At 37.5% G+C, this 123,910-nt stretch overlaps 2 protein-coding genes across 4 annotated transcripts; both read right to left on the minus strand.

Moving 5' to 3' along the window:
• Positions 1 to 683: 683 nt before the first annotated feature.
• Positions 684 to 3,445, minus strand: LOC131430951 (mitochondrial import receptor subunit TOM40 homolog 1-like). The gene is made up of 2 exons (XM_058596264.1): positions 2,847 to 3,445; positions 684 to 2,724 (listed from the first exon to the last, which is right to left on the minus strand). The coding sequence occupies exons 1-2, from the start codon at positions 3,396 to 3,398 to the stop codon at positions 2,302 to 2,304; spliced, it is 975 nt and encodes a 324-aa protein (XP_058452247.1). The 5' UTR covers positions 3,399 to 3,445; the 3' UTR covers positions 684 to 2,301.
• A 19,101-nt stretch (positions 3,446 to 22,546) lies between these two features.
• LOC131432732 (serine-rich adhesin for platelets) lies at positions 22,547 to 98,008 on the minus strand. Of its 3 annotated transcripts, XM_058599213.1 has the most exons (7): positions 96,654 to 98,008; positions 53,947 to 54,287; positions 42,527 to 42,937; positions 42,048 to 42,231; positions 41,334 to 41,984; positions 41,095 to 41,136; positions 22,547 to 36,665 (listed from the first exon to the last, which is right to left on the minus strand). In XM_058599213.1, the coding sequence occupies exons 1-7, from the start codon at positions 96,730 to 96,732 to the stop codon at positions 34,600 to 34,602; spliced, it is 3,774 nt and encodes a 1,257-aa protein (XP_058455196.1). In that variant the 5' UTR covers positions 96,733 to 98,008; the 3' UTR covers positions 22,547 to 34,599. The 3 variants fall into 3 exon arrangements, with proteins under 3 accessions (XP_058455196.1, XP_058455194.1, XP_058455195.1); XM_058599211.1 differs by having other exon boundaries at positions 41,334 to 42,231; XM_058599212.1 differs by lacking the exon at positions 41,095 to 41,136 and having other exon boundaries at positions 41,334 to 42,231; positions 96,654 to 98,006.
• Between the last annotated feature and the right edge of the window lie 25,902 nt (positions 98,009 to 123,910).

Raw genomic sequence — 123,910 nt, forward strand, 5'->3', positions numbered from 1 at the left:
CTATCGCAATTTTCACCAGACCTCGAAGTCATTATTTGCGTACATAAACGATTCTTCCTATTGACACATTCATTCATTCATTATTTTATTTACGTACCTTTGAATTGAGTTCACGTAAACCCTCAAGACTGGGGCTCGAACAAACAATTGGCGTATTAAACCGGCGCCCCATGTCTTGAACCGCCAAACCACTCTGCTTTAATTGTTCAGGTTGAATAGTACAAAAGCATATTTCATTTTCGTAGGAAAATTCGGTAGTAACATGATTAGGGCATATCGTACGATATAATAAATAAAATAATACTCATTACTCGGCTCTACAACATCCATTTGCACATTAATCGATATAACCGCGTAGAAAGGAGCCCAATCTACGAAATTTTGCATGGTATGCTTGAATTCCAGGTTTAAAACTTGAGTAATGAGCATTTTTTTTGTAACTTTCAAAAGAGCCTATCGCAAAATATGCCCTTATCACATGTTAGTACCGAATTGTAATGAGACATTCATGCTTGAGAATAAACAACGGATTTCTGTTTATTTTGTTCTATTTCTTTTGCGAAAATCATATATTTAACTTTTTATACGCCACTAAAAATTGTTCATTTTAATGAATATTTAATGTAGTTTGAGATTTTGGATTTGAATAAAGTTTTAGTTCAACTGTTGAGTATTTTGAATACATATTCACCCTCATTCTTGTTTACGTCCGTATCCGCAATACGACGAACGGGTACTTTCGAACGAATACGAATAAGCCATTCTTGTTTTCACTCGAATGAATTCGAACGCGACTCGTTTGCCACAAAATATTCAAATATCAGTAAACTTCTTAAAATAAATGCTAAGCCTTGATGTAATCAGTCCAATTCATGTGATTAACCATATGCGAAACGCTAGAATGTATGCCATTTTAGTTTCAAACGAAACGTGTATTCGAACATCATTCGTACGAACGAAATGTCCCATTCCCGTTTACGGACGAATAGACGAAATGCCGTGGTTTCGATTCGTCAGTTTAATGTTGCGAATCAACCGTTCGAACACATTGAAAAAAGTTTAACCAATCTCTAACAACATTGTTTTCGAATCTAAAGGTGATTTGTAATCAAATCATAAATTTGTGTTTTGCATAAATCATTTAGAAAGCATAGCAGTATAGTAAAATAGTGTTTTTTCTGGGGAGCCTTTGAATGTATGCGAGGTTCAAAGTTTTTACGCATCAATTTTTCATCTATTAAGTACTTTATGGACAATACGCCATTATTAAATGCATGATTTTACCAATGAAATAATTATGTAGGCTATCGAAAACATGACAAAATTGCAAGAAAAATGCAACATATTTTTCGCAGATACTACTGATCGGACTTCTATTTCAAATGCTTTTTTTACTTAGCACGAAGTTTAATTTGAAAATTTCATTTACCGATTTGAATAAAATTGGTCCTGAGTACGATATTTATTTATTATGTAGCATTCGTCACTTCCTTGATGCTTGCAATCATCCTCAAAAAACTACCTGCGCTACCGATCCTTCTTTTGCACAGGAATCGCGTACGTACACGTTCGAGTGAAAACAAGAATGGCTTGTTCGCATTCGTTCGAAAGCATGTGTTCGTCGTATGGTCGATACGGACGTAAGCGAACATGATGATACAAAATTAGTGAAAAAAACAAGTCAAATAACAAATGATGTCAAAGATTTTTATTTACAACTCAAATCTGTACCAGAACTGATAGTTTAAAGTTGGATGGGCGTTGATTTTATGCATGTACGATGTTTAAAAGTGTGATTGATTCGAACGTAAACGGGAATACGAATTTGCTATACTTTCGAACGTATCGCATACGGCCGTAAACAAGAATGAGGGTGATTATCTACTATTCGTGAATTTTTAGATAGGATCTTTTACATTTTATACTGCATGTTAAAGCTAATTCAAAACATACTTGGGCTATTTTATCTATTTCGTGGAAGGAACATTTGCGAAGGTATAACCTAAATCACTTGAAAAATAATAGATGCAACAAGTGTGGCGAGCTGCAACAAAAAATATTTGAACAAATCAAGTGATTAAGCGCAACTTTCTTTTATTTATAGGTTTTTGTCATATTCCTTCAGCTATTGTATTATAATTTCATGATTCATTCTATAATCTAATAGACTAACATTCTTTTCGCATTAACTTCTAACCGTTTCCTTGAACGAAAGAAATTGATACAAATTTCCCATCTGAACACCAATCTTCCTTTTTGCACCAAGGTCTGTCTCTATTCGATTTGTTTGACAAATGCTGTCTAGCCAATTATTAAACCACAACCTAATCGGAACTGATTCTTGGTATGATTTAAAATGCCACTCAATGCAAATGTGAATGGCAGTGGTTGTAATTTCTTTTCCAGTATGGCTGCCACTGACCAATTGCTATCAACCATTCCCCGGAATATAAGCTCGGATTTTGGTAGATCGATTTGATAGCCGATCGTCGCTACGGCTTCTTGCATTCGAAAATTGGTCTCTACTTCAATACCTAATTGTAGCTGATCACTAGCTTTTTGGTAATAGCATAGATGTATTCCGGCAAGGCCGATCGTACCGGACCATGTTGACAGATCGGTTGCATAGCGGGCTGCAGCAGATACGACCGCAATTTGACCACCAGGTACGGCCATACCGTATTGGTAGGCAAGTTCTCCTCCGAGTGCTAAGCGGTTGGTTACCTACAAAAAAAGAAACTGGAAGTGAATCCATCCTAAGCTGTTGATAGGTTAAGAATGAGATTATTTTCCATCTTCACTATTAAACTTTTGATGTTTCTGAAATCGATTTTACGAATACTTACCGACTGTAAATAGTGCGCCACCAACACGCCGGAATTGTTGATTATATTCGGGTTGCCCGCTGTCAACGTTGCGGTGAAATCTTGCCCTTTGTAATCTGTAGTTAGTTGGGCGGCAGTGACTTTATTATTCTGAATTTGCGATGCAAACTTGCAGCGCACATTTGGTGCCAGCTGATGTATGATATTGGCGTTCAAGTTTCCAGCAGGGTCAATGTCGCCCAGTATTACCGGAAACGCTTCCGTGGGAGAAGTTTGTTTGGTACCTACATAAGTTGTTCCGAACCGATATCCACTTGTGTTTGTCGAGGTCAGATTAATCGTGTGCGATATCTGGAAATGATTACTTAAACCCTTGTTGATCATCAGTTTGGCTCCTTCGAAGTTGGCGGGCATCACATCTTTGCACTTTTTATGCAATTCTTCAAGTGTCCCAGGATTTTCTAGAGACTTTTTCGTGTCAGATACCGCACTGATTTGGACTGACTCCGTTGGTAATGGAGGCGGCAGATTACCGTTTGTAATCGGTTTCGAAGCTGCCAACACGTTTCCCATGTTGGTTCAATTGCATCAACTCAGGCACTAAATTTTCAGTCAACAAAAAGTACCCGCTACCAGCGATGCCAGTGGAAATTTTCAAACATCCGCTGAATACGAAATGCTCCAAACAAAGGGCTCCACTGCCTAGTCAGAACCATATGTTTGCAACTTTCGTCAAATGTTGGTGAAAAACTTTGATTATCAACGGAATATATTGTAAAATCTTCAAAAATACTGCAAAATCATAAGACGACAAAATATCTGTAGCATTTTATATAAAATTTGCAAACTTGCCAACTCTGCCCGACAAAAATCGACAAAACCGGAGTTGCCAATGTTCCAGATTTATCTTTGCCATTTGCCAGATTTTTCTCATTTTGACTGACACTAACAAACCAGATCTTTTGCCATATTTAGTATATATTTCACCAGATTTTCAAATTTTCTGCAAATCAAACCAGATTTCTTAGTTTTATTTGAATAAATTCGGGACAAATGGTTCAAACTCGTCAAATAAATAGAATACAACGAATGTAAATGTCTGTAAAGAGATTGCGCCACAGCATAATTACAAAGTTTCGCTCAAGTAGAGTCCAACTTAACGTCTGTGTGAGGCTTCCATTTGCTATGCACGAAATCTTATTTTACTAACGAGTCAAAGACGAAGAACCTAGGCTGTGACCCATTTCGCGGTTAACTTCTACAGCGATTTTTCAAATGAGTTTGCCCGTTTTCATAAGAAATCGTTGAAAAGGTGGAGTGATTAGAAATTTTCCTACCGATTTGACAGCTCTTGCTGAAAGTATCAACAAGCAGCGCCTATACATTTCAGTTTCGCGACAATATTCCAATGGTTCACAGCCTCAATTTTGTTAGCATGAATCAAAGACATCATATTAACAAGATATCCAGCTCTCACATTTCCCGAACAAATCATTGGCAACATACTTTTTGGTGAAAATGTCGCCCTCAGGCGAGTCCACATAGAATCTCATACATAGAAGCGTGGCTGCGCACCCATACAATTGACATGATATGTTGAATGTGATGCCGTGCGATGACGTTATTGAACTGACAGGGTCTGCAATTCTGCATGAATGATGCCAGATGTTGCCAGAATTTTTCTTTCGAAAGGACCAGAGTTTATTTGTTGGCACTAGGCATCTCAAGATTTTTCTTTTTAACAACACATTTTTCTGTTCTGCTTCACAAATCAAGTCTCATAGATCACAGATTTTATTGATATTCGTAGAGGTTTATGAATATGTCATGTCATTGCAGATTTCCAAAATGTTTGTCACGGATTTTTAAAGATTATGATCGAAGATTTGCAACACAGATGGTGCGCAGATTATTAAAAATTAAACCCAGTTTTCAATATGGCAACTCTGCTGCTGGCTGAAGCACCAGTGCGAGGCAAAAGCCTTTTCAGAAGAATATCTGCTAAACAGCTACAGTAACGCTACCTGCTTCTGACAAACAAAAGCTGGGAATTATAATATATATATATATATATATATATATATATATATATATATATATATATATATATATATATATATATATATATATATATATATATATATATATATATATATATATATATATATATATATATATATATATATATATATATATATATATATATATATATATATATATATATATATATATATATATATATATATATATATATATATATATATATATATATATATATATATAAATAAGGTAAAACTACAAGGATCAGCCCCATGGGGTTGTTCGAGCAATCGATGTGGAAGAAGGCAACCAAAATTTCTAAAGATCGATACTTTCAATCAATCGTCACACTTTTGAATTCGCAATTGCACGAGATTCTGCTTAGATTGACCTTTATTAGGAACCAACACCGCACACGCGAAGCAAAAATAGTGACCCTGTTTGTTTTGATTTGTATTTGTTTTGTAGCCGACGAAATTACATCAATAGCCCAAATGTATGCAATTATATTTTTGTACATACTTGCGATATGGATTTCGATATGATTGATTCTACTTGAGTGAAACTTTGTAATTATCCTATAGTGCCATGTCTTTACCAGTGTTGGTGATTGCCGAAAATTTAACAGAAGCTGCTCGATATTCATCTATATTGTATACAACATTTTCAATCCGGTAGTTCATTCAAAACATGTTGATCAATTTCCATACGTATGGAAATACGTATATCATTACTTGAACGAACTTTTGTCATGAAGTCGTTCGTTGAAAGTTGTTCATTTTGTGATTGATTTAAGTGAAAAGCTTTCATAATTCTTTTGGTCGTGAATACGACTTTACTATGGGGCACCTTTTCAAAATTTACCCTGTGCAAGAATGGGTAGAACTTAATCGTGAATATCTCTTGTTGGATTTAAGGTAGCAACATAATTTCTTCTCCATACCATCGGCAATATGTTTAGCAATTCAGGATAAAATTTTCAGTATTATCAGATATTCAAAAATAGTTGAGTTCAAAATTGAAGTTTTTTAACATGTTTGGTATTAACGAGCATTAAGATGAACTTTAGTCCCAACATAAACTGCGCAAAATTCCAAACACATGAATTGAACGACACATTGCACAAAGTGCATCGCTCAAAACCGACTCATAGAAATACGGAACATTTTCAGTGAATAAGCGCTGCGAGCTTAACACATGTTTTGTTCGCTAGCTAAGGAGCAAGACACTTTGCAAACGTATGAGTAATGTCAACAATATGTGCGAAAATTCAAATTCCTGCACATTTTTTCCATATGGTTGAAAAATAAACAAATCAGTTCATTCTGCTTAAAATTGCAAATCAAGAAAAGCGAAAACCTTAGTCTAAAACTCTTCCGTTTTTCTGAAAACTGTTCGAGAAAAATTATTTCAATTTCAGCTTACCTCCACTAACACATTTGATTAATAACGAACACATTCCTATATGGATTTTCTCTTGCAGAAATTATTGCAACATAAAGATTTATAAGTAAACCCGCAAAATATGAACCTTTAATTTAACACGCGAAAGGCAATGGATATGGAATGTTGTCGTAAAACTATTCATTTTCCCGGAAAACTGCTTTTGTAACAGAAAATATTTAGTTTTGTTTATTTTGTGTAGCGACTCTGACTCTATGTGTGGGGTAAGGAATCGAACCCAGAAGGGTTGCATGAAAGGGATCGACTTACCCACCATTATACCCGTCCTCAGTGGTTCGTGGTATCTCTTCACTTTTTTGCTCTAGCGATATGCAATGTAAATCATCAATCTTGTTCGAAACGCAAGCATAAGCTTTACTGGGCATAAGCTTGTCCTGTACCAATACCCAACGAAAATATATTAATAGAAAAATTTGTGCAATGTTTATAGTACATGTTATAGTTTTCGTGATTTCAGTATTTAACCGCTTTCTAACGAATTTGTGCTCAAGTTCAAGTTTACCGACCCGAAGGACCTACCAGTGTACCATACCATACAATGAATTGAAACCATACAATGAATCGATCACCATTGAAAAAACCATACTTCGTTCTTCCCCAAACTCGTGCGGGAAAACTAGTTATTTATTTTTAAAATATCATGTAGATATCGATGGTTCTGTATACACGCTTTACGCTTTATGTTATTTGACTTATTAAAACAATAAATAGAAAATTACACCTAACGAATTGGATATATCTTAAACAAAATCTTCACGTAACTGACAGCAACTTGTCTTTAAAGTAAAACTCTCCTAAAGTTCAGCAATAAAGTGACATTTGTTTAGTTTACTTGTTTTTTTCGTTCAGGACGTTAGAAAAGACACATAGTATTTTGATACTCATTTTAGAATTGTATATAACGTCTGTTTAGCGGTGCATGTTGAACTGTTCTGGATACTACGGGGGCACTAGCAGTACAATATGATCAGTGCATATTACTCAGAGGCATAAATCTAAAATTCTTAAGGTTATGTTCCGGAGACGGGATATGCCCCACACTGATTCGGAGTGTTTGATAGGTGAAAATTTACTGCCTGAGTTGACGTAAACTGTTGTTCCGGTGAACGTATGTGCAATTGATACCAAGGTCAATTTAGACATGTAAAGCGATTGGCTTCGGTAGTAACTGACGAATAAAATTATTGTTGCATTGATTCCGCGAATAGTATCATACCTTTAAAACTAGGTATATGAACCACACGAGTTCGATAAATAAACTCGCGATTTTGATAGTTGTGTGTGGTAATTACACTGTAAGTTCTTCGTGGGATTTTTATTGGGCAGATAATTGTGATTCCATTGATTCTAGAATATACATATATGTTATGGTCTGATATTGAGTCTAACAGTTGCTACACACTTAAAATGTTGAAATTATAAAAGCATTCCTTAAATCTGACCGAATAAGAGTTCGGTGAAATCTAAGTCATATGGTGCAATGGCTGAAATCCAGAATTGGTACAAATAGTACAGGAGTGCTGTATAGGAAAACGTTTTTTTAAAAACTTGAAAAAATACAAAGATCAGCCCCATGGGGCTGTTCGAGCTGTTGATGTGGAACAAGGCAATTAAAATTTTTAATGATCTACAACCAAACAGTTCAATCAATCGTCACACTTTTGAATCCGCAATTGCACGAGAGTCTACATAGATTGAGATTGATTAGAAATCAACACCGAACATTGTTTGTCTTGATTTGTATTTGTTTTATAGCTGACCGAATTACACCAATATCCCAAATGTATGCAATTATATCTTTGTACATACTTGCGACACGGATTTCGATATTTTCACCAAGCTTGTGTTCAAGTTCTGTATGCAAAAAGTTATTTTTATAGCGTTAAGTTTCACTACAATTCTGCGATTTCGGTTAAAGCGATAAAATTTTTCTCATTATCAATCGAGCTCATCTTATATGAATTAGAAATTAAACTCAAGCACTCAAAATTTACCCTGGGGTAGTTGTCTATTTATCAGGCGAAACGACGTAACACAGCAGGCCGTTCAATTTTGTTGGTTTTTGAGCACTTGTTGAACGACATATTGCACGAAATATTCGTTCAATTTGCTGGAACGGTTTGTTGTTGTTTTTTGTCGTGAATACGACTTACTTTACTATGGGGTGCCTTTTCAAAATTAGCCATATGGAAGAATGGGCAGAACTTAATAGTGAATATCTCGACTTGTATTAAAGGCAGAAACATAATTCTTTCACCATTTCATCAAAAATATGATCAGGAATTTAGGATAATATTTTGAATATTGTGAGATAACCACAAACAACTCAAAAATTGTGTTTTCTAAAACTTTGAGAACAACGCGGAAAACTCTTTACATTTGCTTGGCTTTTTCGCGCAAGGACGACGATTTTGAGGTAGTCAGGCACATATCTTCATCTGAATGCGTATAAAAGGAGAATCGTGGTCGAGAATCGATCATTTCTTCTTGTGCGTTGGATGGAATTAGACGTCATGGGAATGATTTAATTAACCAACATTCTGAGTCTGTTCTAAGGTCTGAATTTAGTTCTTGAGCTCAGGTCCAGTTCCCAATTCCAGAATTCTTCAAATCGGGTTTTTAGAACCATAATAATACTCCCAAAGAGTTATGCGAAATTTTACTTCACTGTACTCTATACGGCTTATTTTTAAACCAATTGCAGGTTGTAGAACTTCCTGCTGATTTGCCATTTGAAATGCATAGCACCGACTCAGAAGCCATTCATTTCGAATTTGGCTGTCGTTGTCATCGTGTTGATTATAGTGCGATCGAGGAATCTCCAAGCGAAATACAAAGCTTGTTACCACAAGCGGAAGAACCAGGAGACTCCAACAGAACACATATCAGTATCGGCTGTCAATGGTATCCATCGGAATTTGAACTCAACTCGTCACTCTCCATCACAAACGCCTTCATAAATGGTTCTTTTCAGAACCACCAATATTTTATCATAAAGAACTATACTGGTTATTTCGTAATATTTGTGTGCCAGAATGTTTAATGTAACTAATCTGTACTGTAGTTTAGGTGTACCATTTCAAATTCTAGTAGTGTAAAAGGGCAAAACTTGCACAATTCACACAATCGATCAACTAATTGATATTCGGAAATATAAAGAAAGAGTGTCCGTTTTATTCGTATTCGCGACATCCAGTTATGTCTCTGACATTACACACCTGTACTTTCTCTTGCAAAAATAGTGTGAAAATTAAGTGTTACCTTTACATAGAAAGAAAATTTGTTGTTATTCTACGTGAAGTAGAAGTATTGTGCAGGTATGTATTAAACAAATAAGTGGAGAAAACTTCAGAAATTCTGCAGTAAAACTAGTCCAACGGGGCTCCTCATGTTAAAAAATGGCTCAACAATGGACCTCTGTCGGACGGGTTTGTTGAACGAAAAAAATGGCATTCGGTTAAACGGTCTGTTTCAAAATCGGCAAACGAAGGTCCCATGTTGAATCGGAGCATATGCTTCAAATCGTTTTATGGCACTTTTTGTCTTGCTGTCTAGCAAAAACCACCCTCTAGCATGCTACGCGTAGGACTGAAACGTTAGTCGTTAGCTATAGTTTCGCTTCTATTTATAGATTCGCGTGCTTCCAACAGCTTCGCTTTTGCATCGATTGACCAATCAGATATATCGCTTTGATATATCGCTTACTCCTTCAAAACCGTCGTCTATGGCAGGGAAATCCTTGATTCTTGAAAGAATAACTGGAATCGGTTTAATTTACCGTTTACTGATAATGACTACCGATTGGAGTAGTTTTGAGGCCGATTTAGAATTTTTTCGTGTTTTTTTTTCGACCCTCTAAGTGATGGTATAGAAGTTTTTAAACACTTTAACCTATAAATTCAGAAATTTATTTATTTGAATCTAAGTTTGTAAAAATCGGTCACACCATCTCTGAGAAACGTTTGTACACATATTTTGATTTTTTTGCACATTTCATCCCGTAGCTTCGAAACCAGAAGTCATACCCAAACAAAATTCAGGAATTTTGTATGGAACCACAAGAATTATCATTTGAATCTAAGTTTGTGAAAATCGTTCCAGCCATTTCCGAGAAAAGTTAGGGCAAAAAAACGTTACATACACACACACACACACAGACATTTTGCGTACTCGACGAGCTGAATCGAATGGTATATGGCACTCGGCTCTCCGGGCCTCGGTTAGAAAAGTCGGTTATCACAGTGATTGCATAACCAAAAATAGGCCATAGGAAAAAAAGAACTCATACATCCTCTACTGCAAACCTAACACCGACCCCAAATTTCTCACAGACCGTAAAAACACTTGAACGATAAGCGGCCTTTACACGAGAATTATTTTTGTCATTTTTAATGATGACTAAGTAATGAAGTATTTCAAATTTGATAGAAAACTCGTCATTACTGCACCATACACGTTCATTAAAACGATATTATTTTTTAGTAATGACATTTTTAATGACTCGTGTAAGGGCCGCTATTGTTTCATTTCGCAAAAGTCGGTCGCAAAACCAGATGATTTACATCGAATTTTCAAGCTACACTGAGCTAAATTTTCTTTTTCACATTATATGATATTCTAATGATTTTGCACTATTAGCATTTCCAATCATAGTTACAAGATGTGTTCAACATCATGTCAAATATATGAGATAATCTTATGAAACATAAAACTCTTCTCTCACGTTATTTTTACAGGATTTCCATATAACGAATGAAATTTCCAGTCTGAGTCAAATTTATTGGCGCGTCATTACTAGATATCCGCACAACATACATTGGAACAGAAGGGCATATTATATTCACTTCGAATTTATTTATATAGGTTCATATATACCATATGACTAGTTTTATAAAATTTATATATATATATATATATATATATATATATATATATATATATATATATATATATATATATATATATATATATATATATATATATATATATATATATATATATATATATATATATATATATATATATATATATATATATAACTTTCAATGTAGGTCATACGAATAGCAGATAATTGCTAACTACTACTTTTCTTTGAGGATTCAAGCTATACTAGTATTCCATTCGGTAAGGGAGCACCTCATGATATTTGCGAAAGAGAAGTGAGATCCCGAGACTGAAAATAAAACAATGAATCTTATTATAGACAGATAGAGTAATGAAATGTACCGGATATATATTTCATGGTCCGTTAACGCATATCCTTGAACGAAGTTGGATGAGCTGTCTTGTCAGCGATTTAAAATTACATTGAGATGCGAAACTTCCTGAAAAAAATGGTCTGGAGCAGTTGATGACTATCGAGGACACAACTATTCACGACTTTCATCGGATTTCCATATAAATTATATGGGATATTTTTTTAGCTTTCATTATGATAACGTCCATTTAGATTTGACGTACACATTAAATAAAGATTATAAGTTTCCATATAATTTCTATGAATTATATTCTGCATATGATTCATATGACAAATCTGATGAATATAAATAAGATTTTCATTTCAGTGTAGATAAACACCTAGCATCATAATTGCACACGGCAAGCGTGCCAGTTCCCACGTACAGTTATGCATAGACAACTGAAAGAATTTTGCGTAACAAAGTATCGATGATATCGGTCCGATCGCAATTGATCGTATCGATACACCACTCCTATTCACGTTATTTTTTCTCCCTCTCTCCTGGCTAAATGAGTCATAACTAAAACAGATAGTAGTATATGAAACTGACGAAACAATCTACCTTCTTAATGGTTCCTAATCAACCTAGTGATGTGATACTGCCTTTCCCTTGTCATTTAAATAGTCACTTCGTAACATTTTGACGTAGGACTACGTCTTTGTTTTCTATATGGGGGTACAATCTCAAAATACGGCTAATAAAACAGTTTTGAGCGCTCTTCCAGTTTTCAATAGATTTTCGATTTTATTAAACCGACTACTTGTAAATATTTCTACGCAACGATTCCAATAGAGAAAAACCTGTTTTAATCCACCTAGTTGTGTAATGGTACCTATCTCACATTTAACATATTCTCATATATTCTTCAAAATAATTTTCTTTGATTCTTAAAAAACAAAAAGGTTTAAACTATAAACTATAAACTAGTATAACCTACAGTACTCAGGTCGGTTAGGTCATCTCTGAGGAAACGAAAAGAGGTACTTCCGAAACCGGAATCTGGGAACCGGTAGATTCGAAGTTGGTTCGAGAAAAGCGACTGGGATCCATTTTTGAGTCTATGACTACAATCTTCGGTCATTCATCAACAATCCAAGAACAAGGAAGGCCAAATTAATATTTGGCCATCTACTGACAATGACTATCGATTGGAACAATTTTCGGGGAAGGTTAGAAATTTGATTCAAGGGGTTTTGACATTCGCGCTTAGGACCAACTGGCATATTTTTCCGGGAAAAACATTTCTTTTCTTCAGTAAAAAAAAACGATCAATCATTGTTACGTGAAAAGTTATGTGAATATTTTCCACCCTACTTTTTTATAACATTCATAACATAGACACATTGCCTTAGCTCTAAAATGTTGCGGTCAGACCCTACTTTTCACGTAGGTTTGAATGGACTGCCATTTTAAAGCTGTTTAGTGCACAATCCAGTAAAAATTATTTGATTCATATATAAAATGTAGTGTAGTACTCATATCACATTCAGATACCAGGAAATTTTTTTTTTAATATTGGTTGGAGATTTTCAAAATTGTCATATAAATCATTAGGATTCTAATCATAAAAACATGAACATTTATTTCAGAAAATCTGCATAGAAGTTCTTCTTATTCTTCACTTCTGGGTGGTGTCACCTCACTTGAAATGACACCGATTGATGGGGCTGGGGCAAGTTGGGCTGTGGGGCAAGTTGGGCTGTGGGGCAAGTTGGGCTGTATTGCCAGTTAATTTTCGTTTCTTTTCACTGGACTACAAGTGAAAATTTCGATACGTGACAACGTGGAGTACAAAAGTACGGGTGAAAATCTTTTCTCGCGAAATACTCAAATTTTCACCGTGTTCATTCGTTGAGGGTTCCACAGAGGTGCCACGGAGGTGGCACAGAAGTTCAATGGCTGTAAAAATCACCAGCTACCGTTAACATCGTGGGTGTGGGTTTGTGGGGCTTACAAAACGGGCATAGTTGACAGATTAATTTAAATCAAAATCATAATTCATTTTGCTTTGTAGTAAAAAATGGTAACCAAAAAAAATTTCTCACGAATGTTCAAACTACTTACATTTAAAGGACTCACTGTTCACCATTTTCAAAATTGAATTTTTCACACCGGGAATACGCGTACATTATTTGATGTTTGGTCAATTCACGTAAACGAACCGATGATACTCTATTCATTTGAGGAGATGTTCACATAACATTCATTTTCGTCACGTATAATATTCAATTTGACATTTGGAACCATTTTACGTGATTTTTCGAGTGATTCGAATGTGAATTTTTATTTGTGTGTCAAGATAATGAGCACGCTCATCATGTGTCGTGACCAACAGCCAATTTCGATTTGGTGTATTGCCGTCTCTTCATTTTTTTTTAGTCCGAACTGCCTCGCGCAAGTGTCGTCGAACGAATGACGAATTTTTTTAAAGCTGCAAAATTTCCAGCAAATTCTTGCACAATCATTAACTCAAGACCAAGCAAACACCAGGACTGCCACGGCAACATTGTCAAGGAAACGGAGGGGAAATAAACATCGTTTTATTTCGTTCTTTCTGTTTTTAGAATGCTTCCCGAACTTCCGTTTTGGCGAATTTTTCATAGACCACTAGACCAAGAACGCAAGGAATAAGGTTGATGATACAGATATACATATTTATCACAGGGCAGAATGTTGAGACGATTAACAGAAGCATTCGAACATTTATTTATTCATTTATTCATCCATTTTTTTTTATAAAGCTGATCTAAGAATAATATATTTATATATTTTATATATTTTTTATTTACATCCTCCACACTCCTTCTCGACTCCACTCTCAACAGTATATGATATACAAAAAGTTATCATTGAATCGATATGGTTTCTGTATGTTATTTCTTTGTCTTAGAACTCTTGTTGTAGAACTAGTGCAAGACGACGGATTCGGGAAAATATGGTTGTATTTTTCGTCTGTCCTTGGTAATACATGTGATCCGTTATCAATCGTTGGATGAGTGCTTTCTAAATTATTATTGTTGGTTGCAAGATTACTGTACGGGTTTGGAACTCTTTTGACGTCTTGAACGTTTCTCGAGCACTGTTCACCTCCGGAGTTCATGAGAATAACCTTGGCTTCTCCTTTTGCTATCACAGTGAACTTTTCCGGTGAAAACGTTGGATGTACTTTTGACTTCTTTTGTTGTGCTATGTATACGGTGTCTCCTATACTTATGTCTGATTCTTTAGCTCCGCGTGCCGCGTCCGCGTAGTGTTTACTAGTAAACTTCGATTCACAATCCCGCTCTCTTATGTCAATGCGATCCAATTGATTAGCTTCCGATTTCTTCCAAAGGCTTGGAAAGGTCCCTCGATATTTCCAACCGACTAACAACTCGAAAGGGGTTACTCCAAGCCGCGAATGAGGAATCAATGTGTTGTGATTGTGAACATAACGTTGCAACGCCTCTCTCCCTCGAAATCAACACTACTTTCCTCGCAAACGCTATTTGTTTTGTTAAGCAGCTCCACATTTGCTTTCAACGCCTGTTTTTTTGCTCGTTCTTGCTGTAGAGCTTCTTCTAAAACTGCCAATCGAGTCTTTGATTTCTCAAGCTCCTTGGTCATGGACCTTACTTTGTCAGATTTAGACGACTTGGACAATTTGACTTTCTTGTTTTTCGGTGTTACTTCCCTGTAACAAAACAATCACTTAAAACTTTTTGTCGTGAATACGACTTACTTTACTATGGGGCGCCTTTTCAAAATTTACCCTCTGAGAGAGTGATAAGTTTTTGATCGTGAATATCTCTTGTTGTATCTAACGAATCAACATAATTTTTGCTACATGCCATCGGAAATATGATCACAACTTTATGATAAAATATTCAGTTGTGTGACATAATCTCAAATAATTCAAAATTAAACTTTTCTGAAATGTTTGGTATAAACGAGTATCAAAGAGGATAATTCATAAGGCGCGTTTGCCTTTCTCGTATTTTGAAAGCTCAATTTGGTCCTTCTGAAAGGCAGAAATGAATCCCGTACAGCATCCTGATAGTTTCTTTCAATGAATTATGCAAATCCGAAATGAAATAATCGACATTAAAATTATGTATGCGGCTATTTTTATAGCCGTTAGGACCACCCATTAGTGAAAAAGCTACAAACGAAATCTCGTAAAAAGAAACTTCTTAATAAAAATTGGATCAGTTTGGATTCTATCGCCACTGCGAGCAGATTTATTGTGTATCGTTTGCAAAGCTAGGTTCGCTTCCGACAAGAGCGACTGCGTCACAGCTACTAGTCGTTCGCATTGGTGAAAAAACAACGAAAAGATGACAACGGTGGGGAGCATCACACAAAATCAGCCGTTCTAATGGCTTTAAAAGATTTCTAAAGAACTATTAGGATTTCTTGCTCGCAAATCGAAGGTAAATATCCTTAGTTTAGTGCAAATCTAGAACAGTTTGATTAGATTTTTTCACTTTTCGCTGTGTGAAATACAACTAATTGATATTCGGAAGTGTTAAGGAACGAGTCAGTTTTTTTCGTATTCATGACATCCAGTTATGCCTCTGACATTACCCACCCGTTTTTTTTATATACTAAAATGTTTCTTAGTAATCCGTTCTTCCGCCCTTCCGTCGGAAAGTACTTGAATAACTTCATACCGCTCCTACATCAATTAGGAAAGCGACTTCAAATTTTATTACTATCCAACGCCCTTCCGTCGTGGATCGTTTTCTTCTTTTTGTTATCGCTTTTATCGCCCTTCCGTCGATAAAAGATTAACCGAAAAAATGATTCATCTCTGCATTATTTTTTTTTTCATTACCAAATTTTTTTTTAAATTCATTTTTTTTTGTTTTTTTTGCTACACTGCTTTTATCGCCCTTCCGTCGATAAAAGATTATCCGAAAAACAGTTTCAAGTATTAATTACTACAATTTGTTTTAAGATGCACGTGGTTTCGTTTTTTTTTTCATTATAGCGGCTTCGGCAACGTTTGAGTGAAAGCAGTTTTAGTTCGTTTTTTTAAGTTGATTGTCGATTTCAAAATCAATTACACTTAGCATTACTTTAAACACTGTTCTACTTACCCTATGGGAGCGTTAGCTGCGCCATTGTCGTGACCAACAGCCAATTTCGATTTGGTGTATTGCAGTCTCTTCATTTTTTTTAGTCCGAACTGCCTCGCGCAAGTGTCGTCGAACGAATGACGAATTTTTTCAAAGCTGCAAAATTTCCACAAATTCTTGCACAATCATTAACTCAAGACCAAGCAAACACCAGGACTGCCATGGTAACATTGTCAAGGAAACAGAGGGGAAATAAACATCGTTTTATTTCGTTCTTTCTGTTTTTAGAATGCTTCCAAAACTTCCGTTTTGGCGAATTTTCATAGACCACTAGTCCAAGAACGCAAGGAATAAGGTTGATGATACAGATATACATATTTATCACAGGGCAGAATGTTAAGACGATTAACAGAAGCATTCGAACTTTTATTTATTCATTTATTCATCCATTTTTACCTATTTTTATATATATAAAAAATAGGTATAGAATTCGCTCAAACTTCCGAGGCCCGGAGGGCCGAATGACATATACCAATCGATTCAGCTCGACGAACTGAGCAAATGTCTGTGTGTGTGTGTGTGTGTATGTGTGTGTGTCCGTATGTGTGTTGTCAACTAAGAGGTCGAGATCTCAGAGATGGCTGGACCGATTTTCATCAAACTAGTCGCAAATGAAAGGTCTCCCCGTCACCCAAAACGCTATTGAATGGTTTTGAGATCGGATGTTTACTTTTTGAGTTATACAAAGTTTTATGTCAAAATTTTCAGTTTTTTGACAGTATCTGTCACAATTGACCTTGAAAACAGAATATGTTTTCAGACTTAGATTCCGCACGGTAATACCTATCCAACAAGCCATAGATTGTTAAAATCCGTCCATTTTTAACGGAGATATCGAAATTTTTCTGTAAGTGACTTTTCCCCCTATTCCAGCAGTAGGAGTTTTGAGCGCTGTATGACAAAGAAATGCTTGGGAGCAACGGAAAACACGATTTTTATACTGTTACATACAATTGTTTCTAAGAACCAAAAGGATTGTGTACAGCATTCTTTTTCATGACATTTAGCCTCGGACCGATTTTGGCACGGCTCGTTTTTGGCAACATAATCGTTCGAATATGACATATATAAACCAGATGATGGCAGAATTTTTTTTAATTATTTTGTTTTAAACTACTTATAGCAATAAATGCTGGAACAACATAACATCCATATACCATTCGAATCAGTTCGTCGAGATCAGCAAATGCGTGTGTGACAAATAACTTCAATTAATTTTCTCGGAAAATTTCTTTTCTACAAATTCAGATTCATACGAAAAGTCGTATGCTCCCAAACAAAGTTCCTGCATTATGTTTGGTTCCGACCTCTGGTTTCGGAACTACAGGATGATATGTGAAACGAAATCAAAATTGTGTAACTCATTTTTCTTGAAGATGGCTGAACCGATCTAAGATGCAAATGAAATCTAAGAATCATCTAAGATTCAAATGAAAAGTTTCAAAGTTCTATAAAATATCTTGCTTTTCAGTCAGCTCCAACTTCCGGTTTCGGGGATTGTATAAAAATGTCTATTCCACATAATTTAATCAGGTTTATCGGGTTAGCAGATTTGGATAGTCGATAAAAAAATTAACTTTTTTCAGTTTTAGTGGTATTCAGTTGTCGATCAGAAGGCACCTAAAAATTTAATTCGTGCTATGATCTCTCAAAGATGTCTTAACTGATTTTCAAATGTTTTGAAACAAATGTAAAGTGTACAGCTACTCAGGTGAATTTATCTGACTTCGGCCATACCGCTTTTAGAATTCCGGTTCCAGTATAAAATCGTTTCTCAAAGCTCAATCGTTTTCTCAAAAAAAGCCTAATCAAATTTCAGAAACAAAAATTTTAATTAAAACAAACTTATATACAAAAATTAATTATTTTATCCAATTATGACTTCCGGTTCTCGAATTACATGATGATGAATTTTTAAAATTCAAACCGATATAGAAGATGACAATCCCGAAAAGCTTCAAAGTTGAACTCAAAACTGTTGTAATTTATTCGTCATATGGCCATACGAATCGGTTTGGGTTATGCTGGTTCCTGAATACCGGCTCTGGAAGTACCTTAAATTACCGTAAACTCTAGAGTGGAACTTACATATCATGGCATGTTTAATCGATTATCACACTTCTAGATTCAAATTCGATCCGATTTGCAGTTTCGACATTACAGAGTAATGAGTGATTAAAATCTCAAATTGTCGCTTAAAACGAGGGTCATTAAAATAATGTCATGAAAACTTAAACACCGAAGAATATTCATGCAAAAAACACATGCGGATTGATAAAAATAGGTATCATCTCACTGCTAGGTGGATTAAACACGTTTTTTTTATAAAGCTGATCTAAGAATAATATATTTATATATTTAATATATTTTATATTTACATCCTCCACAATGTGGTTCTAAAGAATCGAATCAAAAGTCGCACTGTTTCGTAAAAACCATACCTACCCAAAATTGAATACAACGGGTATTACGACATTTTGGGTAAATATGCTTCTCGAAAAATTTGAGTAGATATTACTACCTTTTGTTGACATTTGTAAATGAGTATAAAGTACCAAAGACATTGGAAATCTATTCATGCTTCACAGTGTATTTATATGTTTAATTGTAAACACCTTTTTAATGTAAAGGGTGATTTTTTAAGAGCTTGAGAACTTTTTTAAACAATAAAACGCATAAAATTTGCAAAATCTCATCGGTTCTTTATTTTAAACGTTAGATTGGTACATGACATTTACTTTTTGAAGATAATTTCATTTAAATGTTGACCGCGGCTGCGTCTTAGGTGGTCCATTCGGAAAATCCGCTTTTTTATCGACAAATTTTGTTCAGCGATGAGGCTCATTTCTGGTTGAATGGCTACGTAAATAAGCAAAATTGCCGCATTTGGAGTGAAGAGCAACCAGAAGCCGTTCAAGAACTGCCCATGCATCCCGAAAAATGCACTGTTTGGTGTGGTTTGTACGCTGGTGGAATCATTGGACCGTATTTTTTCAAAGATGCTGTTGGACGCAACGTTACAGTGAATGGCGATCGCTATCGTTTGATGCTAACAAACTTTTTGTTGCCAAAAATGGAAGAACTGAACTTGGTAGACATGTGGTTTCAACAAGATGGCGCTACATGCCACACAGCTCGCGATTCTATGGCCATTTTGAGGGAAAACTTCGGAGAATAATTCATCTCAAGAAATGGACCGGTAAGTTGGCCACCAAGATCATGCGATTTGACGCCTTTAGACTATTTTTTGTGGGGCTACGTCAAGTCTAAAGTCTACAGAAATAAGCCAGTAACTATTCCAGCTTTGGAAGACAACATTTCCGAAGAAATTCGGGCTATTCCGGCCGAAATGCTCGAAAAAGTTGCCCAAAATTGGACTTTCCGAATGGACCACCTAAGACGCAGCCGCGGTCAACATTTAAATGAAATTATCTTCAAAAAGTAAATGTCATGTACCAATCTAACGTTTAAAATAAAGAACCGATGAGATTTTGCAAATTTTATGCGTTTTATTGTTTAAAAAAGTTCTCAAGCTCTTAAAAAATCACCCTTTATTTTACTTACCAACTAGAGCCTGATACGGCTCACCATCTAAAACACTTTATTTTTTCCATCCTGAATCATGGTAAACTTTTTACTACTCATTCGGGTCGGGTACGGCTATTTTTTTTTTATTTTTTATCGGGTACGGGTAATTTTTTTATTATTGATCGGGTACGGGTAAATTTTTTTGCTGATCACTCGGGTTCAGGTCGGGTTCGGGTATAAGAATTTCTATACCCGACCATCTCTACTGATCACCCTGTAACTCTGGAACCGGAAGTCGGATCAAAATAAAACTCAGGAACTTTGTACAGGACAATTGCATCTTTCATTTAGATCTAAGTTTGTGAGAATCGGTTCAGTCGTCTCTGAGAAAAGTTAGTGCAAAAAAAATGTTACATACATCCATACACACACACCCACACGAAATTCAGCTAATCCCTCGCTTTTAAGGAATATGCTGCATGACCTTGATCATCGAGGGCAGGATGATCCTGATCAGCAACTTACAATACCAACAACAGCAAACTAGACGACAATCTTCAAGATATTCTATTCCCAAAGAATTTTTCGGGTAGATACAAATAAGTACACATGAAAAACTGCTACCTATAAACAAAAATTAACGGTTGTTTTGACAGGAGTTATGTAGTTCTACGTGAACAGCTCAGATCTCTTGTCTCTTGTAGTTTTTTTCTTTGGGCAAATTTTTGACTCAATGTTTCTGATTGACCAAATCTGCAATGCCAAATCGAAATCAGTTGAGTTGAGAGTGCAGTTTGTCGGTTGTGTCCTTTATTTTATTCTATCTCTGGAACCATGTTCTAGCCACATCTGTAGCTTCAAGACGACTTAATTTCGACAGATTCGTACCAAAAAGTACTTGTTGTGGCAGGTAATCTGTGCGTGCGACAAATTCAGCAAGTCGTACATAATGACCGGCACCGTCATCGGCCAAATATATAAAGAAGAATGCATCTAGAAATGTTTTTTTATTCGATGAGAGTTTCAAAAATTTCCGAACTAAAATGATTTTTTGTCTGTTCAATTTTTGCGAGTATAGTCTGTAGAAGCTCTCAAACGAGCCTGAGATTGTAGAAATCTGCTCAGCCATCTGAGAGAAACGCGGTGGTGCACACACACACCCATTGTATACATCACAAGTAGTCTCCGGGTATTTTAGCTATTCACATCATATTTGCATGAAAAAAACGGAATGTATATGAGCCATAATTTGAGGTTATACTTGATTTCGACTGGGGTGATAATCGTGGAAAACTGTAAAACGTCTGTCTCAGTCTTATAATACAAACGAATGTTGTTTACTGTCCGACGTTTCGGCCTTTGATGTAGGCCTTTTTCAAGGAAAATAAAGTCTATCGTTTATAGTCAAAATATGTCGATGTCTGATTAGACAACGTAGCGTCAGACATCGACATATTTTGACTATAAACGATAGACTTTATTTTCCTTGAAAAAGGCCTACATCAAAGGCCGAAACGTCGGACAGTAAACAACATTCGTTTGTATTATAAGACTGAGACAGCCGTTTTACAGTTTTCCTCTATTCACATCATATATCCACATTGAAAGATAATATTAAAATTTCCAGAGTGTATGTTCTCGTCGCGAACAGTTCTCCTATCTCTTGAACGCGCCATCCCTTTTTAAAACAACATTCCGGAAACGCATTGAACTTCGCATTTGGGCATTTCAAGCGAAGCTATATTGAATCAAAAAATTTAAAGAATAATTGAGCCTACCTGTTATGATTTAGGAAAGAACTGTTTTTTTTACTTCTTCGTGGATTCCTATATGCCCTGGAATGTTTGGTTCTAGTTTAAAAAAAAACATGGTTGTTTTTTTTTAATAATAATTTTATTATTTAGACTTCATTAACACTATTTATATATATTTTGAAAGTGTTACAATAGGCGTTAATTTGCCAATCATTTGCTTCCTGTTTCGCGGTTTGCTGATGCTGCCCGTTGTTACAAATAAATAATAAATATTCTGCTTTCATGTTTTGGAATGATCTGTTCTTATTTGTATTCAAGGACGCTCAGATTTTTCATGTTTGATGATTTAACAGGAGTTGCTTCACAGCATAGGATTTTATGGTATTTGTAAGTATCGTGTTGTAAGAATCGTGTTATTTGTTTTCTGAAGTTTTGTAGATCCATTCATTATTAATTCGTTTATCTATTTTCTTGTATTTGTACAGATTGAGATTTCGTTAGTTCGGTCGTAAATTATCTCTTCGATAAAATACGCTCCAAATTTAATGTCTCACTAAAAAGAACTTACTAATGAAGTGGTATGTTGAAGTATTCGAAGTTTTGTATATAAAATGTATCATCCCTTTTTTTGTGGTATATTCTTTTGTTCAGCTCAAAATAATATGATTGCGTAGCGTATCCGTTTGTATTAGTTAATGAAAAATACCCGAGAAAATACTGATAGTTATTCTGGTTTCACCTAAAAGTGTGTTCACATTTTGTGCCAGATGATCAAGAGAGAGGTAACAATATCAAACCTGTACGGATCATGGTTCGACTGTTCAAGGCTTGTAGTTGAAAATGTTGCGTTGTAATTTTTCGTTTCTCGCTGAAATGGCGATAACGTACAAGGGAAATGAAATTTTACACTCGCATTTAAACATTGATCATGTAAAACTTTCCATTAGGGGAACTTTGCATACTATGGAACATTCAATGTGAAGTTTCGGCAGGCTGACGCGCTAACTGTCAGTTTAACCTGGCTGATGACATGAAAAATGCACATTGAAACAGTTTGACACTTGGAAAATACTTCTAAAATTACATGTATCTTGAAGACTGTTTTAACCTATTGTTTGAATACAGAACTGATTTCGATTATATTCTGATATGAATGTTTGTTTGTTGTTTTCTTAATTGTTCTAGCTGCGATCACTATGTTGTTTGATGTTGTCATTGTCTAAGTTTATTTATCTGTGTGCATTTGTTTCAACTGATTTGTTTATGTTTCTTGTTGTTTGGTAGTTCGTTTTATTATTGTATCTTATGATTAAGTTAGTTAATTATTTCATAGGTTTGAAAGAGTAGTATGGTCGACAAAATAGCGGGAGATGAAGAGAGCGGATTCGGCAAACATAAGGAAAATCTATCCAAATGGAGATTTGTTATGTGTGTTCCTCGATTTACGCTTGAATAGTAAGTGAAAGAGATATTTACAATTATTTTCCGAAACGAGATGCATTTACCTATTAGAATGGTGAGACCTACACAATTTATTAAATGAACATAATCTCGATTCGTTAACCAAACATTTTTTCCATATGATGTAAGCTCATTATGATTCTGTTGAATTAATAAGTGGCTTCAAAGTAGTTTAGTAAAATTGTTGTGTTCTCTTTTTTGCCACTCGGATACGGTCTAAGTAGAAAAACAAAAATTAGCAATAGTGTTGGAAGAATTGTAACAATAGAAAAGCATAACGAACTCAGCTTCTCTAAAAAAAATCTAGAGTGTGTTTAAAATTGGTGGAATATGTAAAAGAGTAGTCATATTGATATCATCATTGTATTCTTCGTTGGTGTAGAATTGTTTTTGAGAAATGTAAAATATAGTTAGTTTTGTGTCTAGTTAGAGTTTGGGTAACCGAATCGCATCGAAATTAATTTTGCAATTTGTGACTGACATTCGATCGTAACATTCAAATTTGACAGATTTTGTAAGTGCACCCAGGAACGATCACGTCGTGATTGGTCCTATTGATTATGATTCGGTTCCTTTTATCAACAACTTTAGTTGCTCAATTACTTGGGTAAGTTGGAAAGACGATGAAAATTATTGCGACTAAAACTCGCGATTTCCATATAAGAGTACGTATAAAGTCAGACAAGGAGTTTGCAAAGCAAAAATCGTTTTCATTATTTGTTTGTAAAAATCGGACAGAAAAACTTTGAATGCAAAAGCCGTAACAGTAACAAATTATTTTTATCTGATTCTTGTACTTAAATTTTTATTTACCGGCCGCAGTTGCGAACGCATGGTTTGCTGCGTTCTTTGATTGCATTCAAAGAGCTCTGTTCAATTCCTGCAAAAAAACAACAACTGTGGTCCAATGATCCCACGTATTAGACCAGCGAAGGACCACCGTTGAAAGTTTTTTTTCCTAAGAGGGCAGTACACTGGCACGAGCATGCTGGTAGCCAGCAGAAGTGTAAACGGGGTAAATGCGATGTACTGTTTTCGCATTGCATTCATTCTGACAGGTTTGCTTTGATCAAATGCAACTAGCTCGCACGCGCGCCTCGACGCATCGTGTGACGCTTTCACTCTGACATCAACCTAAGGCTGCTGTCAGAGTAAGCACAAAACGCGGAGCGATTCAATGCGATGCACTGATAACGCATTGCATTCACTCTGACAGGTTTGCTTTGATCAAATACAACTAGCTCGCACGCGCGTCTTGACGCTTCGCGTGACGCTTTCACTCTGACATCAACCTAAGATTGATGTCAGAGTGAGTGCGGAACGCGGAGCGATTCAATGTGATTTACTGTTTTCGCATCGCATTCACTCTGACAGGTTTGCTTTGATAAAATGCAACTAACTCGCACGCGCGCCTCAACGCATCGCGTGACGCATTCACTCTGACATCAACATAAGGTTGCTTTCAGAGTAAGCACAAAACGCGGAGCGATTCAATGCGATTTACTGTTTTCGCATCGCATTTACTCTGACAGGTTTGCTTTGATCAAATGGAACTATCTCGCACGCGCGTCATGACGCTTAGCGTTACTCGTTCACTCTGACATCAACTCAAAGTCGCTGTCAAAGTGAAAGCGTCACGCAAAGCGTCTGGACCCGCGTGTGAGCTAGTTACATTAGATTAAAGCAAACTGTCAGAGTGATGCGATGCGAAAACAGTAAATCGCATTGAATCGCTCCGCGTTTTGTGCTTACTCTGAAAGCAACCTTAGGTATTAGTACAAAAGCCAAATGGCGTTTACATAAGGAATGCCAAATTAAAATCAAAGGCATGGCCAAATAAAATTCGGGTTCGCGAAAGGTACGCAAATATCAAAAATGTCCATTTAACATTTGATAATAAATGAAATCTTTGAAAAACTGCGTGTCAATAATATGTTTACTGAGGGAAACGGACTGAGCAAATATTTTTTCGCAAGAGTTTAATCAAATATAAAATGCGCAATATTTGTATTGCAAAATCCGTATCTATTTTCTGCACTCAGTGTTTTTATCTGGTTCTTGCATTTAAAAATTCTTAGAAGTTGAATTGTGCATTCTGCCGTTTCTATGTTGAATCCTGAACATGGAAGGATTTTAAGTGACAATCGTGTTGTACGCTAAAATCGATGTCTGTTGAAACAGAAAAATTCAAATCCCTGTAAAGAAATGGAACATCAAGACTCTACTTTGTTTGAATAATATGGCTCACAGCACTTTTGTACATTATACTGAATAATATGAAAATAAAACCTTGTTATAATCTACTTTTTAGTGCCTTTCTGCATTACTGTCGAATACTTTTTTTCAACTTCAGTAGCAAGGAAGTTTGTTTAGGAATAAATTTACAAAATCTCCAATTTGAAATAGTTTTGAAAGCAGATCGTAGGTCACATGAGGTGGACCTTATTTAGTTTGAGGTCTCTCTCTGAGAAATTGATACAAATTTCATTTTGTAGTTTTTGGTGCTTTCGAAGCTGGTATAGCCGGCATCGGATGCTGGTATAGCCGAAGTTGGTTTATAAAACCATCAATGAACAAGTTCTACGAAAAAGATTAATTCGGAATAAAATTCCGCCCTTCAAATGACCGGTTGTGTTTCCGGAACCAGAAGTTCTGTCATTTGAGTTAATGTTTGTGGACATCGATAAGAATTCGATGAGAGTTGCTTTGTGCAATTTTTGGAGCTTTTGGAACCGAAGGCGGAAATATTTTATAGCCGAGCCGAAGTATAGGTTCTGAAAATCAAGAGGCAGATACAAGATACGGGTCTCCTTTGGATGGTTGTGCTGGTGTTTACTGTGACGAAATGGTATTAGAGCAGGCTCATTTACTAGGTAGATACTGAAGTGTGACATGCTCTACCACTGTCAACTATCTGGATGAAGAACAAGATTCGTTCTTGACCTATACTTAAACAAGTCAGGTGCTGTGAACACAGCACAATCACGTTTAGACAAAAGGTTAGAAAATGTCAAACTGTCTACTGAATTCCAAGTATTATTGGCCGTAACTCTGACTGGACAAAGAAAACTCGACTATCACACGGAGACTATTCAGCGTGCTCAGTATTATTCGTGTGATTTTGTGACTGTCATTACGGTTTTTTACATGAATGCGAAAATCTGAAAATTGTTATTTTTTGGGAAACCCATTTATGTATTTTTGAATGCAAAAATCGGATAAAACCCCGTGAAATCGTTTTAAAACATCTTTTTGTGCACGATCCGAACAAAAAACAACTCGAATGTTAGAACCAGATAAAAACTTAGCCGGTTCTTCCAAAACCGACGTTTTCATCCGGTTTTACAGTCAAAGTTTTAGTCGATTGTTCCATTTTTTTTGCTATCTTCTCGACTGTTTTACTCTGGCAACACACAATGTAAACGTCAAACTTCAGAACTAATTGGCTCAAGTTATACGAAATTTGTCAAATGACATAAATGAATGTCAAACATACCCAGTCTTTCACTCAGGCGTGTAGAACTATTTCAAAATTTGAAAAAATATCATGTGTTAATGAAACATGTGTTAAAGCAACTGGAAAAATGAACCCCGTGTCAATCTCAGAAGACGTAAATCAACATGATTTTTTCTAAATGTGCAGATTCAAAAAAATCTTCTTAATCCTTTAAAATAGTAAAATTTTATAAGAATTTGTGAATTTGTTTGCAAATTATGAAAGTCACATTTTTTCAGCTGCAGATTTTTGAAAATTCACGCCGGTTTTGCAGGCATTCTACATGCTATAAACTAAATCCGGCAAATCGGTTCCATATTGATTCTTTCAAATTTCGCAAAAATAGTAATGTTGGTGTTGGTTTGATGGACTGTGAAACCACTAATTAGAATGGAAGTTTAATTAGGAATCCATTGAGTGGTCATGTGTTTTCAATTATGTGACTAAATATTTAAAACTAATATGCTTTTCACGTCCTAGTTATTACTTCTATGAATGATAAGCTCGGATTGTAACCAATATGTGGATTTTTTCGCTTTCTGTTAGTTTGAGTAACAGATTGATTCTATACTATAAAATTTCATACATTCGAGTATACTTAAATAAAAGTCAGTTCTTTGTGTTTTACGGCTTCTGAAATATGAAAGTTTTTGGTAACTTTCATGTAATTAAAATTTTGAAACGATGGATTTATGCAAAAGCAACAATGAACCTTCTTAAAAAGTATCCTTTCGAAGAAGGACTGAAATTTGCAAACTACCTGCACTGCATAGAACTGCTCTTTCAGTAGGGCCACAACGGAGATGGCGGAAAATCACATCTCGAATTGCCCTGCTTCTGTTTCTAATTGAGCATTGTTAGGTCAACTAAGTTGATGAAAAATTTACTTGATGAAAATAGAAAAGATATCGTTAAAAGGAATTTTTATATTAATCATGATAAAAATTTACATTATTATTTTTTATAAATTTATGATCATCCAAGAAAATCATATGAAATTTATTCAAATGTGAACGATACTATGCTTAGTAAAACCATAGCTGGTGCACTTACTGTATTAAGTTTTATGTTTAATAAATAGAGGTGGCTGTAAAATATAGTCAGATTGATTGATTGAACGACGCATACAATACAAAAGAAACGGTACCCAAACTCTTTGTAAACAACTTGTGTATATATGTTTGAGTGAGAGCTCTTACACGAAAGACAGTAATGTCATTACTAGGAAGTAATTTAATTTTTATCGATAGCCTTGGTATAACATTCCTTTTGTACACTTTGACCTACTGTTTCAACAGACTTCGCTGCCGATTCATTGGCTGGTGCTACGATTCGACTGTCACTAAGAATACTTTCAGATCGGTGCTCGAACATACGACAACTGGTTTGTAAGACCTGCGTCCTATGTATTGACCCATCAACACGGGTAAGACTGAGAGCAGTGATGATGAATTCCTCATACAATGTAGTAATGTTACTAGCTAGAAATGTTATTACTGTATTTTTGTGTAAGGGCTCTGCACGATTAGAATAGTGTAAATAAAAGTTACCTAATAGGAACCGTTCTGCAGTAAACGAAACAATAAATAAACCTATTCGCAATTTGTTCTGCTCAAAGAGTTATGGCATTCTTTAAATAGTATAGTATTTTATATCACTTTTCCGCATGTGTATGTTAGCTTTCAAAAATGTCCTGTCTCAAATATCAACAATAAGTTTTCTTATCGCCTTTCCATATGTGTCCTTAGAAATAGTGTGGACACATATGCTACATAGTTTCTAATTAGTATAAATGATAGATTTACCCGATTCAATCCTAATTATGTATAATTCGTCGTGCTCATGTGTTCGTTTCGTTATCAATCAAATAAAAAATAATTGGATTTTTTTTACTTCTGTTGTTCTTGTGAGTTATAATAACCTTACGTTTCGTTCGTATTCTCCTATCGCTATTTACCTTTTATTGTAATATATGAATCACAGAGACATAAATAATACAGTTTTAGAGCCTTTTTCTCGTTTAGTCGTAATTTTCTTGTTCTAGTTTGTTAATGTTTACATTAATTGTTCAAATTAGTTGCTTCTTACATTAATTGTTCAAATTAGTTGCTACTAACTTCTTTCGAGTTAATGTCACAGATAAGAAGTCTCGTACTTGTCGGGGGCTCTGACACAGCATTGGACAAGTCGAAGCTAATTGCTAGTAGGTCAACTCTGCATATGTTTTCCGAAACATGTTTTCTGTGGCCATTTTATGTTATAGATGTTTCGGAGTTATCAAACGAACTATTTGATTATCACTATGTACTTCACCAAAACAGGTAGCTAGAAAAAATTCACACGGGCCGGCGTCTGTGATAAAAACTATAAGATTCAAAACGTGATACAGATTTAGATAAGTTAGTTCACTGATAACGGTGTAATTTATTTTTTTGTAATTGTTATAAAAATGAAGCAGAAAAAATTAGATCTTGCTTCATTTCCTAGCAAAGTTTCAAGCTTAACTAATACAACTTTTAAAAAGTGAAAGCAGTTCGTAGAGTAACTCTAGCAAAGCAAAGTCTTGGCATTACATTCCTTTTGTGGAATTTGGCCTTTCTGTTTCAACAGACTTCGCAGCCGATTCTTAGTGTACAGAATCATTGCATGGCTAGTACTATGGATCCTACTGACACTAAGAACCCTTCCAGGTCGGAGCTCGAACATACGACAACTGGCTTGTAAGATCAGCGTCCTATGCATTGAACCGCCAACCCGGTAGAGTAATACCGTTTTTGTTTTTGAACCTAGACGCGGGCTACTCTGACTCCGAGTAAAACGAACACGTGGTACGCGCCCTAAACAACAACTCATGAAAAAAAGAAAAAATAAACAAACTAAGCTGGATGCGTGGTGCGACCCGAGAAAATTTTCAGAGCGAAACTACGCGATTGGAGTCCGATCTAGAGCGACCTCAGGTTGCTAAAACAAACATATCAAACATTGTTTGGGCGACTCTGGGTCAGCTTTCGGGCTGCTCTGATCAATAAACGAAAATGGTTTAACTCTACCTACCAAATTTTCAGGAAAATGATTTGCTGTAAACACATTAATAAGCGATGAATACCAAAGTATTCATTGATATCATCGTAATTACTGCTATTCAGTAAAATGTTGTCGTTAATTTCCGCCTGGGTTCAGGAATCAGGAATCAGAACAAATTGGCTCAAATGGCACGTTCCCCTTGATATTTGGAGATTTGTGCCTTGCCATCAATTTGTTTTTAAATGAAATCAATTATCATTCATTGATTGGTTCTAAATCGAAAAACCTTTTTTATCCACCTAGTGGTGTAATGATGCCCTTCTCATATTACTAACATTTTCAAAAAAATCACTATCTGGAACCGGAAGTCGGACTTGGATTAAAATAAACAGCAACCTATGAGACTGTAGGAACCTTTATTTGAGACTAAGTTTGTGTAAATCGATCAAATCATCTCTGAGAAAATTGTGTGAGTCTCGTTTAAGAGTTTTTGACCTTTATTTCCGGTATTTATGGAACCGGGAACTGGGAACCAGTATAGCTGAAATCGGTTCGCCATTTTTTGCATCATCGTTCTAAATGACGGTGCGTAAATTAAAACACACTTTACCCTATGAAAGCATGATGAAATTCAATGCTATGGGACTATTAGATTTTTTATTCTATGAGTGACTTTATTTGACATATACACCGAAACCTCCATTTACGAACTAAACGGGGGTTCGTTTGGAGCTTGTACGAGCAAGCATGATATTCAAATGAATACCAATCAATTTATTGAAATGAAATACCTAGAATAAGTTACATGTACCGATATTGATTAAAGGTTTAATAAACGGGAGTTGAAAACGTACGCTCATAGAGAGCAGACCTACTGCTATCACTCGGTAGGTAGACCGAACGCCCGCCATCGCTGTTACGTAAAACACGTGGCATATAATATTTTGGAGTCAAGCCCAACCAAGGGACTCCCAACGACGGGAGACACGCACAGCGAGCACAGGCTCGTACAGAGGTAGTTCGTAAAAAAAGTTTTGTGTAATGAATGTGGAAACCCCAATCACATGGCCATTTTCGGAACGGATGTGATAAGTGGGTGCAAGAAAATGATGTTTGGGGTCGGTTCAAAATCCAAGATGGCGACTTTCGGTTTATCGATATTCCTAAAAACCCTTACAATGTGGGTATTTTCGAACCTGAAATGATGAGTAGTTGACGGAAAACGATGTTTGAAGTAGTTCGGAAATCCAAGATGGCGACTTCCGGTTTGTCGATATTCTTTAAAAACCTTTACAATGTGGGTATTTTCGGAACGGGATTGAAGAGTAGTTGACAGAAAACGATGTTTGAAATGGTTAGTTACGGTTTTAAATTTCGACATTCTAAAAATTAATATTGAGTCGAAAGGTTCCCTGTATAAGGAAGAAGAGATTGTCATACTGAAGAGGTGTATATTGTTTCATCCTATTCGGAGAAAGTCGATCCTGTCAGTTTATCTGCTATTTATTTCTGAAATTGCTCATAAATTCTAGAAATTCAGTGTCATGTGGTTGTCTAATTGACTCTTACCACTTGAGCCAAAAAATATCCCTTTTTCTCAATGGCTTACAAAATGTTAAATCATATTCCGACGGGTCAGTTGACATGAGATTTTGACAAGTGTGTCGTGATGAGAGTAACAGTGCTTTTTTCGACTTTATCACGTACACTAAAACAACTGAAATTATAAGTGTAACACTGAAAATAAAAAAAAATTGAGAACACGATCATTGAATTGAAACCAAATTTTAATGTTTGTTGTTGCTTCCAAATATTAGATTGAGACTTCCAGTAGCTCAATAAAATATTGAAAGCATACAATATAACTATAACAATACAAAATTATTATAGCTGTTCAGACGTCTACTTGTTATGGTCATTTCGAAAATATAGTACAATATTTAAACAATAATGATTAGTAGGAAACACCTTTGTCAGAAGCATAACTTTTTTAAACGATATATAATCATATCGTATTGATAGTCAAAGAATACCGATACAACTGAACTCACCATTTTGATTTTTGAAGCGCTTTCAAACATAATTTCCCGCTATATACTTATCAAACCCGTCCCGAAAATACCCATATTGTAAATGTTTTTATGCAATATCAAAGAACCGGAAGTCGCTATCTTGGATTTCTGAACCACTTCAAACATCGTTTTCTGTCATCTACTCGTCAATCCCGTTCCGAAAATACCCATATTGCAAGGGTTTTTAAGCAATATCGATAAACCGGAAGTCGCCATCTTGGATTTCCGAACCACTTTAAACATCGTTTTCTGTCATCTAATCGTCAATCCCGTTCCGAAAATACCCATATTGTAAGGGTTTTTAAGCAATATCGATATACCGGAAGTCGCCATCTTGGATTTCCGAACCACTTTAAACATCGTTTTCTGTCATCTAATCGTCAATCCCGTTCCGAAAATACCCATATTGTAAGGGTTTTTAAGCAATATCGATAAACCGGAAGTCGCCATCTTGGATTTCCGAACCACTTCAAACATCGTTTTCCTTCATCTACTCATCAATCCCGTTCCGAAAATACCCATATTGCAAGGGTTTTTAAGCAATATCGATAAACCGGAAGTCGCCATCTTGGATTTCCGAACCACTTTAAACATCGTTTTCTGTCATCTAATCGTCAATCCCGTTCCGAAAATACCCATATTGTAAGGGTTTTTAAGCAATATCGATAAACCGGAAGTCGCCATCTTGGATTTCCGAACCACTTCAAACATCGTTTTCCTTCATCTACTCATCAATCCCGTTCCGAAAATACCCATATTGCAAGGGTTTTTAAGCAATATCGATAAGCCGGAAGTCGCCATCTTGGATTTCCGAACCACTTCAAACATCGTTTTCTGTCATCTACTCGTCAATCCCGTTCCGGAAATACCCACATTGTAAGGGGTTTTAAGCAATATCGATAAACCGGAAGTCGCCATCTTGGATTTCCGAACCACTTTAAACATCGTTTTCTGTCATCTACTCGTCAATCCCGTTCCGAAAATACCCATATTGTAAGGGTTTTTAAGCAATATCGATAAACCGGAAGTCGCCATCTTGGATTTCCGAACCACTTCAAACATCGTTTTCCTTCATCTACTCATCAATCCCGTTCCGAAAATACCCATATTGTAGTGATTTCCATGGAGCCGGAAATTGTTTTCTTTGGGTGCAGAAACCTCTTTTTACGAAGTTGGTTCGTAAAAAAAAGTTCAGGTTATTTGGGATTTGGTTCGTAAAAAAAGTTACGTAAAAAGAGGTAACGTAAAAAAAGTGTTCATAAACGGAGGTTTGGGTGTACTCACACACATGCACACACATACATTGCTCAGCTCTATGAACTGTATTGAATGATATAGAACACTTAGCTCTTCGGGCCGATTTTCACTAGTTAATTTTTCAAGTGATTGTATAAACTTTCTATATGAGAAAGGCAATAAGTGTTCTTTTATAGAAATGCATCGTTATAATGATTTTGCAATAACACTAACAAGTAGGTACAAATTGAGTAAAAGATTTACAAATTTATATATTTTTAACCTGAAAAATATATATTTAAATGTGGCAAACCAGCACGCTATACGAAACTGAACAAAGCACGGTGCGAACGGACCAACACCGCACGTACCGACGCGTACCAGTTTTGCATCGTCATTTTGAATGACGATTTGAATGTTTTGACACTCATCCCCCTATAATTTCGGAACCGGAAGTCGGATCTGTTTTAAGAGCTTTAATTCGAATCATGATTTGTGAATATCGATTTAACCGTTGCTGAGAAATCGACGTGAGTTCCGTTTTTTAGTTTTTCTTCACTATTATCGGTGCTTCCGGAAGCGGAAACCGGAGACTAGTAGTCCCAAAGTAGTTTTATATATTCACTAATTAACAAAATCTGCCAACTAGATGAATTTAGCAGCAAGTTTTATGAAAATGTGTACCTCGTCTCGCCATCGCTTGTGAACAAATAATCATCTAATTGAAAATTTTCACTTATCGCACTGTAATACCGGAACCGGAAGTCGGATCTGGATCAACTTATTGGGGGCTATTTAAAGAATTTTCAGAACTTTAAATTATAATTTAAATAAATTTGCACATATTTCCTTGTAATTCCAGAACCAGAAATCGGATCCAAATGAAATTTAGGTAAATTGTATGGGACCATAAGACCTTTCATTTGAATCTAAGTTTGTGAAAACCGTTCCAGACATCTCTGAGAAACGTGTGTGACTTTTTTTCCTTTTTGTTGTGCATATCACCCGGGAATTCCGGAAGTCGGATCGGGATATGAGACCATAAGACCTTTAATTTGAGTTTGAGTTTGCGAAAATTGGTTCAGCCATCTTTGAGAAAATTGAGTGACATTGTTTGTCACATACACACAGACATTTTGTGATCTCGTCGAACTGAGTCAAATAGTATATGGCCTTGGTTCTAAAGTCGGTTTTCACAGCGATTGCATAAACTTTTTATATGAGAAAGAAGAGAAGAATTGTCCTACAGAATCTGAAATGGTGAAGTAAGTAGTAATGCAAACCCCGTGAATCGGTTGTTAACATGGTTCGGAAATCATTCTTATCCACTATACACCGTTTAGATCGTCCAGACTTGTACTTTTTCCGCAACAACACACCACGAGGCCCGTTCGTAGTAGGACGAAACAATATGCAAACTGGTCACATGATGGTTAATTAGCGCATCCAGTTCACCTTCGCGGAATACGTGATAATAACGATGATGGGTTGCCGAGCCTCCCGCCGATGGGCTATCCAGTGAGGCCGAACTGTTCGAGTGTGCCCAGGAGTCCGCACTGGCATGAGATTCTATCGATGACTTGTTCGTACTAGGCATTTTCTTACTACTGCTCGTTTCTTTTGTCGCCCCAACCAAGGCAGCTCCAAGGGTTGAACCTCGCTGATTGGTAACACACTGACTGCCGTTGTTGACCGTGCTGGAGTGACCATCGTTTTCACCGCGTCTTTTAAAGTTTCCAGTATGTACACCTAGCTGAGCAGAGCTCAGATTAACCGTTTTGAGAGATAAATTATGGCTACTGTTAGGTAAATGACTATCATTCGTATTATTATTGTTACTGTTACTAATGTTTAGATGTTCTATATCAATGTTTTGAAGATGCTCCTCCGAGCTATCTTCTTCCTGTATCAGTAAAGCTGTATCATTTGTCATTTCTGCGATGTCCTCGTCTAACTCGGGAATAATTACGAACTCATCGCTTTTGACATGACTTGTTTTGGGTCCTCTCGATCCAATGCAGCTGTCATAGTCATCATGTTCCAATTCAATCAGTTCTTCATCATCGGATTCTTCTTGAATAATTGGCGTCATTGAAGATCCGTAACTGTGGCCCAATGAATCGTTGCTCCCACCTAATCCACTACACCCAAGATGGCTGAGGTTCGCTAGCATAAGTCTCCTCTCTCTGAGCTCCGCTCGCAGCTGGTGAAGATCTCTCAGGTCTCCATTTAACTTTTTCAAGTACGGTTGGGCATCAGCGAGTGAAAGTGTTTGTTTGTTATTGAACTTCCTGTCATTGAACACATCGTCTTCGTCATCTTCAAAGCTACCTTCTTCGTTGTGGTGCTTTTCATTATCTAGTTCTTTGAGTAGTTGAGCGCTCAGTTTTTCAGCAAAATCTACTAGATGTTGACGACAAGCTGTATCATCAGGATCCGGATCAAGAATACTACTGCGTGAATCCGACAGTCCATTCATCAGTTTAGGTTTAGTTTCACTTTCTCTGATTACCAACTCAACGGCGTCTTCCAATTTATGAGCTACGACGGCAGCTGCTTCGACCAACGGAGGAATAGAACTTCCAACAAGTTGGCTAGACTGTTGTACGCCTGCCGGTTGAGGCAAAACTGATGGTTTCAAGGCGCTTATCACACTATCGATCGAGTCCGGTGATGATGGTTCACTTGAATCACTGTCGAGGTCATCTGTTTCCGGGTTGAATAGCTCTAGTGATAACAATTTTGGCACTACAGGAGCCGCAACGTTCGTGGAGGACTGCCTCCGCAGTATCGGATAGTTACCACTTTTCCGAAATTTCGGTATCGGTGGCAAATCTTTGATTTGTTGGCGTGTAATTTTCTGTACGGGTGGCTTAGCTGTCGTTGTCGATTTACTGCCGTTGCCGTCACCGTTGTTGTTACTGTTGCTAGACGAGACTATATTTTTACTACTGCTGCTGGAGGCGGTTGTAGTCGTTGAATTTGTACAGGCAAAAGCAGTTGAAGGCGGGGATTTAAGTAATTTGTTATTAGAACTAGATGAGCTTTGTACAGGCGTTGATGATGATGATGATGTCGATGAAGGCGTTGCTGAGGCTTCGCTCGTTTTGTGTAACAGTGGAGCATCTTCAAAAGTGAATTTGCTGAGTTCGCCAGCACCACTTTTTCCGTTGACGGAATTCAGCATTGTGCGCGGCGGCGCTGGCGAATGTGCCGGCGTCGGGCAGGGCATTACCAGCGGCGATGTTGGCCCGGAAGGTATACGCGGTGCTCCCGGACAATAACCGTCACCAGAACCGTTGGTTTGTTGTTGAACGTCCGGCTTCGGAATGTAGATCACAGATGCAAAACTGTCTTCGGATTCAATGCTGGTGTCACTTTGTAAACTGCTATCCTTGGAAGAGTCTGTGGTGGCGTATCGACGAATTGAAACAAAGAAAAAGAAAACATGTATTAGAGGAGCGCTTGCGTAAGGCTAAAGCTTTCAGTGGTTCTCAAAAAAGCTAATCTACTAACATCCAATAAGATATGCTCGAACTACACACTATGGCTTAAGCGTAACGAACATTGGTATTTAAAGCGGTTGAGCGACAAACAAAAAGCTGTACATCCTACTAGTGTTTCATTCAGCTTTCTACTCAATAGAAAAAGGAATCAAAAGATCGTAAATAGGCTATATTAGACCAACACGTTTGATATGAATCTTTATCAAATGATATTTACATTTTATTTGATTGGTTTACCCATCAAATTACGAAGAAGCTTTAGTGAATTAATGAGATATTTGAAAAATCTTAGATCTGTTAGAACTTGTCGATTTGTGTAGACTGGTTAGTGAGTTTCAAATTTAGGTTTGAACATAGGTGACCTTTTTTAATTTGTGTTCTTATATGGCATTGAGGTTGCAACACTGCACCGCATAAAAATACCATATTTAGCAATATGTTTCCACAAATGAATGAGAGATATAAGTGTCAATATTTTCCAAGTAATTTAATGACACAATGGTGTCTGTTCAGCGTATTTCTAAGTAGAGTCAAAGGAATTGTGACTGGCGTAATTTTTCTCATATTACAAATATTTTTATGAATATTAACTACTTCGAAAACAATTTTCATTGTATCATTGTAAAATAAGAGAGTTTGTATGAGCATATACTAGTTTTGTATTAGCATAAACTAGCACCCAACTCTTTGGAACGAATTGTATGACGGTGTCTTGGCACTGCAGATATCCAGGATTACGGAATCGTGAGTTTCGTGGATGTAGTATCTCTAGTGGTAATGGATGAGATACACGAAAGAGTAGAGGTGTCGGCGGTAGACACGATGAGCATGATCGAATGAATGGAGTCAAGCTACAGTTAGCCCACCGTAAATCGGAGGTGATGTTAGTCGGTTTAACCCAAATGTGTTATCGGGGAATAGGATGCACCGAGAGGTGAACTACTAGCTGACGCAGTTTCTTCCTGGTTATGATTGTTTCCGGAAGCATCTTCATCGGTGCGGTAACGTAGCGTTACCAGGGGACCTTCTGTTTATGTAGTCTAGTTGCATCTGCTGACCTGACGAGTAGTTAGCCACGTAATACCGGATAGAATTGTAGGGGCGCCAATGAACTCGTAGCCATCCACCAATCGGCATCGTTGGACTAATGCTGGCATCCCTCTGGTCGATCATAAAATGGCAATTGTAAGCATCGGTTTCGTGCAAACCAACTTCGTCAGGGAACTCTCTGTTGGTGTCGACTAGATCCATTGTTGGGGACGAGTGGAGTAGTCGCCACAATACAAGAATAGAGTCATGGAAGCGCCAGTGAACCAGAAGCCACGCTCCGCTCGTCGGATCGAACTCGGCACTGATCTTGATGTTTTGAGAATTGTAACAAGAATATCGGTGACGGAGGGAGTGCTGTCTAACCCCTTCCTCGGATACTAGACGAGTAGATTGCGATGCTGTACTGGTTGAGGTCGTCGGGGTGCAAGTGCACCGTAGTTGCCGGAACTACCAACTGGTTGAAAAGTGAAGCCCAAGTGGTACGCCGGATAGTAGTACAATAACTTGCCGCAGAATGACGAGGCGCAACTTTTCCCAGTGAACGGCTAAAAATGGTTAAAGCCGGGGTAAAATAAATGATATAAAAAAACGAGGCGCAACGAATACGCTGGAGCCAGCAGTCAAAATAGAGGCAGAGATAGTGAAGTGCGTGAGCACAAACAAGTTTCCACAAGTGGCCTCGGAAGAATAAAGGCACAGGACGAGAAAGGAGTGTATTTAGTGGTTATGCATGAATTACGACCAACGTAGAGTGAGTCCCACACAGTGCCAGTTCACTACAGACCTGGCCTGTGAAGTTTTTTTTTGTTTCAATTATAGAGGTTTTAACCTTAAGGTCATTCACCTCTTCGGCCAGAAAAGCTTTCTGACCCTATGTGCGGGGTTGGGGATCGAACCCAGGTGGGCTGTGTGATAGGTATCGACTTACCCATCACGCTATACCCGTCCCCTCCCTGTGAAGTTTTTGAAAGTTTACTTTAAAAAAAAACTACAGCCATTTCTTAACTCGACAAACTGAGTCGTATGATATATGACACTAGGTCCCCATGCTGAATTTTTAATCAATTGCATAACAAAACATTGAATTGTAAGTTTACAATGTAACGATAATAGTATTCTTTGATATTTACTGCAACAAAGAACATTATTAAGGCTTGATCTATGTTTTAAGCGCTATAATTGGTGATTGACGCATGTGAAAATAGTAAAAAACAATTTTGTTGTAAAACAATAATTCTAATCCTAGCCAAATAGGAACAAAGAGTATGACATAATGCTTTATTACGACCCGAAGGCTCAATTACAAACCACAGATGCAAAATGCCTCAAATTCTACATGGTTGGTAAGAATCTTGGAAGCGGGCAGATTTCTGGCTTGATTGATTCTGGCAGCAAGTCGAAAAGCGCTTATGTTACATGTATGCGATTACATAAGGACATTCCTTGTTAAGTTACTTTCGGTCCAGGAACGAGGTGTCCTTGCACATCGCTGGTAACATACGAGAATCAGCTGAGTACGTGCTATTTTTTTTCTCTGCGAAAACTCCTGTGCTGAAACTGCGAAAAATTCAGCTTCAACCAATGACAAGGACAACTGTTCAGTACCAATGATCTCAATACTTTTGATCAAATAAGAGTAAATAACATTAGTACAAGAACTGTTACACTAGATAAGGGTGCAAATAGCGCATCAAAATACTATATCAAAATATATCGCGTATCATTGTAGGGAAAAAGGTTACAAGAAGATAACATTCTCATTTACTGATTATTAGCATACATTGTAACTAGCACTTGAGGTAAGCTGAGGAACAACAAAGAAGCGAGCAATGACCAGTGACAAGGTGAGCTGCTGAAGCATGGAGGAGAGGCATTGGCTAGAGCGCTGCACTGGATGATTTCTATGATTTGGGAAGAAGAGAGTGGTATGACCAATCTACCATAAGAGTTATAAGCTTGGCCGTGCAATCACATTGCTGAATTCCGCCTACGAGAACTATCCCGAATCCTTTGCCGTCGTCGATCACCAAATTCTAAGGAATTCGCAAGGTCGTGCCATTACGGATCACATATTTGCGATAAGACAAGTACTCTAGAAGTGTCGCGAAAGCAACGTACCGACGAATCACCTGTTTATTGACTTCAAAGCGGCATACGACTGAATCGTTCGGTAACAGCTATGGCAGATAATGCACGAGTACGGTTTTCCGGATAAACTGATGCAATTGGTCAAAGCAACGATGAATGGAGTGATGTGCTACATCCAAGTATCTTCTTCGAATCTCGGAGAGGACTACATCAAGGTGATAGACTCTCTTGTTTAACATTGCTTTTGAAGGTTTAATTGAAAGAGCGAGGATTAACATGACTGGTACGATCTACCGAAAGTCCGTACAGCTTTTTGGTCTAGCTGACAACGTTGATATTGTGACACGTAACCTTGATAAGATGATGGAAACATACGTCAGGTTAAAAGCCGAAGCTAGGCGTATTGAACAGGCTATAAACGTTATAAATGCGCCAAGAAGAAAATACACGAAAATCACAGTCCATCAAGTGGAGGGCAATCTACAAAGTATCCGTGCTCTGAGTGGTTGACGACGAACAACCATGAACCCAGTTAGATGGAAACGTATGCTTGATACAGCAAATGACACCCCAGAACTATAGCTGCTACGTAAGGTAAGGTAAGTAATATGATAAAACGACTGCGTTTTGCTTTTGGATCTTGAGCTATGCCGTATGAATGAATCAGTAAGAAAAGTTGTGATTGGTTGTAGTGCAACGTCCAAAAAGTCGCTCAGTACCGATTTTGAAACAACTGTGTTGAATTTTATCCGGGTTATGTTTACAAAAAAGGAATTAGAGTGTGGTCTTGTGAAGATTTTAAATAAATCAGTAAGGATCGAAAATAATATTAGTCCCACTAATGATATTATCTGCTCGAAGCTCGTAAGTTAAGTTATTTGTAGTATATGCTTTGGATTACATAGTTTATTTTCGGAGTAAGCGTACGTAATTTAATTTCATGCCAATTAAGCGAGTTATATTCGTCTACTTTACATGCTTTCTGATGCGCTGAAAGAGTTTTCTACTATTTTATGCATAATGGTTACTGCGATTTACGGGACCTTCAGAACAGACAATATCTAATCATTAAATATTGACTCAGAATTTTTTAAAAATAAACTTTTCACGACAATCGCTATACATTTTTTGAGAACCAAGCGTGTAACCAGCTATTATAGATATTTGTAAACAATATACGGTATAGGTACCCGCGAAACGTTGACGTTTAATGAAAGTGGAACGAAAACTCTCTGTCGAAATGAAACAGATGAACATTACCAATGGCAGAAGGATGGATGGTGTGGCGGTGGAAACAATTCGTAAAGAGAAGAAGGAAGTTTTTTTTTGTTTTTTTTTAAATACCAGAGAGAGAAAATACAAGAAAAAATTCTTTTGAAAATAGTGTATGGAAATAAATGAATAGCAAAGCATTGATTGGTCAACTTACCGGAGCCACTTTCTCGCGAATGACGTCGTGGTTTCGAGTCATCCTGGCTGGAGCCCATGCCGCCAAGTTTATCTGTTCCGTTGCCACTGCAGCCACTGTGGTTATTCATTGAATTGTTCCTGGATAGAGGATGCCCGCCGGGACGGCCATCGTACCCATGTGGCGAATAACCAGGAACGTAGGAGTCGTACGAGCGATTGTGCGCATAATTGTTGCTGTGGTGGGCTTGAGCGGTAGCTTTGATGTTTTGCATTATCTTGACGAATCCATTCTTGGTCACTCGCTCTAAACTACCGGTGGACGTTTTTAGCTTTGTCGTGAATCCTTCCTTGATCACCTGTAACCGTTTGGTGAATAATGATCGACAAAGAAACGACTCGTTCAGAGACATCTGTTTTTGTATTCGTTTTCGGATTCGATCTTTCTCACGCAACCGACTCTCGGCCATGAGCTCTTCATTCAACGAGCTTTGTTTTCTTAACAACTGAATTCGCGACTCGTTTCGTAAAATGTGCTCCTGATAGGCTTCCGCCGAATCGTTCAGCTTGTGATCAATATCATCACATAATGATTGTTTCTGTTTTACTAGTCTTGGTCTTCGGGATACTGCTGGCTCAGCAGGCGTTGCTTTCAATTCAGGTATTTGAGCACCTAAACTTGGTACACTTGAACGTGATCTAACTATGGTTTTTGGTGGTGGATTTAATATACTACCTAAGCTCCGGCTTTTAAGACCGGCAGACAGCGGCGGTTCCGGAAGATCATCGAAGTCCTCCAGGCGTCTTAGCTCGATTGGAAGATCCTTGGCATCCTCGTAGTCCAGACTACTGTCATGTTTCGTCTCGCGCGAGCTCCATGATTCCAGGAACCAAGGGCTCTTCTTACTGCCAGCAAGTTTCTTTAACGGCAATGTGGAAAGAAATTTTTTTTTATAGATTTTGAATTTTTCATATTGTTCATATAAATTTAACAACGAAAACAATCTTCATCTAATGCAATAGTTCTGAATTATAAGAATTGCACAAGCCATTATGATTGTTCATATATTGAAACACACAGAAATCTTGACACACAAGGACTTTGGATAGAACCAAGTACTCGACTGAAGCTCAATTCAATTGACAATACGAGATCTAGTGTTCTAATATTTGTAACCATTGCTAACAACCAGTAATTTTTATAGACAAACTTACTTGTATGGCACGTCTGACGAAACTATAGCAAGTTTCACCGGGAGACGACGAAGATAAGCTAGAACTGTCCCCGTCACCAGCCGAGCGGCTAGAGTTAGTCGAATCTTCTGTATAGGCGTGATACGGTGGTAGAAAGTCATCGTCGTCTTCTTCGTCCGAAATGGCGGTATTTTTCGAACGTGGAGGCTGCCAAGGCACCAGCACGTCTTGTGACTCAAATCGTCGGTGTCGCTGTTCCAGGGCCCAAACGGTGATAATGACACGACCTCCAATACGCAGGATCCGGGCCAATTCACGTATCGCTCCTACACGGCGCTCGGTTGTTGCAAAGTGATGGACCACCGCCAGCGACAGAACGGCGTCGAACGATTCGTCACGAAACGGTAGCTCCAGATTGTCGCATATGGCCACCTGTTGAGAAAAGGTTATTTGTTAACTAGCTGAAACAACCTGCTTTTATCCACCTAGTGATGTAATGATGCCTTTCTCATTTAACTCATATTTTCATAAATATTACGAAGAATTTAAAAAAACTTATATTTGAATCTTGAATAAGGACGGAAAAGTTTGTTCGAGCATACACTAACAAAACATTTCCAGTTTTTAAAAAGTTCAGAGCCGGCTTTATAGTTTTCTTTTGCATTTTCGCTCTACATGACGGTATAATTTTTTAGCCATATTGTTCCGGAGAAAGAGGTCGGATCCGAAAAAAAGTCAATAGAAATATATTAGACCATAAAACCTTTCATTTGAGTCTCAATTTGTGGAAATCTACTCTATGTGAAAATGAAGGAAGAAAATTTTCGAGTTGTTGACCAATACTTCCGGGATCGGTTCGGAACAGGCATAGATGAAATCGGTTCGTTTGATCAGCAGCTATCACAACTTAAAAATTGAAAAAAATTTGAGCCAAATTTAGAAGATTTTTTTCTATTTTGCATTATTGCTTTAAAGGACGGCTTGCAGTTTCACACACCGAAAGTTGGATCTGGATAAAATATTATCGAAAGTCAGTATATTTGGTCATCAACTAGCCAAACCTGTTCAATTGAAGAATTATACGACTAGTTGAAAGTATTTTACTTGATTTTTCAGTGTCATGTATAAAAACACGAGCATGAAAATGAATTTTTTATACTTATCAGCCAATATAGGATCGATTAATATAGGAACCGGAAGTCGGATTTGGATAAAATTTGATAGAGTTCTATGGAATTGTAAGATCATTCATTTGCACCTAAGCTTATGAAAATTAGTTAAGTGGTCTTTGATCGAGTGCACATTTTAAATTTGCACTCTTTACCCCGTTACTCCGGAACTGGAAGTCAGATCAAGATGAAATTCAATAGCAGGCTACAGAACTGAGTGACCTTTCATTAGAATCTAAATTTGTAAAGCCATCTCCGAAAAAATCGAGCGCACATTTTTGTTGCATACAGGTGTGATTTGAAAATTACATGTCTTGAATGAAATAAAAAACAAAAGATCGATAGCAGCAGCACGACTTGAACCGAGAAACATCAGATCAGAAGCACATCGGTTACTCGACTGGTCCGCAGAGCTCATATCTGTTCATTGAATAATTGATAAATATAAATCCATACAGCGGCACTTGGTAGCCGAGTGCATATTACACTCGGAGCATATATAATTCTGTGCGAATGAAATATTGCGTTTTTTTTTAAATTGAGTATTTGTGAAAAGTATCGTTTGTAGAATTCTGTCACCTGTGAAATTTATTATTTTTTTCTGTGTATGATTCAGTATTTTAGGTGCTTTTAATAAGTTTTCTACATTGTTTATAATGATACTGATTATTAATGACAGTAATAGGTTTTTGATGTAGGACTACGTCTTTGTTTTCCTGATAAAGGTGCGAATAATATTGAAAATACAATCTTACAATCAGCGGTCAGGTTTTGAATATCTCTGAATCATTTTTTTTATTATTGGAAATATTTCTACGCATCGATGGAAGCATGAACGATAGCAATCTAATATCAAAGTAACAGTTTGTTTTACTATAATAACTTATTCAGGCATTATTTTATTATTGAAATTTATTTTGCCATTTTTAAATTTAGTATAATAGCTTGTTTTGCTATTATTCCGCAATTTAGAGATAATATAGAACATGTAGGTATAAGACCAAGAAATTTAAATTTAAATTAAATTTAATAAATTTTATAAATTCTTAGAAAATGAAACCTTTATTTTAACACACGAAAGGCGTAGCGCAATCTAATACAAACGAATTGAAGCAGTGTTGCTAACATTTTTAGTAAAAAACCTACATTCTTAAAATGTAGGCAATTTTCTATCAAATGTTGGTGAAAAATTGATCAAAACTGATATTTCATCCAAAATGTCAGGCTTAACATTCATTTGAGAATAAATTATTGTTAAAAGAGATTGTTTGAAACTCAATCGTGCAAGCCACTTTGATAAACTCGTTGCACTGCATATATGAATACATAGATCTGTGACATACGTACCAAATAAAATGTACGTAATACACAAATTACCAACACAAGTTAACTTGGTTTACTCTTGATCCTTGATCTAATCCGTATGTGGATGCTTGCTTTCGATATAGTGGGTGAGCATCTACAAGTTACACCAAATAAATAATATATTTTCGATTCTCTCGTTTGCCCGATAGAATTGAATGACACAATAAATCCTGTATTTCCTTCAATAATATTTGCAGTTCATATGTTAAAATCATACGAGATCAATCCCAAAGAATTTTGATTAGAACTATTCTTGAATGCCGCACTTTTCTTTCAATTAAGATAAAATGAACAGGAAGTAACGCACGATTACTGTAAATATGTTCAAAAATACTGCAAACATCACTTATCAATCCAATGTATTTGTTCGGAGAAGAATCAATGATTATCATAATAAATTATTAGCAACAAAAAATATATTTTTGAGAGGGATGCCGATTTGTAGGGTGAGATACCACTTGTTGTGAATTAATTTGAGGAGGGTAAGGCAAGGCGGAAGTAAAGCTTGCTTCAGATAGAATTGGAACAAAGACAATTGCCTTTATTTCAGTTATTTATTATTGAATTCCTGATCTTTTTGTATACAAATGTAGCGTTTTTTCATACTTTTAAGAAAAAATACGGATAAAATTATTCGTCACGGTTTCGAAGGAATTCTCGATTTTTTCCTGTAACACGGCTCATTAGGTGACGCACACCTTCTTCGTCCATCGTTTTAACTATCTTATTCCAACAGGTCGTAATCTGATTAATGTCTTTGACAACCTCTCCCTTTGCCTTGAATCTCCTCTTCATGAATGCCCAGTATTTCTCAATAGGGATGAACTGGGGGCAGTTGGGTGGGTTAAGGTTTTTCGGAACAAACTGGACCCCTTTCCCTGCATACCATTTTTGAACGAACTTGCTGTAATGACAGCTTGCCAAATTCTGCCCAAACATTACGGGATGGTCGTGGGAACGAATGAACGGCAAAATTCGTTTTTAGAGACACTCTTATAGTTCCAATGTCATTGTCTTATTTGTAACGAAAACTTTCGTTTTTTTGCCACAGCTGCAAATGCCCTGCCAAATCATCAATTGTCTTGCAAATTTGTCGGCAAAAACAAATTTAAATTTGGCTAGAACATCCTCCCGAGTCGTTGTCAAGTAAAATGTTTGACCTGGGATTTGCCCGAAGTCAGCCTTGAAATAGGTTTCATCGTCCATCAGAAGACACCCGTCGAACTTGGTCAGCACCTGGTCATATAGTTTCCGAGCACGAATTTTGACCACACTATTCTGTTTTATGGTCCGATTTGGCTATTTGCTAGCTCGATACGACTTGATTCCTTCCCGGAGTCGAGTTCTCCTCACGGTACTATGGGCAGCACCGAATTTTCTGGCCAAATCACGGTCCCACAGATTAGGATTCCTCTTAATCGTCTTCAAAATCTTATCACGCAGTTTCCGGTCGACAGTTCCACTCCGATGATTGGCTTCAGGCTTCCGAATCGTCGTCAATGTTTCCTTATACCGTTTGATAACGCGCCATACGGTATTTCTGGGTAATTTCAGCTGTTTAGCTAGCCTAGATGCAGACCACAATGGATTTTCCAAATAACTGGGCACAATTTTTTCCCTTATTTCGGTTTCCATGTTGATTGTTCACAAAGTACAGTCGATTTGCGGAATGTCCAAAATTATACGTGAAGCTGACAAAATTCCCGACACGTGGGCGCTAAGAACTTCCAAATCTGTCCACCAGGAGCGCCACAATATGTTCCAATTCCAATTCTAAATGAAGCAAGCTTTACTCGTTTTTAATTGAAAACTAAAACGACTATGAATGTATTTTATTTATTCCTTAACCATTTTCACAGAATATAGGATCAAAAATTTAGAAGAAGAAAAATTAAAAATGTCTACTGTCCTCCTTGGACACATTTCATAACTGCTTCTAAATTGTCGGATGATCACTGATTTCGCATTAAACTAGCCTTTCTTTTATATTGAGTAGGCATTCTGCATGCTGTAAATAAGACAAAACAAATTCTTCGGTCAAAAATAGGTGCATTTTATGTCACGCATTTCATATTGGAAAGGCGGCATCTCTCCCATAGTTTTTGTGCGGCGTCTCTACCGATTTGTAGGTACAGATGCGCCTTAATTCCAAATGACGATGCAATAAAACTTTGCCTGTGATTGATAAAATAAAACTTTTCCTGTGATTGAAAAAATATCTACGACAACGTTCTATCTGTCACTAAGATAAGTTATGTCATTATTTTGACATGGATTTCGAATGAAATACCATCTTATACGGGGCGCGAAATAAAAATTTCGATAACTGCAACCAAACTAACATTATACTATATATTATAAATATTTACAGGTAAAATGAAATGGGCATATGACTGAAATTGAATACTGTGGCGCCCGAGTAAAGCGAAGAATGCTCGGTTTCTTCTAGTCAATGAGGCTGTCTCTTCATGTGTTTTCACATGCAGGGTATGCTTATTTATTAAAGTCGAAACGGATTAAATCATTCGCATTCTCAGGAGTCGCGGGTTGTGCTGCGACCCGGGAGATTTTTCACAAAATTTCCAAGAAAACAATAGAACAACAAAATGTATCAAATCAATTTATAATAATTTCGGCCCACTATGTGGTTGTTTGATTTCAAGATACCATAGATTTACACCAGAGTTAGTGCTTGATTATCTCGAACAATATTGATAGTTTCAACGATAAAACATTGATTGAAGAAAACGAGAATTGTTAATTAAATAGCTGCTGGAATCTGTCCGAAATTGTGTCAAGTGTCTTGCAACAATCCAACAATTATCTCCGACAGATAATTTAGCCAATTGAAGAGTCCAGCCAACTCTTCTGCGATCGCTGCGCTGCTCAAGTGGTGAGCTTTGAACTAAGAATATTGCTCGAAGATTTGAAAAAATACTGGTTGTTTATATTTTTCCATGAATCGAATAGAAACATACAAAAACATATAAAATATATAATTATGATCAAACATTGGTTTATTCGTTTATTTGCTCATGTTTGATCACCTGAATCAAATTTGTATGTGAGCTGATAATTTCACATTTCATTCGAGATTTTTAAGTATATAGGAAAATTTTTAATCATACGTTTGGTGACAACACGTGAATAATATTTTTTTACCCTTATTTGTAAAGTTTAGTTATCTACTTTCGTTCAAACTCGAGGAAATTGGAAAAATCATCCACCAGTTTTCTAAACACATGGGATATGTCAAAAGAATCACCATCACACTGTCTCTTGGAGATCACGCTGATTGGATTCTTCAATTTGTTACTAACGGTCCTGTTACATACACTCCATAATTTCGAAAATTCGCATAAAATAAACTGCTTTCATAGATTTCAGTTTATTACAGAGGAGTCTCGTGTAACGTGGCTCACCGGTAGCGTGATAAACGAATCCACGGCCAACAATTTAGTGTATTTTGACAAACAATTAGTTGAGAACTGCTCCGCCAGGGGCGCTTAAAAAAACATGAAATAACACATATGTTTACAATAGAAAAAACGTGATTAATCCACCTAGCAGTGAGATGATACCTTTTTTTATCGATACGCATGTGTTTTTGCATGGATATTCTTAGGTGTTTTAGTTCTCATGACATTATTTTAATTATCGTCGTTTTAAACGGCAAATTGAGATTTTAATCACTCATTACCCTGTAATGCCGGGGGTACATTCCGAATCCAAAAACGAATACCGCTCAAACTGAAATAAATTTATTTGGTAATCGACTATCCAAATCTGCAAACCCGATAAACCTGATTAATTTATGTGAAATGGACATTTTTATACTAATCACCCTGCATTTTCTAAACCAGAAGTCGGATCTGACTAGAAAGTAAGAGGTTTTATAGGATTTTAAGACCTCTCATTTGAATCATAGATGATTCTTAGATTTCATTTGAATCTTAGATCGGTTCAGCCATCTACGAGAAAAATTAATTGCATTATTTTAATTTCGTTTCACATATCATCCTGTGGTTCCGCAATCAGAAGTCGGATCCAAACGTAATTCAGGAACCTTGTTTGGGAGTACACGACTTTTCATATGAGTCTGAGTTTGTAGAAAACGGTTTAACCATCTCCGAGAAAATTGAGTGAAATTATTTGTCACACACGCATTTGCTGATCTCGACGAACTGAGTCGTATGGTATATGGAAGTCATGTTCTTCCAGCATTTATTGCTGTAAATAGTTTAAATCAATATAATTATGGAATTACTTCCAACTCAATAATGCTGGTATCATCTGGTTTACATATGCCATATTCGAAAGATTATGTTGCCAAAAATGAACCGTGCTAAAAGTGGTCCGAGGTAAATTGTCATAAAAAAGGATGCTGTACACAGTCTTTTTGGTACTTAGAAACAATTATATGTAACAGTATAAAAAATCGTGTTTCATGGTACTCCCAAGCATTGCTTTTTCATACAGCGCTCAAAATTCCTTCTACTGGAATAAGGCTTACACAAAAATATCGATATCTCCGTTAAAAATGAACGGATTTTAACAATCTATGGCTTGTTGGATAGGTATTACCGAGCGAAATATAAGTCTGAAAACATATTCTGTTTTCAAGGTCAAATGTGACGAATACTGTCAAAAAACTGAAAATTTTGACATAAAACTTCGTATAACTCAAAACGTAAACATCCGATCTCAAAACCATTCAATAGCGTTCTGGGTGACGGGGAGAACGTTCATTTGCGACTAGTTTGATCAAAATCGGTCCAGCCATCTCTGAGATCTCGACCTCTTAGTTGACAACACACATACAGACACACACACATACACACACACACACACAGACATTTGCTCAGTTCGTCGAGCTGAATCGATTGGTATATGTCATTCGGCCCTCCGGGCCTCGGAAAAATTTTCGAAAGTTTGAGCGAATTCTATACCTATTTTTTATATATATAAAAAAAGGTAAAACAGTTTGAACATGAAATATTGCGAATATTTTAGCATCTGGAATCTTCAAGCAACTTTTCGAAAGACTTAAAGTTTATTAACAAGTTAAAAGTATATTTCGGAATCACTCCATCAGATAGAATTAGTGTGCTTTCTATGGTACAAATTTCAATATCAAAGTTATGCTCTAGTGCGAAAACTAAAAGATTTAGAGTAGATGTTCGGAATGTGGCAGTCTACATTTTGTAAATCATTTAAGTTAGAAGCGTTAGTGGGATCACAATTTGGCCAAAGAAAATTGATTCAATTATATCTCTATAATTTGATGAGATAGAATGTTCGTGTTTTCAGAAATAATGTTCCGAAGTTCAAAACAGATTAAAAAGTGTAAACAGTAGTTAATGTTTAAAAAAAATCGCTCATTGGTAACCCTAGTGTGCAGTTCTGGGTTGGAAATTCGTGCAGCTCAAGATCATGTTTAATTATTAAAATGATTTCTTCGAGAGGGTGTTTTAGGGTTTCGATAACCATTAAATGAATGAGTTTTTGTTATATCTACAAGGTGATCTTCTGTAACTCAAAATCAGAATTGTTTACGAGACTAGTTCACTAGTTGGTGAAGGATAGACAAATTGAAAACTGTTTTACTAGAAGGCGCTAACAATCCACTGGAGTATTAGGATGAATATCGACATCTGAAATCTGAAGTTTTGTCTATTTCGATAGTTAGATATAAATCGTGACATGTATTGCTTATTTTATTTTATTTAATTTGAACTTTTATTTTTATTGAACTGGGAAAAGCCCTATGAAGCGAAAATTTCATAGTCTTGCTCATCATCAGGCAACAAATCTCTTCATGTTTCATGTCAACGAATAACGATAGCTCCTATAACTGAGCCTAGCACCTAAGAACTAGAAAGGCTGTTTAGAAATAATTGGGAACAATGAATAAATAGAAGATGCATTTAAAAAAAGGCGTAATCAGATAATGCTGATTGATTCTTGAGGAATTTATTTAATTGAATATAACGAGGGTTAATATCTAAATTCAGTTTTTTTTAACAAGTCAGGATAAAAAGTGCAAATCGATAAAATTATAACGCTTCTGATGGCTGGAAAAAATATAGGGATCCCTCCAAAGGAGACTACAAAGAGTGAACCGTAGAAGTTTATTCTGAATGGGTTCGACGCGTTGGATTTTGAGTTAGCAATATGGAGCCCAAACTACAGCACTATTTCAATAATTGGGCAAATTAGTTCACAACATATATCTCCTAAATTATGACACATCTAAGATATGTCGTAATCTAAGTTGTATTGAGCACTTGCGCATATGCAATGTGGAGAGGACCAATTTTATACTAAAACACCCTCCATTATGCAGTGAAAGATCTTCCGAACAACTTTCGTGTATACGAAACAAGTATTCTGATAAATACTGTAAATATTACGGTAAACAAGCTCCTCCTGGTAGAATGATTACTTTTAAATACATTTATGTTTTGCGCATAATTTATGTTTTGCACAAAAACTGGTTCAGAACCATCACCTTTGAAAATAATCAAAATCGTTATGCGTAATCCAACTTTATGGTATTAAATGCAATATATTTTTTCATCCTTTTTTCAATGCGGTTCTGGTGAGACAGCTCTCAACTAATTTTAAATAAAATATCACTTTTAGTTTCCACAAACACAACAAACTCTTCGAAGACAGTACTATACTTAATTTATAAAAGTTTTCTAGAAATGTTGATGAACTGGCGGTCGCTATAAAATAAAATTTTAAAAAACATACATCAGGTTTCATGTACTTATCCAGCAATATAAAAGTTAATATAAAGTTCGAGTTTCAATCTCTCAAGTTACTCAGATTTCAGAAGTCGATAGCTTATTCATGTTAATACTCTAGTAGCTTACTAGCGCCTTCTAGGAAAACAGTTTTCGATTTATCTATCCTCCACCAATTTACAGGAAAACTGATCGATAACATCACTCTCGTAAACAATTCTGATTTTCAGCTACTGAAGACTACCTTGTAGATACAACACGAACTGTTTAGTCAATAATTTAATAGGTATTGAAACCCTAGAACAACTTCTTGAAGAAACCATCTGAATGAGTCAACATAAATTTCCAACCTTGAATTGCACACTAGCGCCACCAATTGGAGAATTTTCAGAAAATGTTTACACTATTCAATCTGTTTTGAACTCCGGAACATTCTATATTATCAGGGTTTAGAGATGTCACATTATAAATTTTCTATCGTCAAATTGTTAACTCACTAACGCCATTCAGTGGACAAGTTTTCAACTAACATGGTTTTCATCATGTATACCCTGACATTCCTAACAACTTCCCAACAAAAAAAAACGCTCTATACCTTTAAGTTTCTTGAATAGAGCATAATTCTGATAATTAAAATGTGTATTCAAGCACACTTACTTCATCTGATGGAGTGATTCCTAGTTAGAACTGTTTGCTGTTTGACAAGCTTCGAATTACCGCATTGTTCAAAATACTATGATTGGCGAATTACTTGAAGTTCAATTTTTTTTGTCTGGGTTAAGCGAATGATTTATATTATGCGCCCCTGGTGGAGCAGTTCTTAACTGATTGTCTGTCAAACTACACTAAATTGTTAGTTTAGGTATCTACAACAAGTTTGCCGAAAATTGTGTGTGGCTCTATCTGTCAACCGAAGTGACACCGTTCACAGCCCCAATCAGTCAAAATCCCATATGCTCTGGGTCCCGTTTATCGCGGTTTTCCGACAATAAAAAATTCGGCAACAACGAATACCGGCAAAACCGAATCTGCGTTGTACGAGACCCCACTGTATTTATGTCGTTTTAGTTTGATACAAAACCTAACCCAGTTTCCACTCTGAGTGCTAGCAATTCGTTTATTTGAAGCCAGTTTCGAGTCTAGTTTTAAGGTCGTTCAACTGAAAGTTGGAAAATTGACTCAGTTCCGACCCTGATTCTCATATCGGATTTGCCTACACCCCCGTTGCAAACCCAACACAGTTTCAGTTCTCTCAAGCGATAATAAGGTACATATTCCGTATTCCTTTTCATCACAGTTGCAAAATTTATTTATTCAACTATATTCATTAGAGTGAAATCTGTTATATCTCGTAGGATAAAATGAAAATTGTACATATTTCTGGAATTAATTCTGTTTAAGTACATCATGTCTTCGATTTTTAAATTTTTTTCCATTTTTTAACATACTAGGTATGAATATTTCTTTTTGATTACAAACAATAATATGAGCGCTGGGTCAAAATATATTAAAGTGGCCAAAAAATCTTCGTTACCCTATTTAAAGATAATTTTGCAATCCATGGCTTGGAGACCGAATAATATGAAATGGTTTGTTTCCTCAACGATTAAATTTTATTCGATAACTCATTTTTTCTGACACTACTACAATTTACTTCCCTCCAGTTCTCAGCTGACGAGGACTGGAAGAGCAACTGAGGAACTATTTACTGTCTCCCGCGCATAGTTGGGATTAAATGGACGCTCGACATTTGGTTTGGGAGCAGTAATGTGACGTAAGTAAACCATATTTAGCTAGAACATTCGAACATCCAAACCGAACGGATTTTTCTTCGAGATGGAGAGTCCCGCTTTGGTTTTCGTTGCTTTGGTATTTGCGTTGTACTGCAGTGCGCTTATATTGTTTGCATAATTCATGACAACTTTTGTTCAGTTATGGAATATGTTACCATTTCAACCAATATTTGCAAAGATGGAATTTCAGGGCCGCTGGAGGTGGGGATATAACATTCTAGGGTATCTGTTTTAGTGATCATTACTAGACTGTATCATCACAAATAAATAGGCATAAAATAGTCTTTTTTGCATTCTCTATCGATTAAAAAATATTCAGAAACACAATTTTGTTCAACAGGAAGCTTTAAACTGGTACCTACCTCCGAGCCCTTCCCGTGGGCAACCTTAGTAAGGCGATAGCAACGATCCACACCGATGGTACAAATCGTTGGGTTGAACCCGGAGAGATAACGCCCGTTGCCACATCCGACATCGCACACCACCGAGCCCGGCTCGAGACCCGCTAGGAATTGTGCCACCTTGGGTCGAACTTGGCCAATCGGTTCCTCGCAGTGCTCGTATACATCGTGTACGTAGGCTCGCTCGAGTGCCGCCGACCGCCCACTGGCGTCTGTTCGGCTGTTCCGTTCCATCGTAGACGTGGTAGACGCGGTCGTCGCCACTGCGGACGTTGTTGGAGGGCGGGCCTCAGACGGTTCCTCTGCGAGACGATAAGAAGAGACAAACATAATTATTTCAATGCTCCGACGGACATATGCGGTAGATGGTAACAGTATCATTAGAAGTTCAGTTCTAGCAATGCTTAAGTATTAGATTAATCAAATATCGTATGACAAAAGTTTTTATTTGAGAAAAAGTTTAAACGGTGCATCCTCGATGTGATTCAACAATTAACAATCGGTCGATGGTGATCTTAGAAATACAAAAAAAAGTAAGTGTGCTCATGAACTAATCAATAAATCGATTTGGAGGTACGCAGAATGATTATTGTAGATTATTCCTTCGATTTATAACGCTATAAAGAATGTGACAGCGGATATTCTGCTGATATTTTGCTGACTGCTTATAATGAGATTTGATTTTATTATGGTGATAGCCATAAAAAGCGGATAGGCACATTTGTTTTATAACAGTCATCATCTAAATCTAATCACTTTAATTGGTGCATACGGTTTCAATTATCTCGGCACTGAACTGAACGAATTTTCATGTTTGATCATAAAACCAATCGATGCTGCCAAAATGGAGCCTTGAGTGAGCTATTCAATGCGCTTCATACAGCGTCTGTCATGTTTCTAATATGTAGGACGTTCGAAGAAAAATGGTTAAGTACTAAAACGATCAAATAGTTCTTGTTCGATGAATGCATGGAAAAATTAAATATAGTAACAACAGTGTATTATTCAATTATTCGACTGCGAAGATAAAAAATAATTAATTTTTTTTTGTTTTTGATTATAGAGGTTTTAACCTTAAGGTCATTCACCTCTTCGGGCCCGAAAAACTTTCTGACCCTATGTGCGGGGTTGGGAATCGAACCCAGGCGGGCTGCGTGAAAGGCATCGACTTACCCATCACGCTATATCCGTCCCCATAATTAAATTCTAAAGCAAAACTAGACTCTTGTACAATCTTGGCAGCCACTATTTTGTGGACAAACATCAACCCGGTTAGAAATGATTTACAAACCAAAAGCAATAAAATTGTTCTTGGTCGTAGATAAATGCTTATAAGAACAGTAACAATAGTGTATTATTCAATTATTCGATTGCCTAGATAAAAACCTTTTTGCCTTTCTCTATAGAAAGGTATTAGAATTGCTGGAAAAACCGACTTTCGAACGGAGCCTCGGAGACCCATAGTGTTATATACCATTCGACTCAGTTCGTCGAGATCGGAAAATGTCTGTGTGTGTGTGTGTGTGTGTGTGTGTGTGTGTGTGTGTGTGTGTGTGTGTGTGTGTGTGTGTGTGTGTGTATGTGTGTGTGCGTGTGTATGTGTGTGTATGTGTGTATGTGTGTGCACTTTTCGAAGATATTTGAACACGCTCAATTTTCTCAGAGATGGCTGAACCGATTTGAACAAACTTGGGCTCGTTTGAAAGCTACTGTCGGGACATTGATCAAGTTCGAAGATCAAATGGCTGTGACTTTTGGTTCCGGAGATATGATTGTATAAGTGACGTAACCGACAAAAAGCGTTGTATTTGAACGCGCTCAATTTTCTCAGAGATGGCTGAACCGATTTTAACAAACTTGGGCTCGTTTGAAAGCTACTATCGGATCATTGATCAAGTTCGAAGATCAAATGGCTGTAACTTTTGGTTCCGGAGATATGAATGTATAAGTGACGTAACCGACAAAAAGCGTTGTATTTGAACGCGCTCAATTTTCTCAGAGATGGCTGATCCGATTTTAACAAACTTGGGCTCGTTCGAAAGCTACTGTCGTGCCATTGATCAAGTTCGAAGATCAAATGGTTGTGACTTTTGGTTCCAGATATATGATGGTATAAGTGACGTAACCGACAAAACACGTTGATTTTTACCGCTCTTATATATATAAGGGTGCAAAAATTTTGGGATCAACTCTATTTTCGTAAAGTTCTAGTGCTCAAAAGTTTAAGCACCTCGAAAAAAGCCTTCATGCAAAATTTGACCTAAATCGGACATGCTTAAGGGGTGCTGCCCGGTGGTAAAGGTTTGACAATTTTCGACCTTGAAAAAGCACCATAGGGGGGAGTACATGAAATTTCCAAAATCGAAATTTTTTTTGATGCTGAAACTCTTAAAACTGCATGAAACATCGAAATTTAGTGTTATCTCGAAAAAATTTTTTTTTGAAGAAATCAACTTTCTTTTGAAGAAATCAACTTTCGAGATGACACTAAATCTCGACGTTTCATGCAATTCTAAGCCTTTTGGCATCAAAAATTTTTTTTCGATTTCGAAAATTTCATGTACTCCCCCCTATGGTGATTTTTCAAGATATATGAAAATTCCACTAAGTGGACTAAGAAGGCTTTTTTGTTTAGATTAGCATCACTGTTCTCATACAAATAGGCAACGCAAATGTCAAGCACTAGTTTGGAAAAATGGTGCTGACTGTGTGACATAAACACTGAAGCATGCTTTTGTGAACTACTTGAAACAATCTGAATCAATTGGTGTCAAAATTAGTATCCGAAATTATTTAATAAAAGTATGAAACATATTTTCATGAGACTGTTAAAAAAGAAGAGAAAGGTATTATCACACCACTAGGTGGATTAAGAAGAGGTTTTTTAGATTAGCATCACTGTTCTCATACCAATAGCCTCGTAAATGTCAAGCACTAGTTTGGAAAAATTATGCTGACTGTGTGACATAAACACTGAAGCATGATTTTGTGAACTACTCGAATCAATCTGAATCAATTGGTGTCAAAATTAGTATCCAAAATTATTTAATAAAAGTATGAAACATATTTTCATGAGACTGTTATGAAAGAAGAGAAAGGCATTATCACACCACTAGGTGGATTAAGAAGGGTTTTAATCTGCCTAGTGGTGTAATGATGTCTTTCTCATATTACTTATATTTTCAAAAACATCACTAGAAGATTCTGTCAAGATTTTTTGTTCAAACTTGAATAAAATCAAAAACTTTTTTTTGATATAAACTACCATCACCTTTTAAATTTGTAAACAGTTACGTCGCTGTATGCTAGGCGATGGTGTTTCCTTCTTCTGTACCAGCACGTACCAGATGCGTACCGATCTAGCTTAATTTTGTATGACAGTTTGAAAGTTTTGATACACATTGCCCTATAATTTCGGAACCAGAAGTCGGATCTGGATGAAATTGCACACTATCATTCAACAAACTGAGAGATCGAAGTGAGTTCCGTTTTTGAAGCTTTCTTCACTATTACCGGTGCTTTCGGAAGCGGAACTCGGGGACTAGTAGTCCCAAAGTAGATTTATATATGAACTAACTAACAAGGTCTGCCAACTAGATGAATTTACCAATAATTTTCAAAGAAATTTGCACCTCGTTTCGCTATCACTTTTGAAAAAATCCTCATGAAATTGAAAATTTTTCACTTATCGCGCTGTAACACCGAAACCAAAAGTCAGATCTGGAATAACTTTTTCAGGGTTTTTTTTTTAAATTTCAAGACCTTTTATTTGCATCTTAGTTTTTGGAAATCGGTTGAGAAATTTCCGAGAAAATTGAATGCGCATTTTCTAATAGATTTGCACCTACTGTCTTTTAATTCCGAAACCAGAAGTCGGATAAAGATAAAATTCAAGAAAAGTGAGTGACTTATTTTTTAAAATTTTTTTCGTGCATATTACAATGGTATATGACATTCGGTTCAAAAGTCGGTTTCACAGTGATGGTATAGGCTGTCTATATGAGGAAGGCAAACATAATTAAATTCTAAAGCAAAACTAGCAAAATGCTATTGTACAATCTTGGCAGCCACTAATTTGTTGACAAAGATCAACCCGGTTAGAAATGATTTACAAACCAATAGAAATCTTTTCCCTTTTTTTTTTCGATTATAGAGGTTTTAAGCCCATCGTCCAAGTACTATACGCGCGGTTGGTTTCAGGAAATTTTCGAAGGAAATATTTAAAAATAACAAAAAAACACTCATTTTTCAGAGCTATTTTTGATAACACTCGGAAAATATTTCGAATTTTTCAGCCAGTTTTGCCCTTGCAGATAGATGAAAGTTTTTCGAAGGTATGTATGTTTTTGGTTTTGGCAAATTTTTTAAATTTTTCATCGAAAATTTCCCAAAACCACCCGCGCGCATGGTACTTGGACGATGGCCTTAACCTTACGGCCTTTCGCTTCTATGGGCCAGAAAAGCTTTCTAATCCTATGTGAGGGGAATCGAACCCAGGCGCTCTGCGTGAAAGGCTTCGACTTACCCATCACGCCATACAAACAATTGGCATAAGAAAAGAGCGTCAAATATTGAATTTTGCCATTGTAATGTTAAACCAAGAGCAAAATATTTATAGAAGACGAATTTATCAGCTAGTTGTTATTTCAAAATTGAGAATAGAACAATTCATACATATTTCTTTTTACTGATCCGGACACAGTTTGTTTAACTGCAATTTTTCGAAGATATTCCAAATTGATTTGAAGATCAATTCTAGTTGATAAAATTGAAATATTTCATCAATAATTAAATTAGATGTAATAGATAATATTGTTGTTGAACAGCTATTACACTAGTAACTAACGAGCAGAGTTACTATACTCACAGATTTTTCTGAAAAATCACAGATTTTTTGCATATTTTACCACACAGATTCTGTGTCACAGAACACAGATTTTAAAATGGCAACTCTGTTCTAGTGTTGAAAATCGAAAATTTTTGACAGTGAACTGTGGTCCGAAACGGGAAATCAACGTGACAAAAATATTTTCACTATTAAGTATTATTTTTTTTTGTAGTTGGTGTCTTCACAAAAGTTGTTTGTAATCAAATGGCGCTTCTTTTGATAAAAAAAGTTGCTAGGGTGGTCCTTATTTAGATAGAAATCTGAAATCTAACTTTCTTCATTGAACTCAAAAACGATTTCATTGTACAATAAAGTTGTAGGAAATTCTATTTTGAGCAACTTTGCTGAGAAAAAATCATCTCTCTAGCTTTTCATTTGATCGAGTTACATCAATTTTCCCGAGTAAAATTAGGGTGGCTCCTGAAAAAACACTTTTTTTGTTCTATTTTTTTGTGTGAAACATTCTATGAAAAAGTTTTCTTTAAAAGAGTTGTTGAACTAATCATTGCACACAATTTTGCCGAGCCAAGCTTTTTCATATGAGGTACCAGTATGAAGTTACGATTGTTTTTTCACCAAAAACTAGTCAACCTTCAAATATTAATATTTATTAGATTTCAGATCGATAAAAATGTATCCTTTGTGGTTCTTGAAAGGTCATAATATAAGTAAACATTTAAGAAAAAATAGTAGGGGTGTTTTTATTTTAACTGATTTAAATTAAATTAATTTAAACCTTCAAAAAACTCAAAAATGTTTCATAACTCTTAAACGTCTTAACGACCCTTGGCACCTTAGCTTAAGCAGTGTGCCTTAAAAATTATATTATTGAATAAAAAAGCGTCTTAACGTATCAACATACTTCCTTTAGCAACATAATAGCATCAAATGAGTCCTACAAGTGCTCCATACATTATTCATTCGAGAAATGAGACACACAAAAACTACAGCCGGAAGAAGATTTTTTGCTGAACAATTTTAACAAATTTAATACCAAAATAAGTACTTCTATTGAGTTTGAGCAACTGAGGATAAGAGATACTGTGTAATACAGTTATTCCGAACTAGTTGGCCATGATAAATCCATGAACAGAAATTTACTCCTGAAAATTGATGTAACTCGATCAAATGAAAAGCTAGAGAGATGCTTTTTTCAGCAAAGTTGCTCAAAATAAAATTTCCTACAATTTTTTTGTACAATGAAATCGCTTTTGAGTTCAATTAAGAAAATTAGATTTCAGATTTCAATCTAAATAAGGACCACTCTAGTAACTTTTTTTTATCAAAAGGAGCGCCATTTGATTACAAACAACTTTTGTGAAGACACCAACTACAAAAAACTAATATTTAATAATGAAAATATTTTTGTCACGCTAATTTCCCGTTTCGGAGAACAACTGATACAAGTTTATTCAAATGAATAGCCTATTTATCCGAATAGCCTATATTGCCGCGCAGTCCGAGCGGCGTGCGTCGAGGATTGGAGGAGTGTTTCTTTTCCACAATTAAAAAAAAATAAATAAATTTATTTTTCTGCAAACTTTTATTTACTTCTGTTTCTTCACATTCTTATCTTTTTTCAGTAACACTAAAGTGGATCTACGCCTCTAGGGCTGTATGTTTTGTTCACTCAAAATATCTACTATCCCTTAGATAATGTTTCTTCTTCCACTTGCAACCATCAGGTTATGTGCTGACAAATCTGTTTTGTCGTGAATACGACTTACTTTACTATGGGGTGCCTTTACCCTCTGAGAGAGTGATAAGTTTTTGATCGTGAATATCTCTTGTTGTATCTAACGAATCAACATAATTTTTGCTACACGCCATCGGAAATATGATCACAATTTTATGATAAAATTATCAGTTGTGTGACATAATCTCAAATAATTCAAATTTAATTTTTGCTGAAATGTTTGGTATAAACGAGTATCAAAGGGGATAACCCATAAGGCGCATTTGCCTTGCTCGTATTTTTAAAGCTCATAGCTCAGTGAATTCTGTGAAAGGATTTATATAATCTAACTACCAATAGAATCGCAATTTTTCAACTCAAATGTGTATAGCAAAAGCATAGTCAATAGTACACTATTGAAAAACCTGTCTCATTTGACCCATGTCAACACCAGCCAATCAGAACGCGTTCTGAGGAAGAGAACAAAATATCTGCTGCTGTACAACAATTCGTTCGAGAAAAATGTTCCGAAAAGTGGTGAATATCGTAGTGAGTTCCTCAATTTGGCCTTTCTGAATGCTAGAAACGAATCCCTACAGCATATTGATAGTTTCTTTCAATAAATTATGTAAATCCGAAATGAAATAATCGACATTAAAATTTTGTATGCGGCTATTTTTATAGCCGTTAGGACCGCCCATTAGTGAAAAAGCTACAAACGAAATCACGTAAAAAGAAAGCTCCTAACAAAAATTGGATCAGTTTGGATTCTATCGCCACTGCGAGCAGATGTATTTTGTGTCGTCTGCATAACTAGTTTCGCTTTCGACAAGAGCGATTACGTCACAGCTGCCAGTCATTAGCATTGGTGAAAAAACAACGGTGGAGAGCATTACACAAAATCAGTCGTTCTAATTGCTCAAAAGTTTTCTAAAGAACTATTAGGATTTGTTGTTCGCAAATCGAAGGTATATATCCTCAGTTTAGTCCAAATCTAGAACAGTTTGGTTATATTTGTGCACTTTTCGCTGTGTGAAATTCACAGTAATCGAGATCAAGTGAAGCCTTCTTTGTTTTTGCGAAAAATGTTCCAGAGTTTAATGTCGTAGAGAATTACACAATTTGACCCTTCTGAATGCTAGAAACGAATCTCTATAGCATATTTATAGTTTCGTTCAATAAATTAGGCCCATTGTATCATTGATCAACCCAGCGAATTAATATTTTCTTCATTGGAAGATTATAATCGGTTGTAAACGCTACACCTACATCAACCATATCAGTATCGAACCCACGAACAACAGTTCAGCCTGGAATTAGATGACGGAAATCAGCGGCATCCATCGGAATTCGAATTCAACTCATCACTCTCCATCACAAACGCTTCCATAAAAGGTTCTTTTCAGAGCCACCATTATTTTATTATAAAGAACTATACTGGTTATTTCATAATATTTGTGTTTCAGAATGTTAAATGTAACTAATCTGTACTTTAGTTTAGGTGTATAGTTACAAATTCTACATACAAATTCATACAATTGATCAACTAATTGATATTCGGAAGTGTTAAGGAACATGTCAGTTGTTTTCGTATTCACGACATCCAGTTATGTCTCTATCATTACCCACCCGCCTTTTTTTGTGCCTTTCTATCGGCCACCTTTAACGGAATCTTTTCTTATCACTATTCAACACTGTGTTAGGCTTCTCTGTTAGCCATATTTAGCGAATTCTCTTCTTTCTACCACGATATCGTACTCGGAATGAAACTACTTGAAAAATGACTATTAACACGTGAACGATCTTCTCCCTTTTCGTGTTCACCGCACAATGACTAAGATTTTCATCTCGTCCTCAAAAATTTTACTGACTACGCTCTAAACTACGGCAACCGCGACTTGCAACTTTTCTGAAAAACTGATTGCACTTGAACTCACATGAAGTGACAGTCCGACTAACTGACTTGTCTACGGGCCGACGTCCGAGACTAACGGATATTTTCCGCGCACACTCTGAGACTAACTAGCTTACCGACTGCCTTCTAACTCTTCCCAACTATGGGTTTTTAGGCTCCTAACATTTTCTTTCGCGTGAAGCCCGAAGATTTTAGTACAAGCCGAGCTAGTGATTTTAGGTAGAAAGTTCATCCGACTTTCTCCCGAAGTTCTACCGAAAGCCGAGACTACTGTCACTATGCCAGAGGCAGTAACCAGTGTCCGTGAAAAAATAGCTTTGGTTTTACAACATTGCTGCGCTGACTAATGCCCGGAACTGTCTATGGTTTTATAACAAAGTTTCTTAAACATCGTTGTGATAACTAATGCTCGGAAATGTGCACGCTTCTATAACAAAGTTTTTACATGAAGGTTGCGGCTACGCTGATATGAGAGTTTCCTTCCCAATTTCCTACTTTTTCCTATAATACTAGCAAATTCAAAGAAAAATTTGCTAAGGGCGCTGCATGCCCCCTTACTTACTGAGCTTGATGTTACCTGAAGGGTGAACATCAAGTCGAATGCGTTGGTTTATAATATTGAGGTTTATAGCTGGATCACAAAATTCCGTATTTATAATTACTATTGCCGGACTCATTTACATATGGTTCTTTTTGTTTGTTTTGTTATAGTTTTGGCTATACGCAAATTAAATTTTCTAACCTTACGGTGGTCCTCGTATGTGTGTTCTTCTCTGACGCCATCCTGTTCCATGGTATGCTTCTATTGTTACTTTATCTGTGAGGGTGATCGAACGGTTGCTAGTCTCGGACTCTGGGTTCCGTGTCGTTCTCGTTCCTAATGACTCGTTCTTCTGTGTTGGTGATTCGTATTAGGGCTTTTCGTTTTTTGGTGTTCGTTTTTTTCCGAACTATTCCCTTTTATGCTGCCAATTCCTATCTCTCTGTTTCTTGAGGATTCCAATTTTATTAGTTTGTTAGTGACAGAGTTTTCATATATATGTGTTTTTTTAAATCCCCCATGAATTCTTTGGTATATAATATTTTAATTATTTGTTGTATCTTTCTTTCATTGTGTTTTCGTAACTTTTACATGCCCATATTGTCGTATCTGTATTTTATTGACATTTTGATTTGAGTGCGTAATTTGCACTTGAGAAATCCTAAATTCATTCATATAGTACGCATCTCTTATTTTTTTCATTCCGGGGTCGCGATCCCTTTGTCTACACACACTTAATCACTCATACTAAGATCATTACATAAATGCATACATTAGATAGAAATTATTTGCTGGCCAGCGTCATTTTGATAGTCGTTACTCTGTGTAATTTGCTAAGGGTGCTGCACAAAGTAGTCGATCTCGGGTGTACAAGTTTATGCCGTTTTTCATTGAAAAACACTGTTGGTATGGATTGCTCTTTCGAGCAGAAATGCAACATTCTGACGGTGTTTCAATGTCATTTCTGCTCGAAAATGCAGAACCAGAGCAATCCACACCATCAGTGTTTGCCAATGAAAAACGCCATTACTAGTCGATCACAAATAGCATCAAGGAGACGGGTATAGCGTGATGGGTGAGGCGATGCCTTTCACGCTGCCCACCTGGGTTCGATGCCCAACCCCGCACATAGGGTCATAAAATTTTTCTGGCCCGAAGAGGCAAATGACCTTATGGTTAAAACCTCTATAATCGAAACAAATAGAACTCAAAAGAAGGAAAAATATTGTGCACAAACATCTGGAGAATACGAAGTGGTCTGGTTCCAAGTGTGCTGGATGCTAACAGTTTTTCGAGTGCTCAAGATCTACATCCTCGGCAATGACATCTCAAGGTTACATCAATAAATGCTTGAAAAAGTGTGTATTGCCGTTGATTCGCAAGTAAAGGGGCTAAACTATATTTTAGCTCGATTTGGTCAGCAGCCACTCGTCTATGGTGGCTCTGGAGTTGTATGTCACTAATAGGATCGAGTTAATCAACGACTTCGTCGAAGCGGCGAGGTATTCAAGGACATCTAGCAAATGCAGGCAGAATGGAGGAAATACGATTATTTCGAGTACACATCCACTGTGCGGATGCTGATGGACTCCACCAGAAGGAGGGCTCGAAGCAACCATTTGTGGACTGTTTTTTTTTAATTTACTGGATCGAAACCTTCAAAGCATGACTACAATTCATTCCCAGGTATATTAAAAACGCCTAAAAACACCTAAGAAATTGCAATTTTTCCATTATACTTTCAATGGGTATTTCTAAGCTGTCATGGCCACACATGATATTTTCTAGCGTGGAAGAAACTAGTGACTGGTGAATAACTATGGCGCAAAATAGACCAAATTGTTCTTTCTCCCCAATCTTCTCACGAACGATTGTAAGGTCATCGAAAGGTGGCAACAACATTTCGACGAGTAGCTCAACGGCGATGGGGTGGATAAAGAAAGTGGCGGCGTGGTAACGAACTTGGGACACGTGCCAGACCTCCAAGATGTTGAAGAGGAGGTAAACGAGTTCAAAAGAAATAAGACCGATAGCGTTAACCAACTTTCAAGCGAGCTACTGAAACACGGTGGTGGTGCACTAGTGAAAGCACTGCACTGGGTGGACGGGAGATTTTACCGAAGAAATGGATGGAAACAATCGTGTGTCTCATCTACAAAAATGATGACAATTTAGATTGCTGAAATTGCCACACAATCACTCTGCTGAACGTCGCCTATAAGGCAATCATATACCGTCGAGTTTCACCAGTTGCAAACAAATTTGTGGGATAGGCAGGATTCATGGGCGAACATGCTACAATGGACCGAGTATTCGCCATTCGCCAGGTGTTGCAAAAGTGCCGCGAATACAATGTGCCCCCACAGCACCTATTCATCAATTTCAAATCAGCCTACGACACAATCGATCGAGATCAGCTATGGAAAATCATGCTCGACTACGGATTCCCGGAAAAACTGTTACGGTTGGTCAAGGCTACGGTGGATCGAGTTATGTATGTTGTTCGAGTATCGGGAATAAATTCGAGTCCCTTCGAAACTTGCAGAGAGTTACGGCAAGGTGATGGCCTTTGGTGTCTTCTATTCAACGTTAGTTTGGGGGGTGTAATAAGAAGATCTGGAATGGACACGAGTAGCACGATTTTCAGAAAGTTCGGATAACTTCTTAGCTAAAAATTCTATATGGCGACGGCCCAAGGAGATGTATTTGTGAAGTTTTAGTTTGCTTTTATGGCCAATTTTACAAAAAAAAAACTGAAGATTTGGCAAGGGCTATGCAGCCGAACAGCAAAGACCTAAGCGTTCGTGGCGAATAAGACAATGGACTCGAAGCTGTACAAGGAAGAATGCATCGAAAACCGAGTACTCCCTTTCATTAAAGCCCATAAAGGTGCCATGAAGTTTGGGTCAGATTTGGCGAGTTGATACTACAGCCAGGAAAACATCCAGTGGTACCGCGATAATAACGTAGATTTCATCGATAAAAACATAAATCCACCCAACTGGCCGCAGTTCCAGTTCATCGAGAGAATTTTGACAATATTGAAGCGGAAGCTTAAGAAAAGTTGAAAAACGACTCGGAACGCCACTCATATGACCAAAATGTAGAACAAATGGGCCCACGAATTTTCGGTATTTTAGGTATTTTTGAACGGAAGGTGTTGCGAGCCATCTATGGCGGAGTGCGGATGGAAGACGGTACATGGAGAAGGTGAATGAATCATGAACTGCATCAGTGCCTGAGAAGACCAACCCTCGTCCAAACGGCCAAGGTCGGACGGTTATGGTGGGCCCATGCATGTTACTAAAATGTCGGAGAACAATCCGGTTGAAATTGTCTTCGACAATGATCCGGTATAAGAAGAGACGCGCAGCAGACAAGATAGATCGATCAAGTTGAGGACGACCTGCGGACTCTTCGCACTCGAGTCGAATTGGAACGCCTCCTACACACAGCAGAGACCCGGGTGGCGTACCACTGAAAGAGTAAGTAAGTTGTTGTTTTGCTCTAGACGCGTTCTAGCGTCACGCGCGATATCTTTTAGTAAGATTTTTCTTAGTCTCTACTTGAAGAGGTAAAAGATAGGCTTCTTGAGAATGGAAAAAAAGCCATTTTTCAGAGTTGGTAGATTAGACGTTATAATACCTATAATATCTGGCGCATAAGACAAATCTCATTAGGTCGCTTTGAAGAACTCGTGCCGGCTTTCTCTCTCCTGCATGTGATAACGGATTTAGGTTTCATCTACAATTATCAACCAACGCCAAAAGTTTACTCAGTGTGGATCAGCATGGCCAAACACGTTTCTGAAGCGCACTCGCGGTTTTGGTTCTGATTCGGACTGCACTGTTTTAGGATATTTTTTACTTTGCGGTGTCTCGTCTAAAATAAGACATTTGAATTTCGAAATTAATATTGCAAGATGTAATATAAAGGAGCTTCACCGCCATAATATTTATCCTACTTTGCAAGGGTTTCTACGCCGTTTTTCCTCTCAAAGCATGTTTTTTTAAGAGAACGAGCATCGTTTTTTCTTTCTAAATAGAAAGGTAATATAATTGCTGGAAAACCGACTTTCGAATGGAGCCTAAGAAACCCATAGTGTAATATACCTTTCAACGAATTTTCTTCGCGTTCAATTTTCTCAGAGATGGCTTAACGGATTCCAACAAGCTTAAAAGCTAGTATTAGGCCATTGATGAAGTTTGAAAATCAAATGACTATGACTTCTGGTTCCGGGAATATAATGGTATAAGTGTCGTAACCGACAAAACGTATTGGATTTTGCGTTTAATTTTTTCAAAGATGGCTGAGCCAATTTTAACCAATTCAGGTTCGTTTGAAAGCTACTATTAAATCATTGATTGGGTTCGAAGTTCAAATGGCTGTGACTTATGGTTCTGGAAATATAACGGTATATGTGACGTAATCGACAAAACCCGTTATATTTTTTGCGCTCAATTTTCTTAGAGATGGCTTAACCGATTTCAACAAGCTTAGGCTCGTTTGAAAGCTACTATTAGGCCATTGATCAAGTTCGAAGATCAAATTCCTGTGACTTATATTTCCGGAAGTATAATGGTATAAGTGACTTAACCGACAAAACGCGTTTCGCGCTTAATTTTCTCAGTTTTTAATTTCGGCTCAGCCATCCGATTTCAACAATTTTAAGCTCATTTGAAACGTTAACGTTCACGTTGTATATGATCATATGACTATCATTTCAAGCTTCGGAGACATAATCGTTAAAGTGACGTAATCGACAAATTTTTTTTTTCTATCCGTCCGTATAATCATTTCAGCTAGTGATCAACGATCAAGTTCAAATGTACTATTACTGATACGCTTAGTCTGGTAAATGTTTCCGATTATGTGACGTAAGCGCTGAAGCATACTTTTATGAACTAACCGAATCAATCTGTATAAATTGGTATCAAAAATGCGTACAAATTAGTGTCAGAAATTATCTCAATAAAAAAGCATAAAATATTTTAATGAGACTCTATCGATGATGAGAAGTATCTTAATGAAAAAAACGTGTTTCAATGATACAGTGAATGGCAAGAGAAGGGTGGATAAAGCAAAGTTTTTTTTATTTATATTTTGTGAAAGTTGACAAAGTTATCCATGTGAAATCGGCATGAGTTTCGTTCTAGAGTTTGATATAGCATTCGGATCAGTGCATCGTGATCGCGAAGTATGTAACTTAAGGTTTTTTACCCGTCGAGCTTCAACAACGGTTGACTAAGTCGCAGGATCGGTGCGTTACTGGGTTTGATTTAGATATCACTTGTGGGTTCAATGTTTCATCGCTACTGCCTGATACAACCGCTGAATTTGGTGAAATGTGGTTGCGGCTTGGAGCAGACAATTCCTTCGTTGGTGCGATCAGTTGGCGACGGACGATGCCAGACCGAAACGAGATACTATTCTAAAAACTATTACCCGAGAGTTCTCTGTCCCTGCTTAACGATTATGGTCTGCCAAATCGTCTGTCCAGTCCGAAAGTCGATTCTAACGATGATTGCATAGCCTTTCTTCTTGAGACAGATTAGTTCGAATTGTACGAATCTATTTCGAATTTCAGTTTAATGATGTTGTTGTTAAATAATTCATATACAACGAAACAAATCTTGTGTAGTCCCGTTATAGTTAAGTACTCCTAATGAGTAAGATTTTCATTTCCTTGCTCGAAAAATTTTAATCGAGCGAAAAAACTTGCCTTCTGGTTGATGCAGCACTGTGTAAGTAAATGAAATATTAATAATGGTACCATAGCCAGCAATAATTTCTAACCGTTGCTTGCAGCCCCATCGCCGGAAATATACCGCCAAGAACAACGGCATAAATGGTGCATAATGCACCGAAATAAGGTACGTAAAACGATGAATATGATTAACGATAACCTGCTCTTGAACCTACACCCCAGGTCATGGTACAAACAAAAGCTAGGACTACGCTGTCGCTTGGCAGTCCGAGAATGAGGACGAGTGAAGCAAAAACCTCGAATGAGAAATATCCGAAAGGAACAACAAGGAATACAACGTTAATAGCTCTATTGCATGCATCGATTTACTATGCCCTACGATGGTGAAATATACTGTAAGCACTTTGTTGAAATTCACTTTCTAACTTCATATCTACATAGTCGCTAGTGCAGGCTTGACATGCACGAACGTTGGTTCTAGTGGAAGTAACAGCGGGAATTGTCTGAAGGAAGCTGGTCGAAAATGTTTTCCTGCATCAGATAAGCCAAAGAAACTTGGCTGAAGAAAACGTTGGATGGACTAGAAAACTGATCGGTGCTCTGTACACGAAAGCAGCTCGGTTCCACACGCGACTAACAAAACATATTACAAGGACATCGAAATTGGTAGTAATTTGCAGCTGATTTGTGTTGGTTTTTACTTCATCACATGCTGTATTGCACCAATTTACCAAAGGTTTGGTCGAGCAATTGCTGCTGAGATTCATGACACATCACAATTTGTCCAGCGCCCATGAATCGAACAATATGACCAATAAGGAAATTCCTGCTACAGTAACAATTAGGTCCAACAATAAAATATGTAATAACGGGGTTGATGGCTCCCGTCAAGGGTGTTGAAGCCTTTGCGGCATTGTGACATTGAAGCTATCAACTTCTTATTGATGTATCATAGCATCAATTACGATCAATAGTAATGAAGGGTTGCTATTTTTATATTTGATTTGTACCATTAGACAACTAGTCAATTCCTAGTGAACAGTGTGGCAAACGTAAATATAACGTCAGCATACGGAAATCGCTTTTCGTGTAAACTGTTTACTATGGATCATTCAACGATTGTACATCTACTGGATCCAAACAAAGGTAAAACTAAATGGTTTGTTTATATTTTATTTCTACGTTTCGTTTTCAAATCATCACTGCATTAGCAGTTTATGGTGCACTGATAATGCCACCTAACGACTCAATATAAAAGGCTAAACAGGCGTAAAGTTTCTTTGTTCATGATATTACAATGCATGATATGCAGAAATGAAAATTCGTGAGAAACATATCGCAGAGTTACGACTTGAACCCGTTATTTTTCATATTCGGCTGAATCGGTTTTTCCAATGAAACTAACCTGCATGTAAAACACCACGAAGAAAACAGGCTATGTTTGCCTTTCTCATATAGAAAGGTTATGCAATCACTGTGAAAACCGACTTTTGAACCGAGGCCCGGAGGGCCGAGTGTCATATACCATTCGACTCAGTTCGTCGAGTACGCAAAATGTATGTGTGTGTATGCGTATGTGTGTGTGTATGTGCGTATGTGTGTATGTAACGTTTTTTTGCACTAATTTTTCTCGGAGATGGCTGAACCGATTTTCACAAACTTAGATTCAAATGAAAGGTCTTGTGGTCCCATACAAAATTCCCGAATATTATTTGGATCCGACTTCCGGTTCCGGAATTATGGGGTAAAATGTGCAAAAAATTGTGAAAATAAGTGCACTAATTTTTCTCAGAGATGGCTGAATCGATTTTCACAAACTTAGATTCAATTGAAAGGTCTTGAGGTCCCATACAAAATTCCTGAATATTATTTGGTTTCAACTTTCGGTTCGGGAGTTATGGGGTAAAATGTGCAAAAAAAGAAAATATGTGTTCTAACTTTTCTCATAGATGGCGCAACCGATTTTCACAAAATTAGATTCAAATGAAAGGTCCTGTGGCCCCATACATAATTCCTGAATTACATGCGGATCCGGAAATATATGGTAAAGTGGGTTAAAAATTGTATACCATCACTGAAAATGGGGAAAAACCTTAAAAAAAATTTCTAAATCGACCTCAAATCTTTTCCAATTGATAGTTTTTATCAGTAGATGGTCAAACAAACCGATTTCGGTTGTTCTTTTAAGAGTCGATGAAAATTATTTTGAAGAATACCACAGTATATGATAGTATGATTGATATGAGAAAGGCATCATTAACACATGGATTAATAAGTCCCGAGACTAAAGCAAAGATGGCGCTCGTAGTAAACCAGTAAGCACGTCTTTCTAGAGTACTAACCTTTGCTTGAAACAGGTCAAAATTTTAAGTCGATCCGACCAGAAACAGCTAAGTTATCGAAGTTGGAGTAAAGTCGTTTTGTAGTTTGTTTAAAAAATGGAAAAAACCGAGTTTCGTGTTTTGATAAAACATTGTTTTTTAATGGGTAAAAACACCGTGCAAGCGAAACAATGGATTGAAAAATGTTATCCGGACTCTTGTCCATCAAAAGCAACGATTTGTCGGTGGTTCGCCGAGTTTAAACGTGGTCGTACCGACACAAATGACGCGGAACGCTCGGGTAGAACTGAGGAAGCCGTTACACCGGAAAATGTGAGTGAAGTGACAAAAATTATAATGAAAGATCGTAAAGTGAAGCTCCGTGAGATTGCTGAGATGACACAGATATCATATGGAAGTGAATTTACTATCCTTCATGAAAAATTGAGCATGAAAAAGGTTTTCTCCAAGTGGGTGCCGCGATTGCTTTCGATGAAACAAAATGCACCCTGCCACAAGTCGATGAAATCAATGGCGAAATTGAACGAATTGGGTTTTGATCTGCTCCCCCACCCCCCATACTCGCCAGATTTAGCCCCCAGTGACTACTGGCTCTTTGCTGATCTTAAAAAAATGCTCCAGGGAAAAAGATTTGACTCAAATGAGGAGGTCATCACTGAAACTGAAGCTTATTTTGAAGCGAAAGATAAATTTTTTTATAAACATGGTATTGAAAAATTGGAAAAACGTTGGAACCATTGTATCACCCTAAAAGGTGATTATGTTGATGAATAAAAAAAATTTTGCAAAAAAAATGTTGTTTCCATTGTTAGTCTTGGGACTTATTGATCCATGTGTTACACCACTAGGTGGATTAAAACAGGTTTTTCATAAATACGATTATTTTTTGAAGCAATATACACCAGTTTTTCATCACCGTGGCATCCACACTTATATAGTAATAATCTAATATATTTCAAATATTAACGTATTACTATTGGTTTTCTTAAATATCACATTATTCATTAGTTAACCTACTCAGAAACACTGTTTCTATCAAACGATTAGCTGCTCTAAAATATATTAAAATGAAGCCTTTATTTTTGTTAATACTCTACATGATCATAAAACTATTTCAGTTTTGTTTGTATAAGTCCATTACTTTTATTTAAAACAAGATAGCTGGCTATTGGTTAAACTCAGGGAAAAGGAAAGAGGGTATCATAAAAAGAAATGATTAAATTGAAACTCTAAACTTTAATGAAATGATAAAGAAGTTTTTATGTATAGAAAGTCGGGACAAGCAGGAACTTTTTGACTATGTAATAAAATTTTAAATGCATTTAGTTTGGATATGATGCTTCGACAATTCCACTGCAGGACAGTGATTGAATTATTTGCGGTGGATGATAAATTATCCATCAAATGATACCAACCCTGAGAGAATGGTCCACTAATCTGATAACAGCTTCAAAAAAGCTATAGCTATTGAAAAATATGCCGTTAGTGGTTTAGTGGTTCAGAAATATTGAATGCTGTGAACACTTGGCCCTAATCGCCTTTTCACATGTTTTGATAACCTTTCTATTAGGTGTGCAACTTTGCTTCCGCCGTATTTTTTCCAAAATTTAAAGCTTTATTGCGAAAAAGTGCTTTCAGATGTATTATTCAAAGTATTTATCTCATCTTTCCGGAAATTTTCGGATCCCGGCTCGAAAAAAGGAGTCCTTTTTTGACGCTATCCATGAAGCAATCCATTTTTCAAACTCTTCGAAGGATTGAAAATGTTGATCTGCCAGGCCGTGTGCCATCGGACGGAATAGGTGGAAGTCAGAATGGGCGACATCTGGGGAATACGGCCGGTGGGGCAAGACTTCCCATTTCAGCGTTTCCAAGTACTTTTTGACTACTTTTGCGACTTGAGGCCGAGCATTGTCGTGTTGGAGGATAACTTTGCCATGTCGCTCTTTATACTGTGGCCGCTTTTTTTTTAGTGCGCGACTAAGACGCATCAGTTGCGTTCGGTAGCGATCTCCTGTGATGGTTTCACCCGGTTTTAAGAGCTCGTAGTAAATTGTTATTCATCTTTGAAGGTTTTTTCTCTTCCACCATCATGTTTGTCTTCGACATCGAAATCACCATTTTTAAAATGTTGAAACCACTCCCGACACGTTCTTTCACTCTGAGCAGCATCAACGTAAGTTTCTGAAAGCATTCGAAGTAAAACTTCCCGCAAAGGGCGAGAATTGGCACATCAACAGACATTTTCGAGCGTGAATAATACGAAAACAAGAACAACTGTCACTGAAACGGCGATGACAATTCGTTAGGCACTGTACACACTCACTTCAAAGGCATTATCATCTATGTACGAGGTCTGTTCAAAAAGTTCCCGGAATTTTTTAATTGCGCGCGTCTGGAGAGTCCGGTGGTCAAAAATTTTTTTTATTGTGTTGGTACATATGTCCCTAATGTATGGTGAAATTTTCAGCTGTATTCATTGTTTACATTCTGTCTTGTAGCGGCTGGTGTAGATGTGTTTTTTTTGAGCTTGGCGATTTTTGTCTTGGTGACGTAGTGTGCACCGCTTGTAAACATTGGACCATTATTTCCGTTCAGGCCCGTTCGCTGGGAGGGGGGGGGGGGGGGTGGCAGGAGTTTTGCGGTTTTAACCTCCCATGGAAGATTTTTCAACAGTAAGTTCCATGAACAATAGAGTACTTTTTATATTAAAGTGCAAATAACTTGACTATTCTTTCAAATTTTTGCACCTTCACCACCCCCTCCTTCCTTGAATCCTCACCTCCCTTGAACCACACTCCTTTTGACCCCTCTCTAGATCTCTCCATTGAACCTTCCCTTGAACCCCCCCCCCCCTTCCTTGAATCCTTGAATGATTCCTGCGCACGGGCCTATTTCCGGTACTTCCAGGACCGGAGATTGGGGAAATTTATAACTGAGATTTTCTATCAAGACCTACAGATTTATGAACAATTTTCAAGGAAATTGCAACTCTTTACATGGTCATTCATGAAAAAAAGCCCTTTAAATCCACATTTTTACACTAATCACCCTGTTGTTTTGGAACCGATAATGGTAACGAGATGAAATTCAGGAATTTTGTAGAGAATTTTTAGATTTTTAATCTGAATCTAATTTTGTAAAAATTGGTTAAGGCGGCTCTGAGAAAAGTTAGTGTACAAATTTAAATTTTTTTTCCATATCTCCCTGTAATTCCGGAACCGGAACTCAGATTTGAATAAAATACAGAAACTTTGAATGCGAGACCACAAGGCCTTTAATTTTAAATTCGATTTACACAGTGATTAAATAACCTTTCTATTTGAGCAAGACAAAAAAGAAACAAGTAATGGTTTTCAAATATTGCTAAAATCATCTGTAACTCAACTGATAATTTTCAGTCCCAGCAGTTGTGGCAATTATTTGCATTGAGACGACATATCATAATTATTATACCATTATCTAACATTTTTGAAAAATCATATTTTTTCTTTGTATTGTCTTATAGTGAAACATTTCAAGAATGTTCTGTGAAATTTTCTAGCCTATTAGAACAAAACTGTTTATTTCACCCTATTCATAAAAGACAATTTACAATGTTAGGAAATAACAATTGTTGAAGAAATCAAATGCAGCTTTTGCCGTTAAAGCTTAATGAATTAAAGAAAAAGAAACATCATTGTATCAGAGTAAATAATATTTGAAAAATTGCTTTTCAATAGTACCAGAGACTACTGTTCTGCGTGTTTGCAATAATGACAGTTATCCTGGTGTTGTCAATTTCATAATGATATTGATGAGAAAAATTTTAAGTACCTAATATTTACTCTAATCGTTTAGCAATTTTATTTTTGGATGCTATTATAAATAACGAAGAATTGAAACAGAACACTGGTATATAACAAAACACACTTCCATAATTTAAAATATACATATGAATTTTTAGAGACGAACCAGTTACTGGCTGAAAGTCTCTTCAATAAAGAACACTAAACTAAACTAACTACTTATGAATTTGCTCAAAATTGATATTTCTCCCTGGCGTAGTACTAATGAATTACATAGAGACACTAATATAGAATCATTAAAGGAACAGTCATATAGTATTTTAAGCAAACTCCGTCAAACATCGATGTATCTTCAATTAAATAGATTCGCTTTTTGTATTTGTTAGTAAGTTAGTTTAAAAGTTCCAATTTTCAAAAAAAAAAATCACAGAATTTTGGAAGCAAATGATATGAGAAAAAATAAAGAACGAATTACCTCAGGAATGCGTTCAACTACGCCTTCCTTTGCATGTTTTGGATTTAATCAGCGATCGGCTGAATACTTTCCTGTGATAAAGAAGTGAGTGTTGTTCGTCTGAGAGTTAATGCATTCATTGTACTTTCCTATATTTTTTTATTGCTAGGATTTGGGTCATATTAGGGTAATCTTTGAAAGCTGTGCTATTAAAACAGCTTTCCAGGACCGGATAAAGGCATAGGCAAAGTAGGAGGTCGCCTAGGGTACCAAGATCAAGTGGGCGCCGAAATTCAGAAATTCAAACCACAAATGATCGTTATTATGATTCATGACCCTTTGCGGGACGAACAAATAGGTATAAATTGCAGATGATTCACAACCAAATTTGCCAAAACCAAAATAAACCCCTAGCCGGCCCTGCAGCTTTCAATGCATTATTCAGAAAGCTTACTAGAACTGATAACGGAACCATATTTGTGAAATCTGTGGAATTTGCTTTTCGGTTTATCGAAACTAGTGTGACAACAGGTAAGCCTGGCAATTACCGAGATATTTGATGTGTGGAGTTCCTCATATCGTTTTCGCTTGATAAACTTGGAACTGACCCAAGGTAGTTTTATCAAACAAACAATTGTGTACTAGAAAGATGGCAGTATTTTCAAATTCAAAACAATTTGCAACAATAATTGCTGGGAGAACACAACTTCTCACACCCTTATACCATTCGAAGAAGTTCGTCGAGATAAGCAAATTTGTGTGTGAAAAATAATTTCATTAATTTTGCTCGGAAATGGCTTTACTGATTTCTACAAACTTAGACTCATATGAACAGTCCTATGTTCCCATATAAGGTTTCTGAATTTTATTTGGATCCGATTTCTGGTTCCGGAACTACAGGATGATATATGTACAGAAATTAAAATAATATTACTCATTTGCTAGCTGATGGCTGAACCGATTTCGTCCATCTAACATCCAAATAAAAGGTCTAAAGGTCCCATGAAAATTGTTTGTTTATTAATCAGATCCGACTGTCGGTTCAGGAGATACAGGGTGATTAGTGTAAAAATTTCGCATAAATTTATCAGGTTTATCGGGTTCACAGATTTTGAATGTCTTACTTACTTACTCTTTCAGTCGTAGACCACGCGGGTCTCTGCTATATACAGGAGGCATCTCCATTCAACTTGGTTCATGGCTGTTCGCCGCCAGCCTCGGTAGCTGCGAAGGGTCCGCAGGTCGTCCTCAATTTGATCGATCCATCTTGCCCGCTGCGTGCCTCTTCTTTTTATACCGGTCGGATCATTATCGAGAATCATTTTAACCGGGTTGTTCTCCGACATTCTAACAACATGCCTGGCCCACCGTAACCGCCCGACCTTGGCCGTTTGGACGAGGGTCCTCCCAGCAACTGGTGCAGTTTATGCTTCATTCGCCTTCTCCACGTACCGTCTTCCATCCGCACTCCGCCGAAGATGGTTCGCAACACCTTCCGTTCAAAAACACCTAGTGCGCGTTGATTCTCCGGAAGCATTGTCCAGGACTCGTGCCCGTAGAGGATAACCGGTCTAATCAGCGTTTTGTAAATAGTTAACTTCGTACGACGGCGAATTTTGCTCGATCGAAGCGTCCTGCGCAGTCCAAAGTAAGCACGATTTCCTGACAATATGCGTCTCTGAATTTCTCTGCTGGTGTCATTATCGGCAGTCACCAGTGAGCCCAAGTACACGAACTCGTCGACCATTTCGATTTCATCACCACCAATCAGAACTCGTAATGGGTGGCCGACGTTATCTTCTCTCGAGCCCCTGCCTTTCATGTACTTTGTCTTTGACACATTGATGTCTAGTCCGATCCGCTTGGCCTCAGCTTTTAGTCCGATGTACGTATCTTCCATCTTCTCAAAGTTGCGTGCTATAATGTCAATATCATCAGAACAACCAAGTAGCTGGACGGACTTTCTGAAAATCGTGCCACTCGTGTCTATCCTCGCTCTTTTTGTCACACCCTCCAAAGTAATGTTGAATAGCAGATACGAAAGGCCATCACCTTGCCGTAGCCCTCTGCGAGTTTCGAAGGGACTCGAGTTTATCCCCGATACTCGAACAACGCACATCACTCGATCCATCGTAGCCTTGACCAATCGTATCAGTTTGTCCGGGAATCCGTAGTCGTGCATGATTTTCCATAGCTGTTCTCGATCGATTGTGTCGTAGGCTGATTTGAAATCGATGAATAAGTGATGTGTGGGCACATTGTATTCGCGGCACTTTTGCAACACCTGGCGGATGGCGAACACTTGGTCCGTGATAGCGCATTTGCCCATAAATCCTGCCTGATATTGTCCCACGAATTCATTTGGAATCAGTGAAAGTCGACGGCATAAGATTTGGGACAGTACCTTGTAGGCGGCGTTCAGCACAGTTATCGCGTGGTAATTGCAGCAATCCAGCTTATCGCCCTTTTTGTAGATGGGACACACGATTCCTTCCATCCATTCCTCCGGTAAAAGCTCGTCCTCCCAGATCTTGGTAACGACCCAGTGCAGTGCTTTCACTAGTGCATTACCATCGTGTTTTAGTAGCTCGCTTGGTAGTTGGTCAACGCCAGCGGCCTTATTATTTTTCAACCGGCTTACCACCTCCTCGACTACTTGAAGGTCTGGGACCGGCAGTCTATCGACCTCCGCACGCGTTCCCAAGTTCGTTACCGCGCCGCTACTTTCGTATTCCGCCACATCGTCATTGAGGTGCTCGTCGAAATACTGCCGCCACCTCTCGATCACCTCACAGTCGTTCGTGAGAAGATCCCCGTTTGTGTCCTTGCACATATCGGCCTGTGGCACATGGCCTCTGCGCGAACGGTTCACCTTCTCGTAGAACTTCCTTGTGTCATTAGCACGAAACAGCTGTTCCATCGCTTCGCGATCTCGGTCTTCCTGTTGGCGCTTTTTTCTACGGGATACCGAGTTTAGTCTGTTCCGCGCCTGTCTGTATCGCTCCTCGTTTGCTCTCGTCCGGTGTTGCTCGCCCAAGCTGCATTCTTCTCGGCCACTAACTGTTCACATTCGTCGTCGAACCAGTCGTTCCTTACGTTCGGAGCCGCCGTACCTAGCGTTGCTGATGCAGTGCTACCTATGGCAGAACGGATGTCTCTCCAGCCATCTTCAAGAGTAGCTGCACCAAGCTGCTCTTCCGTTGGTAGTGCCACTGCCAACTGCTGCGCGTATACTTGGGCTACTCCAGCATCCCGGAGCCGCGCGATGTTAAACCGCGACGTTCGGTTTCGCATCCCTTCCTACCTGGGCATTCATGTCACCGATGACAATTTTTACGTCTCTGCGTGGGCAGCTGTCATATGCTTGTTCCAGCTGCACGTAGAACGCTTCTTTCTCGTCATCGGGTCTCCCTTCATGTGGGCAGTGCACGTTAATGATGCTGTCATTGAAAAAACGGCCTTTAATTTTCAATATGCACATCCTATCGTTGATCGGCTGCCACCCAATCACTCGCCGACGCCTCTTGCCCAGCACTATAAAGCCAGTTCCCAGCTCGTTCGTTGTGCCACAGCTTTGGTAGAAGGTAGCCGCTCGATGACCGCTTTTTCACACCTTCTGTCCCATCCAACAAAGCTCCTGCAGCGCTACGACGTCGAAGCTGCGAGGATTTAGTTCGTCCTATATTATCCTTTCGCAGCCTGCGAAACCTAGCGACTTGCAATTCTATGTTTCAAGTTTCCAATCATAGTCCTTATTTCGTCGCGTGGGTCTATGCCGATTGTTCCGGGTCGTATTCTCTCCTGTATTATTCGTAATAGATGTTTTACGGGCGGCTTATTAGGCCTACGCCGACCCCCTGTCTCGCCGGAGGATCATCGTGCTTGCTCTGTTTAACGTCCCAACTAGCATTAGGACGATCCCGTTGGTGGGGTTGCCACCTTGGATTTAGCTGGACGGGATGCAGCATTTCATACTCAGCCGCTGGATACCAGAACAGACGCTGTTTGAAGCCGCTCCTAACATGGAGTACAGACGCTCCGACATCCTCTAAAGAGGACCCCCTTCCCTGTCAGCATACGACCAAGGTCCCGCAGGAGTTGGTTACCCGATCCTATGGTCCTATGGTTGCTCGTAGCCCAGGCGGCACCGCTGGGAGGTAGGGATAGGAGTTAGTGGACAAGAAGCTAAGAGCCACACTGGGCCTGAATTACGCATTGTCCAGTCGTTTACCAACCAATGTCGACGACCAAATAAACTTATTTCAGTTTTACCGGTATTCGATTTTCGATCCCGGAAGGTTACCAAAAATTGTAGGTGGAACGCCTTACGATTTTTCTAAGATGGCTACAATTTTGAATCTAATGAAATGGTTAACAATTGATTAGACGAATTTAACTTCGATTCGCCTTGCAGTTCCAAAATTTCAATTACAATTTATCGACGGTAATTGAAAATCATGATTTCATGAAAACTAAACACAACGAAGAATATTCACGCAAAACACACATGCTGATTGATAAAAAAGATATCATCTCACTGCTAGCTGGATTAAGCATGTTTTTTAAAGCAAATGTTACGTCGATTTTGAGTCGAAGACACATGTTCAGCGTCCAGCGTGTAGCACAACATGAGGAACCGGGTGGTTATCCACTATCCGGTGAGGAAAGATAAAGTTGGTATGGGTTCTATATAGTGGCGCGAATTACAAATACAAGGAAAACTACGTAATGAAATGTGGTCAGGTTTTGGACACTTTCAGCTTAGTCGAATTTGCTTCAATTGCTAATAGTATTTCATCTACTGCTCGGAAATATTTCTACGTATCGATTTGAAAAGATACTGCTACGTATTTTGATGTGGAATACATCTTTGTTTTTTATATAGGGGTGCAAATTAGAAACTCAAGGGAAAATACACGTTGAAATGTGGTCAGATTTTGAACACTTACAGCTTAGTCAATTTTGTATCAATTATTGAATTTATTCCACCATTCCATTGGTAATATTTCAAAGTTTCGATTTGAATGTATCAAGCCACGTATTTTCAATTATATATTGGCGTTTTCGTTTTTAATTTGCACTACACCGGTGCAGTGCTACACGGAGGCATGAATAAACGAACAAAAATGACGAAAACATAAACAGTAACCATTGACTACCATAAACGATTCCATTGCACAGAGCTACACCAAACTTTTGATGAGTGCTACACCAGTGGTATCGGTGCAGAAAAAGTGTAGCACTGGTGTAGTGCAATTGGCAAAAACGAACGGTTTCAGTGCAACCTTACCTACACCGGTGTAGTGCAATTTAAAAACGAAAACGACATATGATTGAAATTTTGATTAACCGCGAGTAGTGTCCTTTTTGTCAGCAAAAATCCAAAACGCTATGCTGGCTTACTGGATTTTCCTTACGGAGACGATGGTTTTGAAGGAGAAAGCGTGTTTTCAGTATCACTTGTAACATGTCAGAGGAAGGTATTTACTGAACAACAAGACGCAAAGCGCTATAAAATGATTTGAAGTTTTAATTGGTTTGCTTTGATCTTATCATGCGAGTTTGGATGAAATGCTGGCCCTTATTACCGGTATCACTACACGGTGAAAACCAAGTGAAGTGATTGTGACCCTTACTATCTTCATCACTTCACGGTGAAAATCGAGTGGAGTGAATTTAGGTCCTTATTTTGGAAGTCGCTTCCGACTCCCTGCCACGACGCCATCTTGATGAGATCAAAATCGGAACTTCAAAATCAGCTGATTGCAACGTAAACAAACAAACAGTAATACATTTGTTTTACGCGTTTACCTTGTTTAGTGCACGAAAATTAGTGAATTTTTGGTCGACTCTTTTACAATAACTTGTCGGTTTACCTAAAATACAGCATACAGTGTTTTGGGACATCAAGTGGAATAATTTTCACAATTTGAGAGTCGCGATGAGTATTAAAACATCGCAGTGTTTGGGACTCGAAACGCGAGGGGCTCAACGTAATCGGTATACTTTCAAATGGCTGGTGCTCACATACCGGTGTCAGATGGGTGGTCGCTTCAGAGACAAAAGTAATTACTTGGATGAACTTGATGTCATTGTGAACTCCTCGCCACCAACATTTTGTTGAAAAAAATATGTTTTTTTCCACTACAGTGATCACTTCACTATGCGTGATACTGGTAATAGGTAAAATCAAGTGAAGTGATATGTGAGTGATGCGAAAGTAAAAGTGGAAGTGAGAACGGTAATAAGGTTCGCTTTGTTGTATCGTTGTTACCTGAGAAGTAACCTAGAGTAAATTTAACACGTTGACTGCCAACCTACGAGATAACTCGTATATTCTGGTCGTATGAGAATGGTCGTGGCAGTCAACGTGTTAAGGTGCTCAAAAATAGTTTCTAATTTAAATAAGTTGAACTCGATTAATTATTGAAACCGCAGAATGGTAGTAATGGTAGAGAACTTAACGCTATAAAAATAACTGAATGCATGCAAAACTTGAATACAAGTTTGGCGAAGAGAAGCTTAAGCATCGAAATCCGTTACACTAGTATACACGTAGGTATAATTGCATATATTTGGGCTATTGATGTAGTTTCGTCGGATACAAGACAGTGATCACTTCACTATGCGTGATACTGGTAATAGGTAAAATCAAGTGAAGTGATATGTGAGTGATGCGAAAGTAAAAGTGGAAGTGAGAACGGTAATAAGGTTCGCTTTGTTGTATCGTTGTTACCTGAGAAGTAACCTAGAGTAAATTTAACACGTTGACTGCCAACCTACGAGATAACTCGTATATTCTGGTCGTATGAGAATGGTCGTGGCAGTCAACGTGTTAAGGTGCTCAAAAATAGTTTCTAATTTAAATAAGTTGAACTCGATTAATTATTGAAACCGCAGAATGGTAGTAATGGTAGAGAACTTAACGCTATAAAAATAACTGAATGCATGCAAAACTTGAATACAAGTTTGGCGAAGAGAAGCTTAAGCATCGAAATCCGTTACACTAGTATACACGTAGGTATAATTGCATATATTTGGGCTATTGATGTAGTTTCGTCGGATACAAGACAATGTAGTTTCGTCGGATTCAAGGAGTTATCAGAGTTATCGTGCAACAAAAGAAATTCAAATTTTTTGCATGATAAAAAGCATCATTCGAACAACATTTTGTAATTTTTGTCGTGAATACGACTTACTTTACTATGGGGCGCCTTTTCAAAATTTACCCTCTGAGAGAGTGATAAGTTTTTGATCGTGAATATCTCCTGTTATATCTAACGAATCAACATAATTCTTGCTACATGCCATCGGAAATATGATCACAATTTTATGCTAAAACTTTCAGTTGTGTGACATATTCTTAAATAGTTCACAATTAAACTTTTCTGAAATGTTTGGTATAAACGAGTATCAAAGAGGATAATTCATATGGCGCGTTTGCCTTTCTCGTATTTTGAAAGCTCATAGCTCAGTGATCTGTAGAAGGATTTATATAATCTAACTACCAATAGAATCGAAAATATTCAACTTGAACGTGTATTACAACAATATTGAAGTTTTTCAATAGTACACTATTGAAAAACCTGTTTGATTTAACCCATGACAGCACCAGCCAATCAGAACGCGAGATGTCTGTATCTATACAAGAGCATCCATATAAAAGTTGAATGGTTCACTTTTCCTATCATTTGCTGAGCAACTCTCCCCGAAACAAGACACACGACAGCAACATCGAGGACCTGTCGTCTCATTGTTTCCCGATATGAATGCACGAGACACCGTCAGCACAATGAAACCGAAAAAGGCAGCCAAAAAGTCCAGCAAGGCCCATTGCCGAAACAAGACACACACGAGAACCATCTCAGATCTCAATATTTCCTACCAAAAGATTCATCAAGATGGGAGTTAAAATAATTTGCACCGTCACTAACACATTCAATTACGACCGGCAATGCGAAAGCGAAAGTGATGATTTTGAACACATCTTTATACTAGTTTACAAATATGCCGTGTGAAACAGAGTTGCCACAGATCAATATGTATTTTTGTCGCGAGTACTTTAGTATGCGGCCGAAAATAAAAATTGTTAGAACAAATGTTTCCACTTGATTTGCGCATTCTACTTTCCAGGCGTATCAGAACTGGCTAAACTTAAAGCAATTCTAAATATTTCTTTATCACAGTGATGTGGTCATCCTGAAAAGGACGGGGTTTTCAACGGATGGCCAGCTGCAGATGACGAGGGAAGATTTTCGTTTTCGTTGTCATGGGCAGCGTTACCGGTCAACTCCAACACTTCGGCAACCAAGTACTCCATCACTGCCGCCAGATAGACCGATGCACCAGCACTGACACGCTCGGCGTAGTTCCCCTTCCGAGGCAAACGATGGATTCTGCCGCCAACTGGGCACTTCAGACCAGCACGGTTTGAGCGGGACTTTGCCTTGCCCTTAATTGTTCCTCCACAGCTCGACGACCCATTCAGTATTACTGGCTGCCGCTCTGCTAACTCTCTCTTTTATATCGTTTCACTGTTTCCCGTTCTGCGTATAGGAAAGGAATTCTAACAAAGGGGACGTCCTACCGTGCTACCACTAGCACGTATAAAAGGAAATGTGATGTGAGAAATAGCGTCATTTAAGTTAAAGCAGCTACTCTGTACGTACGAGACACCGTCAGAACGATGGCTCCGAAGACAGGTAGAAAAGCAGATTTGTACCGTCACTAACACATTCAATTACGAACGGCAATGCGAAAGCGAAAATGATGATGTTGAACACATCTTTATACTAGTATGGGGTCGTGTGAAAATATGCCTTGCGAAACAGGGTTGCCATATATACAGATTAATCTGTATTATCATTATTATTATTATTATTATTATTATTATTATTATTATTATCATTATTATTATTTATATTATTATTATCATTATTATTATTATTATTAGAATCACTCTTGCATACCGAAGATCGTAGATACATTTCAGACCAGGCCATTGCAATTGTCTCGTACTGAAATTTCGAGAAGAATCAGATATCTTCGAACTTCATAGCTTCAATAAAAATAAACTACAAATTTGTCGTACCTAGCTTCCTATATTAGCAAATTAAAAAGGAATTGTTTCAAGTTTGGAATATATAGTTGTAGAATAGTAGCTGTTTAATGTAACTAAACTGTACTTTAATGTAGGTGTATCGCTTCAAATTCTATTAGTGAAAAAGAGGAAAGCTTGCACAATTCATACAATCAATCAACTAACTGATATTCGGAAAAGTGATGGGAGCGTGTCAGTTTTTTCGTATTCACGACATCCAGTTATGTCTCTGACATTACTCACCCGCCTTTTTTTTAAAGAAAAATACACGTAGAAATGTGGTCAAGTTTTGAACAATTACAGCTCAGTCAATTTTGTATCAATTATTAATATCATGTCACCATTTGATTGGAAATATTTCTACGAATTGATTTGAATGTTCATAGCCATGTATTTTTAATTGTGTATCATTGAAATGTTGATTAATAGCTAGCAGTGTCCTATTTTGTCTGCAAAAAATCTCCGGCATACCGGATTTCCCTGCCATAGTCGACGGTATTGAAGGAGTAAGCGACATATCAAAGGGAAAGCAGCGCTCTGATTGGTCAATCGATGCAAAAGCGAAGCTGTTGGAAGCACGTTTCAGTCCTACGTGTAGCATGCTAGAGATAGGTTGTTGCTAGACAGCAAGACAAAAAGTGCCATAAAACGATGTGAAGCTTTAATAGGTATGCTCTGATCTTGTGTCATGCAAGATCGGAATAAATTCCATGTTATGTCGTTTCGCCTGAGAAATTGACAACTACCCCAAGGTAAATTTTGAGTGCATAAGATTAATTTCCAATTTTTATAAGATGAACTCGATTGATAATGAGAAAAAGTTTATCGCTTCAACCGAAATCGCACAATGGTAGGGAAACGCTATAAAAAAAGGCGGGTGGGTAATGTCAAAGACATAACTGAATGTCGTGAATACGAAAACAACTGACATGTTCCTAAACACTTCCGAATATCAATTAGTTGATAAATTGTATGAATTATGCAAGCATTCCCCTTTTCCACATTTTTCGCAAAAACAAAGGAGGCTTCACTTGATCTCGATTACTGTGAATTTCACACAGCGAAAAGTGCAAAAATCTAACCAAACTGTTCTATATTTGCACTAAACTGAGGATATTTCCTTTCGCTTTGCGAACAACAAATCCTAATAGTTCATTAGAGAATTTTTAGAGCCATTAGAACGGCTGATTTTGAGTGATGCTCTCCACCGTTGCTTTTTCACCAATGCAAATGACGCAGCTGTGACGTAATCGCTCTCGCCGGAAGCGAAACTAGTTTTGCAAATGACACAAAATACATTTGCTCGCAGTGGCGATAGAATCCAAACTGATCCAATTTTTGTTGAGAGGCTTGTTTTTACCTGATTTCGTTTGTAGCTTTTTCACTAATGGGCGGTCCTAACGGCTATAAAAATAGGCGCATACAGAATTTTAATTTCGATTATTTCATTTCAGATTTGCATAATTTATTTAAAAAAACTATTAATATGCTGTAGGGATTCGTTTCTAACATTTAGAAGAACCAAATTGAGGAACTCACTGCGATATTCAACACTTTTCGGATTTTTCTCGAACGATTTGTTGTACAGCAGCAGATATTTTGTTCTCTTCCTCAGAACGCGTTCTGATTGGCTGGTGTTGACATGGGTCAAATGAGACAGGTTTTTCAATAGTGTACTATTGAAATACTTCAATGCTTTTGCTATACACGTTTAAGTTGAAAAATTTCGATTCTATTGGTAGATAGATTATATAAATCCTTTCACAAATCACTGAACTATGAGCTTTAAAAACACGAGAAAGGCATACGAGCCTTATGAATTATCCCCTTTGATATTGTTTATACCAAACATTTCAGAAAAGTTTAATTTTGAATTATTTGAGATTATGTCACACAACTAAAAATTTTATAATAAAATTGTGATCATATTTCCGATGGGGTGTAGCAAAAATTATGTTGATTCGTTAGATACAAAAAGAGATATTCACGATCAAAAACTTATCACTCTCTCAGAGGGTAAATTTTGAAAAGGCACCCCATAGTAAAGTAAGTCGTATTCACGACAATAACTGCTTGCTCATTCAGTAATAGCCGTTCAACCGAGAAGGTTGTGTATAGAAGCGTACAGTTTAATAACGCTGGTTAGTTTACACGCGTTAAATACGACAACGGTTGAACTACAGGTAGAGACCTGTTGGCAGCAGCCGTTAAAACGTAAAATCGTGCTGCATAAGAGAGCCCTAGTGCTGGGCCAAGCTGGTGAAGGAAACAACAAAGGGCGTTTCCCAAGCTCTACCCAGGCCACAATATACAGCCACAAGTGCTGAGCAGGAGAGTGCAAAGGCACATTGAAGAAGAAGAGTGCAAAGGCACACAGAAGCAGGAGAGTGCAGAAGCACACCGGTGCGAAGGCACTTCGGTGCAGAAGCATATCGGTGCGGAGCACAAGGAAGAAGGAGACAAGACAACTCGGTCTTTCCACTGCCATACAACACGCAGGTATACACCGGTGACCTGCGCTGGTTGCAGCTGGCGAAGACAAAAGTAAATCGGAAATCGAGTGGTGCTGGATGTCAGGTAGCAGTAGCATCACATCCAACAATCAGCATCCAACAAGAACATCTAGAGCAACGAGGATCTACACGGCAGTGCAACGGAGATAGACAACAATTTCAAGGTAGAAGTTTTTTCTTTTCCTTCTGATTGAGTACTGTGTAGTGTTGGTTTCATTTTTTATTTTAAAGTTTGATTAAAAATTTTAATGTGATGGATGAATCCATGGACGTAAACCCTAGCATGAATCCTATACCCCCACGAACGAAAAAATATCAGGAGAGCTCTTCTGGGCCTTGGATAGTCTTTTTTAGACGTATATCAAAGCCATTAAACATTTACCAAATTTCTAAAGGTTTGACATCACGATACTCTTCAATCAAAGAGATCATAAAAGTAAATAACGATAAAATTCGTGTTGTGGTAAATAATTTGAAACACGCGAATGATATTGTCTCTTCGGAACATTTCATTAAAGAGTATAAAGTTTACATACCCTCCAAAGATGTCGAAATTGACGGTGTTGTTACCGAAGCGAGTCTTTCGGTAGATGATTTACTCAAGCATGGTGTTGGTCGTTTCAAGAACTCTATGCTTGAGGGTGTGAAAATACTGGAGTGCAAACAACTGTACTCAGTAGTTTATGAAGAGGGAAAAAAAGTTTATCGCCCATCAGACTCGTTTCGAGTGACATTTGCCGGATCTGCGTTGCCGTCCCATGTCTATGTCGATAAAATTCGCCTCCCTGTTCGGCTTTTTGTTCCAAATGTAATGAATTGTACGAACTGCAAAAAATTCGGACACAAAGCTACTTACTGTAGCAATAAACCAAAATGTATTAAGTGTGAAGGACCTCATAAAGATAATGATTGCAACAAGGAAATTGAAAAATGTATTTATTGTGGGGAAAGTCCTCATGAGGATATTTCAGTATGCACTGCATTTAAAGTGCACAAAGACAAAATTAAGCTTTCTTTAAAAGCACGGTCTAAGCGCACTTATGCAGAAATGCTTAAAACGGTCATTGATGTCCCCCCTTTGGAAACCGAAAACGGGTTTTCAAATCTAGAGGAACCAGAGGACTCTGACTCTGACGAAAATAGTGAAGGTAATTCGTTTATCACTACCCAAGGGTCAGTTAAGAGAAAGAAGTCTTCTTCCAAATTACCAAAAAAGACACCTAAAGTTTCATCTTCAAAAAAAGATCCCCGTGCTAAACAAAAAAAGTCAAAACCAAAGACTGTGCCTCCTGGTTTGTCAAATTCACAAACCAATCCAGGATCTAGCTCAGAAAAAGGTAATAATCCTGTGGGCTCCATTTCACAGCCACCAACAGGATTACTGAAGTTTTCGGAAATTGTTGAATGGATTTTCTCAGCATTCAATATATCTGAACCCTTAAAGACCCTCATAATGGCATTCCTTCCAATAGCTAGAAATTTTTTGAAGCAGTTATCAGCTCAATGGCCAATTGTCTCAGGTTTTGTATCTTTTGATGGATAATTTATCACCCGCCGCAAATGATACAATCACTGTCCTGCAGTGGAATTGTCGAAGCATCATGCCAAAACTTGATTCATTTAAAATTTTATTGCATAGTCAAAAATGTGATGTATTTGCTTTATGCGAAACATGGCTTACTTCAAACATAGCTTTAAATTTTAATGATTTTAACATTATACGTCTCGATAGAGACTCTCCGTATGGTGGAGTGCTTTTGGGAATTAAGAAATGCTGTTCCTTTTATAGATTAAACATCCCTTCAACTTCTAGTATAGAAGTTGTTGCTTGCCAAATAAACATTAAAGGCAAAGATATTTGCATAGCTTCGGTTTATATTCCTCCAAAAGCACAAGTTGGACAGCGACAGCTTAATGAAATGGTTGAAGCCCTTCCTGCTCCACGATTGATTCTGGGGGATTTAAATTCGCACGGAATGATGTGGGGTTCCGTTTACAATGATAGCAGATCATCTTTAATACAAAACATTTGTGACAATTTTAGCATGACGGTATTAAATATGGGTAGCATGACACGGATCCCAAGATCTTCTGCACGCCCAAGTGCATTAGATCTATCTCTTTGCTCAACATCAATTCGACTAGATTGCACCTGGAAAATATTGCCTGATTTACACGGTAGCGATCATTTACCAATCATCATCTCAATTAGCTGTAACAAATGTATTGCTAATTCAGCTAGTATTCCATATGATTTGACTAAAAATATCGACTGGATTAAATACCAAAGTAGAATCTCTAGTATTTTGAATTCAATGGAAGAGCTCCCTCCACTTGAAGAATATGACTTCCTCATTTGTTCGATTCTGGAGGCAGCAGAACAATCCCAAACTAAATGCTTTCCTGGGCCAACGACTAACAGAAGGCCTCCCAACCCCTGGTGGGACAAAGAGTGCTCAGAGGCTAAACTCGCAAAACAAAATGCTTGCAAGTCGTTTCTAAAACGGGGAGGAGGAACTCCTCAGAATTTTGAAAAACTTATGGTTTTAGAAATCAAGTACAAGAGCATACTTCGAGCCAAAAAATGTAGCTATTGGAGACATTTTGTCGAAGGTTTGTCAAGAGAAACCTCAATGAGCACTCTTTGGAATACGGCCAGACGAATGAGGAATCGTAACGTGGGCAATGAGAGTGATGAATACTCGAACCGATGGATATTTGACTTTGCTAGGAAAGTTTGCCCAGATTCTGTTCCTACGCAAAGCATTATACGGGAATCTCCTCCAAATAATGGTTTTATTAATAACCCATTTTCAATGATGGAATTTTCTATAGCACTCTTGTCTTGTAACAATAACGCCCCTGGGTTGGACAGAATTAAATTCAACTTGGTGAAGAATCTGCCCGACCTCGCAAAAAGACGTTTGTTGGAATTGTTCAACAAGTTTCTTGAGCAAAATATTGTTCCGCCTGACTGGAGACAAGTGAAAGTTATCGCCATTCAAAAGCCGGGGAAACCAGCTTCCAATCACAACTCATATAGACCCATTGCGATGTTGTCCTGCATCAGAAAATTGTTCGAAAAAATTATTCTACGACGTCTCGACACTTGGGTCGAGACGAACGGTTTGTTGTCAGATACTCAGTTTGGCTTCCGTAGAAATAAAGGGACGAATGATTGCCTTGCATTACTTTCGTCTGACATCCAAATTGCCTTCGCTCAAAAGCAACAAATGGCATCTGTATTTTTAGACATTAAAGGAGCATTTGATTCAGTTTCCATTGATGTTCTTTCAGACAAGCTCCACCAACATGGACTTCCAGCGGTTATAAATAATTATTTGCACAACCTTTTGTCAGAGAAGTGCATGTATTTTTCACATGGCGATTTGGCAACATTCAGAATTAGCTACATGGGTCTCCCGCAAGGCTCATGCCTCAGTCCGCTCCTCTATAATTTTTACGTGAATGACATTGACAGCTGTCTAGTAACCCCATGTACACTAAGACAATTGGCAGATGATGGCGTGGTTTCAGTTACTGGGCCCAAAGCTATTGATCTGCATAAACCATTGCAAGATACCTTAGATAACTTGTCCGTTTGGGCTGTTCATCTTGGTATCGAATTCTCTGCGGAGAAAACAGAGTTAGTCGTCTTTTCAAGAAAGCATGATCCCGCGCAGCTTCAGCTCCATATGATGGGAAGAATGATCCAACAGGTTTTAACTTTTAAATACCTCGGGGTGTGGTTCGATTCCAAATGCACGTGGGGAGGACACATTAGGTATCTGATAACGAAATGCCAACAAAGAGTAAATTTTCTTCGAACAATAACAGGATCTTGGTGGGGTTCTCATCCGCAAGATCTAATAAAATTGTATCAAACAACGATACTTTCAGTGATGGAATATGGATGCGTTTGTTTTCGTTCCGCTGCAAACTCTCGTTTTATCAAACTTGAGCGAATTCAGTACCGTTGTTTGCGAATTGCCTTAGGCTGCATGCACTCGACACATACAATGAGTCTTGAAGTTCTGGCGGGAGTTCTTCCATTAAAAGATCGATTTTGGGAGCTTTCATCACGCCTGCTAATAAGATGTGAGGTGCTGAATCCCATGGTAATTAATAATTTCGAACGACTAGTCGAGCTTCGATCTCAAACAAAATTTATGACAGTATATTTTAACCATATGTCACAGGAAATCAACCCTTCAAGATATATTCCTATCCGTGTCAGCATCCTAAGTGCCCCTGACTCAACTTTATTTTTCGATACATCCATGCAGCGTGAAGTGCGTGGAATCCCGGATCATCTACGCTCGACGGAAATCCCAAAAATATTTTCAAGTAAGTTCAGGCATATTGACTCTGAGAAAATGTTTTACACGGACGGATCGCGAATTGAAGAAGCGACAGGGTTTGGTATGTTCAACAATAATGTTTCGGCCTCATTTAGGCTTCAAGAACCTGCATCTGTTTATATAGCAGTGTAATCGTCACATTATCTCCAAACCATTATTTCCTCTTCACAGATAGTCTGAGTGCAATTGAAGCCATTCGCTCAATCGCTGCTGGCAAAAATGAACCGTTTTTCTTGGGTAAAATAAAACAGTGTCTGAACGACATATTGAATAATAATTATCTAATCACTATAGTCTGGGTCCCGGCTCATTGCTCCATTCCAGGCAATGAAAGAGCCGATAATTTAGCCAAACGTGGTGCTATTGAGGGTGAAATTTATGAGCGACCGATTGCTTTCAACGAATTCTATAGTTCGTCTCGCCAAAGAACACTTGCCAGCTGGCAAGCATCTTGGGATAGAGATGATCTGGGTCGGTGGATGCACTCAATTATTCCGAAAATATCGACAAAGGCATGGTTCAGGGGACTGGATGTGAGTAGGGATTTCATTCGTGTGATGTCCAGACTCATGTCCAATCACTACACGTTAGATGCACATCTCCTTCGAATTGGGCTCTCCGAGACTAATCATTGTGCTTGCGGAGAAGGTTATCGGGATATTGATCATGTCGTTTGGACATGCGTGGAGTATCGTGATGTCAGATCTCAACTAATAAATTCTTTGCGTACCCAAGGTAAACTATCCAATATCCCAGTTCGAGACATTCTTGCTTGTCGTGACCTTACATGAAACTTATTTATCATTTCATAAAGAAAATTGGAGTTTCAATTTAATAAAGGCCCCTTTTAAGACTTAGTTCTGATCCCAGCTGCGTCCATGAGTTCAACCAATAGCTAAATTAGAATAAAAATTATGTAATGATACAAACAAACTCGAAACAGTTTATGAAAATATCAACAAAATGTCTGAAAATAACAGCTTATTTTATAATTTATAGAAGTTAATCGTTTGGTTCAAATAATATTTCCGAGTAGATTTCATAATTAATGACGAGTTACCTAAGATGATATTTAAGCTATAAGAGAATATGTTTTAATAAATTCAAAACGTTGTGACTATGTTAGAATTAAATTAGGATAAGAATATTATGTAAAAGTGATGCTACGGCGAAGAAAAACTTATGTAAACTGCCTTAAGAAATAAACGTATTTATGGGAAAAAAAAATAACTGCTTGCATACAAAACTCGAACACAAGCTTGGCGAAGAGAAGCTTAAATATCGATATACGTATCGCAAGCGTGTACAAACATATAATTGCATACATTTGGGCTATTGATGTAATTTCGTCGGCTACAAAACAAATACAAATCGTGACAAATAGAGTCTATATTCTAGGTTCGTGTGTTCGGTTTTGGTTCCTAATTAAGATCAATCTAAGCAGACTCTCGTGCATTTGCGAATTCAAAAGTGTGACGATTGATTGAACTATTTGATTGTAGATCATTAGAAATTTTGGCCTTGTTCCACATCAATGGCTCGAACAACCCCATGGGGCTGATCCTTGTAGTTTTTAGACTAAAAGTATAAAAAGAAATCAAACAGAAGAAATTTTTACTTAACATAAGGTCTGAAATTAGAATTTTTCCGCAAGATTTTTTCAGTGTCGGAAAAGTCGTCAAAAATAGCTATGCTTTCGAGAAGGGTTATTTTTGACAATGACAAAATAACTAGTCGAATGTCAAATTTTTACTAAAAGTTAAAATAATTCGCGGGATGGTCCACACACTAAGTTATTCCATGGATCCCAATAATAGCTGGCTTATAAGATATTTGAGCTGTCCGTTTTAGTCCTGTGTACAGCTTAGCTTCTGTCTTCCCATACTTATATCCAAATGAAAGGTCCCTAACTTTGCAATTCGGACTTCCGGTTCCGGCGGCACATTATTTCTCACAGATTTAAAATTCATCCAATACAAAGGTTATGTTAGTTTATGACCATATAAAAATACTCCGGTACGGTAATTCCGATTTAGTAAACAGTAATAAAAAAAAGGCGGGTGAGTAATGTCAGAGACATAACTGGATGTCGTGAATACGAAAAAACTGACACGCTCCCATCACTTTTCCGAATATCAGTTAGTTGATTGATTGTATGAATTGTGCAAGCTTTCCTCTTTTTCACTAATAGAATTTGAAGCGATACACCTACATTAAAGTACAGTTTAGTTACATTAAACAGCTACTATTCTACAACTATATATTCCAAACTTGAAACAATTCCTTTTTAATTTGCTAATATAGGAAGCTAGGTACGACAAATTTGTAGTTTATTTTTATTGAAGCTATGAAGTTCGAAGATATCTGATTCTTCTCGAAATTTCAGTACGAGACAATTGCAATGGCCTGGTCTGAAATGTATCTACGATCTTCGGTATGCAAGAGTGATTCTAATAATAATAATAATAATGATAATAATAATAATAATAATAATAATGATAATAATAATAATAATAATAATAATAATAATAATAATAATAATAATAATAATAATAATAATAATGATAATACAGATTAATCTGTATATATGGCAACCCTGTTTCGCAAGGCATATTTTCACACGACCCCATACTAGTATAAAGATGTGTTCAACATCATCATTTTCGCTTTCGCATTGCCGTTCGTAATTGAATGTGTTAGTGACGGTACAAATCTGCTTTTCTACCTGTCTTCGGAGCCATCGTTCTGACGGTGTCTCGTACGTACAGAGTAGCTGCTTTAACTTAAATGACGCTATTTCTCACATCACATTTCCTTTTATACGTGCTAGTGGTAGCACGGTAGGACGTCCCCTTTGTTAGAATTCCTTTCCTATACGCAGAACGGGAAACAGTGAAACGATATAAAAGAGAGAGTTAGCAGAGCGGCAGCCAGTAATACTGAATGGGTCGTCGAGCTGTGGAGGAACAATTAAGGGCAAGGCAAAGTCCCGCTCAAACCGTGCTGGTCTGAAGTGCCCAGTTGGCGGCAGAATCCATCGTTTGCCTCGGAAGGGGAACTACGCCGAGCGTGTCAGTGCTGGTGCATCGGTCTATCTGGCGGCAGTGATGGAGTACTTGGTTGCCGAAGTGTTGGAGTTGACCGGTAACGCTGCCCATGACAACGAAAACGAAAATCTTCCCTCGTCATCTGCAGCTGGCCATTCGTTGAAAACCCCGTCCTTTTCAGGATGACCACATCACTGTGATAAAGAAATATTTAGAATTGCTTTAAGTTTAGCCAGTTCTGATACGCCTGGAAAGTAGAATGCGCAAATCAAGTGGAAACATTTGTTCTAACAATTTTTATTTTCGGCCGCATACTAAAGTACTCGCGACAAAAATACATATTGATCTGTGGCAACTCTGTTTCACACGGCATATTTGTAAACTAGTATAAAGATGTGTTCAAAATCATCACTTTCGCTTTCGCATTGCCGTTCGTAATTGAATGTGTTAGTGACGGTGCAAATTATTTTAACTCCCATCTTGATGAATCTTTTGGTAGGAAATATTGAGATCTGAGATGGTTCTCGTGTGTGTCTTGTTTCGGCAATGGGCCTTGCTGGACTTTTTGGCTGCCTTTTTCGGTTTCATTGTGCTGACGGTGTCTCGTGCATTCATATCGGGAAACAATGAGACGACAGGTCCTCGATGTTGCTGTCGTGTGTCTTGTTTCGGGGAGAGTTGCTCAGCAAATGATAGGAAAAGTGAACCATTCAACTTTTATATGGATGCTCTTGTATAGATACAGACATCTCGCGTTCTGATTGGCTGGTGCTGTCATGGGTTAAATCAAACAGGTTTTTCAATAGTGTACTATTGAAAAACTTCAATATTGTTGTAATACACGTTCAAGTTGAATATTTTCGATTCTATTGGTAGTTAGATTATATAAATCCTTCTACAGATCACTGAGCTATGAGCTTTCAAAATACGAGAAAAGCAAACGCGCCATATGAATTATCCTCTTTGATACTCGTTTATACCAAACATTTCAGAAAAGTTTAATTGTGAACTATTTAAGAATATGTCACACAACTGAAAGTTTTAGCATAAAATTGTGATCATATTTCCGATGGCATGTAGCAAGAATTATGTTGATTCGTTAGAGGAGATATTCACGATCAAAAACTTATCACTCTCTCAGAGGGTAAATTTTGAAAAGGCGCCCCATAGTAAAGTAAGTCGTATTCACGACAAAAATTCTGAAACGGGATTTGCATCAATTTATCAAATTACGGGTAATGAGAAATGCATCATCACACCACTAGGTGGATTAGAACAATTTTTTATTCTCAAATATTTGGGAATTTTTCAATTTTTCGTATTGAATTCACTATTTCAATTTAAAGCGATTCGATTACTTCACTACGCTTCGGATCACTTCTAGTAATTCACACTCCTTATTAATTCACTGCAAATTGATTACAGGTTGACAAAGACGCAGAGCCACTTGCGTTGGGATTCCATATTACTGAAATCCGTTTTCACGCCCACTACGAACTGCATTGCAATCGACTTCACTGTAAGTGCAAGAGACAGTAAGAATTTATTTTCAGTTTATTTGTAATATTGTTTTTCTATGAACTTTTCTCGTAAACCTAATGTTAGTGTTGCGAAAGAAATTCTCACCCCCTTTTGTTATGGTTAACTTCCCGTATATTTTGTGATTATTCTTCACTTTTTTCCTCAACAAGAACGCGGAGATGGAAACACTAGCAGACTTTCATCGATTATAATTACGGCTATTCCTACCGGAAGTGTACTAACAAGGGAAATACGATGGATTATGAACAAATGAAAGTTTTGTTAAAACGGAAGTGTTACGAAAACTAATATATGATCAAAGTTTTCCACAAAAATATTACGCCGAACTTAGGGAAGAATAGCCATAAGTAATACAAAATATCAAATTTCCCAATAACCATCATCATCACGATTAGTATTAGAGAGATAGACTAGCACTAAATCATCGAAACGAGGCTTTTCTACGAACTTTGCAGACTTGGTAAGTGTATAATAACATATAAAATAACAGCAATTCCTGCGATCACGTGCTATAAATACTACTGAGGACGCGCTTCAACAGATTAATAGGCGTAAAGATAACAAGTTTTCATTCCGGAAAACCTACCACCTATCATCGGTGATAACGGTGATGGTAAAACTGTCGCAGGGATGCGAATGCCATAAATTATGTCGTAGTTCAGATCATTCAACGTCGATTTTATTGACAAACGCGTGTACGAATGCGGAAGAGGACTCCGGTTCGACGACAGAGAAGAGATAGAAAACTGGGTCATGGGTGGATATGCTGGACCGTACTTTATTTCGAGTTCTTACCTTCATGACATGTGCTGCAGACTTTCGATTTCGGGGCGGGGAAGGTGGCTGTCGTCGAAGACGACGTAAGCGTGCCCATTGGAATCAATCCAAATTAGGCAAGTTTATCAGCGTCCCAGGCTCTCCGGAAGTATGTCAGCGCCCAGTCGCATACGGTTTTTCTGCTCTGCGATGTTGTCGCAACGGGTAGAATTCCTGCAGTTGAACTATCTAGGCCGTTTGAAAATTTGCGGTAATCACGGAATCACCATTTTTTTGCAGCGATTATCTTGCGGATTTTTACAGCACACTAGATACGAACCGAATCACTTTCATGCAGCCCGTTTTGCTTTCGCGAACATCACGGTTAGCTTGATCCACAATCGATTTAGTCATTTTTCTATAGATGATTGCTGTCGATGAACCCTGTACAGAAGAACATTTTTCATTTCGTTGTTTAATTTCGTTCACGTCCATCTCAGATTTACTAAGACAGTGAAAATATGTCCGTGCAAAAGGACAACACAATTTCAGAGCTTGTTTGCACTACACTTTTGCTTGGAACTTTTTTCATAAACGTAATACCATTGCTGCAAAAGGAATTTTCACCACCGCATTATTGTTAATCCTTTCCCGTCTCCTTTGTGATTTCCCTTGCTATGCGTTGACTTTACCCCACCACCATCACTTTCCTTCTTCAGCGTTAACGCGGTGGCAGAAGAAGCCTTTCCTTTCTTCACTTTTTGCTTCCAGTGATAGCACCAGTAGAAAACATTAACGATGATGGAAAAATCGAAGGAAAATATTTGATTTCGCCCCCGATAGTCGGGAGGTTTTCTTCAGCGCGTTCTGCACCTTGCTCTCTTTTCCCTCCCGGTCATCTCTCATGCTGTTCCGTTTTTCTCCCTGACATTCGAAGGAAAATATGGTGTCGTTCTTATTTTTTTCTGTGCACTTCAAAAAACACCTTTCTACTAATCGGTATCCTTTTGTAATGAAACTCTTTTTCTTGTGACACGAAATTAGGCTTCCGGTTGAAATGGTTCAACGTCACGAAAAAATATACAGATATTCCAACGATCGGAAATTTTCACCTAAGCTTGGTGAAAATAAGCAAATAAGGCTGTATCACTATGCAGTATGTTGTTTTGTTACATTTTTCAGTTAGATAACTATCCTATATTCACAGTTGTTGAAGAATACTGAACCAAGAAAACAACGAATATCCATTTTCCTGGTTTTCTCAGCTTCTTTTTTTTAAGCTAACCGAGGAATCGAAAAGGAGCTGATGGAACTTTTCTCTGCCATTCAGTAACACGGACTCGATTCGACTCAGCTCGGGCTTTTGCTTTTCCCTTCTACCCAGTTATGTCGAACTCCTGTAGCATTTTATAACTGTGTGGTTTTTTTTATGATGGTGCAAAAGCACACAGACGTAATTTTCTCAATGAATGAAAATTTTACTTCGGCTTTTCTCCGCTGTTGGGGTGAGGCAGTTTGGACTAAACGTGATACGTAGATGGCACTCACACACACTCAGCTCAGGCACTCTCACTCGGAATCGATTGATGTACGTTAGTCTGGATTTATGCGGAATGGTTCTCGGAGTTCGATAGTAATCGTTAAGTAAAGTATATTCAAAAGTTACTTTCAAGAAGTTTCTCTTTTCCAAATTTCATTTCCCAGATATGAAATTTGGAAAAGAGAAACTTTTGAAAATTTTCCAATTATAGCATCATAAATGTGCTAAGCCAACATGAGGCAAAATCTGATGACGAGAATGATGTATTCTTTGTTCAGTTGGAAATGATCGACGATAACTGTTCACAGGGGAATGTAAAACTGTCTCCCGAGGAATTGTAGTCCGATGAACCTTTTTCTCTGACAATCATCTTATCAAAAATATAAAACCAAATCGACTGCATTCTCATCGACCATAAATCCTTCTCCAACCTACTATTTCGCTGAAAGTCGTTTCGATGAATGCCATTTCGTCGAAAGTAGTTTTTCCGAATGTCATTTCACCGAAAGTCGTTTCGCCGAATGCCATTTCGCCGAAAGTCGTTTTGTCGAATGGGTCATTTTATCAAAGGGTTATTTCGCCGAAAGGGCCATTTCGCCAAAAGGGCCATTTCGCCGAAAGGGTAATTTCGACGAAAGGGTAATTTTGAATACATAACATTCAGTAACACGGCAAATTCTGGTTATTCATCAAAAACATATACTGAGGTCTTTTTTATGCGGTTTTTTTACGCGACTTTTTTATGCGATTTTTCAGAGTTATGCGGTTTTTTTTTATGCGAAGTTTCAGAGTTATGCGGTTTTTTATGCGAATTTTCAGAGTTATGCGGTTTCCCTTCTGCGGTTTTTTTTATGCAAAGTTTCAGAGCTATGCGGTTTTTTTATGCGAAGTTTCAGGGTTATGCGGTTTTTTTATGCGAATTTTCAGAGTTATGCGGCTTTTTTTATGCGGTTTTTTATGCGGTACGTAAACTCGCATAAAAAAAAGACTTCAGTGTATTTATTTTCGCAGCCAGATAATCGAAGCCAAGATGGCTTGGCGGTACAAAGCCGCTGAAGCGACGCCAGCTGGATTGGCTGCCGACTCGCCATCGGAGGCGGCGGCCTCTTGCATACAAACCTGTAACCGTCTCGTTTGCCCGGTCTACTCAAAGCTAGGTTTCTTCGCTTCAGTTAGGTCCGAACGAGCGGTAGCAAGGTCGGATAGCATACGAACAAAACGATGTGACGAAGCCGCATTAGATAGTTTTTTCAATTGCACTCAGTTATCAGAAAATACAGCAAAGTATTGCCTGGTGGATACTCTAATAAAGTCAACAAGTTTCTTGAGAATTCCGTTCTGAAGATCATGAATAAACCTACAAAAATTATTCAAGTGTCTTGATCATTTCAAAAGTACGATTGTCAACAAAACGGGAGAAAACATAATCAATTTTTATTTGTCTATTTTTAATTAATTCCGATATCGATATTAAGACTAATGAAGAATTCGACAAAATGACCCTTTCGGCGAAATAGCATTCGGCGAAATCCGTAATAAGGTGTTCACAATTTAAGCAGCACTGCAGTGATTATGCTAATCCTAGTAGCAAATCACAATTGTAAGACTTAAACTATGGTGGTATTGGATTAAAAGTGTGGCTGCTCGGCCATCTATGGAAGTTGACCATCAATGTCAACTTCCCTCTCTGAGCAGCCTAGATAGCCGTGTAGTGTCGGTAGCGGTTTCCAAACTGGCTAAGAATAACGCTACGGTCCACCTGTACCGGTGGTATAAGTCCACCAAACAGGTAAGCCGTGTGGCATCCGGCGGAAGTATTTTTTACCAAGAATTGATCCACTGATTTCCTGTTCCATGTCGTAAAAGGCCACAAAAATAGGAACTCCTAAGTCAGTCGTGAACGGAATATCTTGGGGTGTTCCCTTACTGTGTTAAGCGAAGCTCTGGCACAGTGGACGACTTCTTTCTTCGCAACTCGTGGGATTTAAATGATAATAACATTTAAAAAAATCCTTACATGGTTCGCTATAGGCGATTATAAGCCAATATATTTGGTTTCTTGTAGTTGTTGTACGGTTGGTGCTGGAGGTGGAATGTTCGTTACTCTAATTTATAATGGTTAGAGTGGCACAAATCAATCTTCAGCTTGAACGTACAGCAACTATAAATCTATCCAGACTTCTTCAAGAAGGTAAAGCTTCTATAGCTTTGGTTCAAGAACCATATTTCCAAAAGGGAAACTTCTACGTTGGAAAATTGCTAAACCCAGTCTTTGTTGCCTTCAACAAGATCGGTATGACTAATCCACGTGAAATGCCTCGAGCATGCATACTTGCAAATAGTGCTCTCGATGTTTCTCTCATATCGGAGCTCACAACTCGGGATATTTGTGCTGTCACAGTTGGTATGACTATTGATGGCATAGACAGGAAATATGTCTATTGTTCGGCATATTTACCGCATAACCAACCTTCGCCAAGCGATGACTTCAAAAAGGTTGTATCATACTGCTGCAAGAGTGATATACCGCTTGTAATCGGCAGTGACATAAATGCTCACCATATCATTTGGGGCAGCACAGATATAAATTCGAGAGGCTCTGATATGATGGAATTCGTGAGCAGTACAAACCTGCACATAGTCAATGCAGGAAACCGCCCAACTTTTGCGAGATCTGGAAGAGAGGAGGTTTTGGACGTAACTCTCTGCTCTGATAGAATTGCGCATGAGTTGGTGAATTGGCTCGTCTCCGATGAGCTCGAACCTTCGTTGTCTGATCATAAGTACATATTCTTTGATCATTCAAACGTTAAATTTGATATTATCACATATCGTAATCCCAAATCTACAAACTAGGACCTCTATGAAGAGGGCTTGGCGACTAGATTTTACGGGTACCAAGGAAAATGTTGTCGACGAGACAAACTCACTCATAGTTGCAGCATATGAAGAGGCTTGTCCCTTTCGGATTGTGCGAGCTACTAGAGGAACTCCTTGGTGGAATGCTGAACTTGCTAGACTAAGGAAACTATGCAGAAGAGCTTGGAACCACCGACGCAGAGATGGGTCGGAGGCATTCGTGTTGGCTCGAAGAGCTTACAAAAATGCTCTTCGATTGTCTGAGCGAAGTGGTTGGAAAAGCCTCTGCACAAATGTCTCTAGTCTCAACGAGGCTAGCAGATTAAATAAGTTACTTTCGAAGTCTAAGGACTTTAATGTCAGTTTCTTAAGAACTTCAGATGGTGAACACTTGTCTGATGAAAGTGATGTACTTCACTGCCTTTTTAACACTCACTTTCCAGGATGTATGGATCCATCACCGACAGCTCTTCCCGAGACTTTTTCAGGTAGTTACGATTCTTGGGCCCTTGCTCGAAGCGTTGTGACGATTGAATCGGTCAAATGGGCAGTTGAGAGTTTTGCTCCGTACAAATCTCCTGGAAAGGATGGAGTTTTCCCAGTGTTACTGCAGAAAGGGTATGAACATTTCAAACATGTTTTGAAGAAAATACTTACTTTTAGTCTTGCGACTGGATATATTCCAAGAGCCTGGCAGGAAATAATTGTCAAATTTATTCCCAAAGGCGGTCGCGACACTTATGAGGAAGCGAAGAGTTTCAGGCCTATCAGTCTTAGCTCATTTCTTCTTAAAACAGTGGAACGCATAGTCGATCACTATATCAGGAATGTTAGTCTGGGCGTGCAACCGCTACATGGAATGCAACATGCTTACCAGCGTGGAAAGTCCACTACAACCCTGTTACATGATGTTGTGTACAACATTGAAAAAGCTTTCTCACAAAAGCAATCTTGCTTGGGAGTTTTCCTAGATATTGAAGGTGCCTTTGATAACGTGTCTTTCAATTCAATTCTGGAAGCAGCCCGTGGTCATGTCATACCTTCAAGTATCACAGATTGGATACACGCAATGCTTAGCAATCGACTTCTTTGTTCATCGCTTCGGCAAGCAGAGATTAGAAAGCTGAGTGTCTGTGGGTGTCCTCAAGGTGGTGTACTATCCCCACTTTTATGGAACCTAGTCGCTGATGGTTTGTTAAGGAAACTTAATAACCTTGGATTTCCGACTTATGGTTTTGCCGACGATTATCATATATTGATGACCGGTATAAGCATTAGCACTCTCTTTGATTTAATGCAGCAAGCCCTGCGATCTGTTGAACAATGGTGTTGTCAGGTTGGATTATCTGTAAATCCGGGCAAAACATCAATGGTGCTTTTCACTCATCGTAGGATAATCACAGGAGCTCGTCCGTTACAGTTCTTCGGTTCAGAGGTCACTGTGGTCGATCAAGTTAAATACGTCGGGGTTATTCTTGACTCAAAACTGAATTGGTCTGCTCACATTGACTTCAGGATTAAGAGAGCTTGTATGGCTTTCGGCCAATGCAGACGAGCTTTTGGAAAATCATGGGGACTCAAACCCAGATATATTCATTGGATCTACACAACTATTGTTAGACCAATTTTAGCATATGGTTGTCTTGTATGGTGGCAGAAAGGAGAAGTCGCGACAGTTCAGTCAAAGCTAAATCATCTCCAAAGGATGCTCCTAATGGCGATGACAGGAGCATTCACGACAACTCCTACTGCTGCTCTAGAGGCGCTACTGTGCATTAAACCACTACATGTGTTCCTAAAACAAGAAGCATTATCTTGTGCATACCGTCTTAAGGTTACAGGGCTTTGGAACAGTAACCCATTAGATTATGCTACCAGCCACACTCGCTTGTGGTCTCAAATGGTTAGGTGGGATGAGTATTTACTCGCTCCTAGTGACCTAACTCTCACATGCAGTTTTCCTTTCAAAACATTCCATGTGAGCTATCCTCTTCGTGAGGAATGGTTGTCTGGTTGTCTGGAATGACAACTTGATGAACACATAGTTTGTTATACGGACGGTTCTCTGTTGAATGGTCGTGCTGGTGCTGGTGTCTACTGTCGTGAAATGAGGCTGGAGCAGTCTCATTCACTTGGTAGATACTGTACTGTGTTCCAAGCAGAAATCTACGCGATTCTGTGTGGAGTACAATCGGCACTTCAGCAGAGGATCTGTGGTAAACGAATTTATTTTTGTTCCGACAGTCAGGCAGTCGAATGACTCACGGTCGACAGTCAGGCAGTTCGAATGACTCACGGTCGAATCTAGTGATCGCATGTCGAACTCAAATTGAAGACCTCAGCATTTCAAATGCTGTTTACTTCTTATGGGTACCCGGCCATTCTGGTATTACTGGAAATGAATGGGCTGATGAGTTGGCTAGAGCTGGTGCAACGAATGATTTCGTTGGTCCTGAACCAGCTTTACCACTTTCAACTAGTTGGATAAAGCACAAGATTCGTTCTTGGGCTGCATCCAAACATGCCAGCTACTGGCGCAGCTTGCAAACTTGCGCTCAGACAAAAGCATTTCTACCAGATTTAAATCTGAAAATGTCAAAGTGTCTACTGCATTTCTCCAAGCAACATTGCAGTATTCTGGTCAGAGCTCTGACTGGACATTGCAAACTCAATTATCACATGGCTACTATTCAACGTGCTGAGTATTATTCGTATGATTTGTGTGAATGCGATTACGGTACTTCATATCATCTGATATGTAACTGTCCCATCTTGACGCAACTACGTATCCGGGTTTTTGGTTCTCCATACATGGTTGAGTCTGTGTATGCGGAGCTAAAATTGAAGGATATTCTCTAGTTTCTCACCCAATGTGGTAAGGAGCTATAGTCAGAAGGGTTCATCGTTCTTCCTGGAGTGAATGAATCCCTTTTGTATTCACCTTAAATAGGGTTTAGCAGATTGTTTGGCATCCTTTAGGGGGTGCCGAATTTACTTCTGCTCGTACATACTGCGAATCGTTCTGCATTCTTCCGGGAGTTCAGAATGGTGTCGCTTTTGTAAGATCTCTAAATCCTCTCGAGGGTTGGAGGTTTTATTAACAGCGGACTGTTCGGGACCTCGTAGAGGTTCAGAATTTACTTCTGCTTCCACTAAATGTGATCCTCAGCAGATTGTTCGGCATCCCTTAGGGGTGCAGAATTTACTTCTGCTTTTATGTGTTTTTGTGTCGTCAATTTTTCCCATCCTCCAAGTCCAACCCTTACTATTTCCTTTCAATCCTTCCCTCTTATATATCGGGAAAATGATGCTAAAAACAAATTGATGGCAAGGCACAAATCTCCAAATATCAAGGGGAACGTGCCATTTGAGCCAATTTGTTCTGATTCCTGATGGTGGTATTGGATTAAAAGCGCTAACAAGTTATGTTTGTGCAAAAAACATCGAACTCTGGTATTCACTCGAAAAATATTCTTTGAAAAAATTTCTTTAAGATTTTTCCAAATGTAGATGGAAGTGAAATCAAGAATTTCAGAACAAATTGACTCAAGTGACTCAAGGTTATAAAAAATACCTTCAAATATTATTAGGAGCAACTATTCAGCAATTTCATTAAAAGCTTCATTTTAAATCTGGAATCGACATAAAAAATAGTCAACGATTTGTTTTAGTCTTGTTAGGAGGTAGAGCCGTCTTGAGCTAGTTCTATAGTTGATAGGTATCCCACTTGGAAAACAGATTGAAAACTACAAGGATCAGTCCAATGCTCAATGGTTCAAAAGCTCAATTTCACGCTCTTAATTGAAAACGTGGCTTTAGATGTACAATGTATCTTCAGCAAAGTTACTCAAAATAATAGGCGCCATCTTTTAAAGAAAAAAATTATGTGATTAATCCCCCTAAAAGTGAGATAAGAATATTATTTTAGTCCAGGGTCAACATATGGGCTATGTTTCTTCGACAACGTTGTGCAGAAAGTCATTTCAAACAAATTTGCAAAAGGTACCATTCCATGATATAAAGTATTTTCGGAAAAGGGTTTCTTACAAGCTTGATTTAAAAAAATATCGAGGAGAAGACAAAATTAAAATTATTGAACGTAAAAAGAATCTCCAGAAACATGTTAGAATAGAAATGGGAATGAATATAGACAAACCGCGTGTTGGAGGATCAGGTACATCTAATGACGGTAATCTAGCTCGTAAGTTTTTCGCAAGCGTAGAAAAGGTGGTGGAGATTACTGGTCTAGATGGTATTGCACTTCAGCGCTGTGGATCGATATTATAAGTTTTAGCATCCGGTTGTCAGATCGATACAGCTAGATTCAACAACTACTGCATAGAAACAGCGCAGTTACTAGTGGATTTATATCCGTGGTACTATCTGCCCTGTAGTGTGCACAAAATCCTAATCCATGGAGCGGCAGTGATAGCACACTTTCTAGTACCTATTGGTCAGTTGTCAGAAGAAGCTCAGGAAGCATGAATCAAAGTTTGGAAAAGGTAATTGAACGTAACTTGCTATATTGTACTGTTCATGACGATAAATATGTTTATTTCATACAGATATCGGGAATATCATACACGCAAACAGTCTAGGTCACTAACAAATCGTAATCTAATGAATTGGCTTCTAGTTTCATCAGATCCACTGATTACAAATATTCGAGGATGGCCAAAACAGTCCACAAAGAATCTGTCGTATGATGCTAAGAGTCTCTTAGTGGGTTAAGACCATTGTCAGCTTTCATAAAAAATACATATAACTGAAAAATGAGTTTTAATATAATTTTTCTCTATTGAAAGATTACAATGTAAATCGATTTGATGATTACTTTTTTCAGAGTTGTGGCTTCTTATCTCGCTCACAAAAAGTCTGACAGGATAGTTATAAAACTTGTCTATTTATAGGCTTCGATGCACAAAAAATCGTTTATTGCAACAATTACCATAGTAACGAACATATATTGAAATCTGATCAGACATACAATGAACCTTATCATTGCGAATGTTAAGGACAAGGATATTTGAAAAGAACATATCTCGCCTGCAGACGATCGCAGACGAGTAATTCAACCACGATATGAAAGTTCTTTTCAAGTAGTTTTATATGTAAGTGGTCTCATCTGTACCTTTTGATGACACATAAGTTAGAATTTTGTGAAAAAACTACAAGGATCAGCCCCATGGAGTTGTTCGAGCCATAGATGTGGAACAAGGCAACCAAAATTTCTAATGATCTACAATCAAACAGTTCAATCAATCGTCACACTTTTGAATCCGCAATTGCACGAGAGTCTGCTTAGATTGATCTTGATTAAGAACCAACATCGAACATTGTTTCGATTTGTATTTGTTTTATAGTAGCCGACGAAATTACACCAATATCCCAAATATATGCAATTATATCTCTCTACATACTTGCGATAAGGATTTATAAATTTAAGCTTCTCTAGACCAAGCTTGTGTTCAAGTTTTGTATGCAAGCAGTTTTTCGTTTTTTATAGCGTTACCATTCTGTGATTTCGTTTAAAGCAATTAACTTTTTCTCATTATCAATCGAGTTCATCTTATATAAATTAGAAATTAATCTTAAGCACTCTAAATTTACCCTGGGGTACTTGTCGGTTTCTCAATCGAAACGACATAACATGGAATTTCATCCGAGGTTGCATGACACAAGATCAGAGCATACCAATTAAAGCTTCAAATAGTTTTATGGCACTTTTTGTCTTGCTGTCTAGCAACAACCTACCTCTAGCATGCTACGAGTAGGACTGAAACGTTAGCAATAATTTCGCTTCTATTTATAGATCCGCGTACTTCCAACAGCTTCGCTTTTGCATCGATTGACCAATCAGAGCAATGTTTTCATTTTGATATATCGCTTACTCCTTCAAAAGCGTCGGCAACAAAACAAATACAAATCAAGACAAATATAGTCTATATTTTGGGATCGCGTGTTTAGTGTTGGTTCCTAATAAAGATCAATCTAAGGAGACTCTCGTGCAGTTACGGATTCAAAAGTGTGACGATTGATTGAACTGTTTGATTGAAAATGTCGATCAATAGAAATCTTGGTTGCCTTGTTCCACATCAATGGCTCGAACATTCCCATGGGGCTGATCCTTGTAGTTTTTCGGTTTTTCGCCCTTTTCAGAATTGTGTATGGGATGACCACATGACCTTTCATTTGAAGCTAAATTTGTGAAAATTGGTCGCGCCATCTATGAGAAAAGCTAGAAAACATACTTTGATTTTTTTGCGCATTTTACCGCATAACTCCGGAACCGGAAGTCAGATCAAAATGAAATTCAGGAATTTAGTATGAGATTTAAAGAACCTTCATTTGAATCTAAGTTAGTGAAAATCGGTTCAGCCATGTCCGAGAAAAGTTAGTGCAAAAAAAAAAACATTACATGCACATACGCACATGCACACACAAACTCACACACACACACACACACACACACACACACACACACACACACACACACACACACACACACACACACACACACACACACACACACACACACACACACACACACACACACATTTTGCGTACTGGACGAACTGAGTCGAATGGTATATGACATTCGGCCCTCCAGGCCTCGGTTTAAAAGTCGGTTTTCACAGTGAATAACATTTCTATATGGGAAAGACAAAAATAATAAAAAAGCACGGGTTTGTAATGTCAGAGACATAACTGGATGTCGTGAATACGAATAAAACTGACACGATTTCTTTATACTTTCGAATTGATAGTTGATCGATTGTGTGAATTGTGAAACTTTCCCCCTTTTCACTACTAGAATTTTAAACAATTTTTGACGACGATTATCTCATTTCGGATTTGCATATTTCATTGAAAGAAACTTTTAAGATGCTGAACAGGATTCATTTCTGCCTTTTAGAAGGACCAAATTGTGGAATTCTCTACGATATTTAGCACAGTTCGGAACATTTTTCTCGAACGACCTTCGCACAGCAAAAAGTGCACGAAGCAAATCAAATTATTTTGGCTTTATACTAAACTGATGATTTTAATATGGAACACATTTTTGTTTTCTATATAGAGGTGCAAATCAGAAACTCAAGAAAAATACACGTAGAAATGTGGTCAGGTTTTGAACAATTACAGCTCAGTCAATTTTGTATCAGTTATTAATATTATGTCACCATTTGATTCGAAATATTTCTACGTATTGATTTGAATGTACATAGCCATGTATTTTTAATTGTATATCAAATGTAGATGATTAGCTAGCAGTGTCCTATTTGGTCTGCGAAAAATCTCCGGCATACCGGATTTTCCTGCCATAGTCGACGGTTTTGAAGGAGTAAGCGATATATCAATTGGAAAGCATCGCTCTGATTGGTCAATCGATCTAAAAGCGAAGCACGCGAATTTATAAATTGAAGCAAAATTATAGCTAACGTTTCAGTCCTACACGTAGTATGCTAGAGGCAGGTTGTTGCTAGACAGCAAGACAAAAAGTGCCTTAAAACGATTTGAAGCTTTAACTGGTATGCTTTGATCTTGTGTCATGCAAGATCGGATTAAATTCCATGTTATGTCGTTTCGCCTGAGAAAATGACTACTACCCCAGAGTAAATTTTGAGTGCATAGGATTAATTTCTAATTCATATAAGATGAACTCGATTGATGATGAGATAAAGTTTATCGCTTCAACCAAAATCGCAGAAGGATAGTAATGGTAGAGAAACGCTATAAAAATAACTGCTTGCATACAAAACTTGAACACAAGCTTGGCTTAAATATCGATATCCGTAACGCAAGCATGTACAAACATATAATTGCATACATTTGGGCTATTGATGTAATTTCGTCGGCTACAAAACAAATACAAATCACGACTATTAGAGTCTATATTCTGGGCTCGCGTGTTCGGTGTTGGTTCCTAATAAAGATCAATCTAAGCAGACTCTCGTGCATTTGCGGATTCAAAAGTGTGACGATTAATTGAAAATATCGATCATTAGAAATTTTGGTTGCCTTGTTCCACATCAATGGCTCGAACAACCCCAATTTAGAGCCATTAGAACGGCTGATTTTATATAATGTTGTTCACTTTTCGTTTTTCGTTTTCTTTCTCTCCAATGCAAACGACCAGAAGCTCTGTTGCATGATGCAATCGCTTTTGTTTGAGTTGAAACTAGCTAGCTTTGCGTACAAACCGCAAGACATCCGCTCGCAGTGCCAAATTATGCGAAACGGCGCGCATTTAAAATCTGTTTTAATCCATCTGATGAATATCACAGTAACATAAAAGAAAATATGATTGATATGAGTAAGACTCATATCAATCATATTCTAATCAAACAATTTTCTTCGATTTTTGAAAGAAACCAAAAAGATTGTTTGTGCATTTACCAGTATAACCTATAGCAACAGTTTTCTGATCGGTTAACCTATGCATGAAAGATCGAAGCGCGTTCCACTATTTCCGGTGCTTCCGGAATAGAAAAACGGGTACCAGGATAACCGAAATCGGTTGGTTTGGCTGCCTACTGAAAATGGCTACCGTTTGGTGTAGTTTTGAGGTTGATTTAGAAATTTTTTTACGTTTTTTGTTTCACCGCTTCAAGTGATGATACACAATTTTTAACATACTTTACCCCATAATTCCAAAACCGGAAGTTGGATCCGGATGAAATTCAGAAATTGCATAGGGGACCACAAGATCTTTGGTCTGAATCTAAGTTTATCAACATCGGTTCGGACATCTTCGAGAAAACCAAGTGAGATTACACACAAACATTCACACACTCAGACATTAATCCGCTCGAAGAACTGATATACGAAGATACGCCACTGCCTAGGAGTGAGATGACACCTTGGTTTAACATTCCACATGTATTTTTATCACAATATGCATTGGTATTGAAGATTTTTGAATGCGTTTTATTTGTTTAAAAATATTTGTTTTATATTGTAAATTTTCAGGGCTTCAAAATTTTCACTCGATTTTCTCAGAAACCGCTTAACCGATTTTCTTCAACTCAAATTCAATTTATCTTACAGGTTCATAGCCTGTTATTGAATTTAATCTGAACCCGACTTTCGTTTGCTGAGTTACGGGGTAAAATGTGCAATAGGAACTAAAAAAGTGCAACATATTTGCTCAATTCGTCGAGTTGAATCGATTGGTATATGATCTCGGAAAATTGGTATGTGACCTTGGAAAATTTATTTAAAACTTTAAGTTTTTTTACGGATAAAAAAGTATGGATAACATAATCGTTGATAATTTAGTTCGTGTTCTACCAGCGTGATTAGTGAAAACCTTCACATTTCATGCACAGGATGTCCATCCGTCCATTCGTTGTGTTATCTGACAGTTTCGTAATGAAAGGATAGAAAAAATAATTCGTTTTATCACTGTGTATGTGTGTGCCTGTCTGATGAATATGTGACGCAGGCGCGCATGATCGAAAACATGCCATCTTCGACGATTTTTCCTACATGTCTTTCCTCTCTGTTTTCGAAAGCAAAACACAAACCACCACTTAATCGAACAAAGTCTCGAAAAGTTGACCGCCGAATGGTTCGGGAAAAGCCGTTATATCGGTAATAAAATGACAGATAATCTCACTTCAATTCGTCCGCGATTCGTCGTCGGTAACAAACAGTGTACCCTTGCCGTTATGCAAAATTGTGCAATAGCAACTTGCGACGGAACCGGCCGTTGAAAGCGTCTAAATACTTTGAAATCGCATCCACTGTCTGAGACTGCAGTCGCTCATTGCCCGGACAGGTCCAAGGGGAAGGAGAATGACTCGTAGAATACATAATAAAAATATTGCGTGGGAGGAAAACTACGTCCGATTTACGTCATACCGTGAGGGGTGCTTTTTGTTTTCGTTTTCTGGTCAATGATTTGCTGAATTGTTCAATCAGTCCCTTGTAAGCTTGGGCACAAGCTATGAAGACAGCAGCAGGAGCTTTTGCACGAAAACTTTTGCTGACTACTGTGGTGAATTCGAAAGCGCTTTATTGTTGATTGTTGGCTCGATTTTGAATACAATTATAAGTCAGAGGTATTGTCAAAAACGGGCCTAAAATTAACGACGGTTAAATTAGTTAGCGTCGAATCTTACCTAACTCAATATTATGCATTTTGAAAGTATTACTTGGAGCGTTATGTATAAGTAAGAGGAAACGAATATTTTTTTTCAAGCATTACGTTTGGATTAGGAGTTTTGATTTTTTTCCGGTGATTAAAAATTTTTCAATTTAGTTTGCAAAATAATTATCAAAATCTAAATAAACAGTACTTCTTGAAACGAAAATATTGTTCAAAGACTTTAAAGATTTACGATTAGCAGACCTTTTAAAAGATAAGAAGTGTTTGGAAGAGTGAATTGATTACTTTCTAGAGTCTCGCTCTGAACTTTTGAAGGTTACTATACAACGATCATAAAGAAAGGCTACGCAATCCATGTGTAGACCTAGATTTAGATTCAAATGACAGGTCTTACAATCACATAGGTACAACTTGTGATAAAAAATGACGATGCAAAAAATGTTAATTCTTGAAAGCAGTTCTAATAATTTAATTAACATTGTCTAATAATGAACATGATGTGTTAAACTTGGCAAAAAGGTGATTATTCAGCACGGATCTAAATTTCCCCCGGTTGGGCAGGAAAAGCAACTGAAACTAATTTTGGGAGAAAAGTTTTAAAGAAAGAAATCTACTTATACGATAAATATGTCTTTGAAAATTATAAATTGATTTATAAAAATGAACTAAATAAATAGTAGGGAAATGATTGTTTGTTTAATCGCTTATAACTGTTTGATTATCTAACTCCGATAGATTTAAAGTAAACAAATAAATTATTCTCTCTCGGTGGTCGGCTGCCCAGATCAATCAATATAACCAACTAACAATTTTTCGCGATTAATAATATAGTGAAAATAGTAAACAATCAAGACGAGCGGGAAAATTTAAAATGATTTGATATAAGTTATGGAATAATTGATATATGTACATCATCTGTTATACAGAGCTTTCGAATGATTTCAATGTGTCACTACAAAGAATCTACTATTTTGTCTAGATCCCATTAACTCGTTTATATTGTAGTAGCCAATTTCATTTAGAAAAACCTGTTTTAATCCACCTAGTGGTGTAATGATCATATCAATCATACTATAATATACAGGGTGATTTTTTAAGAGCTTGAGAACTTTTTTAAACAATAAAACGCATAAAATTTGCAAAATCTCATCGGTTCTTTATTTTAAACGTTAGATTGGTACATGACATTTACTTTTTGAAGATAATTTCATTTAAATGTTGACCGCGGCTGCGTCTTAGGTGGTCCATTCGGAAAGTCCAATTTTGGACAACTTTTTCGAGCATTTCGGCCGGAATAGCCCGAATTTCTTCGGAAATGTTGTCTTCCAAAGCTGGAATAGTTACTGGCTTATTTCTGTAGACTTTAGACTTGACGTAGCCCCACAAAAAATAGTCTAAAGGCGTCAAATCGCATGATCTTGGTGACCAACTTACCGGTCCATTTCTTGAGATGAATTGTTCTCCGAAGTTTTCCCTCAAAATGGCCATAGAATCGCGAGCTGTGTGGCATGTAGCGCCATCTTGTTGAAACCACATGTCAACCAAGTTCAGTTCTTCCATTTTTGGCAACAAAAAGTTTGTTAGCATCGAACAATAGCGATCGCCATTCACTGTAACGTTGCGTCCAACAGCATCTTTGAAAAAATACGGTCCAATGATTCCACCAGCGTACAAACCACACCAAACAGTGCATTTTTCGGGATGCATGGGCAGTTCTTGAACGGCTTCTGGTTGCTCTTCACTCCAAATGCGGCAATTTTGCTTATTTACGTAGCCATTCAACCAGAAATGAGCCTCATCGCTGAACAAAATTTGTCGATAAAAAAGCGGATTTTCCGAATGGACCACCTAAGACGCAGCCGCGGTCAACATTTAAATGAAATTATCTTCAAAAAGTAAATGTCATGTACCAATCTAACGTTTAAAATAAAGAACCGATGAGATTTTGCAAATTTTATGCGTTTTATTGTTTAAAAAAGTTCTCAAGCTCTTAAAAAATCACCCTGTATAATACTGTGGTATTCTTCAAAATAATTTTCTTCGATTCTTAAAAGAATAACCGAAATCGGTTTGTTTGACCGTCTACTGATAAAAACTATCAATTGGAAAAGAATTGAGGTCGATCTAGAAAACTTTTTACGGTTTTTATCTCTTTTCAGTGATGGTATAAAATTTTTAATCGGTTCAGTCATCTCCGAGAAAAGTTAGTGCATTTATTTTCACAATTTTTTACACATTTTACCCCATAATTCCGGAACCGGAAGTCGGATCCAAATAATATTCAGGAAATTTGTATGGGACCACAAGACCTTTCATTTGAATCTAAGTTTGTCAAAATCGGTTCAGCCATCTCCGAGAAAAGTTAGTGCAAAAAAAACGTTGCATACACACACACGCACACACATACACACACACATTCACACGCGCACACAGACATTTTGCGTACTCGACGAACTGAGTCGAATGGTTGATGACACTCGGCCCTCCGGGCCTCGGTTCAAAAGTCGGTTTTCACAGTGATTGCATAACTTTTCTATATGAGAAAGGCAAAAAATCAGAGAAGTTTCTATTTCTTACGCGATAGAATTTAACATTTTTCTTCCACTTCTATTCCACGAATAAAAACTGTTAATCAAGACTTTTCGGAACTTCAACTTCGGATATTGTTGAAAAGTTTACTCGAGAAGTCCGAGCATATTGAATCCGGCACATACTAAATTGCGCACGAATTCTACGATTACTGAAATTAATACTAACAAATATTCTTCTTCCGTTACACTTGTGGAGTGCGCAGTAATATATACCGCCTCTAGTAACACCAAGTGTTGGACTACCATCCTTTCCCAGTCCTTAGTCGATCTACGTTCAGGCCTGGCCGAAACTTTGGGGTTACCAGATGATGTACATTGAAGGATGATTTGCCAGTCCCTGGTCTGATGATCGAGAAAATTCTCTCTATAATTTCAGTAAATCTCAATAAGTAACGAAATAACGACCAAAGGTTGTCGCTCAAGCTCAAATACTTCAAGATCTTTGATTGCTCATAACATCTTTGTCTCGTAACATTTTTCTCTTTTCAAATACACTTTCGTACTCTGAGTTGAGCACTCCGCTATTATAAAGTCAATATTCAATAATAATTAGCAGCAGCAAAGACAGACCTTCTCTGTCGTGACGAGCAGTCGCCTGCAACATGCACCAGAGGGAATTGAATTTTGGATTAAATTCTAGAAACTGAATGCCTGGATACTGGTCCAACTGGTACTAACTCCGAACCAGAATTTTAGAACTGACTTATGAACTCGAATTTAATTCCTGAATTCAGTTTCAGAATTTAGTTTCAGAATTCAGAACCTGTATGCTGGAAATAAATTTGGAACATGGATTCTGGAGCTAGATTTTGGAACTGAATTCATCTCCTTTGTTAGAATTTAGTTCTTGAACTAAATTTGGAACTTGGTTTCTGAAAATGGGTTAAGTTCCATAGTTCTAGAACTAAATTTATGAACCTGAATTATGCAACTGAATTCTGAACCTATCCAGATTTTGAATTTAGGTCTTGAATCCAGTTCCAGAATTAAGCTCTGGTCCTGAATGTTAGTTCTGGTGTAGATAATTAAATTATGACCAGAGACTCAACCTTTGTAAACATTGAATATGTAACATATTTTTTCGTCAGGATAATCCTTGATTCGAATTTGGTCTGATTTCTACCACAAATTCATCTGTGCTCAGGGCAGTGCAGTTATGTTGAAAAGTCATGCCACCTAGTAGTCCAACTTAAACCGCTAAGCAGTCATAAAGTTAATGCTATTTGCAAAACAAACTGAAGTGAAATGTCTTTACTTACGTGCCGAAAGAACGTCTGGTTTATGTTGGACTGTTAGGTTACAAAAGTATCAACAATAATGCATTTGAACTTGATCATTCACAGCTCAAAAAAATCTTGTGATTTTATATCTTACGACGCTTGTTACTTATGTATTTAGCCTAAAAACAGTATTATATTTGATCGGATGGTTTTATTGTTTTTCAAAACATTCTCCTAGATGATCAATTGTTCAGTTCGTGCTCGCATCTCACACGACGCAGTCGAAAATCATTTACGGTCGCAAATCATTTACGGTCGAAACAATTCAATTTGTATAGATTTCAAGCGTTGCAAAGTTAGACTAGCAGCAAATGAAATTGAAATCTTACTTAAAGAACGAATGCATCTAGACGCTAATAAAGTAACTGAGATTCAATTCAACAAGGCGTCTAACTGTGTGTACATTATGTTTAAACGTGAAAGCGATGCAATTGCATTCGCTTCGGTTAACAACGAGGTGCACAGTGTTGAGTGTGATAACATTGAATACAAAATCCTGATTACCTATGAAAATCAGCTGGTTACATGCCAGTTTTGTGAACAATCTGCACACTACGGTAAACCTTGCACCGAAACTGCGAAAAGGACATCTTCAACCAAAGACAAGGTCAATCGTTCAACAATGGAAACTAGTGAGCGCAGTACTCCTGTTTCACCATCAAACCAACCAGCAACTGCAACCAATGTACAACAAGGCGCATCTACAGCAACTAGCAACGAGCTCAAGACTGCGAACATCAAGGAAAACGAAAAGAAGACGGAAATCAACAACAAAACCACCGATGCGGCAATGGACGACGAGACGAGTCACGAACAAAGTGCCCCTCAACCCTCGCAGGAGGGAAATGGAAGCTCCTCTCCTCCTAGAAAAAGAGTGACAACGAGATCCACTTCAAAAAATTCTCTATTTAAAAAATCGGCTAATTCGGCCACGTAAAGCTTGTACGCAAATAGGCCTGAATAAAAATATCTTTTAAATAAAAAAAAATTCATTTGTTGCATACGCTTGATCCGATTTTCAGAACATTTTTCCCACACTTCTTGGAAACATGGTTTCTGAACGCTTCAACAGTTTCTTCAGGAGTATTGAATCGCTTTCCACGCAGTTTATTCTTCACGGTAGGGAACAAATAGAAGACGTTTGGTGCCAAGTCGGGACTATACGGCGTATGGTCCATCAATTAGACGTTTTGGGTGCTCAAATATTCGGTTAAATTTGCAGCATTCAAACTAGCCTAAGCTTGTTGAAATAGGTTCAGCCATCTTCGATAAAATTGAGCGTATAGAATAAATCTTCGAAAGATGCACACACAGGAACACAAAGTCATTTTCCAATCTTATCGAGCAGAGTCGAATGGTATATGCAACAATCAGTCTCCGAGGCTCCTATCGAAAATCGGGTTTTCCTGAAATTCTATTGCTTTTCTATATAGAAAGGCAAAACGTTTTGTCATTTTTCCATAATTTCATTTCAAGCCTATTATTGAAACCAAATAAAAAATATATAAAATAAAACACAGCACACATTAAACACATTAAATCACAGCTGAAAATTTTGTTTGGCTATTTTCAAGATTTCAAGCTCAAGAGTTAAGTTTATTTATTCCATAGATTCCTTCATCCTAGAAGTAGTCGCTTTCGAAATATTCATACAAGAATTCCGAGCTTTACTGACTTATGTCCTTTCCCTTCTTATCCGTGTAGCTCAAAACTGTTATTTATACAAAAAATGGTGTCAAAAAAAAAGTTATAAGGAGTTAATTGAGTAGTCTAAAAAAATATACATGAGAAAAATATGTTGATCACGTTTTCAATAATGAAAGAAATAACCGTAACAATCAAATTAAAAAAGAAATGCCCATCCAATTCTTTAGATTTTTAAATTTAAACATCTAGTTCCCATTTGTTTTTAATTTTATTACTGTGAATTAAAAAGTGAAGAATCTACAATTGTAATAACTTTTAGGTATATTTTCATCTTTAAGTTTCTAACAGAGCATGATTATTTAGAGAATAGAATCATAGATTCTACTCATAAAAGGCAATAATTTTACTGATAGTAAGCTTACTCCTGGAAGTAACCGTTTTCGAAATATTTGGACAAAGAATGTAAAGATTTATTTCTAGAATTACGCTGATTCAACAAGATATAGATAGTTCTACACTTCATATAGAAGTAATGTTTATTCGTTGACAATAAGAGTTCTTTGAATTTCATGTCTAAATATCTCGAAAACGGCTACTTCTAGGAGGAAAGTCACTATGAGTAAATGTATTTGGCTTCAAGTGTCGAATCATACACTATTTTTGAAGACTTCGTTTCGTCAGCATCTGAAAGCTTTAAAAGTTTCAGAAAATTATTGAACTACGAAAGAGGATTTTGAGTTTAATTTTGAAATAAAATTATTTAGAAAAACAAATTTGAAGAATTTTTTTAATTTGATATTAAAAAAAAATCCTAACTCTTTCAAAAAAGTGTTCCACCATTTTCCTTTCTCTATAGAAAGGTAAAAGAATTCCTGCATAAACCGACTTTTGATCGGAACTCCGGAGATCTTTAGTGTTATATGCCATTCGACTCAGCTCGACGAGATATGAAAATGTCTATGTGTGCACTTTTTTAGATTTTTCTCTCCCCACAATTTTGTCGGAGATGGCTGAACCAAGTTTAACAAACTTAGGCTTGTTTGAATGCTGTTCGAAGATCAAGTGGCTGTCTCTTTCGGTTCCGGAGATATACTGGTATAAGTGATTCAACTGACAAAATGCATAATTTTTCTCAGAGATGGCTTAACCGAATTTTTGAAGCTTACGCTCGCTTGAAAGATACTATTGAGTTGTGAATGAGGTTCGAAGCAAAGATGAAAACATTTTGCGCACGAAAATGAGAATCAAGATTTCCGGTTGTGAATCAAAAAACTGAACACCGTGAATTAAAAAATTGGGTGACAAAACTAAAATTGCGATTATGTTTTAAATTGTGGGAAATGGAATTAAAGACCTTTTTAAATTCTTAGTGAAACCAAAGGTTATCTTATCAAAAAGCATTCATTTGAAAATTCATTATAATATCTACAATAAATATGTGATATGAAAAGATAATACTGACTAGTTTTGTTTACTATGAATACAAAAAAATGCTTATTTCCACCCCTGGTTCGAAGATCAAGTGACTGTTGCATTTGGTACCGGATTCGTGTTGAGTCACGCTTTTCTTAACTAACCGAAACAATCTGGATGGATTTGCGTTAAAAATCAGCCCAAAATTCGCGTCAGAAATCCTAACGAAAAAAAAAATGGTTTCATGAGACTGTTCGAATGACAAGAGAAAGATGATACACCACTAGGTAGATAAGGAAGCTTACATTATTAGTGTGCTCAATCGATTTACTAAGATTTTTTCATGGTTCACAATATAAATGATATAAAAAAGTGCAACTAACATCAACTAGAAACATGCCAGTCAAGAACCACAATGTTATGACCTGGAACGCTTGGTTGAATGTGATACGAAATGTTACAGTTAGGTCTAATCGATATAAAAACTGATCGTTTCGAGAGATTCGATTTACGATATGTCAGTGCTGATTTTTTCTTCTTTTCTACAGCTAATGCACAGAATTGTTCCGTCCGTTCGGTGTTGACTGGATTTAGCATTTTGCTAGTATTGATTAAAATGGTATGCTGCGAACAACGTCCAGCTGGTGTCCAAAGATATGAATCCTCCGTAACGCAAGAGATTCGTCAAATAGACTCAGTCCTACACTCAGACAAAACAAAACTAGCGATCCATTTTGCATTATATGTTTAAACCACAAGGAATCGGTAGGGTTTTCATTGATTTGCCTTATGAATTTATCCGAATTAAGTTTTAAGAGTTTCACATCTTTTTCATAAGGTAGCGTTATGAAATTTAATGATCAAACCAATGATTTCCAATCTATAAGATTTATCTCAATCATGGTTTTATCATACAAACATTATCATTTCTCATATAGATTTTGAACGACATTACTTATAAATTCTTAAATAGTTTTTCTCAATTTTTTTTTTCAATATTGTTGTATTATGCTAATGTACATAAAACTTAAATGACAATACCTGGATAATGAACTATCTTTGCTCTTTATTCAAATTTTTATAAGAATATTTATTTTGCAATATGTTTGATGACTGAGCTGTCGAATATATTTTGATGACTGAGCGGGCTTTACTAAGATATTGCTTCCTAACTGGGAAACTGACTTCCCATTGTGATAACACCGTAGTCCAGTGAAATTTATTTAACTAATTTATTCTGCTGAACAACTTTCCTCTTGGGTTTGCTTGTCCAGTCTGAGGTATACAATAAGCTTGCTACGAAGGAATGAAAAATACTTAGCTCTGATGTGGTATTTTCACAACTGTCAACTACATGTTTTCTCCCATAGTCCGCTAACAGATGCGTTTTTCTGTTCTTCAGTACAGCAACGGGTTTAACGAGGCACTGCACTTTGTTTTTTTTATTTAAAAGATATTTTTTATTCAGGCCTATTTGCGTACAAGCTTTACGTGGCCGATTGAGCCGATTTTTTAAATAAGTTTTTTTTTGAGGTGGATCTCGTTGTCACCCTTTTTCTAGGGGGAGAGGAGCTTCCATTTCCCTCCTGCGAGGATTGAGGGGCACTTCGTTCGTGGTTCGTCTCATTGTCCATTGCCGCATCGATGGTATTGTTGTCGATTTCCGTCTTCTTTTCGTTGCTAGTTGCTTGGTTGCAATTGCTGGTTGGTTGGAGGGTAAGTTGTTAACTGCAGCCGGTGTACTTTGTTCTATAGAGAATACTTATGGTTTCGTTGAAGGGGATGCTTCATTGTTGTTGGTGGCTGTCACAGGTGTACTGGGGTTGTTTGGGGTTTGTGTGAAGGAAGCACCGTTGCCCTTTGGTGTAGTTGTCTCCTTGTCCAGTTTATCACATGGCTTACCGTAGTGAACAGCTTTTTGGCAATATTGACATGATGCCATCTGATTGTCATAGGTAACAAGCGATTTGCACGGAATTCTTGTATCATGACCGAAAATCACATAAGAAGGTATAGGCTTCTTCAACCGGGGAAAAAATTCTTCTACTTTTCTTTTTCGATAGAGAGAAACTCTCCGTATTGGGACATAGTTTTGCAAATATATGAATCGGTGACGCTTGAGTGAAGATCATGCACGCGCACTTCTATAGGACTATCATCCATATATACTGGAATGTTGTACTTAATGTTCTCGTGCTCCACATAGTGCACATTGTTATTGTCTTTTGCGAATTGAATTGCATCCAACTCTTTATAAAACTGGATGTAAACAACATTATTCGTCTTATTTCATTGAAGTAAATGCACCCTTTTAATGTCAAGATGCATTTGCTCCTTAAGCAAACCTTCAAGTTCTCGTATCGAAGGTCGAATTTTGCACTGCCTGAAGTCAACAACAATTGTATTCTTTCGTGTCGGTGGTAGCTTTTGTTCGTTTGGTTCACTCATTTCGAGGTCTATTGTTCACTACACAATACTGTACTTGGTTTCTTCTGTCCCGAACGTAAGCGGTTTTGTTTTATCGATTGACTTGGATGAGATGTAAAACCGAACTGTCTGCACTTTGGTTGTTCCAGGTCCCTTTTGTCTACAGGATATCTTACAATTTCTTTTTCCTGATCTTCGAAACTTGAGTTATTGAGTGTAAATTGGTTTTCAGTCTCTAAGCAATTGTTGTTGCAAGCTTCGAATGATTCGTACTGATTAAAAAAAGGTTAGGGCACAGATAGCCATACTTATTTTACTCTATTTACATACCTTATTGAAGTCCACTTCCACTTCATTATTTGAATGAATTTAATCTAAGTCTTCAATCGGTTAGGTAACAGTAGATATACAGGCTTGACGTCAGCAATCGTCGCATTGACTAAACCCTGCGAAGTAAGAAAAATAACAGCAATAATATACAATATTAGATCGAAAGTTGATTGAATACTTACGTTCCATTTGCGCCAATTTTCCACCAAAGACTTAATTTGCCCCAATTGTTGGCTTCGGTCCACTGCTGATGGTTTCGATAAAGTCGTTTTCGCTCAACATGACAAAGTTAACTGTTTTAAGTCCGGCACCTGTACTTATGTGGATTAAGAAAATTAGTTGTTTTGTTATATTTGTAATTACGGCACCTTTCAAAATATCCAGGCAGATCACAGGAGCTTCTGTGAGCAAATCTGCGATCAGCTCAAGCTCGTCAATCTCCACGGTAGCCATTTTTTATTCTACAAGTTTTTCTATTTTTTCACACATGTGACAGATATAAAAATCAGAAGGCGACCAAGTGAAATTTATGCGCATGTTCGTTCGGTATCATATTTTTCGGTTATGGAAATCATACAAATGGAATGAAAATCAAATGGTTCTTATGAAAATGTGTTCCAGTATTTTTTTAAAGCATCATAAGGTAAACTTTATGAATATCAGTAGTCATTTTATCGTTCTGTATCATGAATATCAGTAGTCATAAATTACGTTCTGCGGAGAGGAAAGTGACATAAGAGGCTGTGCAAAATGTGACACAAGTCAAGGGAAAGACTCAAGAATTTGAATTCGCTTACAGAGAGCCTTGAGTGAATAGTTTTGGCTTTTCTCTATAGAAATGTATTAGAATTGCTGGAAAAACCGATTTTCGAACGGAGCATCGGAGACTCATAGTGTTATATACCATTTGACTCAGTTCGACGAGATCGGAAAATGTCTGTGTGTGTATGTGTGTGTGTGTGTGCTCTTTTAGAAGATATTTGAATGCGCTCAATTTTCTCAGAGATGGCAGAACCGATTATAACAAACTTATGGCGTTTTTCATTGAGAAACACTGGTGGCGTGGATTGCTCTGGTTTTGCACTTTCGAGCAGAAATGGCAATGAAACACCGTCAAAATATTGCATTTCTGCTCGAAAGTGCAAAATCAGAGCAATCCACGACACCAGTGTTTTTCAATGAAAAACGGCATTAGACTCGTTTGAAAGTTACTATTGGGCCATTGATTAAGTTCAAAGATCAAACGGCTGTGACTTTCGGTTCCGGAGATATGATTGTATAAGTGACGTAACCGACAAAACACGTTGTATTTATACGCGCTAAATTTTCTCAGAGATAGCTGAACCGATTTTAGCAAACTTAGACTCGTTTGAAAGCTACTATTGGGCCATTGATTAAGTTCAAATGCAAAATTTGAGCTAAATCGGACATGCGTAAGGGGTGCTGCCCGGCTGTTAAGGTTTGAAAATTTTCGATCTTGAAAAAGCACCATAGGGGGGAGTACATGAAATTTCCGAAATCGAAAATTTTTTTTGATGCCGAAACTCTTAAAACTGCATGAAACGTCGAGATTTAGTGTCGTCTCAAAAAATTGTTTTTTTTTGTAAAATCGACTTTCTGGAACAGCGTGCTTTTGTGAACCACTTGAATCAATCTGAATCAATTGGTGTCAAAATTAGTATCTGAAATTTTTAAGTAAAAGTATGAAATATATTTTCATGAGACTGTTACGATAGAAGAGAAAGGCATTATCACACCACTAGGTGGATTAAGAAGGGTTTTTTATTATGCAAAAGTTGGTGTTCGTCCGACTCTTAATTAAAGTCAGGCTAGAATATTTGACACACTAAGAATGAGCATTTTTAGCCTTTCTTATATAAAAATGCTATGCAATCGCTGTGAAAACTGACTTTATAACCGAGGGTCGAGTGTCATATACCATTCCACTCAGTTCGTCGAGATCACAAAATGTCTGTGTATGTTTATGTGACAAATAATGTCACTCAATTTTCTCATAGATGGCTGAGCCGATTTTCACAAACTTAGATTTAAATGAAAGGTTTTAAAGTCCCATACAAAGTTCCTGAGATTCATTTGGATCCAACTTCCGGGTCCGGAAATACAAGGTAATATGCTCTAAAAAAAGGAAAACAAAAGTCACACACGTTTTTCAGAAATGGCTGAACCGATGTTCACAAGCTTATATTCAAATGAAAGGCCTTATGGCCTCATACAATTTTCTTGAATTTAATTTGGATTTGACTTCCGAGTCCGGAATTACAAGGAAATATGTGCAAATTTATAAAAAAAATTCACAAACTAAGAAGCAAATAAAAGGTCTTGAAACTCTTTAATAAGTCTCCGAAAAGTTGATCTACATCCGACCTCCGGTTCCAATATTACAGTGCGATTAATGGAAATTTTCAATTTCATGAGTATTTTTTACAAGCGATGGCGAAACGAGGTGCACATTTTTATAAAGCTTACTGCTAAGTTCATCTAGTTGGCAGATCTTGTTAGTTAGTGAATATATAAAACTACTTTGGGACTACTAGTTCCCGGTTTCCGCTTCCGAAAGCACCGATAATAGTGAAGAGAATCTCCAAAAACCGAACTTACTTCGATTTCTCAGTAACGGTTAAGTCGATTTTCACGAATCACGATTCAAATTAAAGCTCTCATTGTCCTAAAATATACTGTGCAATTTCATCCAGATACGACTTCCAGTTCCGAAATTATAGGGCGATGAGTGTCAAAACATTCAAATCGTCATTCAAAATGACGATGCAAAACTAGTATGCGACGGTAAGATGCGGCTTTGCTCCGTTCGCAGCGTGCTTTGTTCAATTTCGTACACCATGCAAGATTACCACATTAAAATTGAAAAGATCATGTTAGTTTATACCCAAAGAAAGTTTTTTATGTTATTCAAGATTTGAAAAAAATTCTTCATAGAATCTTCTAGTGATATTTTTGAAAATATAAGTAATATGAGAAAGGCATCATTACACCACTAGGAGGATTAAACAAAGTTTTTGTTCTATGATAATGGTGCGCAATGATCGGTTTTCAAATATGCTGTATTAGAAAAGTTCTAC

This window comes from Malaya genurostris, chromosome 2, assembly GCF_030247185.1.
Source record: "Malaya genurostris strain Urasoe2022 chromosome 2, Malgen_1.1, whole genome shotgun sequence".
Classification (NCBI taxonomy): Eukaryota; Metazoa; Arthropoda; class Insecta; order Diptera; family Culicidae; genus Malaya; species Malaya genurostris.

What these genes read in the sequence shown, in the direction of transcription:
- LOC131430951 (XM_058596264.1), bottom strand. Translation starts at nt 3,398, where the DNA reads ATGGGAAACGTGTTGGCAGCTTCGAAACCGATTACAAACGGTAATCTG. An exon ending in TGGCGCACTATTTACAGTCG is followed by an intron (nt 2,725 to 2,846) that starts GTAAGTATTCGT and finishes CTTTTTTTGTAG; the next exon opens with GTAACCAACCGCTTAGCACT.
- LOC131432732 (XM_058599211.1), bottom strand. Translation starts at nt 96,732, where the DNA reads ATGGGCACGCTTACGTCGTCTTCGACGACAGCCACCTTCCCCGCCCCG. An exon ending in TTCGCGAGAAAGTGGCTCCG is followed by an intron (nt 41,137 to 41,333) that starts GTAAGTTGACCA and finishes TCATTTCGACAG; the next exon opens with AGAGTTTTCGTTCCACTTTC. An exon ending in TAAACGTCAACGTTTCGCGG is followed by an intron (nt 36,666 to 41,094) that starts GTACCTATACCG and finishes ACGCCACCACAG; the next exon opens with ACTCTTCCAAGGATAGCAGT.